The 144,179-nt window shown below is 39.7% G+C and overlaps 2 protein-coding genes, 1 long non-coding RNA gene, 1 other non-coding gene and 1 pseudogene across 10 annotated transcripts; 2 read left to right on the forward strand and 3 right to left on the reverse strand.

Moving 5' to 3' along the window:
- Nucleotides 1-33,653: 33,653 nt before the first annotated feature.
- Nucleotides 33,654-97,263, forward strand: LOC100715178 (cytochrome P450 4X1). Of its 3 annotated transcripts, none has more exons than XM_003461477.5 (13): nucleotides 33,655-34,137; nucleotides 60,718-60,859; nucleotides 62,567-62,611; nucleotides 68,075-68,202; nucleotides 71,493-71,620; nucleotides 71,714-71,868; nucleotides 72,556-72,659; nucleotides 73,153-73,343; nucleotides 84,979-85,112; nucleotides 86,403-86,467; nucleotides 87,016-87,098; nucleotides 92,938-93,119; nucleotides 95,863-97,263. In XM_003461477.5, exons 1-12 carry the CDS (start codon nucleotides 33,961-33,963, stop codon nucleotides 93,110-93,112), a joined length of 1,527 nt encoding a protein of 508 aa, XP_003461525.2. In that variant the 5' UTR covers nucleotides 33,655-33,960; the 3' UTR covers nucleotides 93,113-93,119; nucleotides 95,863-97,263. The 3 variants fall into 3 exon arrangements, with proteins under 3 accessions (XP_013008103.1, XP_003461525.2, XP_023420907.1); XM_023565139.2 differs by having other exon boundaries at nucleotides 33,657-33,946; XM_013152649.3 differs by lacking the exon at nucleotides 62,567-62,611 and having other exon boundaries at nucleotides 33,654-34,137.
- Nucleotides 52,305-52,960, reverse strand: LOC100713228 (eukaryotic translation initiation factor 4E-like; annotated as a pseudogene).
- Nucleotides 97,264-97,280: 17 nt separating the features above from the next.
- LOC111756907 (uncharacterized) lies at nucleotides 97,281-118,641 on the reverse strand. 3 transcript variants are annotated; one of them, XR_010043160.1, is made up of 3 exons: nucleotides 118,530-118,641; nucleotides 114,103-115,798; nucleotides 97,281-98,105 (listed from the first exon to the last, which is right to left on the reverse strand). It is a non-coding gene; the product is annotated as an uncharacterized LOC111756907 (long non-coding RNA). The 3 variants fall into 3 exon arrangements; XR_010043161.1 differs by lacking the exon at nucleotides 97,281-98,105 and adding an exon at nucleotides 104,025-105,573; XR_010043159.1 differs by lacking the exon at nucleotides 97,281-98,105 and having other exon boundaries at nucleotides 113,434-115,798.
- Nucleotides 118,642-123,461: 4,820 nt separating this feature from the next.
- Nucleotides 123,462-128,199, reverse strand: Pdzk1ip1 (PDZK1 interacting protein 1). Of its 3 annotated transcripts, XM_003461476.4 has the most exons (4): nucleotides 127,736-127,967; nucleotides 125,724-125,832; nucleotides 124,381-124,476; nucleotides 123,462-123,841 (listed from the first exon to the last, which is right to left on the reverse strand). In XM_003461476.4, the coding sequence occupies exons 1-4, from the start codon at nucleotides 127,800-127,802 to the stop codon at nucleotides 123,766-123,768; spliced, it is 348 nt and encodes a 115-aa protein (XP_003461524.1). In that variant the 5' UTR covers nucleotides 127,803-127,967; the 3' UTR covers nucleotides 123,462-123,765. The 3 variants fall into 3 exon arrangements, with proteins under 3 accessions (XP_003461524.1, XP_013008091.1, XP_063092493.1); XM_013152637.3 differs by lacking the exons at nucleotides 123,462-123,841; nucleotides 124,381-124,476; nucleotides 125,724-125,832 and adding an exon at nucleotides 125,839-126,298 and having other exon boundaries at nucleotides 127,736-128,197; XM_063236423.1 differs by lacking the exons at nucleotides 123,462-123,841; nucleotides 124,381-124,476; nucleotides 125,724-125,832 and adding an exon at nucleotides 126,305-126,547 and having other exon boundaries at nucleotides 127,736-128,199.
- Nucleotides 128,200-128,810: 611 nt separating this feature from the next.
- On the forward strand, nucleotides 128,811-128,940 carry LOC111756913 (small nucleolar RNA SNORA70). The gene has a single exon (XR_002791290.1). It is a non-coding gene; the product is annotated as a small nucleolar RNA SNORA70 (small nucleolar RNA).
- Nucleotides 128,941-144,179: the final 15,239 nt, after the last annotated feature.

The following is a 144,179-nucleotide window of genomic DNA, read 5'->3' on the forward strand; positions in this document are numbered from 1 at the left end:
AGAGGAAAGAAGCAAAGGAAAAAAGAGGAAAACCAATAAAAGATGGATAAAATGGAAACAAATCTTTGTAAGTGAAGAGTGGTTGAAAGGATGGGACGGTATTGGAATGAAAAATATAGGAAACAGGATATATTCTGTATAGATACAAATTCCCTATGATGAATGTGATCACTGTGTGTATCTAAATTACACCAGTAAACAATAAAAATAGTTTAAAGAAAAAAGAAAAATGGTTTACAAAAAGATAAACAAGTTGCTTAAGAAAAAGAGCAGTCACTGACTATAGTGAGACTGTGAACTGGTGCATGTTTTCCTGGGCAGAGGCAGGCAGCATGTGAGTTATGGGCAGACACAGAGGTCACTGAGGCTGGGGAGGAGGTAGCCAGAGGGTGGGTTCTGGACACCTCATCACAGGGTGTGGGTGGTGAAAGTATTTTGGTTATTGAGGCCCCAAGTTCATGTGATGAGTTCTTGTCACTGTCAACATGAGAGAGCTTAGGAGCACGTTTACATCAGATGTTCCCTGTGGAACCTGCTGTTAAGACGTGTGAAGTGAGAAAGCATGTTTGTGCATCTGGAGACAACCATGTTAGTAATGATAGGATACAAACAACTTCCACTGTCACAAATACCAACAGCACCTGATACCCTGTGACCCATTATCTGCCAAATGTTCCAAACTCCACCTGCACAGCACTGAATCGTTATAGGAACTCACTCATAGCCCCATTTGACATTAGGAAATGGAGATGCAGATATGGGAATGCACTTTATGATAGTCAGTAAGGTGCAGAGTTGGGGAAAAAACCTGACTACAAAGACAGAGTTCATAGCTTTTCACCTATACTAATCACCAGTTTGTAAATGTGTGTGTGTGGTCATCTATCTTACACACTATACATACCATTATACCCTTGAGAGCACATTCCTTCCCTTTCACTTTCACAATATCTATTTCACTTTTTAGATCCCATTTTTTGTCAGTTCTTATTATTTTTTACACTAGAGAGACAGTATGCTATTTACTAATGGGAGTCTTGTTTGTTTCACTAATGAGTATATTTTCAAGTTGCTTCCATTTACCTAGAAAGGCCTCAAGATCATCTTTTTGATAGCTGAGTAGTATTTCATTGTATAAAAATACTACATTTTTTTTCATCCACTCTGTGGTCAATGGGCATTTTGGTTATTTCCAAGATTTAACTATTACAAATTGTGCTGCTATGAACACAAGTACACATAAATCTCTGTGACATGAACTTTTCAGTTTTTCTGAGAAAATACCCAGTAGTGGATAGCTGGATTGAATTGAACCTCTGATGCTAATTTTTTTGAGGAATCTCCATACTGATTTCCACAGTGGTTGCACCAGTCCTCACTCCCACCAACAGCAGAGCAGTGTTCCTTTTTCCCTGCAGCCTGGCCAACATTTGTTATCAGCTGTTTCTTGATGGCAGCCATTCTTTCCGGGGTGAGGTGAAATCTCAAAGCTGTTTTAATTTGCATTTCTCGAATGGCCAGTGACAGTGAACATTTCTTCATGTATTTGTTTAATATTTGTATATATTCAGCTGAGAACTGTGTGTTCATTTCCAATTTCCATTTTTGGAGAGGATCTTTAAATTTGGGGTTTTTTTCAGTATTTTATATATAGTTCTGGATATAAATCCTTTGTCTGAGGGATTGTTGGCTAAAATTTTTTCTCATTCTATGGGTTTTCTTTTCACTTTGTTGGTGATTTCTTTTGAAATGCAGAAACTTTTTAGTAATGTGAGATACAATTGTTGATTCTTTGAAGTATTTCCCCTGTGGTTTGCTTTTTATTCATGAATTCTCTGTCTACCCCTATGTCTCCAAGATTTGCATCTACCTTGTCCTCCAGTAGACTTAGTGTTTCTGTTTTAATCTTTAGTCCCTTGATCCATTTTTACTTTAGTTTAGTGTATGGTGATAGGCATGAGTCTATTTTCAGTCTTTGGCATCTGAAAATCCAATTTTTCCAACACTATTTAATAAAGAGGCAATCTTTTTTCCAGTGAACATGTTTAGCCCCTTTGTCAAATATAAGGTGGCTGAGTGTCTTTGTAGTCATGTTTGTATCTTCTAATCTGTTCCATTGAACCTCAGGTCTACTTCTTTTCCAGCACCATGCTGATTTTATTATTGTGGCTTTGTAGTATAGTTTAAAGTCAGGAATTGAGATGCCTCCTGTCTTGCCTTTGTTGCCCAGAATTGCTTTTGCTATTTGAGGTTTCTTCTGTTTCCAAATGAGTTTTAAGAATATTTTCTCTAGATTTGTAATGTATGTTAATAGTATTTTGATTGGGATTGCATTAAATCTGTATAACAGTTTTAGGAGTATGGCCATTTTCACAATATTGGTTCTTCCTAACAAAGAACAAGGAATATCTTTCCACTTTATAATAACCCCTTCAATCTCCTTTTTTAGGGTAGTATAGTTTTCAGCATATTTCCATATGGAAAGATGATATTTCTCTCTCAGTGAGTTTTTGTTTGTGTGCAGGAATGCTATTGATTTTTTAGTGTTGACTTTGTATCCAGCTACTCTGCTGAATTTTTTTATTACCACCAGTAGTCTTTTAATGCAGTTTTTGGGGTCTTCTATGTAGAGTTTCATATCATCTGCAAATAATGGTAATTTAACTTCTCCTATTTTTATTCCTTTTATTTCTCCCTCTTTTCTGATTGCTCTAGCTAATATTTCTAGAACTATATTGAATAGAAGTGGGAATAGTGGACATCCTTGTCTTGTTCCTGATTTTAGAGCAAAGACTTTCAGTTTTTGTCCATTTAGTACGATGTTGGCTGTAGGTTTGTCATAAATGACCTTTATGAGATTGAGGTACATACCGTCTATTCTGAGTTTCTGTAGGTTTTTTTTTATTATGAACAGGTGTTGGACTTTATCAAAAGCTTTATCTCCATGTATTGAGATGATCATGTGACTTATTTTTGGCTCTGTTAATGTGGTGTAGTGCATTTATTGATTTGCGTATGTTGAACCTGCATTCCTGGAACAAGTCCCACTTGGTTGTGGTGTATAATATTGATGATTTGCTGCATTTTATTTGCCAATATTTTACTGAGAATCTTTGCATCAATGTTCATTAGTGAGATTGCTCTATAGTTCTCCTTTTTGGTTGGGTCTTTCTCTGGCTTTGGTATCAGAGTGATATTTGCCTACAAGGATGATTTAGGGAGGACTGCTTCTTTTTAAATTTCATTGAAGAGTTTAAGGAGTACTGACATTAAATCTTCTCTAAATTTCTTATAGATTTCAGCCATGAATCCATCAGGACCTTGGCATTTCTTTGTTGATACATTTTTAATCATGTTTTTTATTTTAGTAGCTGATATTGGGTTATTCAAAATTACTTTATCTTCTTGATTGAGCTTTGATAGTTTGTATGTTTCTATAAATCTGTCCATTTCCTCTGTAATTTCCTCCCTATGGGAGTAGAGATTTTCAAAGTAGGTGCTATGATTTTTTGCATTTCTATGGGATCTGCAGTAATTTCCCTCTTTTTAGTCCTTCTTGCATGGATTTTAGATTTTTTTTCTTTTTTTGATGTTTGTCCAGAGGTTTATCAATTTTGTTTATTCTCTCACAAAACCAGCTCTTTGATTTGTTAATTCTTTGTATGATTTTTGGTTTCAATTGCATTAATTTCTGCTCTAATCTTTACAATTTCCTCTCTTCCATGAGCTTTGGGTTTGACTTGCTTTATCTTTTCTAGAAGCTTGAGATATAGCATTAGGTTATTTGTTTGTGCTCATTCCATTTTCATTTTTTTATTTTAAATAGATTAAGACAAAACATGACATAAGAGATCAGATCAGAACAATGTAAGCAAAACAGTATTTCACCAGAAAACAACCCATAATTAACAGTAACTACCACGATGTCTCTTTGATATAGTTGAGTATAACTTCATATACAATAGTATCAAACATAACAAAATAGTATAAAAACATTCCAGAGTATGAGAGTATTACAAGGCTTTCAGAATCAAATAACAGAAAACAAACAATGGCTACTATATTATCCATAGGAAATTTGTTTATACTTTCACACATAATACAATCCAATAAGGCACAACATGATAGAGCCAATGGAAACAGAGAGCAAGAGCATGGTAGGACTTCAGAGTAAGATAATATTATATCAGTACTGGCTATTATAATGACTTGTTTCCCTCAAATTAGCTCTTCATACCATCACAGATAATAAAATCAAAAAAACCAGGACAAACACATTACAACTTCGATCATTATAAGGCTTCAAAACAATGTAAAGGGAATCATGATTACCCTAAACTCTTATGTAACCTTAGTATTTCTTACACTAGGGAGACTACATGGTATTTATACATGTGAGTTTGATTTATTTCACTTATGAGTATGGTCTCAAGTTGTGCCCATTTATTAGTAAATATCTCAATGTGATCATTCTTTTTTTTTAACAGAAAATGAACAATGGTTTCTATATTATCTCCTTGTCTATAAAAAATTTTGCTTATACTATCACATATAATAAAATCCAATAAGACGGAACATGATAAACCAATGGAGATAGAAGAACAAAAGCTTGGTGGGACGTCAAAACAAGATGATATTAAATCAGCACTAGCTATGATAATGTCTTGTTTTCTTCAAAATAACAGTTCATACCATCACAGACAATAAAGTCAAACAACCCAGAATAAAACCATTCCTATTAATGAATAAAAACATTATAAGGCTTCAAAGTAATATAATGGGGAATCATGTTTACCACATACTTTTACGTATTCTTACCATTTCTTACACTAGGGAAATTATTCAGTATTTATACATGTGAGATTAATTTATTTCACTCATGAGTATGGTCTCAAGCTGCGTCCATTTATTTGTAAATATCTCAATGTGATCATTCTTTATAGCTGAGTAGTACTCCATTGTATAAAAATACCACGACTTTTTTATCCATTCCTCAGGTGATGGACACTTGGGTTATTTCCAAGATCTGGCTGTTACAAATTGTGCTGCTATAAACATGGGTGCACATATATCACTGTGGTGTGATGTTTTCAGTTCTTCTGGGATTATACCTAGAAGTGGAATAGCTGGGTGAAATAGGACCTCCAATCCCAGATTTTTCAGGAATCTCTAGACTGACCTCCATAGAGGTTGCACCAGTCTACACTCCCACCAAACAGTGCAGGAGAGTTCCTTTTTCCTCACATCCTCTCCAGCACTTGTTGTTGGTGGTTTTCTTGATCCTGGCCATTCTTTCTGGAGTGAGATGGAATCTCAATGTTGTTTTAATTTGCATTTCTCTAGGGACTAACGATGCTGAACACTTTTTTCCATTTATTTATTTTCCATTTTTATTTCTTCATCTCAGAACTGTGTATTCATCTCAGATGCCCACTTTTGGATTGGCTCCTTAGTTTCAGGGATCTGATTTTATTAAAATCTTTATAGGTTTTAGACAGAAGTCCTTTTTCTGAGGGAGAGTTCACTATGATTTTTTTCCCAGTTTGTGGGTTTTTTTTTCACTATACTGGAGAATTCTTTTGACATGCAGAAACTTTGTAATAAGATGTGATACCAGTTATTAATTCTGGGAAGTAGTTCCTGTATGCTTTGGTTCCTGTTCTTGAGTTCTCTACCTACCCCTACGTCTTCAAGATCTTTACCTATTTTGTCTTCCAACAGATTTAGTGTTTCCATTCTAATATCCAGATCGTTGATTCATTTAGATTTTAGTTTATATATGGTGATAGGCATGGGTCTAGTTTTAGTTTTTGGCATATGGAGAGCCAGTTCTTCCAGCACCATTTCTTAAAGAGATTGTCATTTTTCAAGTGAACATGTTTGGTCCCTTTACCAAAGATAAGGTGGTTGAGTGTGTTGGTAGTTGTGGTTGTATCTTTTCCATTGATCTTCAGATCTGTTTTTATTCCAGTACCATGTTGCTTTTATTACAGTAGCTTTGTAGTATAATTTCAAGTCAGGGATTGTGATGACTCCTGCCTTGCCTTTGCTGCTTAGAATTGACTTTGCTATTCTAGGTCTCTTCTGGTTCCAGATGAATTTTAGGAGTGATTTCTCTAGGTCTATGGGTATGTTGATGGTATTTTCATTGGGATTGCATTGAATCTTTATAGCAATTTTGGGAGAATGGCAATTTTCAAAATATTTATTCTCCCTATCCATGAACAAGGGATGTCTTTCCCTTTTCTGAGATTTTCTTTGATTTGTTTTTCAGGATATTATGTTTTTCCCTGTATAGATCTTTTACTTCTTTCATGAGATTAATTCCTAAGTATTTCAGTTTTTTTGGATGCTAATGTGAAGGGTGTGGCTTCCCTTATTTCTCTCTCCATAATTTTGTTGTTAATGTATAGAAATGCTATTGATTTTTGAGGATTGATTTTGTATCCAGCTACATTGTTGAATTTATTTATTATATCTAGAGGTCTTTCAATGCAGTTTTGGGGGTCTTCTATGTAGAATATCATGTCATCTGCAGATAATGATAATTTAACTTCTGCTTTTCCTGTCTTTACCCCTTTTATTTCTCTCTCTTGTCTAATTGCTCTGGCTACTATTTACAGTCCTATATTGAACTGGAGCGGTGAGAAGAGACATCCTTGTCTTGTACCTGATTTTAAGGTAAATGATTTCAGTTTTGGGCCATTTAATATGATGCTGGCTGTTGGTTTTTCATAGATGGCCTTTATCATATTGAGGTAAAGACTATTTCAATTTTCTGTAAAGTTCTCATCATGGATGAGTGTTGGACCTTATCAAAAACTTTTTCTGCATCTATAGAAAAGATCATGTGATTCTTACTTTTGGTTTTATTGATATGATGGATTACATTTTTTGATTTACATATATTGAACCATCCCTGCATGCCTGGGATGAATCCCACTTAGTCATTGTGTATTATCTTCTTGATGATTTGCTGCATCCTATTTGCCAATATTTTATTGAGGATTTTTGCATCTGTGTTCATTAGGGAGATTGGTCTGTAGTTCTTTTTTAGTTGGGTCTTTCTTAGGTTTTGGTACTAGACTTATATTTGCTTCCAGGTTCATTTTCTTGATGTGACTATTTATTTTTATATATCTCCCTCATAGCACTGCTTTCATTGCATCCCAGAGGCTACAGTACGTTGTGTCTGCACTTTCATTTTATTGTAGGTATTGTTTTATTTCTTCTTTGATTTCATCTGCAACCCACTGGTTGTTCTGAAGGTTGTTAGTTAATTTTCATGTATTTATGCAGGTTTTACAGGGGTTTTGCCTTTGACTTCCAATCTTAGTGCACTCTGCTCAGATATGATGCATGGGATAATTTCAGTCCCTTTCCATTTACTTAAGACTGTTTTATCAGTTACTATATGGTCTATTTTGGAGAATGTCCCATGTGCAGCAGAGAAGAATGTATATTCTAATGTAATTGGGTGGAACACTCTCTAAACATACACTAAGTCCATTTGTTCACAAGTATGATTCAGTTCTGTTATTTCTTTGCTGATGTTTTGTCTAGTTGATCTATCTCTTTGTGACAGTGGGATGTTAAAGTCTCCTATTACAATTGTGTTTTTGTGTACTTAGTTTTTCATGTCTATTAGTGTTTGTCTTATATAATTGGGTGCTCCTGTGTTTGGTGTGTATATATTTATAATTGTTAATTCTTTTTCTTGTAGTTTTCCACTTACAATTATTTAGTGGCCTTCTTTATCTCTTTTAATAATTTTAGACTTGAAGTTCACTTTGTCTGAAAACAAAACAGTTACTCCTGATTTTTTTTCTGGGTTCCTCCTGTTGCATGGAATACTATTTCCCGTTCTTTGACTTTTAATTTATGAGCTTCTTTAGATTCAGATGTGTTTCTTGTATAAATCACATTTGGGATCCTGTTTCTTGATGCATTCTGTCAACCTGTTTCTTTTTTAATTTTTTTTTTATTTAAAGAGAAAAACAAAACTAAATGAAGCAAAACAGTAAAAGGTTAAAAGTAATACAGAATTTCAAGAAAAATATATACAGTAAGAGTTCACCAGTAAATAGATTACACATTGTCATCTTACAAACAGCTGTCCAGATTACAAAATTAAAGCATACAAAGTGGAGATTAATACAGTGAGATTGCAGTCAGTTCTGTTCAGTGATCCAAGAAAAACTCAGCAGTATGGTTCTCTATCCTACACATTTAAATATACTTGCAGTTATATACTTTAGATCACTTTCCTTCCTCTCTTTTTTATGCTAACAATCACACATTTTACTTTCCATTACTTCCACAGTTTTTATAACTTTTTCTTTGAAGAGGAAAAAAAATGATTTTAAAAAGCCAAAAAACAAAAAACAAAACAAAACAAAACAAGACGGACCAAAGAAAAACCCAATGTGACAAAGCAAAACAGAGTCAGGTAGATCAGGAGGATGGACATAGTATAAAATGAAAAAAAAAAGGATTACTAGGTGATCAACAGTGGTTACCATTATGCCTCTTGTTATCCTAAAAAGAGTGGCCTATATCAGCTGGTATAAAATAATTGAACAAAACTGTACATAACACCAATAAAACCACATTGGAGAGCTTACAGGATTCCAAAGAAGATAATAGTCAAACAATAATGGGCATCATAGAATATCTGGTTGCCTTCCAAATGGTTGCCTATACCCTCAAACTTGATACTATTAAGTGAAATAGAATATAATAAAATCAGTCAGAACAAGATGTGGAGAATAATACAGGGGTTCAATTCAGGTTAATAGGAAAACAAAAAAATTACTATAACCTATCACACTATTTTTAATTTAGTTTTCCCTTAGTTAAAAGATACTAAGAAATAAATTAATCTTAAAAAAAGGAAAGAAAAAGGGGGGAGAGACTGAGATAAAAAAAGAACATATCAATAGAACAACACTGGTCAGGACCGAAAAATTTAAGCCTCATTGTGTTTCACCCCCAGATAGCTTGACATTAATAGTGGTTACCATAGTGACTCTTTCCTTGAAATATTTGAGTCTAACTTCGTGTACTATAGCATCAAATTTATCAAGACAGTGTGAAATCGTTCAAGAGAATGAAATTATTGCAGGGTATTTAGAACCAGCTAGCAGAAACCAAACATCAATTTCTATATTATCTCTTTGTCTGTAAAAAACTTGCTTATACTATCGCATACATTAAGATATAATAAGATACAACATGTTAGAACCAATGGAAACAAATGAGCAACTTGATGGGGCTTCAAAACAGGATGATATTAAATTGGCACTAGCTATTACACTATTTTCTTCAAAATAGTTATTTGTAGTATCACAGACAATAAAATAAAACAACCCATATTAAAACCTTTCCAATTAATGAGTGAAAACATTATATGGCTTCAAACTAGTGTGACTGGGAATCATGATTACCACATACTTTCATGTATTCTTATCATTTCTTACAGAAGGGAAACTATTTGGTATTTATACATGTGAGTTTGATTTATTTCACTTATGAGTATGGTCTCGAGCTGCGTCCATTTATTTATAAATATCTCAATGTGATCATTCTTTATAGCTGAGTAGTATTCCGTTGTATAAAAATACCACAATTTTTTATCAATTCCTCAGTTGATGGACACTTAGGTTGTTTCCAAGATCTGGCTATTACAAATTGTGCTGCTATAAACATGGGTGCACATATATCACTGTGGTGTGATGCTTTCAGTTCTTCTGGGAATATGCCTAGAAGTGGAATAGCTGGGTCAAATGGTAATTCCAGTCCCAGCTTTCTGAGGAATCTCCAGACTGAGCTCCACAATGGTTGCACCAGTCTACACTCCCACCAAGAGTGCAGGAGAGTTCCTTTTTCCCCACAGCCTCTCCAGCATTTGTTGTTGGTGGTTTTCTTGATCTTGGCCATTCTTTCAGGAGTGAGATGAAATCTCAGTGTGGTTTTAATTTGAATTTCTCTAATGACTAGTGATGCTGAACATTTTTTCATATATTTATTTGTCGTTTGTATTTCTTCATCTGAAAATTGTTTATTCATCTCCAATGCCCCTTTTTTGATGGGGTCTTTGAATTTTGGGGTCTGATTTTTTTTTAATTCTTTGTATGTTTTAGAAAGAAGTTCTTTGTCTGAGGGGCAGTTCATTAGGATTTTTTCCCAGTTTGTGGGTTTTCTTTTCACTATGTTAGAGATTTCTTTCGATGTGCAGAAACTTTTTAATAAGATGTGATCCCAGTTATCGACTCTGGGAAGTATTTCCCGTGTGGTTTGAGTCTTGTTCATAAATTCTCTACCTACCCCTATGTCTTCAAGGTTTTTACCCAATTTGTCTTCCAATAGATTTAGTGTTTCTGTTTTAATATTTAGATCTTTGATCTATTTAGATCTTATTTTCATATATGGTGACAGACATGGGTCTAGTTTTAGTTTTCGGCATATGGAAAGCCAGTTTTTCCAACACCATTTATTAAAGAGACTGTCATTCTTCCAGTGAACCTGTTTGGTCCCTTTATCAAAGATAAGGTGGTTGAGTGTGTTTGTAGTGTGGTTGTATCTTCTAATCTATTCCATTGGTCTTCGGCTCTGTTTTGATTCCAGTACCATGTTGATTTTACTACAGTTGCTTTGTAGTATAAATTCAAGTCAGGGATTGTGATGCATCCTGTCTTGCCTTTGCTGCTTAGAACTGCCCTTGCTATTCTAGGTCTCTTCTCACTCCAGATGAATTTTAGAAGTGATTTCGTGGGATCTATGAGGTATGTTGATGGTATTTTTATTGGGATTGCATTGAATCTGTATAACAGTTTTGGGAGAATGGCCATTTTCACAGTATTTATTCTTCCTATCCATGAGCAAGGGATGTCTTTCCATTTTCTGAGATCATCTTCAATTTCATTTTTCAATGTATTATAATTTTCTCTGTATAGGTCTTTCACTTCTTTCGTGAGAGTAATTCCTAAATATTTCATTTTCTTGGATGCTAGTGTGAAAGTTGTGGCTTCTCTTATTTCTCTCTCTGTGATTTTGTTGTTAGTGTATAAGAATGCTATTGATTTTTGAGTATTGATTTTGTACCCAGCCACATTGCTGAATTATTTATTATATCTAGGAGTCTTTCAATGGAGTTTTGGGAGTCTTCTATGTAGAGTATCATATCATCTGCAAATAGTGATAATTTAACTTCTTCTTTTCCTATCTTTATGCCCTTTATTTTTCTTTCATGTCTAATTGCTCTGGCTAGTATTTCCAGTACTATATTAAATAGGAGCGGTGACAGGGGACATCCTTGTCTTGTGCCCGATTTTAAAGTAAAGGCCTTCAATTTTTGGCCATTTAGTATGATACTGGCTGTTGGTTTGTCATAGATGGCCTTTATTATGTTGAGGTAAAGACCATCTATTCCAATTTTCTGTAAGGTTCTTATCATAAATGAATGTTGTATCTTATCAAAAGCTTTTTCTGCATCTATAGAAATGATCATGTGATTCTTACTTTTGACTCTATTGATATGGTGGATTACATTTATTGATTTACATATATTGAACCATCCCTGCATACCTGGGATGAATCCCAATTGGTCATAGTGTATAATCTTCTTGATGACTTGCTGCATCCTATTTGCCAATATTTTATTGAGGATCTTTGCATCTGTGTTCATTAGGGAGATTGGTCGGTAGTTCTCTTTTTCAGTTGGGTCTTTCTCAGGTTTTGGTACTAGAGTAATATTTGCTTCCAGGAATGACATGGGATTGATTGCTTCCCTTTCGATTTCATTGAAAAGTTTGAGGAGTGTCGGCATTAGATCCTCTTTGTATTTCTTGTAGAATTCTGCAGTGAATCCATCTTGGCCTGGGCTCTTCTTTGTAGGTAATGACTTAATTACATTTTTGATTTCATGAATAGAAATTGGGTTATTCAGCAGTTTTACTTCTTCTTGACCTAGCTTTGATACTTCATATGCTTCCAGAAATTTGTCTATTTCTTCTGTGTTATCAAACCTATGAGAGTAGATGTTTTTGATATAGGTGTTGATCTTCTGTATTTCTATTGGGTCTGTAGTGATTTCACCTTTTTCATTCCTTATTGCATGAATTTGAGCTTTTTCTTCCTTTGTAAAAATAAGGTTGGCTAGGGGCTTATCAATTTTATTTATTCTTTCAAAGAACCAACTCTGATTCGTTGATTCTTTGTATTGTTTTCTTAGTCTCTATTGCATTGATTTCTGCTCTGATTTTTATTATTTTCTCTCTTCTTTTGGCCTTGGGCTTGACTTGCTCTTTGTTTTCTAGATGTTTGCGGTATAGCGTCAAGTTCTTTATTTGTATTTGTTCTGTTTTCCTGATGTGGGAACTCAGTGCAATAAATTTCCCTCTAAGGACAGCTTTCATTGCATCCCACAGATTCCGGTAAGTTGTATTTGTGTTTTCATTTGTTTGTAGGTATTGTTTAATTTCTTCTTTAATTTCCTCTGTGACCCACTGATTACTCAAGAGTGTGGTATTCAGTTTCCATGTGTCTGTGGGATTTTTGCAGTATCTTTTATCATTAATTACTAATTTCATAGCGCTATGATCTGATCATATGCAGAGGATGATTTCAACTCTTTTGCATTTCTTTAAATATGTTCTGTGAGTTAATATATGGTCTATTTTAGAGAATGACCCATGTACTGCTGAGAAAAATGTGTATTCTGTTGTTGTTGGGCAGAATACTCTGTATATGTCTATCAATTCCATTTGTTCACAGGTCTGATTCATTTCTTTTATCTCTTTGCTGATTTTCTGTCTTGTTGATCTGTCCATTGGTGTCAATGGTGTGTTAAAATCTCCTGTTATAATTGTATTACTGCTAATTTGGTTTTTCATTTCTGATAGTACTTGTTTTATATAACTGGGTGCTTTGGAATTTGGTGCATATATATTTAAGATAGTTATCTCTTCCTCTTAAAGTTTTCCCGTAACCAGTATGTAGTGATCTGCTTTATCTCTTCTGATCATTATTGGTTTGAAGTTCACATTGTCTGCAAACAGAATAGCTACCCCACTTTTTGGGGAGGGGGGTTCCTGGTGCATGAAGTATTGTTTTCCATCCTTTGACTTTCAGTCTGTGAGTATCCTTTTGGTTTAGATGGGTTTCTTGTAGACAGCATATGGTTGGATTTTGTTTCTTGATCCATTCTGCCAGTCTATTTCTTTTAATTAGTGCACTGAGACCATTTACGTTAATGGTTATAACTGTTATATATTGGTTTATTGGTGACATGTTATATTTCTGCTGTTGCATCTTTATCTTTCTGTTCTATTTAATTGTCTGCTTTGTTAAGTGGTTTTTTTCTTAAGTGTATCTAGACTGTCTTTCAATATTCTTTTCAGGATTGGCTTGGTGATCATGAATTTCTTCAGCTGTTGTTTCTGTGGAAGTATCTTATTTCTCCATCGATTTTGAAGGACAGTTTTTCAGGGTGCATCACTCTAGGTTTTAAATCATTTTCCTTTAGGATCTGAAATACTTCACTCCATGCTCTTCTTGCCTTTATTGTTTGTGTTGTGAAGTCTGCTGTGATTCTGATAGGTTTTCCTTTATAGGTGATCTGTCTTTTCTCTCTGACAGTTTTTAATATTCTATTCTTTTGTTCAATTTCTAGAATGGTGATTATTATATGTCTGAGTGTAGTTTTATTTTGGTTATGGCTATTTGGAGTTCTATGTGCTTCATCGATCCTGATATCAGTTTCCAATTTCATGTTTGGGAAGTTTTCAGCAATTACTTCTCTAAATATCCTCTTGACATCCTTTGTATTGTCTCCTTCTTTTTCATTTATCCCTATCAACCTTATGTTGTTTTTCGATGTGTCATCTTGCAGTTATTGAATTCTTATTTCTTGATTTCTTGTTATTTTTAAAAGATCTTTCCTTTCCTGTTCAATGGCTGCAATCTTGTCTTCGAGGTCCGAAATTCTATCTTCGCATTCATTCAGGCAGTTTTTACAACTCTCAATGGTTTTTGATTTCCTGTATATCTCTTTGCATCTGTTTTATATATTGTTTGCTTCTTATATTGTTCATCCAGAGATTCTATCTTTTTGTTTAGTTCCTCCCATTTTTTAGCTGTGTCTTCTTTAGATATGTTCAGCATCTCTTTCATTTCTTTTATTATTTCTTCTTTTACCTGGTAAATGATTTCTAGTTTGAATTCCTTTAAAGCTTCCCGGAACTGCTTCTTTATTTCGGTTACTATTGTTTCAGGTATGGCATATATTCAGGTGTATGGCATATATTTTCTTCTATGTACATGGCTCCTAGGCTTTCTTGGGATGGGTTGGATGCTTGAGATTGCATTTTGGTCTTTTGTTTTGTCATTTTCCTATATTACTGTGTTTCAAGTGTTGTTCCAGAGTTTCCCCTGGTCGTGTTGTAAATTGACTCTTATGTCCTGGGCTCTTGGAACTCCTCTGGTAGTAGCTCCCTCCTTGGGCAGCAGAGCCCCTGGATTAAAAGAGGCTTGCCAGGCTCCTCTGAGGTAGGCCTAAAGCCTCCTCAATTTGCACAGTTTCCCCTTCTGGTAGCAAAGTTCCCCTGAGGGATATAAGGCCACCTGTGGGGTCCAGGAAATCCCAAATCCTGTTAAGCCCAGTATAGTGTGGCTGCAAGCCCTGTGGGCCCCCAACCCCCTAGAGCAAGGATCTCATAATCTCCCAGGGATTGGATGTTTTGTAATAATCCAGCTCCTTGGATGGCAAAACTCCCCAGGCTTATAGAAGGTTCCCTTATGGGCTAAGTAGGCCTCAAACCTCCTCAACAGGATTGCTCCTTCCTCCAGGCAGTGGCAGTAGTGCTGGATGCTCTCCAGATCAAAAGAAGGTTGCAGGCGAGGTCAGAGCAAGTTTCAGCAGCTCGGTCCAGCTCCCTCCTTCTGGCTAGCAGCTGTGGTGTGCTCCTTGGCAAGATGAGGCAGCGGGTGGACTTGAGTCCCCTCCGCTCGCCTGGGCCCTCACCTTGCGGCTGGCAGTGGCGGTAGTGTGATCCCCGGATGAGAGAGGCGGCAGGCAGGGCTGGACTGTAGTCCCCTCCACTCGGCTGGGCCCTCACCTTCCAGCCGACAGCGGTGGTAGTGTCAGGATTTAGGTTTTGGAGGTTTCAGTCCACACTCAGTTGGCTCCAAGACAGGCGGGCATGGTTCCAATCTCCTTTTTTAATATAGTATAATTTTCAGCATATAGGTCTTAACATTCTTGTTTAGGTTGATTTCTATGTATCTCATTTTTTAGATGCTATTTTGAAAGATGATATTTAGATAATTTCTCTCTCAGTGAGTTTTTGTCTCTGTACAGGAATGCTATTGATTTTTGAGCACTGACTTTGCATCCATCTACACTGCTGAATTTGTTTATTATCTCTAGTGGTATTTTAATGGAGTTTTTTGTGTCTTTTATATAAAGTATCATGTCATTTGCAATTAGTGATAATTTAAGTTCTTCTTTTCCTTTCTTTATTCCTTTTATTTCTCTCTCTTGTCTGATTGCTCTGGCTAATATTTCCAGAACTATATTGAATAGGAGTGGTGATAGTGAATATCCTTGTCTTGTTCCTGATTTTAGAGTGAAATCTTTCAGGTTTTGTCCATTTCATATAATGTTGGCTGTTGGTTTGTCATAGACGGCCTTTGTAAGATTGAGGTAGATACGGTGTATTCCAAGTTTCTAAGGGTTTTTATCATGAGCATGTGTTGGAGTTTATCGAAAACTTGTTCTGATCTATTGAGATGACCATGTGGTTTTTCTTTTGGGCTCTGTTGATGTTGTGTGTATTGATTTATGTTGGTGGCCCCCAGGCCTCATGAATTTGCATTGTGCATTTCTGATTGATTCATTGTCTAGGGCTTGGATTGGGGGTGTGAGTGCTACACTGGCCTGGGGTGGAGCCAGAATGTAATGTAATGGCAGGAAGAAAGTGTGTCTCTCTCTTTTGCCAGTTTCTGCCTTGCTGTTTGCAGCCACTGTGAACTGTGGCCATGCCATGCCATCCTGCCTTGGAGCCAACTGAGTATGGAGTGAAGCCTCCAAAAACTATAAGAAGTAAACCTTTCCTTTCCCAACTTTGGTCATCAGGTATTTTGTCTCAGAGATGAGTAAAAAGTAACTAAGACATTGTGTATTACATTTATTGATTTGCATATATTAAACCAACCCCTGCACTCCTGGAATGAATCTCACTTGGTTGAGATGTATAATCTTCTTGATGATTTGTTGCATTCTATTTGCCAGTATTTTATTGAGAATCTTTGCATCAATGTTCATTAGTGAGATTGGCCTATAGTTCTTTTTGTTGGGTCTTTCTCTGGTTTTGGTATCAGAATAATACTTGCCACTAGAAATGATTTAGAGACAATTGCTTCCTTTTCAATTTCATTGAAGAGTTTAAGGAGTATTGGCATCAAGTCTTCTCTAAATTTCTTGTAGAATTCATCTTGAATCCATCAGGACCTGGGCTTTTCTTTGTTGATACATTTTTTATCACATTTTCAATTTCAGTAGCTGATATTGAGTTATTCAAAATTGCTATATCTTTTTGATTGAGATTTGGTAGTTCATATGTTTCTATAAATCTGTCCATTTCCTCTGTTTTTTCCATCCTATGTAAATAAAGGTTTCAAAGTACATCTTCATGATGTTTTGAATTTCTATGTGATCTGTAGTAATTTCCTTCTTTCCAGTCCTTATTGCTTGATTTTTGGGTTTTTTCTTTCTTTTCTTGATAAGGTTAACCAGAGGTTTATCAATTGTGTTTTATTTTCTCAAAAAAACAGCTTTTTGATTCATTAATTTTTTTCTTTTTTTAAAGTTTCAGTTGCATTGGTTTCTGCTCTCATCTTTACAATTTCCTCTCTTCTATAAGCTTTGGGTTTAACTTGCTCTTATTTTTCTAAAAGCTTGAGATGTAGCATTAGGTTATTTGTGTTCATTCTGTTTTCTTGATATGACAATTTATTGCTATATATTTCTCTCATTAGTCTGCTTTCACTGCATCCCACACATTATATGTTGTTTCCATATTTTCATTGATTTATAAGTAGTGTTTTATTTCTTCTTTAATTTCACTTGTAATCCATTGGTTGTTCAGAAGATTGATATTTAATTTCCATTTATTTATGCAGGTTTTACAATTTCTTTTGCCATTCATTTCCAATTTTAGTGCACTATGATCAGATAATATGGTATAATTTCAATACCTTTTCATTTACTTAAGAATGTTTCATAGATTATTATATTATAGTCTATTTTGGAAAATGTCCTATGGACAGCTTGGAAGAATGTATATTCTGATACAGTTGGGTGGAACACTCTGTAAACAGCTACTAAGTCCAATTACTCACAGGTATGATTAGGTCTGTTATTTCTTTGCTGACTTTTTGTCTAGTTGATCTATCTCTTTGTGACAATGGGTTACTAAGATCCCCTGTTACAGTTGTGTTCTTGTGTATTTGGTTTTTCATGTCCATCAGTATTTGTCTTATATAGTTGGGTGCCTCTGTATTTGCTGCATATATATTTATAATTGTTAAATCTTCCTCTTGAATTTTTTCACTAACAAGTATGTGGTGACCTTCTTTATGACTTTTAATCATTTTAGGTTTGAAATTCACATTGTCTGCAAGCAGAATAGTTACCCTTGCTTTTTTCTGCGCTCCTGTTGAATGGCATACTGTTTTCCTTCCTTTGAGTTTTAATCTATGAGTTTCCTTTAGAGTCAGATGTTTTTCTTGTATACAACATATTGTGGGATCCTGTTTTTGATCGTTTTTGATCATAAGTATCATTGTCATCATATTTCTTTTGACAGCTGAATTGAGACCATTTACACTTATGGGCATAACTGCTATGTAATGCCTCAGCTTTTCTATGTTCTTTGCTAACTTTGCTTTGTTATGTTCCAATTGTTTGTTTTCTGTTTTCCTCCTTGTTTAATTGCTTGTCCTGCCAGTTGGACATAAATTTCTTCAGTTGTTCTTTGTCATGGAAGTATCTTGCTTCTCCACTAAATTTGAAAGAAAATTTTTCTGAGCACATCAGTCTGGGTTGAAAGTTGTTTTGTTTCAGGGCTTGAAACACCTCACTGCGAGCCCATCTTGACTTGAGGGCTTGTGCAAAAGCCCACTGTGATTCTAATGGGCTTTCCTTGAGAGGTGAGTTGTGTCTTTTCTCTAACAGTTTTTAGTGTTCTGTTTTTATGTTGTATGACTGTGATCTTAATTATTATATGTCTGGGTGTAGATTTATGTTGGTCATGACTGCTTGGCATTCTATATGCCTCACTTATCTGCATATAAGATCTTTCCCCATGTTTGGGAAATTTTCTGCTATTGTTTCTATGAATAGTTTACCTATGTCATTTGCGTTAACTCCTACATCTTCACTGCTGCCTATTAGTCTTATATGGTTTCTCTTGGGATCATCTTGAAACTGCTGGATTGTCACTTCATGCTCCTTTGTTATTTGTAAAAGTTATATCCTTTCATGATTGCTAATTGCAATCCTGTCCTCAAGGTCCAAAATTCTATCCTCAGCTTCATTTAAACAGTTTTACCAGCTTTCAATAGAATTTTTTGTTTTTTGCATATCTCTTTGAGTTTGTTTCATGGATTCTGCTTGCTTTCTATATTGTTCATTCAAGGTTACAATCAATTTCCCATGCTCCTGTACTTTTTTAAATCTATTTCTCCTCTAGCTGCACTGAGCATCACCTTTACTAAGGTTGTTACTTACATCTTTCCATGAGAGATTACTTCTAATTTGATTTTCTCTATAGCCTAAAGGATTTGTCTTTTATTTCACTTCCTATCTTTTCAGAGATTTTCAGGGTGTGACTTTTAAAGTCTTATATTTTAATGTCTCCTTTAATTGCTCCTGATGGACTACATGTTTGAGATGGGATTTTGCTTTTTCTGTTTTGTCATTTTCACCTTTTAGACTAATATTTGGTTTTTCAATTCCACTAGTCTCACCTATCAGTAGCATGTATCTTGGGGTCCTACTGTAAGGTTGATGTTTGTCCAATTGCTGGGTCTCACAATGAAGAGGTGGGCCAGTCACCTAAATTTCTCCTGCAGGGCTTGTTGGGTGATTCCTATATTCTTCCTAGGTTGACAAGGCTAGGAGTATTGATGCAATTCTATCCTTAGTTTCTGCTCTTATTAAGTCTTCAGGTTGTTCCAAGTCACCAGATCTCCCTGCTTATAGTGTTTATTTTGTCTGGGACCATACTGTGTCACTAAGTTTCTCATAAGCCCTTCTAATTTTCTCCAGGATGATATAGTACTTATTGACACCCTCCTCAACCTACCTGATGTTCTCTGTGTGGAGAAAGGACACACCCACACTCTTGTCAAACTTGCCAAGGTTCTACTTCTGGATGGGGTTTGGCAATTGCCCCTGTTGACCCACTGAAGGTGGCAAACTCTATTCCTATTGTAGGGGCAAGTCATCACACTGATGGAAGTCCTCTGTTTGGATGAGGGGTCACTGAGTCTCCTATTGACACAGCACAGTTAACCCACTGCAGTTCAAGTTCAAGCGGGGAGGAGTGGGAGCTGAAGATCAATAGCAATACTAGGTCCAGGAGGTGGGATTCCCTGATGGCACTGGCAGAACAGCAGGGGCATGGAAGATGCCTGCTTGGCCTGGCCCTGTGCACTGCTGGTGGTCCTACATCTCTAGATGGGTGGGGGGATGGTGAGCATGTGGAAGGGGTGGGCTCATGGCCCAACCTTGCACTTGGCTGGAGGTCCTGTGTCCCCAGGCAGGCAGCAGGACAGCAAGGGTGTGGAAGGAGCAGGCCCCAGGGCCTGGACTTGCATGCTGCTGGAGATACTGTGTCCCACAGCAGGTAATGGGATTGTGGTGACCCACATTGCTTGTTTGTGTTCATTCTGTTTTCCTGATGTGGGAATTCATCACAATAAAGTTTCCTCTGAGGACTGCTTTCATTGCATCCCACAGGTTCCAATAACTTGTATTTATATATTCAATATATATAAGTATCTATTGCTTATAGATATTGTTAAATTTCTTCTTTAATTTCCTCTCTGACCTACTGATTGCTCAGAAGGGTATTTTTCAATTTCCATGTGCTTGTGGGTTTTTGCAGTTTCTTTTATCATTAATTTCTAGTTCCATGGCACTATGATCTGATAACATGCGTGGGATGATTTCAATTCTTTTGCATTTACTTAAGCATGTTCTGAGGGCTAGTATATGGTGTTATTTTAGAGGATGTTCTATGTGCTGCTGAGAAGAATGTATATTCTGATGTTGTCGGGTGGAGCACTCTGTATATGTCCACAAAGTCCATTTGTTCACGTGTGTGATACAGTTTTGTTATTTCTTTGCTAATTGTTTGTCTGATTGATGTGTTCCTTTGTGTCAATAGGGTGCTAAGATCTCCCATTATAATTGTGATATTGTTTATTTGATTTTTAATTTCTGTTAATATTTGTTTTGTGTAGTCTGGTGCTCCCAAATTTGGTGCATAGATATTCAAGATTGTTATCTCTTCCTCTTGAAGTTTTCCCCTAACAAGTCTGTAGTGACCTTCAATACCTCTTTGGATCATTCTTGATTTGCAGTTCACATTGTCTGCAAACAGAATAGCTACCCCCCCATTTTGGGGGGAAGGTTCCTGATGATGTATTCTTTTCCATCCCTTGACTTTCAGTCTATGAGTTTCCTTTTGGGTTAGACGGGTTCCTTGTTTACAGCATATGGCTGGATGTTGTTTCTTGGCCCATTCTGCCAGGCTATTTCTTGTGATTGGTAAATTGAGGCCATTTATATTAATGCTTATAACTGATATATATTGGTTTATTTTTCACAAGTTATCTTTCTGCTGTTGATGCTTTATGTTTCCATTCTGTTTGTTTGTCTTCCTTAGTGGTTTTTTTCCTATGTCTACCTAGAATGTCTTTCAGTATTCTTTGCAGGGTTGATTTGGTTGTTATGAAATTTTTCATCTGTTCTTTGTCATGGATGTGTCTTCTTTCTCTACCCATTTTGAAGGACAGTTTTACAAGGTACATCAGTCTGGGTTGGAAGTCATTTTCCTTTAGGATCTGAAGTACTTCACTGCATGATCTTTTGGACTTCATTGTGTTGAAAAGTCTGCGGTGATTCTGATAGGCTTTTCTTTATAAGTGATCTGTCTCTTCTCTCTAACAGCTTTTAATAGCCTGTTCTTATGTTGGATTTCTGGGATGCTTGGTTTTTATATATTTGAGTGTAGTTTTGTTTTGATTATGGCTATTTGGAGTTCTACATGCTCTCTATGTCAGTCTCCATTTTCATGTTTGGGAAATTTTCAGCTATTACTTGTGTAAATAACCTTGATATCATTTGTGTTGTCACCTTCTTTTCCATTTATACCTATCGATCTTATGTTGTTTTTCTTAACATCATCTTGTAGCTGTTGAATTGTTATTTCCTGATTCCTTGTTATTTTTAAAAGATTTTTCCTTCTTGTTCACTAGCTGCAATCTTGTCTTTGAGGTCTGAAAGTCTGTTTTCACTTTCATTGAGGTGGTTTTGTCAACCTTTAATGGAATTTTTGATTTCCTGTAGATGTCTTTGAATCTGTTTCATGCATTCTGCTTATTTCTTTTATTGTTCACTCAAGGTTTCCATCTTTTTGCATTGTTCCTCTAATTTTTTAACTATGTTTTAGATGTATTCAGCATTTCTTTCATTACATTTACCATTTCTTTTACCTGGGAGATTATTTATGATCTGAGTTCTTTTATAGCTTCCCAGCATTGTTTCTTTACTTCAATTGCTATCATTTCAGGAATTTCAGGTGTATGGCTTACATTTTTTTTTCTATGTTCCTGTCTCCTAGGCTTGCTTGGGATGGGCTGGAGGTTTGAGATTGTATTTTGCTCTTTCATTTTGTCATTTTCCTATATTTCCTTAGGGAAGCCAAAGGCAAGGTCTCAGTTGTTTCTTGGGTTGAAAATATCTATCCTTATTGCAGGGAGTTTCCTCAGTTGAATGGAGGTCCTTTGATAGACCTTACCAGATGGTTCCAGCCACTTGGGGTCACCAGGTGGGACCTTACCAGTCTTGTAGTGAAGCATCAAAGATTCCCTGTGGGCTGGAAATCACTGCATGCACTTTTGGTTCACCAGGCGGTGTGCAGGTCACTGTGGGCCAATCAGCAGTCAGAGGACAGAGCCCAGATTGGCCAAGTGGGACCTGCAGGTGTGTTCTCCAGTGATGTGGGATGTTTTTTAGGATCTTACCAGTTCTCAGAGCAAAGCACCAAAGCTTCCCTGTGGGCTAGAAATCACTGCACACACTTTCAGCTCACTATGCAAAGTGTAGGTGGTTGTGGGCCACTCGGGCATCACAGGGTGGAGTCCAGACTAGCCAAGAGGGACCTCCTGGTGCATTCTCTGGTGATGTGGTATTCTGGGCAGTGTCTTGCCATTCTCAGAGCAAGTGCCATGGCTTCCCTGTGGGCTTCAGATTGCTATGCACACTTACAGCTCACCAGATGGAATGCAGGCAGCTGCAGGCCACTTGAGCGTGGTTTTCATCTTGTTTTTGAAATCCAATATTGGTCTCACTGTTTTGTTTTGTTCCAATTTATTGTTTTGTTTTATTCAATGTTTGGTTTTGATTGGTTTTATTCTGTTTTTATTTATTTGGTTTTACTATGTATTATGGAATAGACACCTATTGTGAAAATAACAAGATGTATTATGATAGCCATTGTTGATTTCCTATTAGCCTGTTTCAAAGCTTTGTACCACTTTCACTGCCTTGTTTTGATTGGCTTTACTCTGTTTTGTTTTTTTGGGTTTTATTCTCTTTTAAAAGAGATACAAGAAAGTTCTTCATGTTTACATGCACCCTACATTTTGCAAGTCTTATAAATATGCACATATTTTCATAACAGAAGTTATCTTTGATGTTTTAAAGGGTTGCAATAAGGTACTGAAGATAAGATACTCTTAATAGGACACCTGCCCAGCAATGGTACCTTCATTCATGACCTTGGCCACTTCTGCCTCAAGTATCCAAGGTGAATAAAATTTGTATTATGTTAAATCACTGGATCAGGTTTATTTTTTAGGGGCTATATACCTTTTAGAATTGTGGAAGGCAACAGTTACAAAATTTATAAAGTAAAATACACAAGAAATCCAATAAAAGATAAGAAATCTAGCTTTCATGGTAGGTTTGGGCCATAAAACTAGGTTTAAAGGTAACCAACTGGGTGAATCAAATGATGAAAGGAAATCATGTGAGATTATTGTGGTCCTGTGCTTCTTGTCTTATTTTACATGGTCTTTCCCAAAGAGATTTACACAGGTACAGTAGCATGAATGATCCCTCAGGCATTTCCTTATTCAACCAAAATATCATCTAGCATGATTTTGTCATTTAATATTTCATGACTAGTTTTCACTAGGAATGTTACAGAAAAGATTCATTAGTATAATTCAAACACTTGCACTGGAGATGTTGCCAAACTTACCAACTAGGTAGACTAAAAGATCTCTTAGGTGAAGTTCTAGTTACGCATAGTAGCTACTGATTATGAAACTTTAATTACACTATTATCCTGATAAGTGAAGAAAAAGATATGTGTGAAAGATGACAACAACAAAAAAACAACTAAGAGGGTCAATAATTACATTATGAAGTGGAGTCTTCAACTTCCTGTCATGCATTTTGAATGTCTCTGCCAATAGCATAATGCAGTTTGGTGAACTTTCTATGGGACTTGCATACCAGGCACAAGGCTATCTCTTGAAATCTACATCAAGTTGTGCAACTTCAGGTTATAGGGCTTTAGGAATGAACCACTTCCATTTGTATTTAAATTGTTCTAGACATATAGAAAACAGCATTTAGTATATCATCTAATATGCAGATTGATAAGTTTTAAAACAAGAATAATAAACAGCATTATAATGTAATAATGTCAGTTTTTCTTTAGAAATAATTCTTTACCCAAAATCATACTAGACATTAGCAAAGATAAAGAAAACTCAGTTTCTTGGCAAAATGAATTTAGTTTTATTGGCTTTGAATTGTTTACATAATTTCACAAGAGGAATCAAGCATATATTAATCTTAGACTTAGAAACCTCTTCAGATGGAAAAATCAAACCAAGGCAGAAGTTGGATACCTCTGTAGTATCTAATGATTTGAGGTTCCTGGGTCTACTAAGGAATGACAATTTTATTTATTCACTGAAAAGCTGGAAACACTTGGGGCCAGGCATTCTATGCATATCTTTAAAGAGGCCAGTGTTTCCAAATGTTTCCTGTTATTGAAGCAGGAGACAAAAGAGAATTCCAACAATCACTCAGATAAGGAGTAGCAAAATAAGTTAATTTATATTTACTGATGACTCTTCAAGGGACTTATGTCTCCTTGAGTGCTCTGAATAGGGTCTTGCTTTTACTTTTATATTGTCCCTATTTTACAGGAAAACATTATATTGGAGAGTCATCAGGTATGGGTACAGAAGTTGTTAGGGAGGTGAACAGTGACCAAGAGAGAGGGGGAGTCCTACTGGAACTTTCTGAGGCCATTAAAGCTATCCCCTTACACAGCTGTGGTCATAGTCATTAATTTCTTCAGAAAGCTTAGCTGTGCAGTTAACCCATAGTTGTCCAATTTCACCCCAGGAAGCAGTTTCCTCTCTGGTTATAAAAAGAAAAGTTTCTTATGGGACACTTTCAAATAACTGCATTGCCATGAAAATAAAAATTGTTCCAAGTAGTTCTCAATTTTGGAGGGATCCAATGGGGGAGAAATAAAGTTTCCACCTTTCTTCACAAAAGTGTACTTTACCAAATTGCTATGAACTATGCACAGTTTACGAAAACAAGAGGGTTCAAGTAAAGAAACAGCATTTTAAATGAAAAACCTAAAGTCCATTAAAATGTATCAGTTCACTCAATAATTTGCAATTATTGTCCTGTTTGAGTCCCGTTGGCACTTTAATTACCTCATCAGTTCCTTTACTTCCATTCCAGAGGTTTTCGTTTAGTTTGCTGTTAAAGGTTTCCGAAACTAGTATCTGGAATAATTTGTTGCAAAAGATTCAAGAAAGCTAAGTAGAGAAGTCCAGGAAACATGTCATGCTCCACAAAAGAAAAACCTAGGTAATGGGCTTATAGCTGTACTTTGAGACGAATCACTGTGAGAGATACTAGAACTCAGTAAGGAAGAGACTGGAACTTTGTAAGATTTGAGACTTTAGATAACAATATATTTTTAATTAATTTTATTGGTACATTTTAAGACACATAAAGAATTTGTACCTGTACATATCTTGATTCTTTTTTCCCATTCCTCCGCCCTCCCAATCACTCTCCCACTCTTTATATATGAAAGCTTTGTTTTTTCCTTCTCTTCTCTTCTTTTCTTTCCCTTCTTTTCTAGTTCCCCTCCCATTTGAACATTTTCTTCCTATTTCACAATATCTATTATACATTTTGGTTCATGTTTATACTTTCAGTTTTTCACATGAGAAACAATGCAATATTTAAACATGTGTGTCTGATTTATCTCACTTAAGAGTATGGCTCAAGGTACATCTATTTGCCTATAAACATCTCAAGTTTATCCTTCTTTATGGCACAGTTGTACTCCAGTGAGATAACAACATATTAAGAGAAATAAAATACTTTTTTTATCTGCTGCTTTGGCTGCATAACTGGGGAAGGAAGTCTCCTGTTAGAGAGATGAGTGTGAGAAAGACCCCAAGCAAATCAAATTACTGTACTTTTATAATCTTTACTATAGAAAGTTGCACAATTCTCACGTTTGCAGCCCACCCAGATAAATAACCTGCACAATACCATTGCTTTAAAAAAAGGATCTGATAGCATCTCCCAGTGAACTTTGTCCATAACCCATCTTGAGAAGTGAATTACTTTCTGACTTAGATTGCTTGTGCGGGGCAGAAATCCCTGTATATTCCCATGTTGGTGATTCCACGGCCATTCCACTACATTGAGTTGGAAGTAGGCTGTTTCATAAACACTTCTTGGCCAATGAGAGGGACTATGAAGTAAGCCTGATGAGTTTCCTACCCAGTAGTGGAATGCTATGGCAACACAAAAGACAACAGGAGATGCTACTTTTCCGAATCAGGAGACCACGGAGCTTGCCTTGTGAGATCATGGACGTGGGCAGCCACAAGGGACTTATTTATGTAGGATTGAAGGACAGTTCCCAGTATCCCTCCCTGCTCTGCCATGATGACATGGTGAGAAGGTTACATGATTTCCACTACCATCCTGGCCACAGAAGCATGCTGAGAGAGTCTTTAGCAACTCCATAATTCAGTCATTTCCCTGCCTGCAGTGTACATTGGCAAAGAGGGAAAATGGAGAGGAATTTTACAGGCTCCAACCATGCTCCCACTTTCAGGCTATTATGATTTGTGTCCAGATGTCCCTCAAAAGCCTCATTCTCTTACAGGTGGGACATTTAGAAGACGACTGAATCATGGGTATGTAATGCTGGCTTAGCATGTGTGATAGAGTGATTAAAGGTATAATAACTAAATTAGCTCACTGATTGGTTTAGCATAGTTCTGGGTGTTGATAGTCGAAAGGCCCACCCTAAGTATGGGTTTCACTACCCAAAAGTCTTATACCTTGGATGGGATGAAGATAAGGGGAGTCTTGCTGCTTGCTGTCTCCTGCCTGCTCTGCCATCGACTGTTTCTCTTCTATGTTACCTCTCTGCCATGCCATCCTGCCATGCAGCCAGCCAACTATAATGTAGAGAACTTAAACCTCTACAAACTCTGAGGTAAAATAAACCTTTCCTTCTTTAATTTTGAGTGTAAGGTATTGTGTCTCAGTTACAAGAAAAGTAAGACAGAGGCAGACACTACCTTTGAATCATCCTAAAGGAGGACCACTGTTCCTGATTCCAACACTCCCATGAGTTTCCTGCTGCCCCAACTCCACCCTCTACCTTATGTGATGGCCCACTAGTGTCAGGACTAGGTATGAGTATACAGAGATATGGTTGTTAGCATAAGAGCCCCTTGCCATGCAACACCTGGATACAAGCTACTCTCTCCTTCAGGTCCCTCCACTTTTCAACACAACTATATTTGAACTCCTCAAAAGCCAAAATTGCAACAAAGCTGATTTGAAAGGATTGAAGAACATAATGGTTAAAAATGTTTACAGTATACCCTGAGAGTGGCACATCCTCTCTGATCGCTCACTTTGCAAACTGAGACAAGTGAGAGGAATCAAAAGGAAAGGAATGAAACATTGATGAAAAAACACACATTCTCAGATCCACTGTTTTAAAGATTAATGTCCCCAGAACCTTTGTCCCTGTTTACTGCATTCCTACTAGGACAAAGGGCAATACTTCTGGAATCTAGAATAAGTAAGTAGTAGGTTCAGCTAAGCTACCTGCCCTTTGGAGTAGTTTGTTTAAGGAAATAGAAAAGCTTTAACCAAGCCTTCAGACAGAATTTGCAGAGGGGAAATTTTTGAGTTCTAAGAAGAGGCTGGAGATTCAGAATAATCTCTAAAACAGTCAGAAGTTATCTTGGTTTGATTTGTCCCCTAAAGAAAATCTGTCTTGTGAGTGGGTCTCAATACAGCTGGCTAAAGTTCCCAGAGGAACATCGTTATGTCGTCCCTTAACTAAATCATTTATTGACATGTGAATGACAAAAATGAAACCAAAAGAAGAGTGCTTTCAGAAATTTTAAATTAAACACCCAAATACGAGGTCAGACCCAAATACGAAACTAGGAGCCCAGCGTTCTTTGAGGTTCCCAAAGGACATCAGTCAGCTCTATGAAAATCTGAATATTCAACTGATGATAGAGTTCTTATAATACAAAGGGTTGCCAAAAAAGGTAGAGGTCCTGTACAGTCTCTAAAAGAAATGCAAAGAAAAGCCTGGTTTTTGTAACACAGGCTTCTCGAAACCATATCCCAAACAGAATCTGTAAGACCCTGCTACCTAAAAGAAGATACTAAGCCTGAGAAAAGATTCATCACAGTACAAAAGACAAACTTTAACGTGTGCCACACCTGGTCCAGTAGTTGTTCATTCTCTCTGAAGATGGGATTGCATCAGATTCTATTTCTGGGTGCTCTGAGATTCAACTAAATAACACAGAGGGAGATCTTCCAAAGCCCAATGATATTTATTTGCAAATAGCCGAAATTCAAAACAGCAACGTGCATATTTTACTGTATAACACAAATTTCCATCGCATCAGGCTGCTTGCTCAAATAAGATCACTCTTTGGGAACTATCTCTGTATGTTAGTTAGGTTTACAATCTGAATGTCTGAGTACTCCTAAAAGTTATTATTGAAATCGAATCACTATTTTGTGGTATTAAGGAGTGTGGCCTATTGTAGGTGAACAGAAAATAAGATCAATGTCTTAATGAATCCTCTTAATGACAAGAATTTGAGCCCCTATAAAAGAGGCACAAACTGTCTTGTTGTTTCTGTCATGGAAGAACACACAAGAAAGTCATCCCTGGTGAATCAAAAGGCTCTCACCAGACACAAGATCTGCTGGTGACTTGATCTTGGACTTTTCAGAACTGTAAGAAGTAAATTTTTTCTTCTTTATAAACTATCCAGTTTATGGTACTTCATTCATTACAGCAGCTGACCCCTCTAGTACACTTTACTTGGTTCAGCTTTCTCTTTTCACCCAAGGATTAGGGAGGGATTGTCTTGGGAGTGAGGCACCAGCCAGATCCATTTGCCTACCTAGCATCCTTTCAGCCCTTGCTGGACAGCTATCCCCTCCCTGAGCCTCCTGAGGACCCTGCAGCCCCAGTGTGTCTGGGAAGCTGATAAGTGACAATTGGAAGTATGATCCATCTGTTTCACTCCTGTGTATATATCCAAAGAAAATGCAGTCAGCATTCAAAAGATATACTTGCAAACTCATGCTTATTGTATTGTATTTGCAATTGCTAAGATAGGAAATCAGTCTAGGTGCCTGTCAACAGACTAATAAGTAAATAAAAGAAGGGAAAAAACACAATGAGGTATTGTAAAGCCATAAGGAAAGAATAAAGTTCTGCCATTTGCACTAAAAAAATCTGCAGAACTAGAAGATGTTAGGTTAAGAGAAATAAGCCAGACACGGAGAGACAAATGTCTCACTGCATGCTTTATTTCATATGTGGAAACTATTAAAAAAAAAAGATGATTTGAATGTAGAATATAAACTATTTCAATGTAGAATATAAACTATGATGAGACAATGAGAAAGGGAAAGATTGTAGAATGCTGGAGTCACATGATCAAGGCCATGATAGTCACACGATATAGCCATTTTTCAAATGACCACAGACAATCCATTAAATCCTACAAGTTGTTAAAAAGAAAACAGGGTGACAAGAGCAAAGCAGGAGGCATCACAACCACAGATTTGAAGTATTATTACAAAGCTATAGTCATAAAACAGCATGGTACTAGTACAAAAACAGATGTAAGAATCAATGGAACAGGGGCTGGGGATTTAGCTCAGCGGCATAAGCGCCTGCCTTACAAGCAGGCAGTCGTGAGTTCGATCCCCAGTACCGGTAAAAATGAAAAAGACAAAAAAAAAAAAAAAAAAAAAAAAAAACAATGGAACAAGATAGAGGAAGCAGAAACAACCTCAATCACATTCAATTATTTGAACATTGACAAAGGGGCCTAAAACATACACTGGAAGAAAGCCCCTTTATAAATAGTGTAGGGAAAACAGGCTGTTCACATGCAGAAGATTGAATCTGGACTGATATACTTAACTAAAATCAAAATAGATCAAAATTCACCAATAAAAAGAAACTCATCTGGGTTTGGGGGCACATGTCTGTAATCCCAGCACACCTGAGGCTGAGGCAGGAGGATTGTAACAAGTTTGAGACCAGTCTGGGTTACAAAGTGAGCTCAAGGCCAGCCAGATCAAATTAGTGAGACTCTATCTCAAGAAGACAAAAAAAAAAGAGAGAGAGAGAAAAGAAAAAAAGAAACACAAGCAGAGTTGATCAAGAAACAAGATCCGTCAATATGCAGTATACAAGAAGCATTTAACTCAAAAGGAAATTCATAGACTGAAAGTCAAAGGAGAGAAAACAATACTCCGTGTGATAGGGAACCAGAAAAAAAGCAAAGATAATGTCATGATTTATCTCGGTGGCCCCCAGGCCTCAGGTGTTTGCATTGTGCATTTGTCAATGGTTCATTGTCTAGCCCTTGGATTGATGGTGTCAGTGCTACACCTGCCTAGGGGTGGAGCCAGCATACAATGTAATGGCTGGAAGAAGGCATGTCTCTCCTGCAGATTTCCATCTTGCTGTTTGCAGCCACCATGAACTGTGGCCGCACCATGCTACTCTGCCTTGGAGCCAACAGAGTATGGACTGAAAACTCCAAAAATTGTAAGAAATAAATCTTTCCTTTCCCAATTTTGGGCATACATATTTTGTCTCAGCAATGAGTAAAAAGTAACTAAGACAGGTAGCTTGCCCATCAATCACAGAATGGATAAGAAAGATATGGCATTTTTATACACTGGAAAGCTACTCAGCTATAAAGAGTGATAATCACAAGGCTCTAGAAGGTAAATGAATGCAACTTGTGATCATGCTCATGGGTGAAATGGTTTGGGCTCACATGGGTGAATATTGTGTTGTCCCTTTAGTAGAAAAAACTGAAGGAGTTAGTGGCATCCAAAATGTAAAATAGACATTGTGAAAGTGAAAGGAGAAGAAACCTCTAAAAAAGAGAAGATGGTAACCATTGTTAATTTCAGATTATCTTGTTTTGAAGCCATGTATTGTCTTCATTGTTCTGTTTTGTTTGGTTTCATTCTGTTTGTTGTTGTTATTGTTGTTTGATTTTATTATATCTAATGGTTTGGGCAGCTGTTTTGAAGATAACAAGATATTTTATGGTAGTCATTGTTGATTTCCTATTTTCTTGTTTTGAAGCCCTGTATTGCTTTCATTCTTTTGTTTTGATTGATGTTATTCTGTTTTGTTTTGTTTTACCTTATTACACCTGATGGTATAGGCAGCTACTTTGAAGATACCAAGAGGAGTTATGGTAGCCATTATTCCTTTCCTAGTATCTTGTTTTGAAGTTCTGTATTGTGCTCACTGTTTTGTTTTGATTGGCTCTATTCTGTTTTATTTTGTTTTGGTTTATTCCTTTTAAACTAAAGAAGTTAAAAAATAGATCAAAGAATTAAATGTTAAAACGGAAACACTTAACTTGCTTAAAGTAGTTCTTGAAGTCACAGGCATAGACAAGGATTTTCTGAGCAAAATCCCAGTTGCACAGGAAGCAATACCAAGAATTAATAAATGGGGTCATATCAAATTTAAAAACCTCTATTTAGCAAAAGAAACAATCAACAGAGTGAACAGAATGGCAAAAAACATTGTTAGTTATTCCTCAGACCACAGACTGATATCTAGAATATATAAAGAAATAAAAAAAAGACTCAGTCAAAAATGGTTAAATGAAATGAACAGATATGGCAAAGTAAAAAAAAAGAAGTACAAATAATAAATACATGAAGAAGTGCTCAATATCTCTGGTCATTAGATAAATGATAGTTATTATAATGCTGAGATTCCACGTTACCCCAATAAGAATGCCCATCATCAAAAAAAATCAAATAATAACAAATGTTGGGGAGGCTATGAGAGAAAAAGAAAACGTCTTCATTGTTGGTGGCCCTATAAAGTAGTTCTGGAATTCAGTATGAAATTCCTCCAACAACTAAGACTAGGAATTTCATTTGACCTAGCTATTTCCCAAAAGAGTTAAAGATGTCATATTATAGAATACTGCATACTCATGTTTATAGTGGCACAATTCATAATAGCAAAATATATGTCCATCAACAGATGAATGGATAAAGAAAATATGGTATTTACACCCAGTGAAGTACTACTTTGCCATAAAGAAAGATACACTTGAGTAATTTGAGGGAAAATAGATGTAATTAGAGACCATAATGCTAAAGGAAATAAATCAGGTGCACAAGCTTAAATATGACATGTTTCTCTTATGTGAAAAACCTAAAATAGAGCAAAATGAAAGATAGATAATAGGAAGTATTTGAGAAATAGACATTTCTCAAATTGGAAGGGGATCAAGTAATAGAGAGAGAGAGTGGAATGAGGTGAAGGAACCCTTCCTCATTGTTGGTGGGAACATAAACTGGCACCTGTACTGGTACAGGTACAAACACTAAGGTCAGTATGAGACTCTCCCAAAAACTAAAACAGAAACTGTAAGACCCAGCTCTTCTCAGTGTAGGTATCTAGATGTGATACAGTGATGTATGCATACTCATGTTTGTAGCAGCACAATTTACAGTAGTTTAATCTTGGAAACAGCCTATATAGCCATCAACAAATGAATGGATAAAGAAAATTGTGATATTTATACACAACTGAATACTAGTTTACCATAAAGAAAGATAAACTTGTGAATCATTTGCAGGAAAAATAGATGCGTTTTGAGACTACAGTGTTAAATGTAGGGAAATCAGACATATAGGCTTGAATATCACATGGTTGGTCTTATATAAGAAGGCCAATATATCAGTAGAGTGCAAAGTAATAGACAATAGAAAACAGAGAGAAAAAATATCATTATAATCCAGCAAGGACAATGTGTCTTAAAGTGTACCTTAATTTTGTATAAATTGTTTTACATGCTTTTTGTGCTTTGAGCCCTGTTAGTCTGGCTGTTAATCAGTATGTATGATAAGTAACTATGTAAGGACTTAAAAATAATTAAATGAATCTGATGTCAGCAAAAAAATTTCTCTTAAAGTGTTGGAGGGAACAAAAAACAATTGAGATGTGTTATGCACATATACTTTCCCACAATGACTGTAATCATTATGCACTGCAAATATGTACTAATAAAAATAAACAAATCAAAATAAAAATCAAATGAAATTTTTAAAAAAGAAACTCTTTAAAAACATGTGAGAACCAAGACGTTACTCCCAGCATCCTGAGTAGATAAGGACAGCTAATATCTGGTGACTGATAAAGACACTTCAGAAGTGATTATTTCTTTGTTTTCTTATTGTGTAACAAATCGCATCCTGTAGAGAGCTGGCATATATACTATATCTTCCTATGAGCGATACTCTTGACTTTGTCTCTTATGCAAGGTGGACTTCATGGGCAGGACCTGGTCAGTCACACAGGGTCCTATGTTTGGTTTAATGCTCCGCAGTTGTCATCTTAAAATTAATAAATATTTGATCCCACACTTTCGTCTTGCACATAAATTATGTGGGGAACCTTGTTGAATCCAAATGGGGAAATACTAGTTCATGGTGTGCTACTGTGTATTATATCTCTTTCCAATCAGGGCCATACTCTCAGGGGAGCAGTTTGAAATACCCCGCGGTGGGTGTCCGCACATGCTAGATCTGCGGTGGAGAAGCCACTGTGACGCATCTCCCAGGCCGCACGACACACGTGTGAAGATCATCCAGGGTCCCCTCCGCCACACTCACTCGGGCTTCTGATAGGAAGGACTCCTCCAGAGATAGTTTTTTTGGCATAGACGTTTATTTGTGGTAAAGAAGAAAAACAATTATCCCCACCTAAGCATCGTTTCAGAATCTAAATTCAGGTCTTCCGGGATAGAAAAGTGTCACAACAGCGCAGAAGTCCCCTGAGAGCAAGGCCTGCGGCAGGGTAGCAGGTGGCGATCCGGGCATGCGCGCCCCCGTGGCTCTCTGGCCAGAGCTGCCCCTCCCTCCACTTTCCTCCAGCTGGAGAAGCGAGGGCTGGGGAGGTGGTTGGAGGCTGGGGACCCGCAATCCGGCTGCACGGTGTGAGCCCTGCGGGACTCGCGGGCGCGCTGGGTGAGCGCAAAGCCATGGAGCCTTCCTGGCTGGAGACTCGCGGCGCGCGGCCCTTGTATCTAGCATTCGTGTTCGGCCTGGCCCTGGGGCTGCTGCAGGTCATCAAGCTCTACCTGCGGAGGCAGCGGCTGCTGAGGGATCTGCGCCCCTTCCCCGCGCCCCCCACCCACTGGTTCCACGGGCACCAGAAGGTAGATGGCGGGGAGGGGGGAGAGGCTGCTGCAGGGGACGCCACCCGGTGAGCCAGGCGGCTGCTCCTTCCTTGCCCCAGTCCGCGGTCCTTGGGGCCTCTCAGCCCGGAGTCTGTAGCTCTGTAAGCTTCTGTACCTTGGAGACTTCCTGCAGGGAGAGGCCACTTGAGAGAAGGCCGCGGGGGGCTGAGAGGGAACCATTTAGAAAAAGAAAGCGAGGTGTAACTCAGATCTGTCTCCGATTGCTTTACCGATCTCTTCCATTCATGCACTGCACTGTACTGTTTAAAAGGCAGTTATGGTATTAAATAATACATATTAACTGCAAAAATGTGCAAAACTGGACACAATAGCGGGCTTTCCTGGTCCATTCTAAGCAGAGAAAATTAACTTGCTTTTTCAGATTCTAAGTGAGGGTCACGCCCTTCACCCCACCCCCATATCCCTGCTCAACCTCTCAAGAAAAAGGAGGTGATTGGAAGTCATCAAGAATAGGGAAATAGTTTCTTGGCCTCTCCTGTTCTCTAAAGCTACTGCCAGCCCTGCTTTTTCTTTTTATCTTCTTTCTAACAATTTTGAGTGGCAGCTCTCTGATAGGTACTAGAATTACAAAGAAAAGACTGCATTCCTACCCTCAAGGGGCCCAGCCACAAGGAGAGAAGGAAAATAGGTCAAGAGTGCTTCATTAAAGCCAGTCTTGGAGGATTCCTGGGGGAGGGAAGAACCCTTGGGAAGGGCTGTGGAGAATCTTACAGGATGGGTGGGGCTCAGAGGGTGTTCTCAGCACAGCTCCTGCAGAAACTCTATCGCATTTAATTTAACAGTTTCAGGCGTCCATGCATGTATTTATGACAGGCAATACTTGCTCTTCAACTGCCTCAATATAATTACATAGCACTTTTAGTTACATAGAAGAGTTAGTATTATATTATTTGATTATGTAAATGTAATTTACTGCATGGTCCCCATTGATTTCGTCCCTTTACAGAGTTCCCTGTCCCATGGTGTTGCTATCCATTTCCCATATGCTTCGTTTTTCAGTGTGTTTCACTCTTTAGTTTACCAAGTGGCTTTAACAGATCAGACATCTCAATAGTATTCCCAGACATTCAAACATATCAAACAATCAATGGGTCCTTACATGATTCTTCCAAAGACCTCTCCCCCTTTTTCTGTCCACTTAGACCTGGCAGGCAGATATTGTTCTGGGACAATATCCTTTGCTAATGTCCTCTGTCACATATTCTGTCTCCTAGATACTATTTATTCTTTTGTTTTCTATTTACTGCATCATTTTATAAGTGGATTCTTGGGAATGAGTGGGAGAATGTCAGGTGAAGTTTCAAACCCTAGAGTGGCTGTAAATGTCTTTTTTCATATTTCAAATTAATGGAATTAAGTTTGGCTAGGTACAGAATTCTTCAGAAAGTGTTTATTGTCAGAGTTTTGAAGATACTGCTTTATTGTCTCTAGCTTTCAGGATGGCTGTTAAAAATTCTGATAATTTTCGGGGCTGGGAATTTAGCTCAGCGGCCTAAGTGCCTGCTTTGCAAGTTGGCAGTTGTGAGTTCGATCCCTGGTACCAATAAAAATGAAAAAGACAAAAAAAAAAAAAATCTGATAATTTTCCTACTCTTTGCTTTCAGCTTTTTCTTTCTGTTTGTTTGTTTGATTGATTGGTTGGGTTTCTGAGACAGGTCTTGCTATGCAGTTCAAACTGCCCTCGAACTCATTTTGTAGTCCAGGCTGGCATCAAACTCCCAGTGATCCACCTGCCTCAGCCCCCAGAGTGCTGAGATCACATGGTGTGTGCCATCATGTCTTGCTGATTTTTTTTTAAATTGTGTATATTTAGCCTGATGTTTTTATGTACTTATCTCAATGTACATAAACTTAGTAAGGCAGCTCTAACGGATATAACAGCAAGTGTGTTTAGGGGTGTTAAATAGCTAACTATATTAATGTTTTTGGATCATTGAACACAGCTGTTTGCAGTCTCTCTGTTTGAATGTCTACTTTGTATTCTTTGATACTGTCATTTGAGCAACTATTTCCAAGATGATAATATGTAATCTATTAACAGGTGATTTCTTACTGTTATGGTTTTTTTTGTAGTTCTGTATTATGTGTAACCTTACACTGCTTTGTTTTGTTTTGTGTTTTTCTCTTTTTCCTCTTAAATAAAAAATAAAAAATAAATAAATAAACTTAGTAAGGCAATTAATTTTAGTAAAGCAAATTAACATATTCACTTCATAGTTGAAAGAGTTTTGGCCCAGGCCAGACACTGTAGCTGGAAAAGCCTCAGGTGGAACCAAGGAGTTCCATTTCCCCCACCCCTAGGAATTTACCTATGGCGCCAAACAAAAACCAGTGGGCTACCTGTGCATCCCTAATGCCCCCTTAGGTTCCACCCCAAACTGAAGCTACTTATATGCCTCCGCTCAGTGAGTTCCATGGAGAGATCGCCGACATGAGGGGGGGATGCCACGCCCCAGGGAATTGGGGGTGTCTCTCCCCACATTCTCAAAATAAAGGTCATTTATATTTCAAACTTCTTATCTTTTCAGCCGCCGTTGGTCCTCCACAGTTCTATCAATAGTTACTTATTGCCACCCCCACTTATAAGATTGACTAAAATCTACTTTCTTGGCAAACTATGAAAACATAATACAATTGGTAGGATTTTCAGCAGGGTTAGAAGACAGAATATAAAGTAAAGTGGCCTTATTTTAAGGATGTGGAGAGAAACTCCATGACCGCCAGGGTCTGGCTTTCTCTACCGGACACGTGGTGTGGGGGGCATACATAGAGCTTTGGTCTGGGGTGGTACCTAAAGGGGTATCGCTGACACCCAAGCAGCCCATTGGAATTTATTTTGTGCCACAGGTAAATTGCCTAGGGGTGGGGAAAATGACCGCAGGTAAATGTCCCTTAATCCCGCCTCTCACTGCTGTAGTGTCCTATCTAGGGCAAAATCCTTTCAACAATGTCATTAACTATTAATTGCTTTGAAGTTGTTTATTAGGTTCCTAGACTTAAATCATCCTGTATAACTGTAGTTTTACCCAACACCTTTCCATTTCCTCTGTTCACCTCTCCTTTAGCTTTGGTCACCACCATTTTACACTGTTTCAATGTGTTGTTTGTCATCACACATATAAGTGACATTAGGCAGGGTTTTTTTTTTTTCTGTATCTAGCTTATTTTACTTAGCATTATGTTCTCCAGGTTCATCCAGGTCGTGGCAAATGGCAGCCACAGATGAGTAGTATTTTGTTATGCACTTTACCACATTTTCATTACTGATAAGGGACACCAAGATTTGTTCCACATCTGGGCTGTTGTGTGTAAAGCTGTAGCAAACAAGGAGTTCATTTGCTTGGTATTCATATCCAGAAAAGGAACTTTTGGGTCATACAATAGTTCTTTTTTTTTTTTTGCTTTAGATACTTTCATACTACTTTCTATAATATCTGTGCTAGTTTATAGCTCCACCAATACAGTACAGAGTTTCCTTTTCTTCACCCCTAGTCAGCACTTTTTATTTGACTTTTTTGATTATTGTGATAGCTTGGACCCCAGAATAAAATCCAAGGAAGCAAGAAATTAAAATTTAGGGAGCAAAGGCTTTATTTTAGGCCAGGGCTGGCAACACAGTCTCTGGGAGCCAATATGGAAGACTGCGCGCCTTACAGCTAAAGGGTTGGGTTTTTTAAAACCAAAAAACCACAGGAATGTTGTGAACTTTGACCCAGTTTGATAACACCTGGGCTTCTTGGTATCTCTTGTAACTTCCTTGTAGTTAAATGTTTCTTAAGGAACAGCACATTTTATTACAGATAGGCTAAAGGGGGTTGGGGGGATTACAAGAAACTGAAACTTAAGGCTTTTATGGGAAATGGAGACTTAACCTAAAAAGAATGGGGAGGGGAGGGGGGATTTACAAGGAGCTGAGACTTAAGTCTTTACTGGAAATGGAATTTTAATCTCTATTGAAACGGCGCATACAGAACAGGAAGGAGGCGCGTTGGTTAGAACTAGGCTACAACAATATAGAATGGTATTTTATTGTTTTTTTTAATTTGCATTTCCTTGTGGATTAGTGATGTTGAGCACTTTTTATATACCCACAGACCATGCGTTGGGGTTTTTTGTTTGTTTGTTTGTTTGATATTTTTTAGAAATGCCTACAAAGGTCCTACTTTAATCAGGTCATTGCTTGTATTGAATTGTATTGAGTTCCTTAAATGTTTAACTATTTAACTCTTACCAGATACATGATTCACAAATATTCTCTCTCAATCCATAGGGAAAACTTTTTAGTTAGATGTAATTCTACTTGTTCAGTTTTTGCTTTATTCCTGAGCTATTTGTGTCCTATGTGATTTTAATTCTTAATCCTCTATATCAGTCCTATCTGTGGTCTTTATGATGCAGGCTTTTTGTTCCTTTTCTCTAAGTGCTTTAAGATTTTCACTTTGTCTCTGGCATTCTGAAATTAAATTATGAATAGCCTAGGTGTGGTACTTTTTTCAATAACTGCCTGACGTTGCATTGGCAATCTTTTCAATCAGGAACTCAAGTTCATTACTTCTGATAAATTTTTATGTTTAATTTCTGTCTTAGTTTAGGTTTTCCCAAGGGAAAAGAAAGACCCTGAGACAATGATTCCCATCAAGCAGTTTATTTTGGAGATGCTACCAAGAAACTTGGTAGTGAACAAGATAGGTGAGAGAGGATAGGAGGGCAGCTGATGTGGGGTTATTAACTATCAGGTTATTACTATAGATAACTGGAATTTATTCCCATTGAGAGGCTTTGAGTCTCAGTGTTATCCTGCCTGCAAAGTAAAAGTAATTTTACACCAGTTCTTGTCTGCCTCTGTGCTGCTTTTGAAGTTGGTAAATTCCCAGTACTGTGCACTCAGTAAAGCAGACTTCAGTAACTAGGAGAAACCCTCACATTAGTAAATGTGGATGCTGGTTATGGAGTATTCTGAAATGGTAAGGACATGGGATTAGGAACAGTCTACTAACAGCAAATATTGTAATTTCTTTCCCTTTCCCTTCTCTCTCTTTCAATTTCTTTCTTCTTTATTCTTTCTTTCCTATTTTGTTGGATATTGGACCACTACATTGAGCTTTTAATCTATGTTTTCTTTTTTTTTTTTTTTTTCCTATGTTGAAGGTAGTAAAATACAACAGAACAAGAATAACAAAGCCAGTCAACCCAATGCAGGGAAATTGGTACAGAACTTCAAAGCAGGATACTGGGGTAACAGTAATAGATACCATAGTATATTCATTATCTTCACAATAGTTGTCCATTCAATCAGGTGGTATAGCAAAATTAAAATAAAAACAGAAGGTTATAAAACCTATCAAAACAATGTTGAATAGAGCAAAACAAGTAATCAGAACAAAGCAAAACAGTGGAAACAATATTTGCTTTCAAAGAGATGATAGAAAGAAATCCCCCATATTTGCTATACTGCATATGGTCATCCTCCCAAGAGATCCTCAGACCTCTGGGTTCCAGTTGCTAATAGTGGGAGGGGAAAGATGGGATGTTTGATTCTCAGCCCACTTGTGGGCTCTAGGGCTGCTTACCTGGAAGGAGGGTAGGCTGCTTTGTTGCTTAGCGCCGTAAGTTCCAACATGGACAGCTAATCTATGTTTCTTGATTTTAGCTTCTTAGAAATTCTACTGAAAACATGTTTTAAATCTGGCTTTCATAAGTTTAATTTCCTAGAATTTTGTCTTATTTTGTATTTGTTTTTCTATCAATTACCTTTTGATGAATAATAAAACCACACTAAAACAGTGACTTAAAAGCCACCATAATTTTATAACAGTGTAATTTGGGCTGGGTGATGCTGTGAGGTTTTGTTGTTTTGGGCTACATTCTGCTGAATTTGGCTGGACTCACTAAAGCATCAGCAATTAGCCACAGTCAGATAGGTAGTTAGGTAAAGGCTGGCCATCATTTTGAATGCCTTTGTTCTCGTTTACCTGCTATATTATCTTTCAGTTTGCTAACTGGAAAACCTAGCTCATATGATAACACAGTGCTTGTGTTTGTGTGTATGTGTGTGTGTGTGTGTGTGTGTGTGTGTGTGTGTGTGGTTTGGGGAATTTAGCAGTAAACTATATCCTCAACCTTCCTTTTTTCTAAAGCAGGATCTTAGTATGTTGCCCAGGCTGATCTTGAACTTGCCGTCATCCTGCCTCAGCCCCCAAGTAGCTGAGATCAGACACAAACTTGTACAACCACATCGACCTGCCAATTCTTCTTAAGCATCTGAGCCTTTGTTGCAGTTAAGCTTAACTGTGTTACCTTGATTGATTTAGAAAACATCCAGGGGAATAATAAGACACATTTTTAGGTGTGTCCAAGTGGGTCCTGGGGATGTGACCTTTTCTATTGTATATGGTCCCTGACTGCTTCTGTGGCACCATGCACCTGTTCTGTTTCTTGACTGTCATGAATAAGCATCTTTTCCCTGCCACATCATAATGTTTGTGTTTTGGAACCAGATTACCATAGGCTGGATCCCCTGAAACCATAAGGCAAATTAAACTTTTCTTTAAAATGTGGGTGTCAGACATCATACTCAAGCAATAGGACAGTCACATTTGCCACTCTTGCATTGGACAGAGTAAGTCACGTGGTCAAGTCCAAAGTCATTGTGGGTGACTATGATCAAAGTGTATGAATATAATAGTCATTAATTACTTGGAGCAATTACTATAGCCAGTCAAACACATTCTTCTTTATTAGAGAATTTTTATCTTTCCATGTGTTTGGTATATTTTATCCTTTCTAAAGTACAATAGATTGTTCAGGGTTTTATTAGTATATGTAATACATAATGATTACATTCATCATGGGTAGTAGATACATATACATTGCATATCTTAATTCTTTTTATTTCCCTTTATCAATCTCCAGTATGGCTGCCCAAATTTTTTTCAAGTTCCTGCATATGTTTTCAAGTTTTTTTCCATGTTAGTCATCTCATGCTGCACATCAAATTAATGACAAACTTAATAATTCAAAACAGTTTTTGTCTCACGTAGTTTGTAAGGGTAAAAAATTTAGGAGTAGCATTACCTGGGTGATTCTGATTCAGGGTCTCCCACAAGGTTGATGAAGTTGGTTGGGGCTGCAAACTTCTCAAGTCTTGATTGGGCATCTCCAGGCTCACTAACATGACTATTGCCTGGCCTTCATTCTTCAGTGACTGGTCCCTGGAGGCATCAGCGCCTCACTTTATCAAGTCAAGCAAACTAAGGTGCTTACTTGCCCTAGGATACTTTAACGTTTTTTGATTTCCGTATTGAAAGTCCCACATCCTTGGAACTCCTGTGCTTTCAGACAAGATAAGATAGTTACCATTCCATTTTCCACATAGCAGCCTGCCTCTTCCAGACAAAAGAAGGTTGAGGAGCACAGGATGGCAGCCATAGTCTTTTATAAACTAATTAAAATTTTCTACCAACATTTTGCTGTATGTAACTGACAAATCCTGGTTCAATGCAGGAGAAGACAGACAACACAAGAGCTGGGGATCAGTAAAGACCATCTTAGAGTCAGCTACAATTTGTTTGGCTTTGTGACTTTTGTGATGGAGGTTGTTCTCAAATGTCTTATAGTTTGTGGCCATGGTTTCATATCCTGCGTTGAGGCACTAAGGAGATTTGGACATTTTGAATATACATCAAGAACTTTCCTGGAGAAAATCTGATAGCAAACCTGTTCGGGGAAGCAGAACTCAGTATCTGTATCTCTTTTCTCAGTTTCTCTAAGAATTATCTACCCTTCTACTTAGGAGGACGACTGAAGACGACTAGCATTCTGGGAGCAAGAAAAGGAAGGGAGGAGATGGGACATTTAGTCTTGTTTTGTATACTTTCACCAGTTCCTTATTTTTAGTTTGATGCTTCTTTCCTACCCTCTATAATTGCTTGATTTCTTCAAGTTTCAAAGCCTCTCTTGTTTAGTTCCTCTAGAAAATTAAGCTCTTCTCCATTATGGGATGTAAAATTGAAGGAAGAAAGGAAAACTGGTAGTTGGACCAGCCCTTCCTCTAACATTCCTCCCCTTTAAGTTACTTCTCTGTATTTAATATTTTCCATTCAATTTAATTGACTTTTTCTAAGATTTTTATACCTCAATTTTAATTTACTCTGCTTCCCACTAGAGTCTGGTTTTCATCCCTACACCTTCTAGAAGCTAGAATTAATAGGGGGCAATTAATCAGAATTTGGAAAAATGTAAAAATTTTCCAATAGAGCTGTTCCACCAGCTACTGAGAAAGATGTGCTAAAACCATGCTTCTCAAATTATTGTATCTTTCCAGGGGGCTAGTACATTTTTTATCTATGAATTGTTTCTTTTTAAACCTATGGAGACATTTTGTCTTACAATCTATTTTGTCTGATAATAGTTTAACTATACCAGCTTTATTTTAGTAGTATTTATTTATTTATTTTTTGTCTTTTTCCTTTTTATCGGTACCAGGGATCGAACTCACGACTGCCTGCTTGCAAGGCAGGTGCTTATGCCGCTGAGCTAAATCCCCAGCCCGTTTAGTAAAATACATGTTTCTCCACTATTTCTAAACATCTGAGGCTTTGCCAATAATACATAGTTTGGGCCAATAATACATTTTTGTTTCTTTGGTTGATTCATTTTGATGTGATCTGACAACTTTTGTTATTTTTGAAAATAATCTATACATAGTGTAATGTAATTTCTGATCTATTATTGGTTTGTTCATAAAATGAACTTACCTAATATTTTAAAATAACTGAAATCATGCCTGGCACTCAGTAAATGCTATTTCAGGGTTTTATAAATAACTCTTAGGCCAGGGATTTAGCTCAGTGGCATAAGCACTTGCCTGGCAAGCACGAGGTCATGAGTTCAAACCTGGGTACAAAATAAATAAATATATTACTCTTTGTTTCCACCAATAGACTGTGACCATCACCAGACCAAGGAGAGACCCATCTTAGCTCAGTATCTTCAGCACCTGGTACCTTGTCTCCTTCTGATTCCTGTTCTTTCTATTTTGTTTGGTTTAGCTTGTCCAATCTTTTACTCACTAGTCCACCATATAAATAAATCCTATTTTTAATGAGGTCATTTCTGTAGTCTGTCATCTGATAGATAAATTAGTTCACTGTGGGGAATCTTATAGTTTTATGTAGTTATTCATTTATCATATAATTTACCCATTTGAAGTATAAAATTAAATTTTTTGTATATTCACAGCATTGTGTGAATTATTATGAATTTTAGATCATAATTATTATGAATTTTAGAATATCTTTATCAACTTTAAAAGTCCACATAAAAATATATACCTTTTAGCGATTAATTCATAAACTCCTATTTTTTCACTTCTTTCTAGTCCTAGACAACAAACTAGAATACTCCTTTTGTCTCCATAAGCATGCCTATTCTGGATATTTTGTATAAATAAAGCCAAATAACTTTTTTTTCATTTAGCGTAAAGTTTTTATTTTCCATCCACATGGTATCATGCATTGGTAATTAATTCTTTTTTTATTACTGAATAATATTTAATTGTATGTCTTTACCACATTCATCATTTGTTACATTTAACCTGTGTCTATTTTGGCTATTAGAAAATTATAACCATTCAATTTTGTTTATCATGGAGTTATGTGTCTAGGAATGGAATTGCTCAGCTAAATGGTAACTCTAAGTTTAACATTATTACAAACTGCTATCTTGTTTTTGAAGTGACCACTATTTTATATTCCCACAGTGATGTATTTAAGTTCCAATCTCTCCATATCCTTATCAAAATAAGGAAAGTGCATCCCATGATACAGCAGAAGAGAAAGAAACAAAGTCTGATTAATCACACACCATGACTTATCGGTGGTCACTGTCTCCCTTCTTGCACAATCCAGAGGAATATTTTTATCAAGTATTTTATAAATGCAAGCTTTTTAGTAGCTCTAGAAACTTTTTTAAAAGGGGGAAATCCCATCTCATTTCATTTTTAAGTGTAAATTATTTTTGTGGAGGTGAAATCATTCACTGGTTTTTGGTACAATCAATTTTTTGAGTATAAATTATTTTTGTAGAGGTAAAATCATTTGCTGTTTTTTTTTTTTGGCACAATCAGAAAATAGTGGGATATTAATAATGTCAGACTTTGACTGTGTTGGGTGTGTGTTTAACATTCCTTAATTTTATATCCTGCAATACAAAGCACACTAAATGGCAATATGGGGCCACAGTCATGCATTTAATATGTCTTGGATATTTTAAATGATTTCTATTCCCTACTTCTGGACCATTATCCTGTTAGAATCATGTGAACTCTGTAACATCTTTAGTTGTGATAGTCCAATTTGTCTAATTTTGTTAATGTGCTATAAAAGATTGAAAAATTGAATATGAGGGACTGGTGATACCCTGCCTGACTGACATGAGTCTTGAGTTCAATTCCTGGTACAAAGAAAGAAAAGAAAAGAACTTTCAGTATATAATATGTATGATGTGAAATTGTAGATTGATGAGACTTAACACTTTATTAGCATTCAAAGATACAGTGTTTAATCCTCTTATGGAAAATTGGCCTCCCAATTTGAAACTGGAAAGTCACTGGAATAGGGACTGAAAAAAAAAAACAATGGATGGCCTTTTAGATTTGTGTTATATGTGTTACACATGTTAGAAATACACTGTGTAGGCTGGGGATTTAGCTTAGCGGCATAAGTGCCTGCCTTGCAAGCAGGCAGTCGTGAGTTCGATCCCTGGTACCGATAAAAAGGAAAAAGACAAAAAAAAAAAAAAAAAAAAGAAAAGAAATACACTGTGTTTATGTAATCTCAGCACATAGGAAACTGAGACAGGAGGATTGTTGTGAGTTAAGGTCAGCCGGGGCTACAAAGTGAGCTCAAGGTTTGCCTGAACTGCATAGTGAAACCCTGTTTCAATAAAGAAAACTAAATTGTGCACAAAGTGAAATTGCTGTACTCATACGAAACACAACCAATAAAATCTCAAGTATGGGGGAAATCTGTGCTATTCCTTACTAATCCTTGCCACCTCCTTACCAATACTGGTTGCAGCCATCCTGACAGATGTGAAGTAGTATCTCCTATAAGATTGGTTTGCATTTGCCTGGTGACTGGTGACATTGAACACCCTTTCATTTTTTTTTTTTTTTATCACTTGGATATCTGTCTTGGAAAATAGTCTTATTTAGATCATTTGCCAGTTTTTCATTGTGTTATGTCCTTTTAGTACTGATTTTCAAGAGGATTTTTAAAAATGTATTCTAGACACGTCTCCTGTTTGATATATGATTTGCCAATACGCTTTTCCATTCTATGAGATGTATTTTCATCTTCCTAGTGTCCTGTAGAGAACAAAAGTTTTTAATTTTAATGAAGGCTCATTTACCCATTTTTTGGATGTCACATCTCAGACATCATTTCTAAAGTGAAGGTCATCATACCATGGTTCTAAGAACAGCAGCAGAGCAGGATCACCAAAAAGAACAGGCAATTGAATGAAGGGGAAAAGTGTAGTGCCAATAGTGGGAGGAGAGCATGGCAGAGACAAACCAATATATGGTGGTTGTAACCATTAATGTAGATGGCCTTGACTTAGCAATAAAAAGAAACACAGGGAGAGTGGCTCAAGAAACAAGATCCATCAACATGCTGTATACAAGAAAAACATTAACTTGAAAGGAAAATTCATAGACTGAAAATCAAAGGAGAGAAAACAATTGTTCCACACAACAGGAGACCAGAAAAAAAGCAAGAGTAACTTGCCCATCAACCACAGAATGAATAAGAAAGAATGGTATTTTCATACATTGGCAAGTTACCCAGCTATAACATAGCATAATCTCTAGGCTCCTGTAGGCAAATGGATGTAACTGGAGATCATGTTCATGAGCAAAACAGTTTGAATTCGTATGGCTGGACATTTGCATAAAACACAGTAGTTAGTGGGATCCAAAAACATAATAGATATTATAAATGTGATAGGGGAGGAAACACCGAGGGGGAGAAGATGGTAACCAATATTAATTTCTTATTGTCTTATCTTGAACTCTTGTAAAGTTTTCACAATTTTGTTAGGTTTGCTTCTGTTTTATATTGCTAGATTTTACTGTGTCTTATGTTTTGGGCAGCTATTTTGAATATAATGGGATGTACTATGGTAATCATGACTGATTGCTTATTATCTTGTTTTGAAGTCCTATAATGCTTTTATTCTTTTGTTTTGATTTCACTTTTGTTTTTATTTGATTTCACATGATGGCATGAAAAGCTATTTTAAAGAAAACAAGACATTATAGTAACCACTGTTGATTTCCTGTTATCTGGCTTTGAAGTCCTGTAATGTTTTCATTCTTTTGTTTTGATTGATTTTAGTCTGTCTTTTATTATTTGATTTCATTGTGTATGAGGGTAAGGACAGCTATTTTGAAGAGAACAACAGTTAATGGGATATATTATTGTAATCATATTTGATTTCTTATTATCTTGCTTTGAAGTCCCATAATGTTCTCATTCTTTTATTTTGATTGGTTTATATTATTGTGTTTTGTTTCATTGTGTTGTGTGCGAAGGTATGGACTTCTTGAAGAAAACGAGACATTATGGTAGCCACTGCTGATTTCCTGTTGTCTTTTTGTGAAGTTCTGTGTTGTTTGCATTGTTCTGTTCCGATTTGCTTTGTTTTGTTTTATTCTCTCTTTTTTTGTACCAGAGATTGAACTCATAACTGCGCACATACAAGTCAGCTGCTTATGCTGCTGAGCTAAATCCCTGGCCCTGTTTTATTCTTTTCAAAATTAAAAAAAAAAGTGAAGGTCATTGTAATCTTATATGAAATAAATCAGGTACACAAGCTTAAATATCACATCATTTCTCTTACATGAGAAACCCAAGATATAAATAAAGAGCAAAATTAAAATAGATAATAAGAAATAAGGGGGTAGATCTTTTGCAAATGGGGAGGGGACCAAGAAATAGACAGAAGGAAGAGAAGACAAAGAGGCCAAAAAAAAAAGTAAGAGTGGTATGTACATGTATGAACTCCCCATAAGTAATGTAATCATTATGTGCTGGAAACCTTATACTTATGTAAAATAAATATTAGGAAACAATTTAAATCAAAAGTCAAATTCCTTTTGTTTCCCTGTAAGATTTTTGTAGTTTTTGCTCTTACACGTAGGGTCTATTTTTGAATTAATTTTCATATGTTGTGTGAAGTAACTGGTCTCACTTTATTCATTTGTAGTTGGATATCTAGTGACTTCAAAACAATTTGTTGAAAAGGCCTTTATTTTCCCAGTATGTCATTTTGACAACTTTGATCATAAATGAGTTTATTTCTGAATTTTTAATTCTGTTCCTCTGATGACTGTATCTAGCCTTCTTCCAATACTGTGCTGCCTTAATTCATGTAGCTTTGTAGTAAGCTTTTAAATCAGGAAGTATGATTCTTCTCATGTTGTTCCTTTTCAAGAGTGTTTTGGCTACTCTAGATACTTGAGTTTCTATATAAATTTTAGAATCAACAATCTATGAAGAAACCAGTTGGGATTCCAATAAGATTACAAACTATAGATCAAATTGTGGACTATTATCCTCATTTACTGTATTTAGATCTTCTTTAATTTCTTTTAACAATGTTTTATTGCTGTTGGAGTATAGGTTTTCTAAGTTTTGTGATAAATTTATTCTTTTGATACTCTTTTTTTCTTTTTAAATTTTTATTGTACATGTTTGCACTACATAATAGTTACATTCAGCATAGGAAGCTGGTACATATACATAATATAACACACATCTGATCTTTTTTGGTACCAGGGATTGAACTCACAACCTCGCACTTGCCAGGCATGTGTGTATGCCACTGAGCTAAATCACTGGTGCATCTGACCTTTTTTTGACAATTCACTGTACATGTCTTATTTACAGTTTTGTGCACTGTCTTAATATGAATGAGACTGCTTTCTACTTGAGCCATTTTTAACCAAAGAAAAATAACCTAAGCAATACAAAGTTTTAAAATATGGTATAGGAAGAGTCTGGGAAGATGGTGGAATGGTAAGCAGCCTAGTAAACACGCTCTCTGAGAGAAATAGCCCAGATGCTAGAATATAGCATTCTGGAGAAGATAAAAAGGAAAGAAGTGGGTCCCCTCAACCTTAGAAGAAACTAAAGTGAGAATTGAAGCACATAGAGAGAATTTAAAAAAAAGAAAAGAAAAAAGAAAAACTCAAACAGAAGGTGGTAGCTGGTGGTGCTTTCACCAGAGCTGGTCCCACTGTGTAAGAAGTGCCACTGGAATCCAGAAACACCTAGTCACAGTGAAGCTGATGGCTGGCAAGCCTGAAGACTTTTGCAGGGAGATGTGGTTGTGAAGGAGAGTGGTGGACCAGAGAACAGCACTGGCTGGCAGTGAGTGTGGAGAAGTCAGTCCACCCATGGGAGTGGGCAATTGGCCAGGCACCACTTTGGAGTCAGGCAGGATAAGCCCAGAACCAAAACTGAAGCCAGCTTCATTCATCCACTCCTAAGTTAGAGCAGACTGGTGGAAACTGCTTGGTCTGAGTCCCAACCCTGTGCACGGTCCAATAGCCATCACCAAAGTTTCCCTACAGCTATCCCTAAACAACCCAAACCACTCAGCACATACTAATGTGGTGAAGACTCCCAGTGGTTAACCAGCTTGGAGAGGAGGAGCCAACCTGCCCCACTTCTGCTTACACTCCAGTAGTTACCATCAGTTTGGGAAAAGCAACAAACAACAGAAATCCCTAGACAACACACTTCAGAGTCATTATAACCAATACAAGAAGTGCCAAGGGCCCCACTACCCTGGAATAAACCAGGAACATGGACAAGAGGAAGACGCAAAAGGCAGTCTCTGGCCTCCAACCCAAGCAGTTCTTGTCCAGGAGATGTAACCACAGAAGATATTGGGAGTCCCACACCTGCAGTTTCTGAAGTAACAGCAACTGAAATAAAGAAACAATTTCATGAAGCTATAAAAGAACTTAAAACAGAAATACTGTTATTAAAGAAACATAATAAAAGAATTACTAAGCACCTCTAAAGAAGATGCAGATGGAACAATAATTAGAATACATGAAATAGATTCAAAGAGATTAGCAGGAAATTTTTTTCTTTTCTTTTCTTTTTTTTTTTTTTTTTTTTTTTTTTGGTACCGGAGATCGAACTCACGACCATGCGCTTGAAAGGCAGGCAGTTATGCTGCTGAGCTAAATCCCCAGTCCTGAGATTAGCAGGAAATTAAAAACTCTATTGAAAGCTGGGAAAACTGCTTGAAACTAATACAGACTATCAAACCTTGAAGACAGCTTTACAGCATGTGATTGCAAAAATTAAAGATCTCTTAAAAATAACAAGGAACCAGGAAGTAACAAGACAAAGGCTAGAAGATGACAAGAGGCTCTGTAACTTAAGAATAAAAAATGTGAGTGAAGAAGTAGGGGTAAACACAAATGAAATACAAAGGATATTTACAGAAATAATTAAAACTTCCTAAGCATAGGAAAAGCAAATGATATTTAGATAAATGAGACACACAGAACTCCAACCAGCTATAACCAAAATCGATCTACACCCAGGCATATAATAATCAAGATCCAAGAAATTCACACAAGAACAGAATATTAAAAGTTATCAGAGAAAACAGATCACCTATAAAGGAAAACCTATCAGAATCACAACAGACTTCTTGACACAAACCATCAAATCAAGAAGAGCTTGGAGTGAAGTATTCCAAGACCTGAAAGAAAATAACTTCCAACCCAGATTGATGTACCCTGAAAAATTATCACTCAGAATTAATAGAGAAACAACATGCTTCCACAACCAAGAGGAAGTGGAGGAGTTCGTGACCACCAAACCAACCCTATAAAAAATACTGAAGAACATTCTAAAGAAAAAAAGACCATGGTTTCAGGAACAGCAGCAGAGGGGGATGACTGAATGGGCAGACAGTGAAACGGAGGAAAAGTAGACAACCAATGGCAGAAAAATAGCATGGCAGAGATGAGGCAGAGAATGTTGGCCATAATCATTACTATAGATGGCCTCGATACACCAATAAAAAGAAACACAGGCAGAGTGGATCAGGAGATAAGGAATACAAGGAATATAATTAACACACATCTGATCTTTTTTGGTACCAGGGATTGAACTCACAACCTCGCACTTGCCAGGCATGTGTGTAGGGTTGGTTTGGTGATCATGAACTCCTCCACTTCCTCTATATAAGGAATATAATTAAACCTTAAAGCAGGTTTATAGACTGAAAGTCAAAGATGAGAAAACAATGCTCTATGTGACAGGGAACCATAAAAAAGGGGGGTATCTTGCCCATCTTTGCAGATTGATTAGAAAGCCATGACACTTTTATACAATGGAACACTACTCAGCGATAAAGGAAAAAAATCTTATAGGCTCTTGTAGGTAAATGGATACAACTTGAAATAGTCCTCAGGGATTAAAAGGTTCAGAATCACTTAGGTGAATAGAGAGTTGCTTCCCTAATTTAAAAACTAAAGGAGTTAGTGGGATACAAAATGTACAATGCACCTTGTGAAGGTGAAAGGGGAGGAATTGTCTAAAGAGGGAAGGCAGTGGCCATTGCTAATCTTGTACCATGATTTGAACTCCATAATTTTTTTATTGCTCTTAGTTTGGTTTAGTTTGGTTTTATTCTGTTCTAGTTTGTCTACTTGTACTAGATTTGATGGCATGGGCAGCTTTCCAAGAGCATGATATACTATGGTAACCATTTTTTTATTTCCTAGTAACTTGATTTGAAGTTCTGTATTGCTTTCACTGTCTTGTTTTGACTGATTTTATTTGAATATGTTTTGTTTGATACTATCAAGTCGGAGCATATAGGCAATTACTTTGAAGACAATAAGATTTACTAAGATACCCATTCTGGTTGACTATTATCTTCTTTTAAAGTCCTATAATGTCTCCAATGTTTTTTTTGTTGGCTTTGTTCTGTACTGTTTTGTTCAGTTTTATTATGCTTGATGATATGGGCAATCCTTTGAGGATAACAAGAGGAATTATGGTAACCACTGTTGATCACCTTGTGTTTTCTTTTTAAGTCATGTGCTATGTCTATCCTTTTGTTTTGATGGACTCTTATCTTATTTTGTCTCATTTGGCTTTATTCTCTTCTAAATAATTTTTTTAAAAACATGCAAAAAAATAAAATACATTATAATGGGCCAGACATACAACTCAGCAGTATAGGTGCCTGCCTACCAAATGCAAGGTTGTGAGTTCAGTTCCTGGCATAAAAATAAAAAAACCACATAAAGATGCAAAAGCAAGCCTACTGATTCTAATTAGGAATGTAATTATGTCACATTTTTCCATAGTCCATGACTGTTTTAGGAAATCACACAAATACAGATCACTGATTTGAATGAAATGCATAAATGTATAGCTATGCTTTGTGGTTATAAATAAATTACCAAAGAATGCCCAAAATTAATGTTTATTCCACTCTTGTGTCATACTTCTGGATCCTTCACCAGTGTTACGTGAGGAAAACACAAAAGCAAAACAAGTGAAAACCTAAAATCAGAATCACTAATGTTATCAAATAGGGAAATAAATAAATTAAAATGTAGCAAGAGTATAACAAAAATAATGCTGTAAAAAGAAAGAAAATTGCTAGAAAACCTGAAGCATCATACAACCAGAAAATGTGTTCCTGTATACAATGGAATGTACCAATTTTTTTCTTTTGAAGTGCAGAAAATACCATCCCTTTTTTTAATATTGTGAATGAGTAAAATATATTTGTAATGATAATTCTACTACAGAATGGATCAGGAACACGTTTATGAATTATAGAAATGGTGTATACTGTAATCTTTCATTGGAATAGTGTATACTCTAGCAAAATTTTAAAAACACAGAAGTAACAAGTATAAGACAAAGGCAAACGAAAGTTCTCTTTTGTCTTAGCAACATTTAAATGGAATCAAATTAAAATCCAGTCCACTCTGTTTTTGAAGAGGCTTTGGTGCAGCTCCCAAATTGTAGGTACTTGACAGTCTCCTATGAGAATACTCAGAAGGTGTCATCCTAAACAACAAACCTATTTTTAGTAGTGGATCCATTTTTAGTAACTATGTCAGCACGGAACTGATAATCTCTCTTGGAAGAAGTCCTAACCTTTCCTTGCATATTCTCCCTACATGCTGAACAGCTTCTCTGTTTTCATATTTAGTAATCCATATTGATATCACCTTTCACTCTAACACTAACAACAGCTCCACACACATCAAATGATTCTCCAGTAACACACGGCAGTGTCTCTAGCCAAAATAGATTGAGGTATCTTTCCTCTGCTGTTTTTTCGGTGTAATTAGCTGTTTTCCTTCCTGTTTGTTTTTCTCATCTTTAGCCATGGGCTAAATACCATCCTTTAAAAGTGAGTAGTCATAGCCAGGCATTAAATTACTAGACTATTGGATATGGTTGTATACAGCCCAAAAGCCTTCAACAGTACCAAAGTTAGAGATCAAAGTTTTACTTTCATCATTTTTAAAAAACCAGAGTGCCCATAAGTTTGAAGAGGATTTTTAAAATAATGTTCTGGGTTAGTAACCTCCTGATGAAATTCTGTTCTCTCCTGTGATGCAGGTGGGGGATTAGGAATGGGGGTGGTTTCTGGTTCTATGATTACCATCTTAGAGCTACTTATACATTTGACTTTTTAACTTACCCTTTTCCTCCTCTCTGTCTCTTCATCTCATTTGCAAATTGCCATGTTATGTAAATCTATTTTATTTTGTATCATCTATTGCATGTTTTGTATTATCTATTTTTTTCATTTGTTTTTTTGAGACATGCTGTCCTATGTATTTCCAATTGGTCCTGAACTCACTATGTAGCTCAGGCTGGCCTTGAACTCACATCAATTCTTCTGCCTCAGCCTCCTGAGTGTTGAGATTACAAGTGTGCACCATCACCCTTAGTTGTATTATCTATCTTTGATCTTGGGCTTTAATTTATGTGTATTTTGGGTTTCTCATAAAAGAGATATTTTTAAATTAATTTTATTGATACATCTTTTACATACATAATGATCACATTCATCATAGGAGATTTGTACCTGTATGTGATATATCTCAATTATCTTTCCCATTTCCCTCACTTTCCTTTAATTGGTCTTCCTCTACTTACAAAACTTTGTTTCTATTATTTCCTTCCATTCCTTATATTTTTTAATTCCCTATTCTCTTACTTTTGGCTCCCAGTTGCTAACGAGAGGGGGAGAATGGGATGTTTGACTCTCAGCCCATGCACCAGTAGGCTCATGGGAGACACTGACTGGTTCTCTTCCTGGCTCACTCGCTGCTCACTTGAGCCACAGCTGCTTACAGGAAGTTGGGTGGCATGTTTCTAATTTTAGACAGAAAACTTAGTTTTTCTCCATTTAATACAGTGTTGGAGATTATTTTTTGCAATTATGCTGTTTGAAAGTCAGTATTCATCCTTGGCAACAACTATGTTTTAGAAAGGCCTCTATTAGAATTTTTCAGATTAAAGATTGTTGACATATCAAGCTGTCTAACATTATGAATCTTAAACATTTACCTAGCTTGTGTTTCTTTTGGCAAATCATATTTCAAGAAGTTGATAATACAATATACCCCAAGAGGCCATAGGTGCTGGAAACCATAAGGCAGTACTACAGGAATAGTAGTCTAGGCAACTTCTTGTAACTTCCTTGTACCTTTTGGACCCACTCTGGCTCGATCACATATATGTCATTTCTATTCAACAATGGGCCGTGGCTGTGCAATCCAAACATATGACTTGATGTATCACATAATACCAAGCTCATGGTAGGCAAGTCAGCTTGCATGTTGAGCTGGTATCTGATGATCAAGTGTTCACTATGGCCCAGTAGCAAGCTAAGAGCTTTTTTCAAAGATAGAACAATTGTCTACAGATAATAGCAGAATCTTGCTCCAAAATTCTAAAGTTCTTCCCTACAATTCATCTATAGGGGCCTGTGAGAGAGTCCAAATAGCATCTCAAACTGCCACTTACATTAGTACCATTGGATCTGCTGCATTATATGGCTCCAGTGGCAGAGCAATATGCACAGTAACATGGATCTCTTCAAGGCCCTTTTCTTGTTCTAGTTCCCACTCAAAACTAGCAGCTTTTGAGTCACTTTGTAGGGGGGCTAGAATAAAACACCTACATGAGGAATATGTTGCCTCCAAAATCCAAATAGACCTGATAGATATTGTGCCTGTTGTCTTGGTTGTAGGTTGTGCCACATAAATCAATCTATCTTTTACCTTAGACAGGATACCTTTACATACCCCACACCACTGGACTCCTAGAAATTTCACTGAGATAGAAGGACCTTGAATTTTAGTTGGATTTAGTTTCCATCCCCTGGCTCTCAAATGTCTTACTAGCAGATTCTGAGTGGTTGCTACCTCTTGCTTCTTGCTCAGTCAGCATAACATCATCAATATAATGAACCAGCATGATACCTTGTGGGAGAGAAAGGCAATCAAAACCCTTCCAAACAAAGTTGTAATACAAGGCTGGAGAGTTAATAACAACCCTATTGTAAAACAGTAAAGGTATATTGCTGGCTTTGCCAGCTGAAAGTCAATTGTTTCTGATAGGCCTTATGCATAGGTATGGAGAAGACATTTGCAGAATCAGTAACTGTGTACCAAATACCAGATATGTTAATCTACTCAGGCAAGGAGTAAATAATCACATATGGAGGAGCAGATGAAATTGAGGTCGCCACTTAATTCAGTTTATGGTAATCTACCATCATTCTTCAAGACTCATCCATATTCTAGGCAGGCCAAATGAGAGAACTAAATGAAGATGTAATGGGGACAGTGACATCTGCATCTTTCAAGTCCTTGACAGTGACACTAAACTCTCCAATCCCTCCAAAGATGTGACATTGTTTTTGGTTTAATTTTTTCAACTAAGGTAAAGGCAACTTCAATAACTACCATTTGGTCTTTCCAACATAAGAGCCCTCAGTCTACAGGTTAAGGAACCAATGTGAAGATGCAAAGTGTTTCCATCCAAATTATACATTCTGGAATAAGGGAATTTGATTTGGACCTTTGCTAAAACTCCACTGATCACCTGACTTCCACAGGCCCCTACTTTCACTAAAAGACCACAGTTTTGGATCCTCTGAAATCAGTGTTAGTTTAGAATCATTGCCCAGTAGTCCCCAAATATCATTTCCCTTCACCCCAAAGTACAGTTATTCCAGCAAAAGACCTTAAATCCCTTTTGGGAGAGGATGGGAAAAATATTGACTGTATAAATTTTTGGAAATGTAACAGGATCTTCTCTCAAGGAGAGCAGGCCTACCCTTCATTCAGGGGATTATGGGTCTGCAAACTGGCTCAGATCTGAGAATTGGTTGAGGGACCATGATTTGAAGTAGGTTTCTGTTTATTTGGTCTTAATATTTTGATTATATAAAAGTAGTAAAAATTTTGTAGGCTGCCCATCTATATCACTTTTGGAAACGTCATTGGTAATCTGCCAGTGCCATAGGTCTACATGTGTCAGATCCTTCTGATTATTGTTCTAGCTCCGCTGTCCATTATGGAAAGTCCATGCACCCTGCCATTGGTGATCATGTACTGCCACCTGACCCCTGCTACTATGATTTCTAATCAAACCCATTGCTCTCAAATTTCCTAATAAAGTAGCTGCAGTCCCCTATGTAAAGTCTTCATACAGAGAAGAACAATATAAGGCTCTTAGGAATGGTAGTGCTACCCTCACAAATCTGTTTCTCAAGATGCTAGAAAAGCATGTATTTGCTGAATCATCCTAGTGTGTCAAATTAGGTTTGACATAACAAATCAACTCCAGTGCTCTTTTTTCCCTAAGCTTCTGAATCTCCTTATCTGTTGTAAGCCATGGAATATTGTTATAGATTATAGATTAAAAACTTAACACCAGTAGAATTAAAAAATCACCATGGTACTGAGTGTAGATGTTTCACCTGAAGAAAGTTGCCAGCATAAATGGAGACATGGAGAAGGAGAAGGGAGGTGCATTGAGGCATTGAGGCCTTGTAGGTTCTCCTACATGTTGCTGCTTGACCCATTAGGTTCTCCTGGAGGAGCTCTGGTCCTCACATCCAGCATTACTTCCTGGCTCCAGAGGAAGACATGTGCCGCTTGGTTTACAGGGTGGACTCTTCATGTTGGCTTCCTGGCATGTACTCAACTTTGCTTGCTATCAGAGGAGTTCTGGGCTTTTATATCTCTGAGGATAGCTGTGGTGCTTTTCAGGACAGCCCTGGTTTTTTGTTGTGAGTGTGATTTCTCGGCTCCAACGTAGAACCCTCAACCTACCAGCACAGCTCCTTCACTCTGCTGGCATAGACTTCCTAGCTTCCACTGCTGGCCTTTGGGCCTTTTAGCACAGACCTGTAAAAGAGACTGGTGTGAGACCTTCTTGTGGGCTCTGGACTTCTAGTTGGATTCATGGAAGGCATTGTCATGAGCTCTGGATCTTCATCTGGATTCATGTGGGACATTACTGTGGGATTCAGGCCCTTGGCTAAATGTCCTGTGTCTTTAGTGTTGTGGATAGATTTCTTGAATTTTCTTGTGTTAACTCTGAGTAATCATCATAATGCAATATTATAAACTCCATGTCCTGATTCTAATTGTTCTCTGCACAACCCCTGACTACAACAAAATATCCCTAACTCTTTCAAAGTGGGCCATCTTTTGATCCATATTTCTGTCAGCCAACCAAAAAAAATTGTTAACACCTTTCTTTATTCCATGAGTCACAAAATTAAATTCAAAATCTCTGCTCAATGGACCCATATCAACAAACTGATACAGATATATATTTTTGCCACCACTATCCCACACTCATAAAGTCCATGACCACACTTGCTTATCAGGCCTTTGATTATAAAAGTTGTAAAACTTAAGGAGCTCTTTGGGAGATGGAGGACCTACTCTTGTGTGACACTATGCACCTCACCCTTAGGAGCCATCTGCAATTTGAACCTGGCTGTAGAATTAGAGCCAAAAGTGGGTGATGGGATCAGTCCTGAGGAGTGTCAACGTTACACAGATGGTCAACGCAGGATTAGTTTCCTCAGGTATACTAGAAGAGGTCAACATCACAGTGGGTGGGGATAGGGATGCCTTCATTATGGTGGGTGAGGAAATCTCTTCTGTCAAAATAATCTTATTAGAGCTTAGGAACTCAACATCCTCAGTCTCATCAGGAGCCTCCTAAAAATCTCCATCCTACTTTATGGGATCCCATTCTTTTCTAATCATTGCTCTCACCTTTATGTCAGACTTTCAAGGACTGAGCATTAAACTTATGCTGTATTTCAACCAGCTGAATTATGAGGACCTATGTTTGGGTTTCTATAATCTCAGTCCTACAGCTAAAGGAGGACATTCGAAAATTCTAAATCTTTTATGTGTGTCTGGAACTGGAATTTTGAATCTTTGAGTTCCTTATTTTTCCATGGCTATTTTGAACTCATTGTCTTCTGTCTAGGTTCTCTAGCAATTGTAAGAGCAATCAGTCAACATCATCATATATCCCACTCTGCCAAAAGAGTCAAACATTTCACATATGGAGTCACTAAATTCTTTATATTTCACAAATGGTGAATTAGGATAATCAAATGGGTCTACACTGCTTATCACTTTAAACAGTTCACACCAAGGACTATCAGTATTCACCACTGTATTAGGAGAGACTATGGTGCTTTTAGTTTCATGAAATTAGAGAGCCAACCACAGGAATCCTCCAAAGCCATTAAAGAATTTCACCTGTACAATTCTGTTTCTCCAGAATCACCCTATTTCTAGTATTAAAATCTGTGTCAGTCAGTGCTTACTAGAGAAATAGATTTAATGGAAGATATGCAAATGTACAAGAAATTTACAAGATTGCCTTACAATGGTTGCTTACAGAGCCAGATGTAGAAGATGCACAAGGTCTGTCTGCATGCTGGAAATCCAAAGGATTCAGTCAAAAGCCTGAAACTCACTGTAGTGTCCCATGTATCAGGTCACAGGGTCTGGGATGAAAGGCTAGTCTGTGCTGGAAATCAGATGATGTCCAAGGTAAAGATGAAGACTGGAGCCCTTCCATAGTAAAAGAAGCAAGACTTCCTTCTTGGTTCCCTTTTTATACCATTTAGGCTGCAAGACCATTGGTTGTCACTTATACTCAATAAATTCCAGCAAATCTTCAGCAGATCCCCTTGGCCATATCCAGAGCTATACTGAACAGTTTATTTGGGCAGTCCTTACTCAAAGGGACACAATTAGCTGAGTATCACAGTGACCTTCTCCAACAGCATTCCCTGGGGTGCTCTTCTCAAAGCAAAGCCTTTCACATTTACAGTTGCAAGAGTGCAAAACGTGGAACCTTTCTGGTTCCTCATTTTCCCTCAAAGCATTTTGCCTGTTATCCCATTCCAAAGTATTCACCTTCCTTTTCACTCTAATCTTTTCAGCAACCAAGCTCTCCTGTGATGCATCTATGCAAGTCCCTAGTTTACCAGAGCTCTCTCCTGGACAAACTCAAAAAATTTAAATCATTACTCTGAGCTATTTGCTTTTTTAAAATTTTATTTTAAAGAAATACAAGTATTATGCAAATATCTTAGAGCATATTTATACAAACTAAGATAGCTATAATATTGCTAAGTGATATAATCCATGACATTACTGTTATATATGCAGTCCATTGTTAACTGAGCCATTGCTATGTAGTATATGCCTTGTATATTAGGTGCTAAATAAGTTCGTTCATTCAAAGATCTTTTCACTACATAGAATAGGCCAGGAGTTTGACATTTATTCAACAGATCGATTACTCTCAGTCAGTGTAGGAGATCTAGTTTATATATGTAAATTTTTTTATATTTGTGCATGAATGTGTGTGTATACTTGGATGTAATGCAAGAAAATTCTGTCCATCTAACCATAAATTTCAGGGTTAAATCTGAGCTTGAATCCTTACTACTAGTTTCCAGCTGTACAACCTTGGATAAATTACTTAACCTAGTCTCTAAAGCTCAGTTTTGTCATCTGCAAAATGAGGGGATTGTAATTATATATATATATATATAATACCTGTTTTCAGATATATTTAGATTCCACAGTGGGGCCCAAAGAACTATAAATCAAGTATATTACAAGGTCCACAATAGCTTTCTAGTTTTTAATCTGGTCAGAAGCAACTAAAATATAACAATGCATTCATGTGGCAAAGGGGTATCTATGACAGCTTTTGATCTAAAACCTTCTCTTAGGTTATACTTTCTCTGAAGGCAAAGATCTTGATTTTTCTGTATTTCTCTGTGTCTCTATACATACTTATTTATTGTTTGTAAATAAATATTCACATTATCTTAGATGACAGTGTGCATTTTGTTACTCATTCAATTATGAGAATATAGGCAAAAGCAAAATAGATGATGTCAATTTGAGGGCTACATTTCAAGAGTCAAGGCTTTCAGTGACCTTAAACTATCCAGAGAATACATCATGTGTTCAAGTGACTAGTTGATAGTGCAGGAAGTTGGAAACCAGAGTTCACCACCTCTTCTGAACATCAGAACAGAATCAGAGAGCACATGCCAGCCTTAAGACTCCCTTACAGATGGAACACCCATAATCAAGTTCAATTGCAACTGCACATAGGTAGCCCCAAGCACACACACGAAGCTGCCTCCTACTTAATACAAGAAATACATATAAATTAATCTGGCTTTCATTAACTTTTAACTATTTAAATGAACCTTCAGTAATCTGATAAAAGCAGAAAGTTCTTCACTGATGGTGGTAGTATTTGCACTGTGCGTTTTAAATGTTGGAAGCAGACAATTTGGTATATGAGTTTGCTTCAAGCTTCATGTATTTGTATAAATAAATCTGATACTGTAGGGAGCAGTGATTGGACTTTCTTTGTAGTTGGAGCTGGCAGGTTTTTTAGAACAAAGCAATTATTTACTATGGAGTCATGAAAAGGAATCACTAATGGCTATTAGAAGAAAAGAAAAAAGGAATGGTAAGCTGGGTGGTGGCCCTGTTCTATCTTCTAACAGTTTCTTGTAGAGGAAAGAAATCTGCAGTCTCCAGATCTCACCCCTTTTTTTGGATGAGTAATGCTGACAATTGACACACAGAGTAAGATTCAGCTCACTTCACCCTCCTTTGGGAAAACAGTTCACAGTATATGTCACTTGACAGTAGGTTGGCTGGGATTACAGCATATATTTAGATTGAAAAAATAAATATGTTAATATTGCTTAGGACATTATTCTCCTGTCTTATAAATCCTCAAGTAGGCTTTCCCACTCCCAGAAATGGACCAGATGCTTTTGCTCCTTCACCTTGTAAGATACTGAACCCAACTTGTCTATAAGACAAGTCCAGATTGGCTGGTTCTCTAACTTCTTTTACTTTTGTCACTGCAGCTTCTTCAGGAAGATAAAATGGAGAAGCTTGAGGAGCTTGTTGAAAAATACCCTTGTGCTTTTCCTTGCTGGATTGGACCCTTTCAGGCATTTTTCTTTATCTACGATCCAGACTATGCACAGACATTTCTGAACAGAACAGGTAAGAAAAGAGACAGATCCTGGGAATCTATTCCTCCTAGGAGTGAGAATCACACAGACCATCTGAAGCTAAGATTAGTACTGGACCCTTAAGGGATCTGAGAGTGAGAGAGGAGGCAGATCCTCTTCCCTGGGTGAAGGGCACTCCTATGTCCTACCTAGTTCCTCAGCTATTTCCTGGTTCTAGTGTTGTGGAAAAGCAAAATCAAACCAAATGGAAGACTCTTTGCACCAAGGAACCTAGAAGGCAACTTATGTATTATGCTAGCAGGTTGGTGGGACCAAGTTCAAATCACCAGCCACAAGTCAGCTTTGCATTCAGTTTAAATAGTTTGCAAGCAGGAAGTACAAGTAAGATGACAGGTTATAACATAATGAGTTACACAAATTAAATTAAATCACATATTGTCAGGCAAGCTAATTATAAACATATTTACTTAAAAGGAATTGTTTATCATAATGTAAGAACATCCTAGGGATGAGGGAAGGCGATTTGAGTCAAGCAAGCAAAGTTAAAGGTGTCCTCTACTGGGATACTTTGTCCCAAGCAAAGTCCTTGAAGCTAGGTGGTAACAATATATAATATTCTTTTAACTAAGGAAAACACAAGCTGGACATAGTCAAATTGACCCATCACATTACCAGAAAAAAAGCAGCTGAACTCAGACAGTCAAGGATGACTGAATTTAGCAGTATGCTCATGTGACGTGTAGCAGGAGCATAAGCAGAGGCTATTATTTGATTTTTAACTTACTGTAATATGTCTATAAGTTTGCTATTCTATAACCGTACCTTTACTATTTTTATAATTGTGCCCTTACACCAGGATCCATTGATGCCCAGCTGGCATTATCAGACTGAACAGTGAATTATTTTCCCTCTTGGTTTTATGATTTTATGCCAGTCACTTTCCACCTTATCTTACCTTGAACATAGTTTCTAGGGAAAATCACAAGTAGTTCTGGCTCTTCTGGCTCTATAGGTAACCCTGAATGCTCAAGCATTCTTTCTCCAGCCAAGTCTCTTGACTATGACCTAAAGTGTGTTTTTTCTTTTCTGCATGTTTCTCAACTATATTTCTTTTGGAGTATGAGTTATCTACCTTCCAATGGGATCCTTTTGCAAGATAGACACAATCTTACAGAACAAAACTAAAACGGCCAATTCTTGTTCTGTCAATTTTGTCATATAAAAAGTCTTGATTTCTCATCTTTTTTGTGCTTCATATCCCTCATCCTTAATAAATCCTGAAAACAGGCCTTTCCTGGAAAGTCTGCATGTTTCTAGCACCTACCCTGATTTGTCTCAAGTTCACATGATAAGGACAAGAGCTATACAGCACTTCCATAGTAGGGCCACATGGAATGGCTTTACAGTCAGTTTACCTTCCAAAAAGAATACATTTTGTTCTAACTCCTGGTCTAGAAATATGGTGACCTCAGGCAATTATTTTTCTGCTAGAGGAAATACAAACAAGGAGAAAATCTGGGTGTTGTTGGACAGTTCCCTCCTGAAGCTTGCTATTCTTTGGTATTTAACCAAGTCTTCTGGTACTCCTCAGCCTCCAAAGGCTGCAGGAAATGACTAAGGGCTTCCTTTTGCTTGCTGTTTGTGGTGAGTGCTAGCAAACAGAGAAAACTCCCTGACTTTGACTCGTAATAAGTGCTTCTCTAATACTGTCTTTTGTTTCCTGTGCTGGACTCTGCAGACCCCAAGTCGCAGTACCCATACAAGTTCATGACTCCATGCTTTGGTATGTATGTGCCAATAAGATGTGTGATGTACTCTGATTCTAAGTCCTGTTCCCATACAAAAACATTCAAAAAGGACTCAAGACTTATCCTTCTTTATGCTAGGTGGTAACAATATATTATATATTGTTATATATATATATATATATATATATATATATATATTATACTCTATTATGTATAAATACCATATGTTCTTTATCTAATCATCAGTTAATGGATATATAGGCTGTATCCAAGATTTAGCTATTATATGTTATGTTACTATTCATTATGGGAAAATGGATAAACCTTGAGACCATAATACTAGGTGAAATAAATCAAGCACAAAAGTTTAACTTTGCTCATGTGAGAAACCTAAAATATAAATAAATTTAAAGACAAAACATGCATGGTGGTACATGCCTGTGACCTGAGCACTCAGGAGGCAGAGGCAAGAGGATCTCTAAAAATTCAAGGCCAGCCTGGGATACATAGTAAGTTCAAGGTGAATTTGAACTACCAAGCAAAACCTTGTCTCAATAAATAAATAAATAAATAAATAAATAGTTGGCTAGGAAGATGACATAACAGTAAACAGCAGAGTAAATAGCCTCTCTGAGAGAAACAGCCCAGATGCTGGAATATAGCATTCTGGAGAAGATCAGAAGGAAAGAAATAGAAGGAAGACACTAAAGTGACAGTTGAAGCCCACAGAGAGAATTTACAAAAAGAATGAAAAAAAAAGAAAAACTTAAACAGAAGGCAGTAGCCAGAGGCATTTTCACTGGAGCTGGTCCCACTGTGCAAGTGCCACTGGAATCTGGAGACACATTGTCACCATGAAACTGATGGCTGCCAAACCTTAAGATCTCAGCAGGGAGATGCAGTGGTGGAGGGGTGCAGTGGACCGGAAAACTGCACTGGCTGGCAGTGAGTGTGAGGGACACAGTCCTCCTACAGAAGTGGGTGATTGGTCAGGTGCCATTTTGGAGTCAGGCAGGATAAACCTGGAACCAGAACTGCTGCGGGCTTTATTCAACCACTCCTACTGCAGAGCAGACTTAAAAATTGCTTGGACTAAATCCCACATCTGTGTGTGGTCCAATAGCCAGTGCCGAGGTTTCCCTAACACTATCCCTAGCCAACCCCACCTACCCAACCCACACAAACTTAGTGAAGACTGTGATTTAACCAGCTCAGGAGGGAGGGACCAACCTGCCCCACCCCTGCTTACACTCCAGTAGTTACCAGCAGATTGGAAAACATAGCAAACATCAGAAATCCCTAGACAACACACTTCAGAGTAATTATAACCAATACAGGACATGCTGGGGACTCCACTACCCACTTGTCAGTAAGAAACCGGGAACATGACAAGAGGAAGATGCAAAAGGTAGTCTCTGGTCTTCAACCCAAACAGGCCTGGTCCAGGAGATGTGAACACCAAAGAGTTTGAGAGTCACATAGCTGCAGTTTCTGAAGTAACAACAACTCAGATAAAGAAACAACTTCATGAAACTATAAAAGAACTTAGAAATACTATTGTAACTAAAGGAAAATATAAGAAACATAAAAGAATTGCTAAGCACCTCTAAAGAAGACATAGATGAAAGAACAGAGGATCATAGAAAAAGGAGGGAAACCTTCAATGAGGAATATAAAAAACTTAGAATACATGAAACAGATTCAAAGAGATTATCAGGAAATTAACAACTCCATTGAAAGATGACAAAACTGCTTGAAAGAAACTAGTTTAGACTATCAAACCTTGAACACAGGTTGCAGTGTGTGTTGCAAAAGGAAAGATCTCTTAAAAATAACAAGGAACCAGGAAGTAACAAGACAAAAGCTAGAAGATGACAAGAGGCTCTGTAACTTAAGAATAAAAAATGTGAGTGAAGAAGCAGGGGTAAACACAAATGAATACAAAGGCTATTCATAGAAATAATTAAAGAAAACTTCCCAAGCATAGGAAAAGCAAATGATATTTAGATAAATGAGGCACACAGAACTCCAGTCAGCTATAACCAAAATCAATCTATACCCAGATATATAATAATCAAGATCCCAGAAATTCAACACAAGAACAGAATATTAAAAGTTGTCAGACAAAAGAAGCAGATCACCTATAAAGGCAAACCCATAAGAATCATGACAGACTTTCTGACACAAACCATCAAATCAAGAAGAGTTTAGAACAAAGTATGCCAAGTCCTGAAAGAAAATAACCCCCAACCCAGATTGATGTACCCTGAAAAATTATCCCTTAGAATTAATGGAGAAACAAAATACCTCCATGACAAAGAGGAACTGGGGGAGTTCACTACCACCAAACCAACCCTACAAAAAATACTGGAGGACATTCTAGCGAGAGAGAAAAAAAGACCATGGTTTCAGGAACAGCAGCAGACTGAATGGGGCTGACTGAATGGAGAAGACAGTGAAATGAAGGGGGAAAGTAGACAACCAATGGCAAAAAAATAGCATGGCAGAGATGAGGCAGAGAATGTTGGCCATAATCACTAATGTGGATGACCTTGATACACCAATAAAAAGAAACACAGGCAGAATGGATCAGGAGATAGGGCCCATCAAGATGCTCTATATAAGAAATATAATTAACCTTAAAGAGGGTTTATAGACTGAAAGTCAAAGATGAGAAAACAATGCTCTATGTGACAGAGAACCAGAAAAAGATGGGGGGGGGGGATAGCTTGCCATCAGCTGCAGATTGGTTGGAAAGACATGACATTTTTATACAAAGGATAACTACTCAGCTAGAAGAAAGGAAAACCTTGAGGCTCTTATAGGTCAATGGATACAACTTGAAATAGTGCTCAGAGTAAAAAGGTTCAGAATCACTTAGGTAAATAGCAGATTGCCTCCCTAATTTAAAAACTAAAGGAGTTGGTGGCATACAAAACATACAGTGCACCCTGTTAAAGTGAAAGAGGAGGAACTGTCTAAAGAGGGAAGGCAGTGGCTATTGTTAACCTTGTATCATTATTTGAAACCCATATTGTCTTCATTGCTCTGTTTCATTTGGTTTTATTCCATTCCAGTTTGTCTACTTGTTCTAGATTTAATGGCATGGACAGGTATTCTAAAGATAGCAGGATATACTACGGTAACAATTTATTATTTCCTATTAACTTAATTTAAAGCCCTGTATTGCTTTCACTGTCTTGTCTTGACTGATGTTATTCAAATCTGTTTTTTTATCACTGTCATGTTTTGACTGATTTTATTTGAATCTGTTTTGTTTGATAGTATCAGGTCTGAGGGTACAGGCAACTATTATAAAGACAATAAGATTCACTGTGATACCCATTCTGGTTTGACTATTATCTTCTTTTGAAGCCCTATAATGTCTCCAATGTTTTGTTTTTATTGGTTTTGTTCTGTACTGTTTTGTTCAATTTTACTATGCCTGATAATATGGGCAATTCTTTTAAAGATAACAAGAGGCATTGTGGTAGTCATTGTTGATCACCTTGTATTTTGTTTTTAAGTCATGTACTACATCCATCCTTTTGTTTTGACTGACTCCATTTTGCTTTGTCTCATTTGGTTTTATTCTCTTCAAAATAAATAAATAAATAATTTTTTAAAAATAAGCAATAGGAATCAAGTAGACAGATCTTTTGTAGAATGGGAAGGGAGAAATAAGAGGAACAGAAAATTAATATATGTTAAGTACATTTGCCTTCTGCATGAAATAAACATTGTGTATAGCAAATATGCTTGAATAAGAAATAATTTTAAAATACAAAACTTTAAAATATTTTTAAAAATAGTAAAATGCAGAGACTCAAAACCTGAGCTCCAACATTAAGAATAAGGTAGATCCAACTCAGCCATGTTGGCACATGCCTGTAATTCTAGAACTCAGGAGGCTGAGGCAAGATGATCTTTGAAAGCTTGTGACCAGCCTGCACTACAAGGTGAGTTCAAGGTCTGCCTGAACTGTGTAGCAAAACTCTGTCTCAAAAAGACCAAATAAATAAATAAGGAAGATCTCTAATGAGAGTTAGCTGGTAAGAAGTCAAATAGGAGCTCAAAGGTCAGCTCAGCATTGTCTGGAAGGCTTTCTCATTCGTTTCTCTCCCAGGCTCATTTTAAAGGTAACATATATGCGAAAATCCCTTGTCTTTCTTTGTAATCACAACCTTACCAGCCCCCTCCTGTTTTTATTCTTTCACCTCTTTGTTGAATTTTTTTCTTTCTTTTTGTAGCTTTCTGATTGCCATATGCAAATCAGTGATATTATACTCAGACGTACAGTTTGACAATATTCTTTGAGCAGGGAAATTAAGCTTTTTAGTCATACACTGGTATGTATGTTAAAGCAGGAAAGGATTAAATGAAAGGCTTTAGATTCAGAGCCATTAAATTTCAATCCTGTCTACCACTCCAACAGACTAGTTGAATGTGATTGTACTGGAATGATTTAATCTTCCTGCATCTCAGTTTCTTCTTCTCTGAAAATAAAGTGAAAGTCAGTGTTGTGGATGTTGTGAGGATTAAAGGAAACACATTTTTTTAGCATTTAACGTATTGACTGGCATTGTACCAGATACTAGTTCCAGACCATGTATCATGACCTTGACATTTGATATTATTCAAACTTTAAAGTCCTTTGAAAATTGGATCCTTAATGATCACTCTAAAAATGGAAGACTCTTATTTATTAGTCTTGGTAAATGTTTCGATGTTGTGCCATTCACAGACCAGGGCTGAAGGAGGAGCTGTCTATGTACTGAATGTCTAGTTCCTGGTGAATTTGTGTCCACAGTATATAAGTCATGCATTGGCTTGCAGTGGAAAGGGCATGATAATTTGTCACAATTCTACCAGCTAGAGAGGGACTCAACTTGGAATCTTTTTTTCTTGTATTTTTTATTTTAAAGAATAAAGCTAATCAAAACAATACAATATAAATGATACAGGATTTCAAAACAAGATAATAAGAAATCAACAATGCCTACCATAATGTCTCTTGTCTTCAGAATAGCTGCCCATACCTTCAAGTATAATAAAATCAAACAAAATGGAACAGAACAGAACAAATAAAAATCAAACAATGAATGCAACATAGGATTTCAAAACTAGATAATAGTGAATCCAAAATGGCTACCATCAATTTGGAATCTTACTATGTATTTTCATTTAATCTACACAGCACAATGGAGTAGATATACATGTATTCCATTGTTGAGGAAAATTAAGCTCAGAAAGGTTAAGAAACTTTCTTAATTACTTCACAGGCAATTGCTGGTCCTTTGGGACTTTCAGACTTTGAAATTCTTTTTCACAGTGTCAAATATATTCATTCCAGACACAAGCATTAAAACTCACCACTGTCTGAATCTATGATCACCACTTTGATATTCCATTAATCACCTATTCTTGGTCACTCCATGCTGTCTCATCAACTCTTTTCTAATAAAATGGTATGAGGTTTCATGTCTTTGTCTCTGAAGGAAAAGGACTCCTGAGTCTAGATGGGCCCAAGTGGTTCCAGCATCGTCGCCTACTAACTCCTGGATTACAGTGTGATATACTGAAAACATACGTTGAGGTGATGGCCCATTCTGTGAACACAATGCTGGTAAGTGAAGTGGGGAAGTGGAGCTCTGGTGTACTGATGTTGGGCTTAATTCACTCCAACATGGAACAAATTAAGTGTACATTTAGTGGATAGTGAAAAACAAAAGTTGATTTCTAGGAATAATATATAATTATCTGTTGAACAATAGATGTTTATGTAAGCCTTTGCTATGTTCTTAAGATGATTAAAAGAATAAGAAGTTCCAGTCCACTGCCTTAGGTATTATCTGAAAGTGTATGGCAGTAGACCAGACTCCAAGTGGTGATATTCCAGCAGTAAGTGCTGTGAGTGACAGACATGGAAGCCAAGAGCAGCTATAGTAGCTTCTGACTGCAGAGGAGTCTCAAGTTTCCATGAAATATAATCTAGGCGTAAACGCATAGATAAAATGGACAAAAGAATTGTAGAAAGAGTGACTCTGCATGGCCAAAAGTTTGGATGTTGGGAAGGACTTGTCCAATACCTACAAAGGAGTAGACAAAGAATGAGTGTCTCTCTTAAAGTTGCAGATGTGTTTCTTCTTGTAGGAGGTAAAGATATCAGGAGGTCACCTGCATTTTCTGAAGGGATAGGAGGGTGTTGCAGAAGAACATTCCTGTGGGAAGTCTCTGATTTATAAATGGTTTCAATTTTAAAATTGTATTTCTTGAAAAATCAAACAAAAAAGGTATTAGTACAGTTTCATCATAAACTCTTTTTTAAAGAATCACTGTTAATCAGCTTATTAGCTGGGTTCCAAATCAAGCTCACAAAGTAGACTTAACCAGAAGCCTGCTGTGTTTATGCCAAAAACAAGAGTGTCAGTTCCTGGAGAAGAGACCCAGAGAGCACCAGGCACAGAGTAGAGTCTTCTATCCAATTCTGGTGCTGCTTAGCACTCAGCACAATTTCAAATCTGCCAGTGGCTGTGTCTGAGTTTATCTCCATTTCTAGGTACCACTTCTGTCCTAACTCCTCAGCCCCCATTACCTTTTGTGCCTCATATTTTCTTTCTCCATTGAATGTTTCCAGAATGCCTCTCACTCTGAAGCCTGCCCCTCTCACTTCTTCAAACCTTACCTTTTGTATTGATCAGTGTCTGCTGCATACACTTGTTGAAATATCACACCGAGGGGCTGGGGATTTAGCTCAGTGGCATAAGCACCTGCCTTGGTAGCAGGCGGTCGTGAGTTCGATCCCTGGTACCGATAAAAATGAAAAAAAAGACAAAAAAAAAAAAATATCACACTGAGACCCACTGATATATACAACTGGATTTATGTTAATGAAAAATAATATTTTTTGAAGTGAGGTCTCACTATGTACTTTATGTTGGCCTTGAACTTGCTTATGTAGCCCAGGCTGGCCTCAAACTCACAGCACTCCTCTTGCCTCAGCCTTCCAAGAGTTGGAATTACAGGCGTATGCCACAACAACTGGCCCCAAAATAACTTTTTAAAAAGTACCTAATTCAGATGCAAGCTATCTAACTAAACTGACATTTAGATAAAAGCTTTCCAGATTCTTTATGCCTTTTGTTATATGTCCAAGTCTTTATCTATCTTAGTGCTTAATGAATGTATGTTAAACTGAAAATGCACATTTCAATTGATTTTCAGTTTTATACCAAGAATGCTTATGGTAGCAGATACATTTACGACTGTAAACTTTATAGCTGTTTAGGGAAGTCAGGCAAAGCATTTCTGATGGTGTGAGCGGGTTTCTTTCTATGGCCTAGTTGGGTGGGCACAGGATAGAGTTGGCTAGGAGCCACTTACAGCAACTCCCCTCCCTAGATTCACTTTCTGAACCTAAAATGTTTTTTGAAAATGTTCCAGTTCTATTTTAAGTGTAGTTACAGTGAAGCATAGTGGCAGAGTATAATTGCATCAAAAATAGCAGCAAGAATCAACAAATGGGATCATTAAATTGAAAAGCTTCAGCACAGCAAAGGAAACAACCAACAAAGTAGAGACAACCTACTGAATGAGAAAAATGTTGCCAACTGTTCTTCAAAAGACTAATAATTAGAATATATAAACAACTCAAAAGATTAGACTCTCCCCCTGACAAAGTAAAAGACCCAACCAAACAAGGGCAACAGAAATGAATAGACACTTCACTGAATTAGAAATACAAATGGACAATAAATACATGAAAAAATGTTAAACATCGCTAGACATTACAGAAATGCAAATTAAAACTATTGAGATCCCATTTTACTCCAGAAAGAATGTCCATCATCAAGAAATAAAATAATAACAAATATAAGAGAAGCTACAGGAAAAAGGAACTCTTTCACATGGTTGGTGGTAGTATAAACCTATTGCCACTGTGACAGACATCAGTGTGAAGATTCCTCAAAAGCAAAAACCAGAAGTCCCATTTGATCCAGCTATTCTCCTTCTAGGTATCTACCCAAAAGAATTAAAGACATTGTGTTACAGTGATACATGCATACCCATGTTTATAACAACACAATTCACAATGGCTAAATTTTGGAGGCAGCCCACGTGTCCATTAACAGATAAGAGGATAAAGAGAATGTGGTATTTACACAATATGAAGTATTTCTCTGCCATAAAGAAAAATAGACTTGAGTCATTTGCAGATTGAGACCATAATGTTAAGTGAAATAAATCAGATACCCAAGCTTAAATACCTCATGGGTTTTCATATATGAGAAACCAAACAATATAAAGAGCAAAATAAAAGATAGATAATAGCAAATAGGGAAATAGATCTTTTACAAATGGGAAAGGGACCAAAAAAAAATGGGAAAGCAACCAAGCAACAGAGGGAGAGAAAAGCAGAGGGCAAAAGGATTTTTTAAAAAATGAGATATGTTATGTACATATACCAATACCCCTGGGGTAATGTGATCATTATCTATTGCAAACATATACTAATAAAAAATAAAAATTGAAAAACTAGGCAGAGGATAATGGTGGGGTATCCAGCAGGTTGGGTATTTGAGGTGGAGAAAGCCCTGAGGAAACCCCTTATAACTATTGGACTTGTACTGAGACGAGTAGCTTTCTGGAACTCTGGTTTATTTGGAAGCTGAGTTAGGATAATAATCGAAAGGCCACTGGCCAGATGTGCAGTTTGCTCCGTGCTCTTCCTCACTCAGCTGAGTGCATGTTTCTCTGCCTTGTGCCCAAAGTGAGCACACAGCTCACTCACTGATCTGGAATTCCTGTAGGATCAGGTTGTGTCCCTTGGATGCTAAGGAAAGTGACAGGAAGGAACACACACTGAAGGGCAGTTTTATAATGATGATGATGTTGATTATGACCCCCCTCTTCCAGGCTAAGTGGGAGAAGATCTGTGGCACTCAGGACACAGCTGTGGAGGTTTACGAGGACATCAGCATGATGGCCCTGGACATCATCATGCAATGTGCATTTAGTCAAGAGACCAACTGCCAGATAAATGGGTCAGTAACAAGAAACTAAATATACATATATATATATATATTTTTTTTAACAATACTTCATTGTTAACACATTGTCCCAACTTGTCTTTCTAGTACCTATGATCCTTATTTGAAAGCAACAACTGAACTCAGCAAAATTATATTTTATCGCTTATACAACTTCTGGAATCACCATGACTTAATTTTTAAATTCAGCCCTAAGGGCCAGCGCTTCCAGGAGTTGAGCAAAGTGCTACATCAATACACAGGTATTTCTCAGGTTTGGGGTGCCCAAGTCCGTACCTGTGATGACTGCATTATATCTATGTAGAGGCATAGTCTCACTGTGAGCACAGAAGTATTCTTGTTCTTAATGAAGATTTTGTTAATGCTCAAGTGAAATACAACTTGAATCCTTGTCGGATAGTTTTATTGAAATTAGCCATTGGATATTTATTGAAATTGATTATTCTGTTCCAAATTCTTCAGGCATAGGATAGATTCTATTACATAAATTTAAATTTTCCCTAAATTCAGGAAGATTTCATGGATTATGGTTTTATTAATTCCATTCCATATGTTTCATCTCAGACACTTCACTTATACATTTTTGGGGCTATATTCCCTTTTGTTGATAACTTCCATAAAGAAGACTTCAGGCTGAAGAAGAAAAAATGATCTCTTGCATATACATTTGAAATCATCTTCATTATATCACATACTAATATAAGTTATGGTTTTTGGTCTGTTGCATTTGACTTTGGAATTTTGATCAAAAGTTGCCCATTTAATGGAAAGATATATCATTCTTTGAAAACTGAATCTATTTAGATGTAATATATCCACTCTGGCCTCTGAAAGGAATAAAGTTTGAGCCTCTATATAACTCTGGACTGGCTTCATAATTTATTTGACTATATTATCACTTGCTAATATGAAGGTATTATTCTACCCAGAAAAGGTAATCCAGGACAAAAAGAAATCTCTCAAGTCTGAAACAAAACAAGGTACCACTCAGAAGAAATACCAGGATATTCTGGATATTATCCTTAGTGCCCAGGCAAGTCTTCCAAATATATGAGCTTGTACGAACAGCCAATTATGAAGGTGGAGGGGAGACAAAAGCAAAACTGATCAACTAATCCAACAGTACAGTGCTTTGAGTTGAGAGGTTGACTCTACAGTTTGTGGTAAATCAAATTCTTCAATTCTGCTGAATTATTTACTTGGCAGGATTTGAAATCATCATGTAGGTATGTGTTTAGGAAATCACATAAAACCAAATCACATGAGAATGAGGAGGTGGAGGAGGTGTTGAAAAATCTGGACAAAACAGAATTTGAAGGAAATGTCTGGGACCTGATGCCTGCTTCTTATCTAACATTATTAGTTCTTCTATATGCTCTAGGCAAAGTCTGACTAGTTTCATATATTTGTTGAACTGAATTAAAATTGAAACCCTTATGGAAACTCCAGTTGTCTCCCCTCTAGCCATTATTTTCACTGGTCTCCAAAGTGGTATTTCATGAGCTTACCATTATTGGACTTTCTAGGCTGAAAGTGAAGACAGCTTTCCTGATGCTGACCTGCAGGCTGAGGTGAGCACGTTCATGTTGGCAGGGCATGATGCCTCTGCAGCGAGCCTCTCTTGGCTTCTCTACTGCCTAGCTCTGCACCCTGAGCATCAGGAGCGATGTCGGGAGGAGATCAGGAGCACCCTAGGGGAGGGGTCCTCCATCCACTGGTAAGATCTACAACCTTAAACATTTCATCTTAGTTGTCCTCCTGGGATTTTGCTTTTATTTTTGCTCCCTGTATCTTAGCTATCACACTCCCTGAAGGCCGATGTGTGTGGAAGCAGATGAGGAAGTTGTTTTTCTGCTTTCTTCAAGAAGACCCCAAATTAGTCCCTTGCATTATGCAACTAAGTTCACTGATTCAGAAATTACCTGACAGTGTTTTTCTGTACAGTAATGTGCAAAATGTCTGGCGTCATTCCTTCACCCAAACTATGGCACACTGAAAACAAGAGCTTGACCTGAGGCTTATAGGTAGAGCTCGAATGACATGGCCAAGGGGAGCTTCTCTTCTGAGAGAACAGAGTAAGCAACAGCATCCTTTAAAGCCCCCAGTGGATTCCCTCTCCCATTCTCACTACTTTGATTACTTGGTCTTTGAACCTGGGACGTGGTATTAAACGTTACATACTGCAGTTGAGTTTAACAAATGTGAATGGAAGACATTTAATTACTGAGATACTAAAAAATGACTAAGGTTTGATCTGAGTCCTAATCCCAGTGAACTCATACCTGAAGCAGGACACAGACTTCCACACAGCAAATTGAAATACAATGTGCTAAATGCAATGATAGAGCTATGTGCTGACCACACCAGGGAAATTCAGGAAACAGCCACACATCCTGGCATGGAGGTTTAAAGGAGACTTTGTAGGAGATCTAACACTTAATCTGCCTCTTATAGGAAAAGTAAGAACTAGCTAGGTAGAAAACTTCAACTTTATATATTAAGCATATTTTGCTGTTAAGTCCAGATTATGGATTTGCCACTCAGACATACTATTTGCGAAGAAAAAGCATGTCCACGAAGTAAGTTCATGTTAGGTGATCAAAAGGACAGAAAGGTAAAAATGATAAGGACCACTGAGCTACATGACTGAGGAGAAACTCATGATATTTAGTATGCAAAAGTTAAAACCCTTTTTGGAAACAAAACTTGAAAGTATAAAGTTATGAGACATCTCCTTTTATAAGGAAATAATGGCCATTTTCTACCATAAATTAAAAGTTTATTCTGCCTAGCATAAAACACCATGTTGAGTGATCATTTTTAACAAGTAAAAAGTGTATGAGTACCAATATGTATATATGTATGTATATATGCATATGGTGTGCAACATGATGTTTCTATATATATTTATAATTTGTGGAACATTCAAATCAACCAGGAACACACCCAGTAACTTACATACTTGATTCTTTGTGGTGAGGACAATTAAAATCTACAATCTAAATCTACCTCATTCTTATAGTTCCTCCCTTCCTCAAGAGAAATTTCTTTGGTATTAAAAAAATGTCAATTTTGCAATATTCAAGTATACAAATTGTTGTTAACTATAATTGCATGTTGCAAAGTAGATATCCTAAATTTTATTTCTCCCGTCTAACTGAAATTTTGTAGTCTTTAACTAACATTTTCCCAGTCCCATACCCTCATGATATGTGTCATTACCTGTTCCTGTGAATTCAACTTCTTTCTTAGATATGATTGAGATCATGATAGAATTTGTCTCTTTTTAGCTGGTTTATTTCAACTAGCATAACGTCCTATAGATTTGTCTCTTTTTTGCAAATTACAGGATTCCTATTCTAAAGCCAAATAGTACTCTACTGTGTATATATACCAAATATTGTATCTATTTATCTGATGATAGACACTTAGATTGAATGCATATCTTCACTATGATACTGCAATGATGATAAGAATGCAGATGTCTTCTTAACATATTGTCTTATTTTCCTTTGGATCTATATGTAGAAGTAAAATTACTAGATCACATGGTAGTTTTATTTGTGCTTTTTTAAAAAAATTCTATCTTGTATTTCCTATGAGTTTAGTAATTTGCATTGCCCATCAATGGTATACAAGTGTTCTATTTTCAACAATATCTTTCTTTTGTATTTTTTTGTTATTTTTCCTTTTTTAAAAAAGCTATTCTAACAAGTGAGAAGTGATAGCTCATTGTGGTTTTAATTGCATTTCTCTGACAGTTAGTGAGACTGAGCATTTTTTCATATGCCTGCTGGTCATTTGTATGTCTATTCAGGTCTTTGCCTATTTTTAATCGGCTTATTTTTGTTTAATCACTATGGAGTTGTGAGTTCCTTACATATTTTGGATATTAACCCTTTATGGCTTGCCAATATTTTCTTCTATTTTGTGTGTTTCTGTTCACTGCTAACTGTTTCCTTTGTTGTGCATAATTTTTTTAGTTGATACAGTCCCATTTGTCTATTTTGGCTTTGTTGCCTGTACTTCAGAGATTGCATCCAAAAAAATTTTTGCCAAGACCCATGACAAAAACTTTTCCCCTTTGTTTGCTTTAGGTTTACTGTTTTAGATGTTATATTTAAGTCTTTAATCTATTTTAGCTAATTCTTTTGGATATGGGGTGAGATATAAGTCAAATTTTGTTCTTCTGCATGTGCACATCAAGTTGTCTCAACACCACTTATTAAAGATGTCCTCTCCCAGTGTGTGTTCCTGACATCTTTGTTGAAAATAAGTTGTCCATGATTCACTCTTCCAGTGAGCCAGCAATAGCCACGTGGTACCCATTAGGAGAAAGCAACAAGTCAATTCACCCTTCCTGTGAGCTGGCAGTAGCCATGCAGACACAGGAGGAGAAATAAAAAGCCAATTCACCCTTCCCGTGAGTCAGTAGCAGCTATGTGGGGTCCAGGAAGAGAAACAAGAAGTAAATTTACTCTTCCTGTGAGCAAGTGGCAGCCATGCTGGCCCAGTAGGAGAAATAAGAAGCCAATTCACCATGCCCATGATTTGGCAGTAGTCATGTGGGGCTTGGGAGGAAAATAAGAACCCGATTTGCCCATCCCATGAACCATCAGCAGCCATATAGAGCCAGGAAGAGAAACAAAAAGCCAGTTCACCCTTCTCATGAGCCAGCTGAAGCCATGCAGGCCTGGGAGGTGAAACAAGAAGCCAATTTGCCCTTCCCCTGAGCCAACAGCAGCCACACAGGGCAGGAAGAGGAACAAATAGCCAATCCATCCTTCCCATGAGTCAGCAGTGGCTTTACAGGGTCAAGAAGAGAAACAAGAAGTAAATTCACCTTTCACATGAGCCAGCTGAAGCCATGCAGGCCTGGGAGGCAAAACAAGAAATCAATTTGCCTTTCCCATGAGCCAGCAGCAGCCATGCAGGTCCTAGGAAAAAAAACAAGAAGGCAATTTGCCCTTTCTGTGTGCCAGCAGCAGCCAAGCAGGACCAAGAGGAGTAGCAACAAGCCAATTCATCCTTCTTGTGAGCTGATGGCAGCCATGGAGACCCAGGAGGAAAAACAAGAAACCAATTCACCCTTCCCATGAGCCAGTTGAAGCCATGTGGGCCCAGGAGGTGAAACAAGAAACCAATTTGCCCTTCCCATGAGCCAGCAGCAGCCATGCAGGACCAGGAAGAGAAACAAGAAGCCAATTCACCTTTCCTTTGAGCTAGCCAGCTCACAGACTGGGAGACAAGAACCTCATCCCACCCACGTAAGCAGCTGGTTGATTCAGAGGATCAAAGGCTATTGATAGCAACTGAGATACAAAAAAAACTTAATGCTTTTTTTGTTTGGTTGACTTTGTAGGCATGAAGCCAATAGTCTGAGCATCTATCAAGAGGATAACACTATGCAATATAGCAACCATGGGGATTTCCTTCTGCTTTGTTTTTGGATTCCAATATTGTTCTCTTTTTTTAAACTTTCTTTATTTTAAAGAGATGAAGACAAAAGAGGACATAACAAAGCAGATCAGACCAGAACAACATAAGCAACACAGTATTTCACCACAAGATAATCTGTAATTAGCAGTTAACTACCATAATGTCTCTTATCTTTGAAATAGTTGAGCATAACTTCATATGCAGTAATATCAAAAAATAACACAATAGTATAAAATCATTCAAGAAAATGAAAGTATTGCAGGGCATTCAGAACCAAATAAAAGAGAACGAACAATGGCTACTATATTATCTCATTTTCCATAGAAAATTTGTTTATACTATCACACATAATAAAATACAATAAGATACAATATGATAGAACCAATGGAAACAGGACAAAAGCATGGTAGGACTTCAGAGTAAGATGATATTAAATCAGCACTGGCTACTGTAATGTCTTGTTTTCTTCAAAATAGCTGTTCATATTATCACAGATAATAAAATCAAACAAACCAGAATAAAACCATTCCAACTAATGAATGCAAACATTGTAAGGCTTCAAAGCAATGTAATGGGGAATCATGATTACCATAAACTCTTATGTACTCTTACCATTTCTTACACTAGGGACTCTACAGTATTTATACATGTGATTTTGATTTATTTCACTTATGAGTATGGTCTCAAGTTGTGTCCATTTATTGATAAGTATCTCAATGCGATCCTTCTTTATAGCTGAGTAGTACTCCATTGTATAAAAATACCACATCTTTTTATCCATTCCTCAGTTGATGGACACTTAGGTTGTTTCCAAGATCTGGCAATTACAAATTGTGCTACTATAAACATGAGTTCATATATATCACTGTGGTATGATGTTTTCAGTTTTTCTGGGAATATGCCTAGAAGTGGAATAGCTGGGTCAAATGGGACTTCCAATCCCAGCTTTTTTAGGAGTCTCCAGACTGACCTCCACAGTGGGTGCACCAGTCTACACTCCCACCAACAGTGCAGGCGAGTTCCTTTTTCCCCACAGCCACTCCAGCATTTGTTGGTGGTAGTTTTCTTGATCCTGGCCATACTTTCTGGAGTGAGATTAAATCTCAGTGTTGTTTTAATTTCATTTCTCTAATGAACAATGATGGTGAACATTTTTCATGTATTTATTTGCCATTTGTTTTTCTTCATCTGAGAACTGTGTATTCATCTCAGATGCCCATTTTTGGATTGGGTCTTTGAATTTTGGGGGTCTGATTTTTAAAAATTCTTTATATGTTTTAGACAAAAGCCCTTTGTCTGAAGGACAGTTCACCAAGATTTTTTTCCCCCTTTGTGGGTTTTCTTTTCACTATGCTGGAGATTTCTTTTGACATGCAGAAATTTATAATAAGACATGATCATAGTTATTGATTCTGGGAAGTATTTCCCATGCAGTTTGATTCCTGTTTATGAATTCTCTACCTACCCCTATATCTTTCTAAGTATTCCTAAGTATTTTTTTGGACTCTAGTGTGAAGGGTGTAGTTTCTCTTATTTCTCTCTCAGTGATTTTGTTGTTAGTGTATAGGAATGTTATTGATTTTGAGTATTGATTTTGCATCCAGCTACATTGCTGAATTTATTTATTATATTTAGGAGTCTTTCAATGGAGTTTTGGGATTTCTATGTAGAGCATCATGTCATCTGCAAATAATGGTAATTTAACTTCCTGTTTTCCTATCTTTATCCCTTTTATTTCTATCTCTTCTCTAATTGCTCTGGTTAGTATATCCAGTACTATGTTGAATAGGAGCGGTGATAAGGGACATGCTAGTCTTGTGCCTGATTATAAGGTAAAGGTCTTTAGTTTTGGCCATTTAATATGATGCAGGCTGTTGGTTTGTCATAGATGGCCTTTATAATATTGAGGTAAAGACCATATCTTCCAATTTTCTGTAAGGTTTTTATCATGAATGAATGTTGGACTTATCAAAAGCTTTTTCTGCATCTATAGAAATGATCACGTGATTCTCACTTTGACTTTATTGATATGGTGGATTACATTTATTGATTTATGTATGTTGGAATCATCCCTGCATGTCTGAGATGAATCCCACTTGGTCATGGTGTATAGTCTTCTTGACGACTTGCTGCATCCTGTTTGACAATATTTTATTGAGGATTTTTACATCTATGTTAATTAGTGAAATTGGCCTGTATTTCTCTTTTTTAGTTGGGTCTTTCTCAGGTTTTGATACTAGGGTAATATTTGTTTGCAGGAATGACTTAGGAAGAATTGTTTCCCTTTCAATTTCATTGAAGAGTTTGAGGAGTGTCGACATTAAGTCTTCTTTGTATTTCTTGTATAATTCCACAGTGAATCTATCTAGGCCTGGACGTTTCTTTATAGGTAAGAACTTAATTACATTTTCAATTTCATTAATAGAAATTGGGTTATTCAGTAGTTTTACGTCTTCTTGACCCAGCTTTGGTACTTCATATGATTCTAGGAATCTGTCCATTTTTTCTGTGTTATTGAACCTATGAGAGTTGAGGTTTTTGAAATAGGTGTTGATGATCATCTGTATTTCCACAGAGTCTGTAGTGATTTCACCTTTTTCACTCCTTATTGCATGAATTTGAGCTTTTTCTTTCCTTTTTTTAATAAGGTTGGCTAGGGGCTTATCTATCTTATGTATTCTTTCAAACAACCAACTCTTTGATTCATTGATTCTTTGGATTGTTTCCTTAGTTTCTATGCCTTAATTTCTGCTCTGATTTTTATAATTTCCTCCCTGCTTTTGGCTTTGGGCTTGACTTGCTCTTCTTTTCCTAGATGTTTGAGGTGTAACATCAGGTTGTTTATTTGTATTCATTCTGTTTTCCTGATGTGGGAACTCAAGGGAATAAATTTTCCTCTGAGGACTGCTTTCATTGCATCCCACAGATTCCAGTAAGTTGTATTTGTATTTTTGTTTGCTTGTAGGTATTGTTTAATTTCTTCTTTAATTTCCCCTTAATCCACTGTTTGCTCAAGAGTGTATTACTCAATTTCCTTGTGTTTGTGGGATTTTTGTAGTTTCTTTTATCAATAATTTCTAGTATCATGGCACTATGATCATGCATGGGATAATTTCATTTCTTTTTCATTTATTTAAGTATGCTCTTTGGGCTAGTATATGGTCTATTTTAGAGAATGTTCCATGTAGTGCTGAGAAGAGTGTATATTCTGATGTTGAAAGGAATACTCTATATGTCTATTAAGTCCATTTGTTCACAGGTGTGATTCAGTTCTTTTAATTCTTTGCTGATTTTAGTCTGGTTGATCTGTCCTTTGGTTTCAATGGTGTGTTAAGGTCTCCTGTTATAATTGTGCTATTGCTAATTTGATTTTTCATTTCCATTAATACTTGCTTTGTATAACTGGGGGCTCTGGAATTTGGTACATATATATTTAAGATTGTTATCTGTTCCTCTTGAAGTTTTCCCCTAACCAGTATGAGGGACCTTCTTTATCTCTTTGGATCATTCTTGATTTGCAGTTCAGATTGTCTGCATACAGAACAGCTACTCCTGCTTTTTCTTTGGTTCCTATTGCATTAAGTATTGTTTTCTATCCTTGGACTTTCAGTCTGTGAGTTTCCTTTTGGGTTAGATGGGTTACTTGTAGACAGCATATGGCTGGATGTTGTTTCTTGATCCATTCTGCAAGTCTGTTTCTTTTAACTGGTGAATTGAGACCTTTTACATTAATGGTTATAACTGTTATATATTGGTTTATTGTTGACATGATATCTTTCTGCTGTTGCATCTTTATTTTTCCATTCTGTTTAATTGTCTGCCTTGCTTAGTGGTTTTTTTTTCCCTATGTTATCTAAACTGTCTTTCAGTATTCTTTGCAGGGTTGGCTTGGTGATCATGAAGTTCTTCAGCTGTTCTTTGACATGGAAGTATCTTATTTCTCCATACATTTGGAAGGACAGTTTTGCAGGGTACATCAGTCTAGGTTGGAAATCATTTTCCTTCAGGATCTGAAATACTTCACTCCAGGCTCTTCTTGACTTCATTGTTTGTGTTGAGAAGTCTGCTGTGATTCTGATAAATTTTCCTTTATAGGTGATCTGTGTTTTCTAACAGCTTTTAATATTCTATTCTTATGTTGGATTTCTTGGATGGTGATTATTATATGTCTGGGTGTAGTTTTATTTTGGTTATGGCTATTTGGGGTTCTATATGCTTCATTAATCCATATGTTCATTTCCATTATCACGTTTGGGAAATTTTCAGCTATTATTCTTTAAATAGTCTCTTGATATCATTTGTGTTGTCTCCTTCTTTTTAATTTATCCCTATCAATCTTATGTTGTTTTTCTTTGCATCATCTTGTAGCTCTTTAATTGTTATTTCTTGATTCCTTGTTATTTTTAAAAGGTCTTTTCTTTCCTGTTCACTAGCTACAATCTTGTCTTTGAGGTCTGAAATTCTATCTTCACTTTCATTGAGGTGGTTTTGACAACTTTCAATGAAATTTTTCATTTCCTGTATGTATCTTTGAATGTGCTTCATGCATTCTGTTTGTTTCTTATATTGTTCATCCAGGGATTCTATCCTTTTGCTTTGTTCCTCTAAGTTGTTAACTATGTCTTCTTTAGGTGTGTTCAGCATCTCTTTCATTACTTTCATCATTTCTTCTTTTACCTGGGAGATTATTTCTAGTTTGAATTCCTTTAAAGCTTCCCAGAATTGCTTCTTTATCTCAGTTGCTATTATTTCAGGTATGTCAGGTATATGACATATATTTTCTTCTATATACCTGGCTCTTAGGCTTTCTTGGGGTGGGCTGGAGATTTGACATTGCATTTTGGTCTTTCATTTTGTCATTTTCCTCTATTTCTGTTTTTCAAGTGTTGTTCCAAGGCTTCCCCTGGGCATGTTGGAAATCATCTCAGCTCCTGGGACTGAATGGAGGTTGCTCAGCATGGTCCAGTCAGGCCCACAGGACCTCCCATGCCACCTCTAGTGTTCCAGGAAGCTGAGCAAGCACTTAACCTCTGTGGATGATGGTCCAAATCTCTCCCTGGGCAAGGACCAATGTGCTTACTTCATGGGCTCTCAACTCCCTTAATTGGAGAAGGTCACTAGGTGTAATCTAGTCAGACCACAAAACCTCCCAAGCCTAGTCCAGTGTGGCTGGAATCTGGTTGGGTCCTTGGTCACTGGGAGCAATGATCTTAAACTCTCCAAGGACTCAGGATGGTGAGCAGGGACTCACCCCTGCTGGGATCCCAGTTCCCTCCTCAGCATCACAGTTCCCCAGATTGAAAGAAGGTCACTGGGCATGGCCCAGGCAGGCCTGAAACCTGCAGAGCCCAGTCTAGTGTGGCTGGAAGCTGGGCGCATCTTTCACCACTGGGAGGGATGATCTTAAACTTTCCCAGGGCTCCAGGTGGTGTGCAGGAACTCACCTCCTCCGGCAGCACAGTTCCCTCCTCTGGCAGCCCAGTTCCCCAGATTGAAAGAAGGTCACTGGGCATGGCCCAGGCAGGCCTGAAACCTGCAGTGTCCAGTCTAGTGTGGCTGGAAGCTGGGCGTGTCCTTGACCACTGGAAGTGATGATCTTAAACTCTCCCAGGGATCTGAAAGGTGAGCAGGAACTCACCCCCGCCAGCAGCCCAGTTCCCTCCTCTGGCCGTACCGCAATATTGTTCTCACTGTTTTGTTTTGTTCCATTTTTTTTGTTTTGTTTTCTTCTGTGTTCTGTTTTGATTTGTTTTATTCTGTTCTATTTGTTTGGTTTTACTATGTCTGATGGTATAGGCAGAAATTTTGAAGATTATGTTATCCACTGTTGATTTCCTATTATCCTGTTTTGAAGTCCTGTATCACTTTCACGGTTTTGTTTTGGTTGGCTTTATTCAGTTTTATTTTGTTTGGTTTCATTCTCTTTAAAATAAAAATTTCTAAAAAGTGTATGGATGTATTTCTGGGCTCTCTCTCCTATCCCATTGTTTTATGTGTCTGTTTTTGAGAAAGCACCATAATATTTTGACTACTATAGTCTTGTAACAGATTATCAGACCAGGCAGTGCCTCTCACAAAAACACTTTTTTCTATGGATGGCTGTGAACTTACTGTTGCTGTAGGATAATCCAAGTGAGGAACCTCCTATTTTCCCCCAGTGAGTAATCTTTTTTTTTTAGCTCATTGAATTTGGAAACATTGTCTATCACTTTTCAAGATGAACTAGATATTTTAACTTTGACTAGGCATATACTTTGCACAATTCAAATCCTGACTTTTCTCAGTTTTACTTGACTGAACTATGAAAAACAGTAAGTCTTTATTGGATGACAAAATAAAGTCCAGATGATCTACTAACTGGCCAATGGTATTATAAAGAAAAATATACTTTTTCTCTGTAACATGTACTTACAGCTACAAGTTAATGCAATTTGTACATGGCATTCTAAAATTTTACAATTCTTCTAGACAAGAGTAATAAAACCACTTCATATAGAACAATTTCTGGGAAATTAGGAAAGTTGTTCAGATTCTCCCTTTAGCACCTTGTCAGCCCATTTCCATGTTGTATTAAAATTCTTCCTTTTGCACCATGATGAGATAGGGGGGGGAAATGTTTTCTAATCATGCAAAGTACCAGAATAAGCAGAAGTACTCTTTTCTATCCTGACCTTGAGGAAGAAAGTATTCAAAACTAAAACATCACATTACCAAATGATAATCAAAAAATGTGTGCAAATACAATAAAACAAATAGACTAAGAATATGCAGATGGTTTATTGGACTAACCTGACTATCAAGGGTGCCAGTAAAAACACAACTATTCTTTGGGTGTCGACACTTCAGACTTGCTCTGTGGGTCAAGTTCTTTTCATCTTGAGGGCAAATCCTGAGCAGGTGTTGCAGAGCTCCCATCCACATAAGTAACCTGTCTAACCAATAGAAATAATGCTTCAAATCCACCTTGAGCAGCTCCATTCATACTTCTTTGAGCCTGGAAGCCAGCAGAAAGTGAGGGATTTGTTATTGGCATATTCTTACTGACAAGCTCTTCTCCTGCCCTGAAACTTCTTCTTCTAACCTTTCCAGCAGTGAGTCCACAAGCAGCAGACACAAGGAGAAAAGTCCTGGAACTATTGTGATTACAGGCCCAAAGGGCTTGGTGGGTATACTTGTGGATTTTCTAGGGACTCCCTCCCCAGAACTTTCCAATGGTCATTGACAGAGCAAATGAATTATAATCTTTGGGCAGTCTTCCTCTACCTGGTTCTGGAGCTGTCTCTTCCTTCTTCAGTTCACTGATCCAGTGGACAATTTGCACATCCTGCCTTGTCGCAGCTGCTCTCTCCTGCTTCTCTGTTCCAATTCACAATCTTTCCCATCATTCCTGTGCTCGTCAAATTCCAGGAAACATGTGTGAGATCATCTAGGTGACCCTCCTGAATTACCCTTTTGGTTACCTAAAACAGGTGAAGCACCCTCCTCCATTCTCCATGGTACTCTGCCATCCCTACATCTCTTTAAAAGGCACAGTTCTCTCTTGAATTTTTCTAGCCTTCTCTTTGCACTCCTTACTCATTCCTTACACATTCCTGCTTTGTATTATGAGCTAAGGATTGCAAAACTGGTTTTTCTAAACTCTCCTGGGCAAACCTGTTACTAGTAGCTGAACACCTGAGCATGTAGTTAAGCTACAGAGCACCTGTTGTTAGTTTTTCTACCTCAGCTGATTCTGAGGCAAAAAAAAAAAAAAAAAAAAAAAAAAAAAAAAACCACTTCCATTTTAACAATCTGTTACATAAACTCATGATAACATAGCTTTACCTTGAGGTAATGAAACATCAAAGAGCAAAAACTCAGTATTTGCAAACTGAATCTGGAGTCTGAATCCCCTTCCTTCCTCATATTCACAGGGACCAGCTGGATGAGATGTCCTACACAACAATGTGTATCAAGGAGATGTTCCGATTGATTCCTCCAGTGCCGTCCATTTCCAGAGAGCTCAGCAAGCCCCTCACCTTCCCAGATGGACGCTCATTGCCCACAGGTCTTTGTCTTTTTGTGAGCAGTTCATAGACATCATGGGATCCTGGGGATCATGGCAACAACAATGGAAGGGTTTCTTAGCTCTTAGAGAAGTCAAAAGATAGCCCAAAGGATTGGGTACCTATTAAGAAATTAGGGAATAATTCCTTCATCGGATATGAGTTTTAATGAAGTTCCCAAGCCATACAGCCATTTGCAGCAAAACTGAACCTAGAATCCCAGACCAGGATCCAGTATAGGACATTACTTCCAATAAAATCTTTGTTAAACTGTTTGAGAACTTAGTAACATTTCATTCAAGATGAGCATCATTATCTTAATTTGAGAGACCTAGGAGGGCCTCATCATCATAATGTTATTCTTATGTGCAGCCCTGAGTAATTTACATGGAGCCTTCAAACACATTACCTCATATTTTTCCCATGAAATGTGGTATTAATGGCCAATTATGCAGTGATATATGATTTAAAAAACACTTCTAAATACTTTTAAAGTAATGAAAAACTCATCATGGCAGCCTCAGTGCATAGATGAGGCCACACACTCTTGAGTATACAGGTTTCTGGGCAGGACATGGAGAAGGTAGCAGGGTCAGGCAAGCTGCCCTTCCACTTGTCTGCTTTGGGTTGCTTGTGGCAAACACCTACAACCTGTTACTGTAACTTTGGTGACATGTCCAAAATTAATTTGCCAGAATTCCATACCTTCTATGGTGCCAACAGGAATTAACCACTGGATCTGAAATGGTGGGATTATAATTCTGTTCCTATGTACCCAAACTGCCCCATGTACCAGTGCTTTACAGTCCTTAACAGTTACGTAAGTAATGTCAACATGCTTTCATGTGACACAAACAGGTCCTTAGAATAGAACCATAAATTAAGTAAAATATTGTTTTGAGAACTAAGGTACAAACCTAAGCCTCACCTTTCCATGTGTTCTTCCCTGGTGGCATTAGCAACAACACACAGCTCTATAAGAAGTCACCTCTTTCCCTTCAGAGGAAAAGTCTTTTGGAAGAACTGTATAAACAGCAGCCCCCAGTTTGCTCTTTCTCCCTCATTATTTTTTCTAATTCATTAATTTTATTGGTGCACTTTAGATATACATACTGATCACATTCATCAGAATTTGTATCTGTACATGATATGCCTTGATTCTTCTTTTTCTCCCCATTCCTCTCCCTTCCTTTAAACCTTTTTCCTCTCCTTATTTATAAAAGCAACTTTGTTTCCATTTTTTCTCCTTTTTCCACCACATTCTTTTTTTTTTTATTTCCCTTCTGCCTCAGGAATGAATGTGGTTCTGAGTATTTGGGGTCTTCACCACAACCCTGCTGTCTGGAATAGCCCTCAGGTAGGACTGTCTTCCACAGATGTACTTCCAAGGAGTGCCATGCAATTCATTTTTTTTAAACAACCAAGCATGGAAATAATGATTCAGTTAAAACAAAGAAACTAAATATGAACATGAAAAGCAAAAACTTGTTCACTAACAGGAACATGTTCTCTTCCCCATCCCTGCTTTATCTTTGAAGAAATAGAATGACACAAACCCACACAATAGACTACACAATGTTTTAGGCTTCACTCAACATGTGGCAATTGAGCACTTGAAGTAAGCCTAGCCAGAATTGAGAAGTGGACTTCGAAGACATAGTACCCCCAAAATGTGAACTTCTTATTTAATATTTATATTGATTACAGGCTGGAACAGATTTTTCTGTTAAATAAATTTTGTTATGAAAAGTAGTTTCATCCTTTTAAAATTGTGGCTACAAGAACACTTAAAATTACCCACATGCTTCACATTATTATGCCTCTGTTGATTAGTACTAAATAGTAGCTTAAGAAATGTGTTCATGTTGTTTTAGAGATGGTTATGTGGTTGTTTTCCCATTTTAGGTCTTTGACCCCTTGAGATTCACTAAGGAGAATTCTGATCAAAGACATCCCTACGCCTTCTTAGCATTTTCAGCTGGACCAAGGTGAGGACAACTTGTTTTGTTTTTTGTTTTTTCTTGGAATTTATCTGCTTTTTTATTTTAAAGAGGAAAAAAATAGGAAAGAAAAACAAAAAACAAGAGATATACAAACAACAACTATAAGAACAATAAAAAATCCAAGACAATAAACTTTCAAAACAAGATGACAGGAATTTAACAATGGTTGTAATATTGCATATTGTTAACTTCAAAGAAGTTGCTTAGATTACTCAGTATAGACATGCAAAATTGATCTAATCATATGAATACTGACTGTTCTTTTCCAAGAACTAATAGAATCAGTAGTATAATCATCTTAGCTATTTTATCTATATATAAACAGATTTATCTTTTTCCTTTTCCCTTCAATCTTTTCTCTTTTTCCCTGCCCCAGTTATTTTTCCCTCTTGATTGCTTTCTTACCCTTTCACAATATCTATTGTAGATTTTGGATCTTATTTACTCTTTTACTTTCTTATACTAGGAAGATGGTATCTACACATGGGGTCTGATTTACTTCATTTATGGGTATGGTCTCAGGTCTCATTCATTTACTTACAAAAGCCTCAAGTTTTATTCTTTTTAGCTGAGTAGTACTCTGTTGTATGAAAATACCATATCTTTTTAATCCATTCCTTTGATGGGGCTATTATAAATCGTGCTGTTGTAAACATGGGTGCACATATATCACTATGGTATGATGTTTTCAATTCTTCTGGGGAAATGTCCAGAAGTGGGATAGCTAGGTCAAATGGAACCTCTAATCCTAGCTTTTTGAAGAACTTCCACATGGATTTCCACAGTGGTTGTACCAATCTACACTCCCACCTACAGTGGAGAAGGTCCTTTTTCTCCACAGCCCCTCGAGCATTTGTTATTGGTTGATTTCTTGATCTTGGCCATTCTTTCTGGAATGAGATGGAATCTCAGTGCTGTTTTAATTTGCATTTCTCTAATGACCAATGAAGCTGAACACTTTTTTCATATATTTAGTTGTCATTTGTATTTCTTCATCTGAGAAGTGCGTGTTCATCTCAGAGGCCCATTTTTGGATTGGGTCCTTGAATTTGGGGGTCCTGAGGTTTTTGTAATTCTTTATATGCTCTAGATTGCAGTCCTTTGTGTGAAGGATGGTTGGCTAATATTTTTTCCAATTTATGTTGGAGATTTCTTTTGACATGCAAAAACTTTTTAATAAGACAAGATCTCAGTTGTTGATTTGGGGAAGTATTTCCCATGCAGTTTGATTTTTGTTCATGCACTCTCTACCTACTCTATGTCTTCAAAATTTCTACCTATTTTGTTTCTAGCAGATTTAGAATTTCTGTTCTAATATTTAGATCTCTGATCAATTTTGATTTTAGTTTAGTGCATGATGATAGACAGAGATCTAGTTTTAGTTTTTGGCATCCAAAAAGCCAGTTTTTTCAACACCCAGTCATTAAAAAGGCTTTCTTCTAGCTCTTCTTTGATTTCTTTTCAGAGTAATATAATTTTCAGTATATAGATCTTTTTCTTTCTTTGTTAGATTAATTCCTAAGTATTTTATTTTTAGAAGTGCTGTGCACAGGGTGTGGTTTTCCTTATTTCTCTTTCAGTATGTTTGTTATTTGTACAGAGGTATACTGTTGATTTTTGAGTTTTCAGTTTGTATCCAGCTACTTTACTGAATTTGTTAGATCTATGAATCTTTCAATGGAGTTTTGGGGTCTTTTATGTAGAGTATCATGTCATCTGAAAATAATAATAATTTAACTTCTTCCTTTGCTATTCTTATTCTTTCTCTTGGCTAATTGCTCTAACTAATATTTCCAGCACTATATTGAATAGAAGTGGTGATAATGGACATTCTTGTCTTGTTCCTGGTTTTAGAGTAATTGCTTTCAGTTTTTAACCATATAACATGATGCCGGCTGTCATAGATGGCTTTTATCAGATTGAGGTAAAGACCATCTATTCTCATTTTCTATAGAGTTCTTATCGTGAATGAGTGTTGGACTTTATCAAAAGCTTTTTCTGCATCTGATGAGATGATCATGTGATTCTTATCTTTGGCTCTATTGATATGGTGTATTACGTTTATTGATTCGCATATGTTGAACCATCCCTGCATTCCCAGGATGAATCCCACTTGGTTGTGTTGAATAATCTTCTTGATGATTTGCTGCATTCTGTTTGCCAGTATTTTACTGAGGATTTTAGCATCTATGTTCATTAGGGAGACTTGCCTGTAGTTCTCTTTTTTGGTTGGGTTTTTCTGATTTTGGTATTGTAAAAATACTTGCTTTCAGGAATGAGCTAGGGAGACTTGCTTCTCCTTCAGTTTCGTTGAAGAGTATGAGGAGTGTTGCCATTAAGTCTTCTCTAAATTTTTGTAGAATTCAGCAGTGATTCCATCAGGACCTGAGCATTTCTTGGTTGGTAAGGTTCTAGTTACATTTTCAACTTCATTGACTGAAATTGTGTTATTCAGTAGTTTCACATCTTCTTGATCTAGTTTTGATAAGTCATATGTGTCTAGGAATCTGCCCATTTCTTCTGTGTTATTGAACCTGTGAGAGTAAAGGTTTTCAAAGCAGGTATTGATGGTCTTCTGTATTTCCACAAGATCTGTAATGATTTTACCCCTTTCATTCCTTATTGCATGAATCTGAGTTTTTGTTTTCCTTTTTTTGGATTAGGTTGGCTAGAAATTTATCAATTTTATTTACTCTTTCAAAGAACCAATTCTTTGATTCATTAATTCTTTGTATTATTTTCTTCATCTCAGTTGCATTGAGTTCCACTCTGATCTTCACAATTTTTTCCCTTCTTTGGGCTCTGAGCTTGACTTGCTCTTTTTCTAGATATCTGAGGTGTACCATCAGGTTGTTTATTTGTCTTCATTCTGTTTTCCTGATATGAGAATTTACCACAATAAGTTTCCCTCTAATGACTGCTTTAATTGCATCCCACAGGTTCCTATAAATTGTATTTGCATTTCCACTTGCTTTTAGATGTTGTTTAATTTATTCTTTAGTTTTATCTGTGAGATATTGGTAATCTAGAAGAGTATTATTTATTACCCATGTGTTTATGGAGATTTTGCAATTTCTTTTGTTAATAATATCCAATTTCATGGCACTATGATCAGATAATATGTATGGGGTCATTTTGATTCTTTTCCAATTACTTAAGCATGTTATTTAGGCTAGTAGATAGTCTATTTTAGAGGATGTCCCATGTGTAACTATGTATTCTAATGTTTTCAGTGAAATATTCTATACACATGCACTAAATCCATTTGTCCACTAGTTTGATTCAGTTCTATTATTTCTTTGCTGATTTTTTGTCTAATTGATTTGCCTCTTTGCCACAATGGAGTGTTAAGTTTCACATTATGACTGCATTTTCTTTTGAGTTAAATGTTGTTCTTGTATATTCCATACTGTTGGATTTTGTTTCTTAATCCACTCTTCCAGGCTGTTTCTTTTGATTGGTTAATTGAGGTCATTTACATTAGTGGTTATAACTGCTATGTATTGACTTCTTTTTTTCATGTTATCTTTCTGTTGTTGGTTCCCTACTTTCCCCTTTCTGTTTAATTGCTTGTCATGTTTGTTGGTTGCTTGTTCTCTTTGTTGTTGCTCTTGGAATTGTGGTCATCTCTACTCCTTTCTAGAATATCTTTCAGGACTCTTTATTGATTGTCATGAAGTTCTTCAGTTGTTTTTTGTCATCAAAGTATCTCATTTCTTCATTGATTTTGAAAGATAGTTTTTCAGGGTATATCAATCTGGGTTGGAAGTTGTTTTCTTTCAGTACTTGAAAGACTTCACTCATGCTCTTCTTTATTTAATGATTTGTGTTGAGAAGTCTGCCATGATTCTGACAGGTTTTCCTTTATAGGTGATCTATTTCTTTTCTCTAACAGCTTGTAATATTCTGTTTTTATGCTGAATTTCTGGGATCTTGATTATTATACATCAAGGTATAGATTTATTTTGGTTATGGCTAAATGGAGTCTATATGCCTTGCTTATCTCCATGTCAGGTTCTTTTCCCATGTTTGTGAAATTTTCTGTTATTTTGTTTGCAAATAGTCTTTTTCTGTTGTGGGTTGTCTGCTTTTTCATTGACACCTATCAGCCTTCTTTGGTTACTCTTTGCATCATCTTGCAACTGTTGAATAATTATTTCCAGATTCCTCATTATTTTAAAGAGTTGTTTCCTTTCATAATCAGTAATTGCAGTCTTTGAGGTCTGAAAGTCTATCTTCAGTTTCATCCATGTGGTTTTGCCAGCTTTCAGTAGAATTTTTGGTTTCCTAATATTTCCTTGAATCTGTTTCATGTATTCTAGTTGTTTCCTGTATTGTTCATTCAAGGTTTTCACCACTTTCCTATATTCCTCTTTTTTTTTTAGTCCATGTCTTCTTTAGATATATTCAGCAGTTCTTTCATTATGTTTATCATTTCTATTTTTACCCAAGCTATTATTTCTGATCTCATTTCCTTTACAGCTTCCTGGATTTGTTTCTTTACTTCCCTTGCTATCATTTCAGAAATTTCAGGTGTCTGATTTCCAAATTCAGTCATGTCTGTGTCTCTTGGACTTCATCTGGATAGGCTGGAAGTTTGAGATTGTGTTTTGTTTTTTCATTTGGGCATTTTCCTGTGTTCCTCCAAGTCATCCAGATGCTAAGTCATAGCTGCTCCTTTTTCTATAGGCAGCAGGCCTCACCAAGGGTTCCTGTCTGTTCTTGGTCACTGGGCACAGATACCCAGTATCCATGTGCTTCCCTGAGGGTTCCCAGATGACTACAGGTTTCTGGGCACAGGTTTCCAGTTCTTGTGGGCCTCAGAGATGGTTTCCAGATGCGTATGGGTCATTAGACACAGACTCCCTGTCTTAGCAGGCCTCACTGAGGGTTCCAGATGACTGTGAGTCACTGGGCACAGGCTCCCAGTCCCTGCAGGCCTCAGAGATGGTTCCTGGGTGTAGGTAAGTCACTGAATGCAGCTTATCAGTCCCTGTGAGCCTCACACCTAAGGTTCCTAGGTGTGAGGGTCATTGGGTGCAATTTCAGTCCTTGCAGAACTCATCAAGTGTTCTTGGATGACTGTGGGTGCAGATTCCCAGTCCCCACAGACTTCAGAGATGGTGTTCAGGTGTGGGCAGGCCCCAGAGCACAGCTTCCCAGTCCCAGCCTCACCTAAGGTTCCCAGATAACTGCTCTGCTGGGCACAGACTCTCAGTCCTAATGGGCCTTAGAGATGGTGTCAGTGAGGACAATTTGAAATTGTTGAAAATACACAAAAATTGTTAGTTAGGAATTGCTTAATTCCTTTAGCCCCTCTGTTCTGTAAGTTCCTCCATGGAAACCCATCTTCTCATTAGGTAGAGCTTGATGTTCATCTGAGCTTCTAAAAGTCAGTTCTGCAATGGACAGTTCCATTCCTTATCCCATCCTGTATAGCCATGCCTCAGAGTGCAATCCCATGTGTAAGTTATTGTCCATGGGTCCAACACAATTCACTTGAGTGCAGAAGACAGTTCCCAGGATAAGTCTAACTGCTGCCTTGTTTTAGGGAGAGCATCATGTTGAAGACCCCCAGCTTAAATCCTTACAGTGAACAATGTAAAGCCAAAGCCCAAAAGTTTCCATAACATTTATAGTGAAAATATAGTGTACTGTGAACTTCAGACTTGTCATTCTAGAAACTTTCCCCTTCCAGGGTACAGTGATTGTACATAGATTGCACATTGTCATCCCCAAATTATTCTAGAAACTTGTTAAAGAATCAGAAAAAATATATAAATCATTCCTTAAAGCATCATTTTCATCCCCTTTTTGTCTGCAGGAACTGCATTGGACAGCAGTTTGCCATGGTCGAGTTGAAGGTGGCCATTGCTTTGATTCTGCTCCATTTCAGAGTGTCTGCAGACCTCACTAGGCCTCTCTCCTTCTCAAACCACACTGTCTTCAAACCCAAGGATGGAATGCATTTGCACCTGAAGAAACTCTCTGGGTGTTAAATCCAGGGTACAATGACTGTATTTTGTTTTTTAAGTTAAGTTTACAGCTAATGGTCGAAGCAAATGAAAAAGAATCAGAGTGTCATGGGAGGGTTGGAGGTAGGGGTTTGGGGTGGGCATTAATCTGCAGACTGCACATTATCAGCAACATCCCTAGGTGACAAGAATGACACTAGATCTGTTTCAGTGTGACTTTGAGAGATTTTTTCAGATTTATTTGATTCTGAGTACTATTAATATAATACAACAGGCACTTTACTAGGTGACTGCCACACATTTTCTGTTGTTCTTTTAAATTATTTTCACAATTGCACAAGAAATAGGTAAATGAATATAGGCTGACCATTTAAAAGGTTCCAGTGCTAGAAAAGCATGTTGAATACAATTAAAAACTCTACTTCAGCTGGACCACACCCCATGACCTGACCAATCCTACTGTCTTGCCTAAAAATGAAATAATTTGGTGTGAATTCTGAGTTTTTTATTTATATTCTACATCTACATATAGATGTGTGTTTTTTTAATAAATGAGATCATATTCATATTATCCTCACTTTTTTCTTCACTTAATAAAAATTCATCTCATTCCTTTTGATGGATTTATAATTTTCTGTAAAATGGATGTCCTATAATTGTTAACTATTGTATGGAATATTTAAGTTATTCATAATTTTTTAAATGTACTTATTGTCATTTATGTTTACCTTTGATTTGATTTCTGTGATTTGTCTGTGCATTATTTTTTGCCATAACATTGTCTTTTATTATTCAAATGTTTTTATATATAAAAAGAATATACAAAGCAAGAGTAGTAATTCTTGATTATAATTTTTTAATAGTTTTTCAGATTATTTTACTTTTTTAAGCTGTATTTATGATGGATTTTTGTTAGATGGAACTTTATAATTTTTATGGAGATATGCGCACACCTTTCCTATGGTTACTGGGTTTTGAGTCTTGGATCATAATGTTTCCATTTACATTACAAAAAATTATATGTATTTTCTGCCCACTCTTGTGGTGCCAGTGTGGGAATTTCTTAATAATTTTCAGATTCATCATTCATTGGAACCTAATCAGAAATTTTGACTTGTTTGTAAGTACAAGAGAAACCCTTTGGGGATCTTCCCCGAGGTGGAACTTGGGATGAGTTGCATTTTAAGAAAATTTTGCATCTGTTATATGGAGAATGAATAGATTAGATAAGGCATGAGTGAAAGCAGGAAAAAAGAGGCACTAGGATTCTATTGCAATAGGTAAAAGATGATGGTGGTTGTCAAGGTCAGCGGGTTAGTGGCAGTAAAACTGAAGGCAAATGGATGTGAAGATTTGGATGGCCTTTGCTTGAACATAATATAGAATTTAACTCACTGAGAGTACAGTGTAAGTGAAGGGGAAAAATTCAAGATTTATGAAGGTTGACTAGGGCTATCCAATCAGTCATAGGAACTTTTACATAATATTCTCTGCAAGTGTTCATCAGCGCTTTGCCTTGCTGCACATCTTGATTACTGGGGAGTTCTGTGGTGAAAGCTTTGTAAGCACCTGAGAGTTCTACTAAGGACAAAGGCCTAGTGTGAGGAAGGAGGTGGCTGCAGAACCAAGAATTTCATTAACCAGATAGAAAATCCAGTGTTCATCCTGGGTTTAATAAAACCTGTATGTTACCAAAGGTTATGAGGGAATAGAGAGTACTTAGCCCTCAAGGGCAATGATACCAAATATCTCTTATAAAAACACCTGTCAGATTACAGAACTCTGTAATGAGATCATATTCATATTATCCTCACTTTTTCTTGTCCTACTTTCTCTTGTCTCCTCTACTTTCTCCTACTTTCTCTTGTCTTCTCTATCTATATGCATAATATTTGAAGACCACCATCTACATGGGAAAACTTCTCCTGTTCCACTGATTTTATTGTTAACCTATGGCTAGTTGTTTGAGTGTTCAGTAGGGCTAAATAAATGATTGTACAATAATAGTGGCTTAAAGCATTCCGGGACTCACAGAAACAACATTTGTGATGGGTCTGGATAGTCGCTTTATAAATTAATCTATATGGCTTCCTAAAAATGTGGGAGATTCTTTATTACTGAACCAAAAATGTTATAAATGCTTCATGGTCAGCACTATCCTAGATATTATTTCAATTTTAAAAGACCCACCCTTGTTCAAGTTTAAATGACTGGCAGAGGTGACTCAATATCTCTTCCACATCCTTTGCCACTCCTACAGAAATAGAAGCTTTAGTTGAGTGCATGATTGCTGGCTGCAGACCACATTATCCCATTTTACCCTTCAATGAGATGCGCCATGGGACTAGGTTTTGGGAAGAGCTCTGAGCAGAAGTGATGTGTACAGTTTCTGTCTAGTAGCCTCAAAAGGGGAATATATATATATATATCCTCCCTTTTATCCTTCTCCTACCTTCTTGGAGGCAGTTGTGGTAGCAAGAGGTACCAGCTCTTAGTTTAGATCACTCACCACTCACTAAAAGTTATATTGAAGATTATAGGACAAGATAGAAGGAGTCTGACACCTGGATAACCTTGTGGACAAAACCATCCTACTTACTCTGGATCACCCACTTCCTCAAGACTTTTATGTGAGAGAAAGATAAACTATTATCTTAGTTAAGCCCCTCTACTGGGATCTCTTTGTCATAGTAGACTATTACTGACATGAGCAGTGCTTTTTTAAAATTTCATATCTATCCAGACAATAACCAGTGCTTTCTTTTCATTTCCAGCCTACCCAGACAATCAAGATCATTTGGATGGATACAAGATTTTTGCTGTTTGTTTTAAATTTTCAAATTATGTGTCATAATTTTGCTATTAAATTAACATGAGAAAAGAAAGGGATGGCTCCCATTACCAAATATCCAGTCCCAGGCCAAGAATGAAGCAGCTGAGCAAGCATCTTAAAGAAGCCACATACATCTTCTTGACCCCTCAACTTTGGAAGTGGCACACAAACAGAAAATGATGCCCAGTGTCTCACATACTGATCTTCAAGTTTTTCTATAAAGAACAATGTGCCCAACCAATTTTCAAGTTGTAGTAAATGTCTGTCTTATACTTTATCTTTTCTAAATAGACCTTTTCACAAATCTGAGGAAAAACATGGATCTTCCCCCAGAACCTGGTACATATTCCAAATATGAATGGAGTTTTTGACTTCATAGCATTACTTGGCCATGAGCCCAGGCCCGGACATCCTTGAGTGTCTTTCCTCTGCCTTAATAATGTTAAGAGCCTTGGGAAGTGACCATGACTAATACTGGAACCCATTAGTTCAGAGGGCAAGACATTCCACTCTTAGGCAGCAATCAATCACAATTGTTTCATAATACTCACCCAAAACTCTCCCTCTTATACATTTTGTCCAATAGTCAAATTGTCCAATTGTCAAAATTTTTCCAATTTATAATTTTCAGTCTTATCATCATGATATAATTAGATATAATACAAAATGTGAATACTGTGCCCCCATGCACACATCCCAAGTGGAGCAGTACAGCGCCCTAAAATGTCAAATAAAAACATTGACTTTTTCCTTACTTCTTTCTCCCTTTCTCACCCATTAGCCTACAAATTATTGGGCAATCCATCTGGTAGTGCTCCAAAGTCCTCCATTCCTAACACTATTCAGACATGTACATCCTGTGCCACAACAGGCTTACCACACCACTCATGCTTTTTTGTCTTTCTTACTTTATACCTATAACTATTATTTGCTAAAGCAGAGCTTCTAGTTAACTAAATATAATTGTAGATTGTCTCTAACTGTGGTTGTGTGCTGACCTATACATCCCCTATATAGCCATGCCTAACAAAGAACTTGCTACATAGTAGACCCACTACACATATTTGTATAATGAATGAATGGATGGGGGGATTGATGAGTGAATAAACAAATGAACAGATAGATAACCATATTGCTGAGTTTTGTTCTGTTTGCAGTCTCACTGTTTGAATGTCCCCTCTATATGCTTTAATTTTGTAACTTAAACAACTATTTATAAGATGACAATATGTAATTAACTAGTGATTTCCTACTGTTTTTTTCTGAAATTCTGTATAACTTGTATCCTTTTTCTGTTTTTTTTCTTTTTTCTCCTTAAATAAAATTTTAAAAAAAAAATGAATGATGATCACAAGTTAACTTTTACCCACAGTTGTTACATTAATATTTTAGCAAAGAATAGTCATTCATGCTCTGAGAAAACAGATCTTCTAGCTCTAGTTCACAGATCCATGATATCTGTCTCATCCAGCAAGAGCACATGTGATTTGGCAAGCTCATCGTTCTGCAGGACACAATTCAGTATGCACTTATTCTTCTCTCAGCAGTATTTATTGAGCACCCCTGAGCGCTGTACATTGTGTTGGCACTGGGAACACAGCAATGAATAGACAAAGATTTTGATCTCTTGGAGATTGCATTGTGGAGCGGATACAAACAACATAAAAAGTAAATGAATAAGCTGGACATGGTTGTATGCATCTTCAGTCCCAGCTGAGGCAAGAGTCCAAGAGTGCAAGGCCAGCCTGGATTACAGAGCAATACTCTGTTTTTAAAATGTAAGTCAATAAATCAATAAAATCAATCCATTTGTTAGGTCTATGCTAGCTACTCTGACCAATAAAACTCCACATTACTGTGGTTTAACCTAACATAGTAAAATAAATCTATTTCCAATCACATGGAAGTTCAGTACAGGTGTTTCTTGTGGGCCAGATGATTCCTGGTTGGAGATTTCAGGGCTCAGCTTCCTTTCATCTTGTCGTGTGCTATCATGTAAGATTTGAAAGCTGTCTGTATCCACCCAGAAGACAATGAAGGGAATATGGAGAAATCACACATGCTTCTTACCTTTCTTGCCTCAAACATGATACCCACTTATCTAAATACATTGTATTGCTGGAAATTAGTTGGGAGACTGAAAGTTGAAGCAGATGTGTAGCTCTTGGCAGGATAGCAACAGCTCTACAATGGTGAAGAGAAAACACAAATATTGATCCTCTGTGAATCAGTCCATTCCTACTAAATATTGGTTTTATTTTCTTCTCAAATATGAAGACATTCACTCAGTCCTATCTGAAAAAAATTCCTGCCTAGCTAGATAGCCAAAATCTTGGGGTAGTGAGATACATTTCTCTTCATTGGGCCTAGATGTGAATTTTGTATTTCAGGGTTGTATAAACTAAAGACAAAGTATCTTTAACCCTTGTTCAATATACATGATGCAGCAGAGGCAGGAATAACACTATGAAAACTCCCAACCTTTGCCGCAAGTCTATATTTTCCAGATGCTCTTGTTGATAGATGTGACTGTATGACTAAGCTTGGACCAATATATGTGAATTAACTTGACATATGCAACCAAGCTGCTTACCTTGAATTTCTCCTCCTTTTGTGTTTTAGTCTATCCCTACCATAACTCAATATTATAATGAGTAATTTGTAAATAAAAGAAATTTGCTTCTTTATTATAGCTCTGGAGGCTGGAAAGTCCAAGAAATAGGGACTGCATCTGCTGAGGAACTTCTTGATGACAGATGCACCTGAGTCCCAAGGTAGAACAAGCATACTAGCTTAGTCTCTCTTCCTCGTCTTATAAAGCCACTAATTGTGTCATGAGGCTCCCTCTCTCACAACAACCACAAAGAATTGAAAAACATCAGACTCCCCAAATTTAGAGACCCAATCCAAAAAATTGACATCTGAAATGAATACACAATTCTCAGATGAAGAAATACAAACCACATATAAATAGATGGAAAAATATTCAAAATCATCTATTACTCATGAGATGCAAATTAAAACACTGAGATTCCATCTCACTACAGAAAGAATGGCTATCATCAAAAATCAACCAATAACAAATGTTGGTAGGTTGTAGGGGAAAATTAAACCTACCCAAGGAAATCAAGAAAAGATGGCAGATAGATAACAGCAGCTCTCTCTGAGATAGCCAGCTTAGATTCCACGAATGGTGTGGTGTGGGGAATCCTAAGCAGAAGGAGATATACCCTGCCAACCCAGGAACGAACCAAGTTGAGAGAAACCAATTGGAAATGCAGTTCAGGTGCTACGATTGGAACAGCTAAAGACTTGGTGCGGCCGCCAGAACTCACAGATTGAACTCGCTGCCACACCTGAATTGGTTTCAATTCACTGGAGATGCCAATGCTCTAAGAGAGGGAATTGGCAAACCAAATTGAGAGCAGAGCTGGCAGGGAACCCTGCATTGACCTGTGGTGAGTGAACGGAATAAAGACCTTTCCATAGACAAAGAGGCTCCAACAGAGGACATTCTGGAACTGGGCATACTGGCCAGAACAGGGCACTGCAGTGACTTCAGTCACATATTCCCTTCTCAAGTGGGATTGGTGGGGAACGCTTGACCTGGGTGATGCCATGGACTGAGACCGAATAGGCTAGACCAAATCAAGGTCCTGCGCCTGGCAATGCAACCTAATGCATTGAAGCCTTCAGTAGGTTGAACCGGAGGGCAGGATCATCACAGGCTGCCCAAGTCTGTACCTCCTAGTACACTGCAGTGGGTGGGACCACCTAGTCAGCATGCTTCAGACAAACTGAAACTGACAAAGAAAGAAACTGGGCCTCCTATATACACCTGTATGGAAGAAACAAAAAATATGAGAAGAGGAGGCAATAAGAAAGGGTCCTCAGTCCCCAATCCTGAGAACACTGATCCAGGAAAGGTAAATGCAAAGGAGAATGAGGACAGAAAACATGCGATTTCAGGCATGGCACCAATAGACATAAAGCGAGATCTTCAGGAACTCATAGACAAGTTCAAAAGTGAAGTATTTAACCAAGTAAAGCAAGATATAAGAAGAATAGTAAAGAAATGCTAAGCACCTCCAAAGAAAAAACAGATGGTAGAATGGAAGAACAAAAAAAGGGGGAGAATTGTTTGATGGAGAAAATAGAGAAAACATAGAACACATGAAGAACGTTCAAAGAGATTACCAGGAAATTAAAAAATTTTTGAAAGCTGGCAAAACAGCTTGAAAGAAATTAAGGATAGATAATCTGAACTGGAGAACAGGTTTGTAATGTGGGAATATGAAAGGAAAAACTTCTTTTAAATAACAAGAAAACAAGTAGTAAAATACAAAGGCTAGAAAATGACAAAAGGATCTATAACTTAAGAATAAAGAATGTAAATGAAAAAGCAGGGGTACTAACAAAGGAACTGCAAAGGCTATTCACAGAAATAATCAAGAAAAACTTCCCAAACATAGGAAAAGGTAAAGATGCTCAAAGGTATGAGGCATGCAGAACTCCAGCCACCTATAATCAAAACAGAACTACACCCAGGCATATAATAATCAAGATTCCAGAAATCCAATATAAGAACAGAATACTAAAAGCTGTCAGAGATAAGAAGCAGATCACTTACAAGGGAACATCCATCAGAATCACAGCAGACTTCTTGACACAAACCATCAAATCTCAAAGAGTGTGGGGCGAAATAATCTAAGCTTTGAAAGACAATAACCTCCAGCCAAGATTGATATATCCTGCACAACTGTCCCTAGAAATTAATGGAGAAACAAGGTGCTTACAAGATAAAGAGGAACTGGGGAATTCACAACCACAAATACAACTCTACAGAGAATACTACAGGACATTCTAAAAGAGAAAAGTACCAGGATTCCGGAAACAGTGGCAGAGAGGCCACAATGAATGGAGCAGAAAGTGAAATAAAGAAGACAGACAACTAATGACAGAAAAAGAGCTCAAAAGAAATGAGACAAAGAAGGTTGAATATAATTTCTAATATAGATGGCCTAGATACACTAACTTAATGGAAAAAAGAGAGAATCGCAGGCAGAGTGGATCAAGAGGTAGGGTCCACCGAGAGGCTCCTTATAGGAAATATAGTTAGCCTAAAGAAGGTTATATGGACCAAAATCAAACATGAGAAAAGAGAACTCAATGTGATAGGGAACCAGAGAGTAATAGGGGTAACTAGACCAGTATTTATGGATAGGTTGCACAGACAGGCTTTAATAAATGAAAAAATATGACTAGAAATCCAGCCCAGGAGTGAGAAAGTTCAGAAACACTTAGGTAAATAGCAGGTTGCCCCCCCAATACAAAACTGTGAATGTTGAAGAGACCCAAAAATACACAGTTCATTCTGGGGGAGTAAAGGGAAGGAATAGTCTTCAAAAAAAAAAAAACAGCAGAGGATATAGCTAATAGTGTATCAGGAATTAAAACCTCTGTTACTCGCATGACTCTGCTTGGTTGGAACTTGTTCCGTCCTAGTTCATATACAAGCACTAGATCTGAGGGGCACAGACAGCTGTCCCAAAGATATCAGGACATAGCACAGTGGTCATCTTTAATTTCCTATTAACTCAATCAGGATCCTTGTATGACTTATACTGTTGTATCATGACTAATCTTAGTTAAATCTGAGTTGTTTGAGTGCTGCCTATTATTGACAGATTTTATTCAAAACTGTTAGGTTGCTGGTATCAAGTTTAGGAGTATAGACAACTATACTGAAAATGACAATGATTCATCCTGATATCCATTCTGATTTGATTATTACCTGTTTTTGTAGCTCTATACTATCTACAAAGTTGTATTTCTGTTAATCCTGTTATGTACTGACATGTTCAGTTATACTTTATCTGATGATATGGCCAATTCTGTTGATGATAACAAGAAACAGCACAGTGACCATGGTAGAACTCCTTATGCAGCAGATTTATATGTCTTTTTAGTTTTATGTGTCTATAGGAAAAAGTTTAGTTCTGTCCTGCTTTGTTCTGTTTCTCCCTCTAATGTAGAAAGAATAGAAATACATGTTAAGACTCATGTTTGCGTAAAATCTATAAACAGTTTATGAGAACTGATCTTATGACACATGATGAAATGAACAAATATTTTGAAGGAAAGAAAGGGGCCCTGTAGTACCCAGTGCTGATTCTGGAATGTTAGGATGTGAAATCCAGCAATATTATTAATCTTTGTTCAGAAGGATTTTAATCTAATAAATTTTGTTAGGTCTCAACATAAATGAAGATATGGATAAATGCATACATGTCTAAGTGTATAGGATTGATAGCCTATTAATACTTAGTTTTTGCTGGATAGTTGAACGGAACTGTTTGCAGACTCCCTGGTTAAATTCCTTTTTATATGTTCCATTTGTGTATCTTAAACAACTATTTGTGGGGGGACAATATGTATACATCAACTAGTGATTTATTACTGTTTATTTCTTTTCTTTGAAAGTATGTACTATTTCTGCCTGTTTTCTATTTTGTTTTGTCTTTCTTTAAATAAAAAAAAAGTAAACCTTCCTCACTGTTAGTGGGAAAGCAGACTGGTGCAACCACTGTGAAAATCAGTGTGGAGATTTCTTTAAAAACTAGGATTAGATGTCCCTTCAATCCAGCTATTCCCTTTTTGGGTATCTTCCCAGAAGGATTAAAAACATCATACCACAATGATATATGTGAACCCATGTTAATAGCATCCCCATTTGTAATAACTAAATAATGGAAACAAGCCAAATGCCTGTCAACTGAGGAATTGATAAAACAAGATGCAGTCTTTTTATGTAATGGAATCCTACTCAGCCATAAAGAAAGATAAACTTGAAACTTTTATAGGTAAATGAATGCAACTGAAACCATACTCATAAGTGAACTAAATCAGGCCCACATGTGTAAATATCATATTGTCTCGCTAATGGGAGAAATTGAATGAGTAAATAAGATCCAAAATGTACAACAGATACTGTGAATTGGGGAACAAAACTATTCAAAAGAAAAGAAAAACTGTGGGATAAAAAGGAAGGGATAAAAAGGAAGGAAAAATAAAAATACATATATACATGTACAAGATAGTTAAGATAGTCATATAGCTAGTTCCTCTTTAATTCACTGAAAAGAAAATTTGTGCTAATATTTTTGGAAAATATTTCATGCCAATATTTTGTATTTTGAACAACTACTACAAATATAACAATATACAATGTGTTAATTATTATTACTCTCCTACCAGCCTGTTTTGAAACTCTGTTTTATTATTTTTTACTTTTTTCTGTTTAAAATAAAATTTTTTTAAAAAACAATGAGAAGGGGAAAGAGAGGAGAACAAATGAATGAATAAAAATGAAGCAAATAAGGCAAAGTATAATCAAGAGGTGACTCCAGATATAGGAAGTAAAGGAGATATATGTGCTATTTCTGCAATTTTTCTATAAATTGGAAATTATCCCACAATAAATAGTTATAGTTATCAAAAGAACACTGAAAGAAAAAAACACTAAAAAAATTTCTGATGCAAACTATGATAGAAAAGACATAGCTGTCAGACAAGGTCAGAAAGCTGCAATGGTTCCTTGTCCTTGTTGCTCCAGATTGAAACAAATCAAAGATAACCTCTCAGCCCTCACAGTGCAGATCCACACAGACCCACTCCAACACAGGACTACTGCAGCTCCTGAGCTTGGCCTGAAGTGCTGCAAATAGTGTTGCTGTGGGCATGCAGCAAGTCAGCATACTGAAAGACAAAGAGTAAGACTTCTTCTGATTCTGATTTGCCAAGAGGATGAAGGGGAAACAACTCTATTGCAGAAGATTGTAGGCATTCTCTAGGCACTGATGAAAGCTTGGTGGCACTCCATAAAGAGGGCCAGCAGGAGGAACAAGAAGAGTGTTAACAGCCCAACCCAGATGAGCAGCAGCTGAGTTCATCACTCCACATTATGTGTTTAACTGAAAACTACTCCTTTTTATTATTCCTAGAGGATTCAGTGATTTCTTTTCAGAAACAAAAGGTATCTCTTTTTTAAAAAAATGATCTTTGCAGAAGTTTCCCTCCTTTTCCAATAAATTTGAATTAGCATCTTTTTTTTCTTTTTTTTTAATTTAAAGAAAGATTAAACAAAACAGAAAATAGGTAGAAATAGTACATACATTCAGAGGAAAAAAAAAGAGTAAGAAATCACTGGTTGAATTTGTCGTTTTACAAATAGTTGTTCAAGGTACAAAAATGGAACATGTAAAGTGGGAATTCAAACAGAGAGACTGCAAAAAGTTCTAATCAACTGTCTAATCAACAAAAACTTAGTAACATGGTTGTCAATCCTATACATTTAAACATACATGCAGTTATCCATATCTTCATTTATGTTTAGATTAAACAAACTAAAGCAGGTTAAAATCATTTTGAACAAAGAATAATAGTATTGCTGGCTTTCACATCATTACACTCCATGATCAGCACTGGGTACTGTAGTGTCTTCTTTTTAAAACTGAATTTAAAGAAAGACTAAAAAAACAGAAAACAGGTAGTAATAATACATACTTTCAAAGAAAAATCAACAGTAAGAAACCACTAGTTGATGATTACAGATTGTCTTCTTACAAATAGTTATTCAAGATACTAAATTGGAGCATATAAAGTGGGGATTCAAACAGTGAGATTGCAACCAGTTCTGTTCAGCTATCCAACAAAAACTTAGAAATATGGTTATCAATCCTCTACACTTAAACATATATGCAGTTACCCATATCTTCAATTATTTTGACTTTCAATAAACCCAAGCAGGCTAATATCACTCTGAACAAAGAATAACACTATTGCTGGGTTTCACATTATGACACTCCAGGCTAATATCACTCTGAACAAAGAATAACACTATTGCTGGGTTTCACATTATGACACTCCAGGATCAGCACTGGGTATTTTAATGTCTCCTTTTCTTCAAAGTATCTGTTCATTTTGTCAATTGTCATAAGATCAGTTCTCATAAACTGTTTATAGATTCTACACATGAATAGGTTTTAACGTGTATTTTTTTTTTAATTTTGAAAGTAGCAAATATGCAACAGCACAAGACAGAACAAAGCCAATTGAGACAATGCAGTGAAATTGGTACAGGATTTCACAGTAGGATACTGGGATAGTAGTACTAAGTACTATGGTATATCTCTTTAATTAACAATAGCTATCCAGTCAATTATGTATTGTAAAATCAAATAAAAAATAGAACATTGTAAAACCAATTGAGAATACTGAATAGAGCAAAAGAAATATAACAAAAAGTGAAAACAACCTATGCCTTTAAACAGAAGAGAGAAGGAAATCCCCCATATTTGCTATACTGCATATGGCCATCTTCCCAAGAGATGTTGAAATGTCTATCCCCAGTAGGTAAGGAGGGAGGGGGCAGGTGGGGAAGGGTGCTTGATTTTCAGCTCTCGTGGAAGTTGGCTCACAGGTAATGGCTCTCCTCCAGGCCCAAGCTGCAGGCGCTTATCAAGAGGGCAGGTGAATAAGCTGCCTGAGTCCCTCCATGGCAGGAACTCTGGAGTTCTGTTCTCCTCCTGGCCCGCGTTGCAGACGCTTACCGAGAGGGCAGGTGAATAGGCGAATTAGCACCTTTAATAACCTATAATAGAACAGTATTACCATCTCACTGATTCACTTAGAAAACAAAGAGCCTGACCCGCTGGCACTGACCCACATAGATACCGGTCAGACTGATAGCTGGAGGAGGTTTTTATTTAACACACTGAGGTAGCAACCTCAGTAGAGAAATATAAACACTGAGTTTAATTTTAACCTGAAGTGAAATCTTGGCAGAGAGCTTATTAGTAAATAAATGACTTCAAAATATTTAAAATATGCCTGTGTTTCAAAATATAAAATATAACAAGACAGGAGATTTTGTATCTCACATATCGAGAAGGAAGGTCCAAACCTTGGAATCTTCAGAACCTGCTGTCACAGGCCTTGCAGGGCTGCTTGAATCCTCACAGATCTATGTTTGATCCAAACGGAAAATTTAGGAAGTTGCTATGTGAAGCCATTTCTGTGTCACTGATTAATTGCTTCCCTGCTAAATGCAAGAAACATGGTTGCTTGGTTGAATAGCGGATATTTTAGCCCTGAGATGTTTAAGGTGAGGAGCATGATTTTCACTAGTGTTTCTTTGACAATCCTCTTATGTTTTTGGGAAATGATATGTGTCCAAGATTTTAATCTAACAATAAATATACCTGTAAACACTCTATGCTGACATGGCTAATGCTGGTTTAAAAAAAACTCTCTGAGACACAAGTTTCAGATGATCTTCTCTGCCCTGGCCACGCTTTGTATGTGTTGTCAAATATTACTGCTGAGAAAATTAAGAACTGTTCATATAACTGCACAGGGAGCTGTCAACTGGAATCACACCCCTGGTCTCTGCAGGACCCCACCTTATACACTGTGTACTTTTCCTTTGGTTATTTTAACCTATATCATTTCATGATAATAAAGTATAACCATGAATATTACTGTTCTAAATTCTGTAAGTCCTTCCAGTGAATCATTAAACTTGAGTGTGGTCTTGGGACACCTAACATAAAGGTAAAAACACAAAAACTAGTTATACTTGTATATATAGATATACATATATATAGATGGTCCCTGTCTCATTGTGCCAGGAAATTAGGGCATGGCAAACTGGCTGGGTAAGTGGGCATGACCTGTTAGTTACAAAGTTCCAGGGCACATGCAGATATTTCCTTGTATATAGAACCAATTAGAGAGTGTTACCTTCAAGTCTTCTCACAAGAACTTGAGCAGGTTTTTGATAGGATGTCCTAAATCTGACATCAGCCCGAAGAGTGGAAGACACAGACACTCGTCTCTGAGTTTGGAGTCACTATGTTCTCTCTTGCATCACAGTCCAGTCTCATCCTGTAGAGCATCCTTTTTTTCTTATTTCTAACTGGCACCACTCACTCTGAAAACAGTGTTTCTTTGCCTACCTTTAATAAATGTAAAACCTTGCTACATCTGCACTGTTCTTGATCACTTCTTTGTTTAGGATAGAAAGAACCCAAAAACCACCTCTAAAAGGAAACCCCAGAACCCCAGGTTCAATAACATTGTAATAGTTAAGCTTAGGATTTTTTGATTTATGATGAGTTTATCAAAACATTGTGCCATCATAAGTCAAGGAGCACCTGTATTAGTAATGCATAGCTATAAAATGAAATTTAAAACACAATTCCAGAGAGGTCTGGAAAGTCCAAATGCCTCAGGGTGCATCCAGGTCCTCCTGCCCTTTTGTAGCTACAGTAATAAAAAGCAATAATTTTAGGTGCTGGAATATATAGCATCATGAGGAAGACCAGAAGGAAGGAAGTGGATCCCCTGGACCTAGAAAGAATCTGAAGTATGAATTAAAGGCCACAGAGAGAGTAAAAAGAAAGCCTTCAAAGAGGAAGGTGATAGCTGGTGGCACTTTCACCCTGAGACAGGACTCACTGCATGAGAGGAGCTGTTCAAACCTGGGGATGCACAGTCATAGTGAGGGTGTCAGCTCGTGACCCTGCAGAGAGACGCAGTAGAGGAAGGGAGCAACGGATATGGAGGATTGCCCTGGCTGGTGGTGAGTACAGAGGGCTTAGTCCTCTCCTATGAGGAGAGAGAGCAATTAACTGGGAGCCATTTTGGAGAAGGGTTGGATAAGCCTAGAACCCAGAATTGCTACTGGCTGCCTCTAGCAGCTCTCAGCTGGGTGCAGCCCCATGGAAATTGCTTGGGGTGCAGCAAGCCCAATGAGTGTAGTCACAGTGCAAGCCTGCTGAGATTACCCACTATTCTACCATAAAGCAACTGCTGGTTTGCTGGGATAGACCTGCACAATTCGGGATTTTTTCTCCACAGGTTGTCTACTAGTGAACCCAGAGAAAAACCTGAGAATAGATTATTTGTTTTTCTTTTTCTTTTTCACTTTCTTCTCTTTCTCTTTCACTGTTTTTATATGAGTGTGAAAGTGGTTTCCTTTGTAGATGTGATTCTGTGCTGTTCTGTTCTGTTCTGTTCTTTCTTTTATTTCTTCCATCTCTCTTTTCCCTCAGTCCTCTGAGCCAGTTTCCCCAGGTTGGTGTGATTCCCTTTTGTCTACCAACTTTACTTATAATCTCTTTCTCTTCTTCCACTTCTCTATTTTCTCCTTAATTCATTTTAAATTTAAACACTCAAGGGAAAAATTGACATTTATGGACTTACATATTGCATATAATTATCTGGTTTGTTTTACATTTTGTTATATAATCACAAGTCTAGTTCATAAGGTTAAAAATTTCAAATTAAGCGTTAGCTCAATTTGTTAATTTCTAGGATGTGTTTGATGCTATTGGTACCACTATAGCCAAAACTGACATAATTCCTCTAACAAGCTATTGGTGCTGGCATTCCATGACTGTAATTAATTAAGGGTCATAGAAAATACAGTGGTACAATGCCAAATAGGCTAACAACTTCTCATCTTCAACAAACTGAAGAGGTAAGATCTTCCAACAGACTCAAAACCCAAAAACCAGCTACACCTGGCAGATACCTCATGAAGTAATCATCACCTAAATGTCCTAAATACTACCAATAAAGCAGTCCACCATAGCCAACTTACAAGCATCACTCCAGGAATTAAACTTAAAAAGAGAAAATAAAATGAGAAGATACTTAAGCAAAATATAACCTCAGACATCCAGTTTGCAAAAGGCAAATTCAGGGGCAATGAGGTGGGACAATTCAAAAGCCCACCACCAGGTGGGCTTTCACTTCTCGCTGAAGTGAAAACAACAAAGCAATAGAATGAGGCTTTGGAAAAAATGAAATCAGAAGTTATCTCTCAGATAACTACAGAGATTACCAAAATACACATCATGTTTAGCGACATTAAAGCAGACACAAACACATAGACAAGCTTAAGAAGACTATGGAAGCTCTGCATAGGAGACAAATGGGTATCCATAAAGCACATTCAAGCAGATATCCAGGAGAATGAAAACTCCATTGAAAGTATTTGAAGCAGATGAGGCCAATGTGAGGAAAGGATCTCAGATACTGAAGACAGGCTTGCGGTTAGTGACTGAGAAAAGAAACATTTTTCAAGAATAGTGAGGAGCCATGATAAATCAACCAAGCAGCTGCTAGATGAGACAAGAATAACTTAAGATTAACTGAAGTCAATAAACAAGCAGGAAATACTGCTCAGTCATAGACATGGATAAACTGGAGACACAGATAAATGGATACAAGTCAAGATCATACTCATTAGTGAAAAAAGTAAGACACACATGTGTAAATATATTGTCTCATTAGTGTGAGAAACTGAAACAACATATTTATATGTATATGCGAATAAAAATAGTTAAGATAGTTACACTACTGATTTCTCTGAGTTCACTGACGAGAAAGAATTGTACTGGTATTGTTTGGACAATTGAATGCAGATGTTTTGTGCTCTGGGTGAATGATTTGGGGATGACAATGTGCAATGTGTGTACCATTGCTGCCCTGTGATTGATGTGTTTTGAAATTTTGTTTTAGTTTTTTTTTTTCTTCTCTTTCTTTTTCTCCTTAAAATAACATGGATTTGGAAGGGAGCAATGGTTGCCATCCAATACAAAAGCTGATGAGTGTTCAAGCGTTTCCATATCACCTGGAGAAGAATGCCTTGTTGGGTGCCATATTAAGGAAAGGCCAACCAAACCCAGGACTCAGAGCAGCCACAGGTTGCCTTCATCTCAGGCTTCCAGTGTTAAACTCTCACAGCGACTGTGTGAAGGACATCCATAGGAGATGTGCATGATCGGGAAGCCTTGGTCGGGCCAGCAAGAGACACCAAGAGTGTTATAAGTTAAATGATTCAAACCCCACCCCCAACAAGAGGCCAGGCTCCATCTGAATTTCTGTGGATTTGAAAGTTCCAAACCAGCACACAGCCTAATCCCACTGCTGGCTTGTCAAGATTATCTAGCAGGGATCTGGGATCTGACTGCTCCCTTGTCTGCCACCAAGAGTAGAATCATGCCTTGAATTGAACACTGATACAAAACTGTAAACCCCAGAATATAACCGCAGGCCTGAAGTCACAGAGAAATTTCTCTGTCTCTCTGTCTCTGTCTCTCTTTGTGTCTCTTTTCCTTTGTATTGGTCTTTTGTTGGTGTTACTGCTGCTGTTCACTTGGTTTTTTGGTTTGGTTTGGGTTTTTTAATTGTTTTTGTTTTTGCAAGTGTGAACACTTTTTTAAAGTTTTTTGTTTTATTTTGTTCTTGACTTTGTTCTCTCCTCCTTTCTTTCATTCTTGTCTTCCTCACCAATTTACTGAAGCTTGGGTAATAGTCCCTGTCCTTTAGTCTTGCTTCTGATCTCTTTTTCTTCATTCATTCCTCTATTTTTTTCCTGCTTCTCCCTTTTAAATTTTCTCTCTTTATATACGGGAAAGAGCTAAAATGATGATAGGTATCTGGAATATGTGTGTTTGATAAAATGACCTCAGCTGCATGCCTTTCTTCAGGGAGAATAACTACCTCGTGGGAAATGAATATGTAGAGATGATAGCCAAAAAAATTGACCATTCCCAGGCTTTAGCTAAGACTGGGAACAATTCCTTCTGTCTATGCAGGCCTGTTAGCACTGAATCACTTTTGTCTAAATTCAAGAAACTGAAAAAACTGGATGTGGCCTGGCATTTTTTTCTCTCTTGCTTGCTGAAGGCTCTGTTTCATGCAAGATCCTTCAAGAGAACTCCCCTTCTTCTTTGGTGCTGTCCCCTGCCTCATGGTGTGGTAATATGTTAATTGACCATTCTAATATTTGCTGTACATTTATGAAAAACTTACTTTCATCTCTTTAAAATCATTTTGTGGCTCTTTTCTGTTTGTGTGGGTCTGAATCTCACATTTCTGTGGCCAAATGTATGTGACTCCTTGCTGCCCCACTTTAGTATAAAATTATTTTATTGAGTGAATATTTACTGTATAGTGATATAGTTATTGTGGTTCAGTTGATCTTCTTTCTTTGCTAAGATTGTCTGGGGTCACAACCAATTCTATAGACCAGTACAAAGAATTGGATTCTAAGCCAGAGTACAACCTTTCATCACTAATAAAGATGAAGAGGCAGAATCCTGGGATAGACTAAAAGTCCAAAAGCCAGCTACACTTAAAAGACATTTCGGAAAAACAGTCAATTATTTATGAGAACTCAATACTAGTAATAAAGTTACCTACCATAAGCAATTTATAAGCCTCATTACAAAAAGAATATTTAAATAATAGAAACTGAGAAAACACAAAAGCAAGATACAACACAACACTCCCAACTTGCCTAAAGCAAATCCAGGGGATACTGAAGTGGAAGAAACCAGAATCCCCCCAGTTTAATCTCCTGAAATGGTAGTAGCAAAAGTAGCAAAACTGATTAATAACTCTTGACAAAACAAAAACAGAAGTAACTACAGAGATAAAGAGATGAAGACCATAATAAAGAAAATGGTTTGTGAAACTGGAGCAGATATGGATTTTCTTTTCAACAGAGGAGCATAGAAAAGATATGGAAACCATAAATTCCCAACATAGAAAAAACTGGGTCCTTCAAATAGATATCCAGGAGACTAAACATTCCATTGAGTATACATAGCAGAATTAACCAATGTGAAGACAGAATATTAGATCTAGAAGACAGAGTTGAGTTTGGTCATCATCAAATGAAAGACTTCTTAAAACTATCAAGGGGTCATTAAAAACCAATCCAACAGCTGTTAGGTGACACAAAAAAGAATGATATAAGATTAACTGGAGTCAACAACAACAACAACAAAAAAAACATAGCACAAAACATGTAAAAATCTTGTTCACAGAAGTAACAGATAATTTTCCAAGCATGGAAAAATAATTTAACATATAGATAAGATACATAGAAATCTAAATAGCCATGAACAGAAAAATAACTAGACTAAGACATATAAATAGTCAAGATTCCAAAAATTCAACATGAGAGCAGAATACTAAAAGCTGTCAGAAAAATGAAGCAAATCACCTATAAAGGAAACCTTATCAGAATTATAGCAGACTTCTCAACACAAACACTTATGTCAACAAGAGATTGGAGCAAAGTATTTCAAGCCTAAAAGAAAGTAACCTCTGATTTATGTACCCACAAAGTACTTTCAAAATTGATGGAGAAATAAGAAACTTCTATGATAAAGCTCATGAAGAAATTCATGACCACCAAACCAGCACTCCAAAAAGTTCTGAAGGACATTCTAGAAAAAGACAATGAAGACAGCAATTCCAAGAATCCTAATAAAATGAATCCACCAGACAAGGCAAGCAATTAAATACAAGGGAAAGAAAGGGAACCAACAAAAGGAAAATAATATAATGACAAGGATAAATCAATACCTATCAGTTATAACCGTCAATGTAAATCACCTCAACTTTCCCATCAAAAGAAACAAATTGACAAAATAGATCAAGAAACAAGCATCACCAATATGCTACATACAAGAAACACATTTAATTCAAAAAGAAATGAGTTTTAGTCAAAGTCAAAGATTGCAAAACAATTCTCAATATAATAGGATTAAAAAATCAGGGGTAGCTATTCAATTTTCAGACAAAGTGGATTTCAAGCCAAGATTGCTACTTGTTAAAGGAAAATTCAAGAGGATTGTTAACAATCATAAATTTACATGAACCAGCCAAATTACGCAGGGCCAAGGAAGAGAAAAACCAGTTCACCCTTCCCATGAATCAGTAAAAGCCATGCTGGGTCTAGGAGGAGCACAACAAGAATCCAATTTGCCTTTCCCATAAGCCATGCAAACCATGCAATGCCCATGAAGAGAGAAGCCAGTTCACCCTTCCTGGGAGCTGACTGGTGTGCAGAATGAGGATCAAGCACTCCACTCCCCCACCCCACCCCCATAAGCAACCAGCTTGGAGACAAGAACTCCATAGTCCCCTTAAGCAACTGGTTGATTTGGAGGGTCAGAAACTGAGCTGAAAGCAACTGAGGTATGAAAACAACTAAATGCTTGTATTGTTTGATTGATTTTACAGACTAAGGTCAGTAGCCTGAGCATCTATTAGGAGGATAACAGTATGAAATATAGAAAATATGGTAGGTTTCCTTCCATCTTGTTTTTGAAATCCAATATTGCTCTCACTGTTTTGTTTTGTCCCAATTTATTGTTTTATTTTATTTAATGTTCTCTTTTGATTGATTTTATTGTATTTTGTTTTATTTGATTTTACTAATGGTATGAACAACTTTTGTGAAAGTAATGAAATATATATTGGTAGCAATTGTTGATTTCCTATTATTCTGTTTCAAAGTTCTACACCATTTTCACTGTTTTGCTTTGACTGGCTTTATTCTGTTTTATTTTGTTAAGTTTTATTCTCTTTAAAATAAAAAATAAAACACATATGAACCAAATATCAGAGAACCCAACTACAGTGATAGCTTGGTTACCAAACACAATTTATTCCAAATTCATGTACAAACATGAAAAAGTTTGAAAACTGACAGAACATATTTTTCCCGCAAGAAATGATGTAAAGCCAAATAATTGGTACTGAGGTCCAAATATTATACTTATAAATTCATTTTTCCAGGACTTGAGTAGATTTGTCATGGTTCTCTTTTACTCTTAGCTTTACTGCTGATATCACCAACTTTCTTTGGAGCCATACTCACAATATTTTTTGCAAATAAAGCACCCAAAAAGCACCATGATGAATGTTTTAACAAACTAGTACAAGCAACATATCTAGTCTAGAGCACTAGACTAAAGCATCACCCTTTTGTGTGCACAGTGAGACAGGAGAGGTGACTCACTCTCAGCCCACACCGGTTTTTCAAATCAAATTTTTGGCTAGAGTATAGAACAAAGTTGTGAACACCTATCAGATTTTTTTCATATTTTTCTGTTCGAGTAGGGGGATGCTTGGGCTGGGAGCCATTTGATAACTAAGCTATATAAAGCAAACACTAACTGATATAAACAATCAGATAAGCATTCACAATTGTAACAGGGGACCTCAATATCTCACTACTGCAAATAGATCAACTGGATAAAAAAATCAAAAAAGAAACATCAGAGTTTATCCATTATATCCGCACTCTCACCTTTCCAGTGATCCCACCAGTGGCCACTCCACAGACTGCCAGCCTGGGCTCGGTCCTCTTTGATGCTCAGGTGTATAAGCTGTGCCATCTGGTGGCCGTTCAATATACTGCAAGTAATAGAGGCAAGTGGAACAAGAACGGGCACGCAGTGTAACTGAAACGTAACGTGAATGCTTAAACTTTAAGAATTTATTACAATGAAAGACACACTGCCATTAATTTTTCACTTATCCCACCATTCTTGCCCCTTTCTGACTCCCCCAAAGTCAAAATGACCATGAAAGCTAAACATTTTTTTTCATCGGTACCGGGGATTGAACTCACTACCGCCTGCTTGCAAGGCAGGTACTTATGCCGCTGAGCTAAATCCGCAGCCCCTGAAAGCTAAACATTTTGAAACAGTTCAGGACATCGAGGCAGGCATGACAACACAATAAAAGACATGAAAGAAAAGTTCCAAAACCGCTTCAGATTGTGGCAAGAACAGGATCTGTGTGTTCACTGGGAAATAAGGGCAATGTCTTTTATTATAATAAACTTTCAGTGTAAACCCTCACTGTATTTTTATGAACATTCTATTTGGCAAAGGGAAAGTGTATTTTGTGAACAAGATTTTGGAAAGTGGACTCAAGGCAAACTGGAATACACACAGAGACACCCCCAAACACACACACACACCGTACAGGACCTCAACAGAGGCCGTGTCAGAACACACAGATCCAAGGAAAGTGGCCAGAAACCAGCCCTAATCCAGCCCCAGCCTGGATGTCAGGAACTGGGGTAGGAAAAAAGAGGACCTAGAGCCTTAGGGGGCTTCAGGGAAGAGGAGGTCAAAACTACTCTCCAGGAAAATGGGAGCCCCTGCATCTCTGGCTGCAGCTATATCCCTAAGTCTAGACCTCCCCTAGCAACGAAGGGACTTTGAGATTCAGTAACACAAATTTTAATTCCCTCAGCTGGGTCAGGTAACACTGCTAAGTACAAGGTGAGCAACCGCTAATGACAGGAACAGTATATGGCAGCCCTGGGTCCACAGCATGCTAGGTATCATGCAACAGATATTCACTACAAATAGGAAGCATGTGCTTGTTTGGAGGTTCACTTAGGGTTATATAAACTAAGAACCAAGAAGTCTAAGTCATTTGCCAAAGATTAAGCAGCTAACATGAGTAGCTGAGCTGGAACTGGGTAACACACCTGTATTCATTCAACGAACACTCGCTCTATGGGCCTGTGTTTCTAGGAAAGTTGTGCCCCCCAGCACCTCACAGACCAGAGCACAGCACACCTGATGCACGTAGGGCAAAAAGCAGTTTCAAACAGCAGTCCTGAAAGAGGCGAGATTGGCAAAAAGAAAACAACAGATGAAGGACTGAGTTAATACAACAGCACAAAGGGGAGGAGAGGGGGGTGAAAAGAACTCCAGCTGGCAGGCATGGCCTCTGCCGGGAGAACTGTGTCGCCGAGGTTATAGCCTGGGCCAGGGAGAGCAACACCACAACCAGGGAGAGTCTCTGTGGCCTGGGGAGCCTGAGGCACTGCAGGCGCAGGGTCAGGAAGAGCCTCCCAGAGAAGCAGCCATCTTCTCATCGCACTGTGCACAGAGCTGCTGTCCTCTTGCAACAGGAGGCCAGGGCAGGAGAGTCCTCACTGAGAGCAGTCCCGGTGGACGCTGCAGCGGAAATCAGCTACAGGCCTGCTGGCCACAGGGAAGCATAGAAGTGGAAACCACAGATGTGGACCCCTCCTCTCAGATCCTTGCAGAGACCCCACAAACTTCCTAGCTGCTCTGCATGGGGCTACTTTGCTGTCTTTAGCCCCCACATGGCAGCTTTCATGCCCAGGCACCCAAAGAGAACTCCATGCTGGGGCAGAGTTAGCAATGTCAAAAAAACAGGATTCAGTGTCACTACTGGCTGTGTGACTCTGAGAAGGTGCCTTCTTCTCTGAGTTTGTATTTCCTTCTCTTAAAAAAAAAGAAAACTCGCCCAGTAGAATCACTGTGAGGCCCCAGTGAAAAAGCAACTTGCATCCCACACAGGGCCCCTGTCACCCTCCATCTCAAGATCTGTAGTCGAGGACAGCCCTTCCCAGCCTTCTGTTCCAGCTCATTGGTCCTGGAAGCCAGGATGTCACCCTCTACCAGTCTATCCCTCCTTCACTGCCCTCCCTGACCCTGTCCCCACATGCCAGTGCCCATCCTCAACACCCACTCCCTGTGCCTCCAAGCCCATGGCCACAACAGGCCAAAGGCCTCATTATTCATTTACGAAGTCAGGTTCAGATCTGTACCAGCCTCAGTGATGCAGAACGAATGGGCATAGCCAGCTCCAGCACTCTGAAGCTTCAAGAAATGCAAGAGGGCAAGTGGGCCCAGCACATCCCATACCACCAGCCCCATGGGCTTTCAGCCTGCTCCTCACACCCCTCATCACGGGACCTTGGGCTGGTACTGTCCCTGGAGTCCACAGGATCATAGTAAATTCGACTAAATCTTGTTCTGATCTTGCTGACACTGTGGTCATGTATCTAATTCACACAATCTGAAATAATAATCATAGTGATGATCTTTTAAAAAAAAAAAAGAGTGTGCATTGGGAGCAGGGGATATTTTGTGTGCTTTAGGTAAACTGTTTCCTTTAATATTGCTTATTATATAGACCCGATTACTGACCCAAGGGTACAGTACAAAGGGGCTGAGTGGGGTCTGATTGTGCACACTCACACGTTGTCAGTGTCAGAGCTGTGCTGTGGCCAGGATACCTGACCCAGACCAGGGCTCTTAAACACTCAGGGAGCACTCAACACTAAGGTGCAATCCCTGGCTTCCCTGAGCCTCAGACCTCAGCTGCACTTCCCGCTGCCCCTCCAAGTCCTTCCCTTGTCCATGTTCCTCTGCCAGCTCAGATCTCTCAGTAGCCACATGTAGAGCCTCATTCCACACACACTACCATCTTCTTGGTGTCATTTGTTGACTTCCATGATGCCTTCATGAAAATCAAAAACACAAACTCCCCCCCCCCTGGTGACACGGGCCCAAACCAGGCAGCAGGGCCTGGTCAGTGGAGGGAGGCATAGGCACCACTCCATAAAATATACTCGGCTACACCATCTTTTAACCTGCTTGGGACAGATGCTGGGGTTCACTCTGGGTCTTCTCTCCTTTCTCATCCCCTCTCCCCACCCCAAGCTCTTCCTACTCTGCTTCTCCAAGAGGCCAGTGTCTAGAGAGAACAAAGTCCTAGAAAGGGGTCTATTTGTTAAAAAAAACAGACCACGGGCAGAAGCTATTGGGCTTCAGACCCTTTCTGAGAAAGGCAGTGCAGCATGAGGACTAAGATGCCTAATCCCACATGCCCTCAAGGCCCACAGAAAGACCTAGTGCGTGTTGGCACAACTTGAAGGGGTCGGTGAACTATGGTGGAAAGACATCTGATCTCTGCACTGAAGAGCAGGCCTCCAGCTCAAATTCAAAGGCTTGACCCTGCCCCGCCTATACTACGTGTAGCCACCAGATGGCAGCCGAGCCCACAGGCAGAGAGGGAGAGCAGCTCCTGAAACTCAAATCCAAACAGACTACTGACAAGGTTCGGGAAATCCCCAGGACCTTCATCCAGAAATGGCATCTGCATACCTGTGTGTATGTGTGCATGTATGCACATGTGTGTCTGTGCTCTTGAAGGTCAGAGGGCTATGGATAGACACAGGTGGACAGTCTACTAGACTTTAATCCTCTTCCTTTGTCTCACTTTACCCCTCCCCGGCCTCCTCTTCCTCTCTCCATTCTGAATACTGATGCTGCACAATCGGGTGTGAGCCCTTTCCTGCCTCTGAGGGGCTCCCAGATCTGGAGCCAGAGCTGGACACCACAAGTGAGCACATGGGGCCATGAGTTGGCTGGGGTGGGTGCAGAGGCTGGACACCTAAGCTGACCATAGGTCACTTGCTTCCTGGCAAGTCTGCGTTGCAATAATAACACATGTTGTTTCTTTCCCCCAACAGTTCTCCATAAACAGCTGCTATCGAGCCAATGTTACCAGTAAAGGGAGCAGAGGACCTGAAAATCTGCGACTCCCTGAAAAGGGGTCCCAGAGCACTGAGAAGCAGACCTGGAATTGGAACCGGCATCTGTGTGATTCCCAGGCTTAAGCTTTTGACCACTACTGTGCACATTTCCAGGGACTGAAAAGGGAAAAGAGGTGAGCTGGGGAGTTCAGACCACCCCACACCAAGATCTGCACAGGAAGCAGGTGCTGCCCACTCTAACCCCAGAGGAAGCTCTGATGGCTGACTATCAAGTGAGGATGGCCCAAGGAAACATCGAAGCTGCGCGTTGACCCCACCCCATGCCCTCTTCCCTGCGGTGGTCCTGAAGCTGAAGTACATAGCAGCTGATGTAGTGTTTCTGCTCATATTACCCTGAGTACCTGGGAAGGCATCGTGCAACTCATCCTGAGCACCTGGCAGTCTCGTACAACAGTGGGATCTGGAGCGAGACCTCTATGATGGCTGTCAAAGCTAGCTCCAGGCTGGACGTTCCTTTTCTTTTTTTTTTTTTTTTTTTTATTTAAGAGGAAAAAGAGAAAAACACAAAACAAGACAAAGCAGTGTAAGGTTACACATAATACAGAACTACAAAAAAAAAAAATAAACTAAACATAACAGTAAGAAATCTAACTGAAGTCAGCAGTGCTGCATGTCCCTCCTCCTCTGCAGGGCCTGGGCGGAGGCTTCCCTTTTGCGTGAGTTTGGTGGTAACCTGGAATGTTAGCCTGTGAAATTCACGTTTTGGGTAGCAGGGGAGAAAGAAAGCGGCAAGGTCTTTTTCAGCAAACAGAAGGTACCTTCGCTTTCTGGCACAGAGCAAGTGGAAAGGATCATGCGTCAGGGAGTGAGACTCCAGTGAGTCAGGGACTTGCAGGCCAAGGAGAGTGGCATTCAGGCAGTTTGGGATGGAGGCGGGGCAACGGGAGAACCAGCACGTAATTGTGAAGAAATACAGGGGGAGAGAGACTCCGGGCACTGAGCTCCCCGGGAAGGAAGACACTGGACACAAATGAAGAGAGACAAAGAAGAGATGGGACCAGAGACAGGGTCCTGCAGCGGCACCTGAAAGCCTGGGAGACAGCAGGAAATGGCGCGGAGCACACTTGCAGCCAGCCCCGGACCCCGCCCTCCCCCAGGCCGGGGTGGAAACGCTTCTGCAGCCCTCCCCCAGCTGAGACCCCCTGGGGACTGGTCGTGCTGCCCGTAGATGGTGGGGGCCCAGCTGGTGCGTTATCTGCCTCCTCCAGGATGGAGCCTGAGCCACTCAACGGCTGCCAGTTTGAGATTAGGCCCCGGTAGGGTCATTAAGCAGCCACCCTGGCCGCGGCCCAGCCTTTTCCCTCCCGATCAGGCCAGGCTGGCAGGTGGGAGCCAGCGATAAGGAGGGGGGGGGGGGTCCTAAGGAGTGGGGGTCCTGGCTATTCTGGGGCCGGCAGGCAGTTCCGCGCTCCCTCCCGGCGGGTCAGGGCAGAACGCAGGGTGGGGGCGGGGCTGGAAGGTCAGTGCCAGCCTGGTCCCTGCAGGTCTCCAGGGTTCTCACCGTCCCGGTCCTGCCCAAACTGAGCAAACAGAATGAGGAGGAGGACCGCGAGCCTTTGAGAGCAGGGTGTGGGGACTCTTGCCCCAGGGCCCAGGGCAGTGGCTGGGAACAAGGCGTTCCTGGCAGAAGCAAGACCTATCTGCTGACACCTCACGGGTGGCTCTGACAGCAGGTAACCAAACTAAGGAACCCACCTCCACCCAGCGGAGGCATTGGGAGCAGAGGTGGGAGGGGAGGGGACGGGGCCTCAAGCAAAGAGGAGCAGATCCCAACCAGAAAACCAGAAAGGAAGAAGGGTTGAGTCTGTACCTTAGCAGAGGCCTGACCCTGTACAGCAGCACCTGTGCCACAGCAGGCTGCTTGTGTCACTGAATGCTCTAAAAGGTTCGCCAGCACTGCCCTATGGAAGCCTCAGTCTCCCCTTTAGGGAGACTGAAAGAGAGAAGCTCGGCTGGCCGGATCACCTGGCTTTGTCTTTTGATTTAAGCAAGGAAGACTTCATGGAGAAAGAGGTCCTGTGGCTGGGCCAAGAAGAAAAACAGGTGTTTACTTTCGAAAAGGAGCCAAACATGTCCACTGGAAGAAAAATAGTCTCTTTAGTAAGTGGTGCTGGGAAAACTGGCTCTCCATATGCTGAAAACTAAAACTAGACCCATACTTATCACCATGCACTAAAGTCAAAATGGATCAAAGATCTAAATATTAAAATAGAAACACTAACTCTGCTAGAAGAAAATGTATACATAGGGGTAGGCAGAGAATTCATGAACAAAAATCAAACCACACAGAAAATACTTCCTAGAATCAGTAACTGGGATCTTGTCTTATTAAACAGGTTTTGCATGTCAAAAGAAATCTCCCACAGAATAAAAAGGAAACTCATGAATTTTGAAAAAATCTTAGTCAACTGTCCCTCAGACAATGGACTTCTGTCTAGAACGTATAAAGAATTTTATAAAATTAGATTCAAAGATCCAATCCAAAAATCGACATCTGAAATGAATACACACTTCTCAGATGAAGAAATACAAATGGCAAATAAATACCTGAGGACGTGTACTTCATGTATTTATGAAGTGTATTTCATGTATGTTCATCATCATTGGTCATTAGAGAAATGCAAATTAAAACCACACTGAGACTCCATCTCACTCCAAAAAGAATGGCCAGGATCAAGAAAACCAACAACAACCAATGCTGGAGAGGCTGTGGGGAAAAAGGTACTCTCCTGCACAGTTGGTGGGAGTGTAGACTGGTACAACCTTTGTGGAGGACAGTCTGGAGGTTCCTCAAAAAACTGGGATTGGAAGTCCCATTTAACCCAGCTATTCCACTTCTAGGTATATTCCCAGAAGAATTGAAAATGTATCACAATGATATATGTGCATCCATGTTTATAGCAGTACAATTTGTAACAGTCAGATCTTGGAAACAACCTAAATGCTCATCAACTGAAAAATGGGTGAAAAACATGTGATAATTTTACACAGTGAGTACTACTCAGCTATAAAGAATGATCACATTGAGATTTTTATAGGTAAGTGTATGCAACTTGAGATCATACTCATAAGTGAAATAAATCAAACTCACATGTGTAAATACCATATTGTCTCCCTAGTGTAAGAAATGGTAAGAGTTCATAAGATACAAAATCTTCAATAAATACTGTGAAAAGGCAAAAATCTGCTCAAAGAGGAAAAAAATAATATCTTAGGGAAAAGGAAGGGAAAAAAATCTACATTTGTATAAACACACAAGATAGCTAAGATGATTGTGCTACCATTTCTATTAGTTCTTAGAACAAAGCACTTAACATTCATAGGATTGGATCTATTTTGCATGTTTGTGTCCAGAGATCTGAGCAAGTCTTTTGAAGATCACTATGTAAAATAACCCTAGTTACATTCCTACCACCTTGTTTTGAAGGCCTATGTCATCGTTTTGTGCTTCTTGCTATTGTTATTTATTTGTCTTTTTATTATTTTTCTAGTAATTTGTTTCCTTTTGTTTCGTTTTTCCCTCTAATGCAGAAAGGATAGATGTACATGCAGAGGCTTATACATGCCTAGAACTTCTCCTAAACAGTTTATGAGAATTCATTATAAAAAGTATGATAAAATGAACAGCTACTTTGAAGAAAAAGAGATCTTATGGTATCCATTGCTGATTCCTATCATCATGCTGGGAAATCCAGTAATGCTTTTATCTTTGTTCAGGGTGGTTTTAGTCTGTTTTGTATTATTTAATTTCAATATACAGGAAGGTATGGACAGCTGTTTTGAAGAGAACAAGACACATTGTGGTAGCCATTGTTGATTTTCCTATTTTCTGGTTTTGAAGGCCTGTAATGCCTTCACTATTCTGTTTTGATCAGTTTTATACTATTTTGTTTTGTATGAATTCATTGTGTGTGAAGATATAAACAACTATGTAGAAGAAAATAAGAGACATCGTGGGGCCAATATTGGTCTTGCTTTGAAATCTGTGTTAATTACATTGTTTTCTTCTGATTTATTTTGTTCAGTTTTGTTGTTTTGTTTTACTCTCTTTAAAATTAAAAAAAATTTTAGTTTAAAAAAGAAAGAAAAAAAAAACAGTCGAAGTTTAGACCTGCAGAAGTAGATAAGAAGGTGTGAGTCACAGAAAGTCACCTGGACCAAAGTAGAACTCACAGGAGCACCAGCCATAGTCCTTAAAGCCAGAGCCCAGAGAAAGGAGGTGACTTGTCTCGGGTCACACTACAAGGCATGGAAGGCCCAGAGCCAAAATGATGCTTCCCACTCCCTGCTCAGGATGCATCCTAAACCCTGCCCACTCCCTCTGCTGCAGGGCCCACCCCATCCCTGGCACCTGGGAATGCCCCAGTAAGTATCTCAGGCAGACAGGCTGCTCCCTAAGACCTGCTACCACCGAGGTAAGTCCAGGGTCAGCCAGCCCTGAGGCCCCTTCCTCTCCCCTCTGCCTGCTACTTTGTTCCCAAGCCCCACTGTAGGCTTGAGCCAAGGCATTAGTGAGAACTGAGTCCCACTCCAGCACTGTAGTGGGACGCTAGCGCCTCTGGCTTGGGGCTGACAGGAGCTCTCCCAGTGTTACACAGCGAGTCGGTCATGACCGAAGACTCAAATCTAGGTCTCCCGAGTCCAGCCCCAGACTCTTTCCTAGCACTTCCCATGCCAAAGCCCAGCACTCAGAGGCTATGGTGAGAGGAACAGAGCTGGATGAATGAGAGACAAGAGAACTGAACTCCACAGTGCCAAGCAGAGGGGTGCAGAGCTGCATAAAGAGCAGCCCAGAATCTCAGGTAGGTGAGAGACACTGTCCCTGACTCCCTTTCCTGCTCTGTGGGCAAGAAACAGGCAGGGACACACTTGGTACTGACCAGCCCTAGGGGTGCCCTGCTCTCACCACCATCTGCCGTGCAGGGAGCTTACCTGTGGCGTGGCTGAAGGGAAGGCTTGGTCAGGCAGGCTGTCTCCCTACACCTGGTCTCCCTGTCTCCTTGAGTCTCCTGGCTCACTTGGAAGCTCATCCTGTGCCCAATTCAGGCTTCACGAAAGACACAGGCCCACTTTCCCCCACAATGGGCTGTCAGCCCTCACCCTCACTGGCCTCCCCCAACTCACACGGCACCCAGTCCAGCTGCCTGTGGCCTACGACCTTGCTGTGTAATCCTCCAAAGTCACCGTGACAGGTGGAAGGTGATTGTCATAACTGAGAGAAAAAGATGGGCCTCACTGGAGGCCTGAGGGGCTATTTCTGAGCCTCAACCCCAGACATGCAAAAAATTTTTATTTCACAGAAATAAGGACCATTTCCATGCTCACAGGGAAGGTAGGAGGCATGATGGGAGGTGTTAAGCTGGCTACCATTTTGAAGGCCTTCTGAGTTGGGCAGGAGACCCTCAGGAAGACCCAAGAGCTAGAGCCAGGCCGTACTTGGGCATCATGTGAGCCCCAACTTTGGCTGGATATAACTTGGGGTGTCATTCTGTTCTTTTAGGTTCCTGCACAGGGAAGGAAATGCTGGGCTGGCACTGGTGTCTATCACAGGTGCCTTAGAGCCTCAGATGAGCCTGGTCACATGTGGGTGTTGCGAACCCTGCCCTCCTCCTCCTCTAGGACGTTCTCATAGGCATTCTTGTGCTCACTGGACCTGGAAGAGAAGCAAGGGCCTGGTGGATCTTTGGCTTCTTGTCCTGTCCTCGTGTCCTTGCCCCATCCTAGGCTTGCAAAAACAATATCTTGTAGAACAAACATTTGCATCCCACAAAAGGCTGTGCACCTGGACTAGAGGCCTCTCCATACACCTCTCAAGTCCCACCTCCATCCTCCTTGAGCTCCTCCTTTGCTGGGTCCCCTTACCCTGCTCCCCAAGCTCCCTCTGCAATTCAGCCCTCTCCTGCAAGGCGTTCCCACACTCGTGCAGCCTTTCACTGACTCTCTGCTGTGTTTAGCCCCTCTTCCCCATAGCACCTACTGCCCTAGAATTGTCACTGAATGTCCACCAGGTCTCCACCCATTAAACGAGCTCTCTCACCAAACCAAAGCTTTGGCGGCTCATGGAGCCCTGAAATCCTGACACAGCCCTTCCTCCTAGCTCTTCCTTGCCCCATACCCAGCAGTGACTTCTCCTGAACCCCACCCCCCAGGTCCCTGGAGCTCAGGGCAGGCAGCCCTCTTTCAGCCCCTTACCTGAAGCCGGCAGCCATGGAGGAGTACCTTCCCTCCATTCCCACCAAGACCCCGTCCACCTTGTCTCCAACAGTCATGACCGTAGCTCCAGGCTCCCTAGGGATAGGATGTGACAGTAACCTCCCATCCCACCCGTCCTCACAGGCCCTGTTTTGGATCCTGGTTCTGATGAGCCAAAGGCTTCCCTTCTCAGAGGCACCTCTGTCTATGTCTGACCTCAGCCTACCAAGGCCTATCATCCTTCTGCCTGCCCCATAGTGGTGGACAGAGATGTGCAAAACATATTTCCCAAATCCAAGGCCCCTCTCCACTACTCCCTAGCCATGCCCAGCTGCGCCTCCAATGCAGACCCCACAGGACTCAATGTCTACCCCAAATGAGCAGTCCACAGAGTCACTGGAGAAATGCCTTCCCTCTCCTTCAAGTGTAAGCCCACCTCAGTGTGGGCTCTGTCCCTGGAACCCCACAGGCATCTTAGACCTAATATGTCCTCAACTAAACTCACCAGTTGCCCCCAAATCTGCCCATCCTCTTTGTCTCAGTGAAGTTTCAGGACACTACCCCGTCTTTCTTCCCCTATCTATGCGCCCACCACCTCTAGACAGCTCTGAGATGGGTCCCTTCTCCACATTCTCTTTGCCATCTCTGGGCTCATTGCATGCTCACTGCTGTCCATGCCTGGGCACTATTCTCACTCCCTGCAGCAGCCAGCTTCACATACTCACAGACTTCCCGCCACACCTCTACCATTCAGGATAAAAGTCATGCACAAGGCCCTGCTTGGCCCCAGTCCTGCCCATCTCCCCAACCTCAACCTCATCTTGCCATCTTCCTCTCTCTCTCCCGCCCCACTGAGCTGCCCTTGTTTCCTCAGCAGGTTACACAGGGACACTATTGGTGCTTGGTCACCAGGCCACCTGTATGAGATCAGAGGGAAGTTGCGCCAAGGGTAGATGCATCCTTGACACCCAGGTCTGGCCTGAAGAGTGGCCAAGCAGGTTCTTGCGCTCCCCATGCTGCCTTGTCCTCTGCCCCCCAACTGACTCTTCTGGTGCTTCAGGCTGCAGGATAGATGAGCCATTTAGAAACCTTCTCCGGCCACCCCAGACCTGCTCAGGCTGCTCAGAGCACACTGCACCCTGTTTATCTCGCCTGTGAGCCCCTCTGCTCTGCAGCTGACCCTCTAGAAGAGCAAGCAGTACCTTGTTTTCCAGAAGAAAGCCTGGCCAGCTACTCTGACTCTACAGATGGAAACATTGAGATTCCTAGAAGACAAAGCATTCCCTAAAGCTGACAGAAAGATATGGGACAGACAGAGCACCGGGCCCTGGGGCAGCACTCACGGCTCTTCCTGGCACCAGAAGTGGTTGACAGCAAAGGCGATTGCAACGAGGACTAGGAACACAGCCACGGCAATGAGTCCCTGCATCCAGGGCTGGAGGTTCCCCAGGCCTGGAAAGGAAAGGGGGCTGCAAGGGCAGTCCTGCCTCTAACCTAACAGAGGGGGCTTGTGTTGGCGTCCATCGGCCACTGCAGAACCCAGGAAGACATGCTGGGTTCCCAGTGGTGGGAGGGAAGGCCCATCTGACCCCTCTGGGCCTGAGAATAAGGACTGCACTGGAAGGAAAAGCAGCCGGAAGTTCAAAGGAGGCCTGAGCAGCCAGAAGGGGGTGAAGTTAAGGGGCTGTGTCTGAGATCTGGGCAGCCAGAGCCTTGCTGCCTCCCCCAGGGTCAAACACAGGGCCTCCAACAGGTGCCTGAGCCCCACGGTGTAAAGGGCAGCCCTCTGGAAGCTGGCCCAGGTCTTGCCCACTGGGTGTAGCTGTCCTCCTCCTCCTCCTCTTTGGCTCAGAACTGCCAGGTTGAGTCTTGCATCTGGAAGATCCTGTTCTGTAGCTAGAGGTTTCTCTGGGAGGAGCTTGGAAAGAAAAGTGTGAGGTCAGCCAGGCAGGGCTCAGTGGAGTTTGGGGTTCCCAGCAAAGTCAAAGAGGAGGAAAGGAGCTTCCGTGTGAGCCTTGTTTGCTTCCTCAGCTTATAGGACCAGACACCAAATGAGGCCCACTGTGTGCCTTCTCGGCTTTCTGACTTGAGACACCAGCTCCAACTCTCAGGAACTTCCGGAAGTCTGCCACCTGGCTGCTAGCAGCTTCAAGAGCTGTCCACTTTCCTGGGAGGAAAAGAGTCACTGTCCTCTGGGGTCTTGTACAGGAAAGATGCTCAGAGGTAAGGGCTCCAGGAGGGAACAAAAGTCAGCAAGAAACGGCTGGGAGTCCCCCTTCTGGACATTAGCATCTGTATCCCTAGAAGCAACCTACATTACAAGAGGGTCAAACACTGGAACCCCTCACTCTGCTTGCCTTACTCCCACACCAAAGTCCTCCCTGAAGTCTACCCTAAACCTCTCCTGCTTCAGGCGAAATCGAGTCTCTTCTTGGTGCTCTTTCCCAGCCTGGCAGGTGTTGAGAAGGAGGGAAAATCGTGGAACTCTCTTGCCTATGGCCAGGTCAAGCCAGGCTGAGCACCAGGGGGAGCAGAAGATACACAATATGGTTTGCCCTGCGAAGACCAACATTTAGACTCATTGGCCTCAGAGACACAGCGGGGCAGGCCCATTGCTTCCTCAGCTCAGTGACTGCTCAAGCACTGACAGCAACCCTGGGAAGCCCCCTCCTGCTTCTTCCAGGCACACCAGGACCATAGCCCCCTGTGTGCCTTCCCATGTGGCTCTGTAGTGAGCATCCACAGAGGGTGCCCGGAATCTATTTCTGCCAGGCTCTCTGGACTCAGTCACCAGATGCTGGCCATAGATGTAGCCTGGCAGAGTACAGAGGGTGCTAGGTTTTGCAGTGTGGTGCTTCATTGGGCACACACACCTGATCTGACAATGGCTCTCAGAAGTGGCTCATTTTATAGTTGAGAAAAACTGAATTTCAGAGACAGGCCATGGTTTCTTAAAACCACACAGCAGGATAGTGCTAAGGTTATGGCAGGGGCCATGTAGGGGCTCAGTTCCCTATCTAAGCCCAAGGGAGCAGAGACAACCAACCTGCTCTGCCATGGAGAAGTGGCTTGGACCTCTCATATCCATGTAGCTTTGACCCTGCCCTGGAGCCCAGCCATCTCCAGGGCAGCTTCTACTTGGGAATTCTGGATCCTGCCCCAGATCCTAAGGTCAACATTTCCCCCACCGGTCCTCTGTCACAGACAGAGGCCTGGCTAGCCCACTCCTGCTCCTTCCAGTACAGGTGATGGGGTGGGAGATACTGGGACACAACCCCATCCTCCCAGAGACCCCCAGTGCCCGGCCCAGACCCTCCTCCCTGGAACCACCAGGACCATCCCCATCTCACACTACCTTGCTGACAGCTGGCAGGCAGCACTGCGCTGAGCAGGCTGAGAATGACCAGGCTGAGGGCCAGCATGGCTGTCTTGCAGGCAGCTTCTGGGTTTTCACTGAGCTGCTGGCGACTGGCCTCCTGGAGCTGCGTGGGGCCTGGCGGTGCTTGCCTGAGGTATACTGGAACTAGTCTGGCCCTAGAGGACGGAGCAAGTACGGAAGAAAGCCAGGGGGTGGCAGAGGGAGGCTGGATGGGTGGCAGAGAAAAAGTGCCCTCCCTCCCATGGAAATGAGCTGTCTGGCCAGGCCTCCCTGGCAGGTGCCCAGCCCACAGAGCTGCCATTTGAGGCCACCCTTCAGAGACCAGCTAAGGAGGTGGCTCCAAGAGCCAGAAGCCCTGGGAAGATCCCAGCCTTCCCCAAGCCCCAGATTGCCCCACAGGCTCTGCCTGAGCTCCCTTCTCCAGGGTGAGGCCAGGCTCTGAGGAAAGAAGTGACACATTGTCCCTCCTGCCTAAGTGAGCACAGTAGGTGAGGCTTCCTGGAAGGCTAACAGTGGTGTTAGGAAATCAGCTGGCTGGCTCAGAAAGCCTAGGGAAAACCTCAAAGCTGCACCCTTCTCTGGAAGCCTGTTCCCCTTCTCACCTATCCCTGCCCCACTAAACCAGACTCTGGGCCTGAATGAGGCTGGGACACAATGCAGTTTTGCTGGCCCAAACTCCCCACTCCAGTAGACAATAACAGCCCGACTGACCCTGCGCAGCTCTGCCTCCCTCAGATGAGATATTAGCTTAGTCAGAGGCCTCAGCGCCTCCCATCAGGTCTGTCCTCACCCTTCGCTCGGGAAGCAGCCAGTGAATAAGGCCCAGCTGCGCTGAAGAAGGGAGGATGCCCAGGTCCCAAGGCCAACACACAGGCAGGGACAGCCCAGAAAAACGCTCATCCGGCCCAAGGAACTGGGAGGCCCTGAAACCAGAACTCTCAAGATCACAGAGCAAAACCCCAGCATCCAACTCAGGGCCTGAGAATGGCTCAAGTACCTATTGAGGGTCAGGGCCAGCTCACCACAACCAGCCAGGGATGGAAGAAGCTGGAAGCGCACAGCTATGTGCCTGCCCTCTATCTCTCGTGAGGCCTGGTAAGCAGTGGCTTCCCACAGCAGCCCCTGGGCAGTGTGCAGCCTGTGGCTTGTATGCACTGCCCAAAGGGACCTTAGAAAAAGCCTTTTCCAGTGATGTTCAAGTATCTAATGTCAGGCTGACCCAAGTCTGGGCTTCAGACAATTAGATATTCAGGGTGCCTTGGAAATCTCCAAGCACAGTGGCTGGGGTTCACAGTAAGTCATTGTGTTCATGTGCACCAAGCCACATAGCAAGAAGCATATGATTGAGCCCACTTCTCAAGGAAGAGGAGCATTAGTCAGTTTGATGTGGATGAATTTGAAGACAAATTACTGAACAGTGGTTGGCCATGGCGTTGCCACCCCCGTCATCCCCGTGATCCTCTGCACGAATGCAGGTCTGAGTTTGTGACACTGTCCATTTTGCCAGGCGTTCCTTAATCACGTTCACCAATAACTCCTACTTCCAGTCCATAAAAAAGAGAAAGAAGGGAAGAAGGAAAGGTGGGGGATGAAAGAGGGAAGAACACAGTTGGCCCTACTGTGCGTATACATGTGTGGTGGCTCTATGATCAGTGAAAACTGGGGTATTTGTTCTCAAAGTGTTTTAGAGGGACTGCACATGAACTTGAGCGATATTTCTCACACACATAAATTCCCTCTCCCTCCAACCCTGGCAAGTTGTCCAGTTTCAGGCACAGTCTGGGGCAGGCACCATGCCTGTTAATAAGCAGCCAGAGAATCAATGCTTGGAATGTGAGGAATGGAGTTTAACAAACATCCATGAAACCCATTGTCAGGGTTTCAGGCAGGGGATTCATGCTCAGATATGCATTTGGGAAAGTGAAAGGGGCATCAGCTTAAGAGATAGAAAAGCCAAGGGAAGTGACTCCCGGGTTATGTTTCTGGCTTCAGTAGCTGAGTATGTGGATGACAGTGCCTCAGATGAAGCCAGAGCATGTGGCGGGGAGTAGGCTACAGGGTTAGGTGTATTATGTGTGCAGGGCATGGACCCTTCAGAGGAAGCCACACGGAAAGCAGTAGATCTCCTGGGTCTGGGTCTGCAGAGGAGTTAGGTGCAAGAGACACCGTGGTCGAGTGATGGTAACTCTGGATGGGAGCACACATCACACCTTCAGGACTTGTATGTGTCTGCCCATATATGTCTGTAAGTGTTCAGAGACAGGAATGAAATGAGGGCCAGGATGCAGCCCATGCAGTGTTGCAAAGGAGGAGGAGGCAGGATGGAGCAGGAAGATAAAACCCCAAAAAGTGGGCCAAGAGAGAGTAAGTCAGTGCTGAGATATCCACCCCTATTGGCCAGTGCCCCGGGGACACAGCCCAGCCTCTGCCATCAGTGTCTAATTCCTAGGTTCTGCCTTCCTCATCCCAGCATTCTCCACTTCCCCGAAGCCCCTGGGGAAAGGCAAGGAGTCCCTGGGCAGGCTTTGAGGGTGGTGGGGGAGGCAAATGAGCAGGAGGAACATCAGATGACCAACAGAAGGAAAACACAGCTCCCTGGTCAAAGTCCCAAACCTTAACACATAACAGTTTGTTCCAGGAAAGGCAAATGTGGATAGACACATGGATCTGAAGCCAGTCTCACTCTCTGAGGGTCCTCCCATGGGTGAAGCAGTCATCTCCCCTGTCGTGTGTACGATCCCTGTGCAGCAAACTGAGCCCCCCTTTGCTAGTCTGGCTTCGGTCCACGGTGTGGACTCCAGTCTCAGCAGTCCCCCGGGGCTGGACCCTGGGTCCTCACCTATGAGCGGTTTTCCATTAATGCTTCCTCGCTCCTCTATCCAGCCTGGCTCTGCCTCTCGAAATCATCGGACCTTCCTAGCTACAGCTCCTGTGATTAACCTTCAGGAAAGCCCAGTAAACCTGGACTGTTTCCAGGAGTCCTCTTCCTCCGATCCACCTTACGTGCCATTCCATTTATTACCAGCAGGTGTCAATGTCTACTCCAGTCCCAGACTAGTGAAGGGTAGGCCCCAGTCTGCAGCCAAAAATTTCCCGACTTCCCCTCCCGCCAGCCCCTCACTTCCATTCACTCCAGTGGTGGTTTGGAGAAAGGGAAAGTGAGCACTGTCGTGTAACCGCCACGCTGGGCGCAACCCAGGAATGCCCAGGGCCGTAATGTAGGGCAGCACAAGACAACTGAAAACTGCTATGCAGGCAGTCTTGGTGGAGGCGATGCTAAGAAGAAAGTTAACCCGACCGTCCACTGGGGGACTGGGCAGGAAGATGGTGAGAAGCCATCCAGGCAGGGACTCCAGCCTGAAGAAGGAGCCGAGAAGTGAAAACAATCTCAGTAATATTTTCAATGCTAGCCCTAGAGCTCCAGAAGATACGCATTCCAGCAGGTACTGGAGACCCTTTGATGGTTTCCACTGGCCTGTAAATACTGTCCAACTTCTTCAGGGGGCCCGAGGGCTGTGGGCACCTATGCCCTCACTCTCCCGCAGCCTCATCATCTGGTCCCGGTGCCTCCTGCAGCAGGATCAGCTCCCTGCCAGCTTGATCCCCTGTCTGATGCACTCTACCCTCCTGTGAGCCTGGCAACGAGATCCTCAAAGTCTTCTGCTGAAGGACACTTTCTCCAAGAAGGCGTCCGTCGCTTGCCTTCTCCCCCATCACCTCTTCACAGCTGTAGTGACAAGCTGATGTTCCAAGTTGTTTTGCCCCTCTAATATCTGTCTCCTCAGGGAAGGTTCATGTCTGCCACGGAACCTAACATGGAGCACAGCGCCTGTGCACACACTCAACCACACAAACGTGAAAGTAGATCTCAGTGTGCATAGTGCCTACCTCAGGTCTGAGCAGAAGTTCTGACAATGACTGTTGAGTGGAAGAAAACAGTTTACTCCAGTGGAGGCCTTGTTTCCCTCTCTACCCTGTAGCTGGGTGGCAGGCACTGGGCCTGACGCAGCGCACATCGATGCACCTCATGAGGGCCTCTCTGGCCAGGGGTGATGGTGTTCCGAACTGAACCTGTGAACCTTAGAGTTGTGCCAACCCAAGCCAAGCATCATACCATTCCTAGAGAAGTCTGCAGAAAACCTCTAGCCCTTCCACCATTCTATTATGGCTGATACATTGTGTCAGGTTGAGAAGTTTAGAGACTCAGCAGGGAGCTGGGATCTTGCTTTGTAAATATCCTCATCCTGTGCAAAAGGAGGGCACAGAGATTTTTTGAGTTTTGCACCCATGCTGGAGGGGGCCCAAGTGGTCAATGTACCATTTAAGGGAAGAGAAGAGCTTGTTTTCCTGTTTTACTCTGACTGCTGCCTTGAAGTGCTGCCCTAGTGCCACGCCAGCCTGCCTTGGAGCCAGCTGATTATGGACTGAAACCTACACAGTGAGCTAAATAAACCTTTCCTTCCTTCATTTTGGATGTTGGGTAGTTTTGTCCCAGCAGTGAGAGAAAAGTAACCAAGACATAGACTATGAAAGTCTTGTATTTAATAAGGTTCTGAGCAAGCAGGCTGGTGCTAAGCCCCTCTTTGTCCACTCAGGATTGTCCCTTCAATTAGCAATCCCTTTCTAGGAGCCTACAGATAGATCTCGGTATTCATGAACTTGAACAGGGAAAACACCAAGTCTCTATTTCATTAACCAAAATTTTTCCCATTAGTTATAAAGGCCACAAACCACAGCCCTCTGTGATATTTTCCTATCACCACGTGATTGCTACAGACAACTGGATGTTTCATTCAGGTTTATCACTGTAGAAGCCTAACAGTCACTGGACTTTCCATAAGATCTTGTCACTGAGTACATTATAATAATATACATAAGTCATTGGGTGACAAGCATATTTTTTAAATTTTTTGATAACTACATTTTAATATAATTGATTTCCTTTGAAACGTCATGTATTTTGTGTTATACTTCTAAAACATTTCTCTGAGGAGGGATTCATAGGTTTCACCAGATTGTCCCAGGATTCTGTGACACAAAAGAGTTTCAGAAGTGCTGATTGGGTCCTAATGCTGCACAGAACTGGCCCTTGTAATCTTCCATTGTCTTTTATGCTCTTGAAAGAATTCAGTCAAGATGCATAGGTAGTCATTCAGAAGTATAGATAGAATGTAAAGTAGATTGGAAAGCATTTATACCAAGTGTGAGTTTGGGTATCTTTTTATGCTGTGAAGCATTCCACATAGATTAAGGTAACTATGATGATTATTTTGCTTACTGGCATTTTTCGTAGAAGTTACTTTGAAAATGCAAATGTTTTCTTAACTTTTATTCTTCAGTTGACCAGAATTCTTAGAGTTCTTGATCATGCAAAAAAGAAACAGTTCTGATCTAAATCACATCTCAGCCCAAAGCAGAGGGATCTTTAAATAATGTTTACTCTTCTCTTATAACTTAATTGCCCAATAAGCTATGCTTTCCAGGTATACTTGTGTATGTAGTTCTAGGACAAGATAATTCTGTGTCATGAATAATGTGCTTGTTGTATAACTTTAAAATATCATAGAGCCCCGTAGGGGTGTTTGAGTCTACCTAACAGATAATAATAAATGTGTTATATACTGGGGGGAAAAAAGTCCTTACTGACTGGAAACCAAGGACAGGGCTGCCCAAAGCAATGCCATTTAATGTCAAGGCCAGACCTGGAAAAAGACACAGCTCTCTGGACAGAGGCTTCCTAGGGCTCAGATCAGCTTCTCCCGCAGGGGCCCAGTGCTGGGAGCAACAGGGCCTAGAAGCAGCAGCCTGGAGCCATCCTCGATAAGGAATGCACTGGCTGAGAAGCCTGGGTCCTAGGCAACCCCTTGGGCTGGGAAGATTTATGTCCAGGACCCCCCAGTGGGGAAAGAGCAATCAGGCCCTTCTGCTATCTCCTCCCCAGCCAAGAAAGGATCAGACTGTCCCAGCTCGGGGGCACCCAGCCAACCAGCAGTGGGCCTGAGGCCAAAGTTTTGCCCAGCAGTTTCAGCACAGCTCTGTGCCTCCTTGGAAGACCTGAGGACAGCCATGGAGCCAAGCTGGGGCACTGGCTTCCAAGAATCACCAGATCTCCTGGCCTCTGGGCTCATCCTGACTGATGCCATCTTACTCCTTGTTCTTCAGCTAGGAAACTGACCCAGAAAGAGCCCACCTGAAAGCCACACTAATAGGAGCAATACGGCTAACCCCAGACATTCTAATGTCCAGCCCAGGCCTCTGTCCTTCTGCCAAGTCCTATTTGTCAATTTCTTCAGTAATGCTCTGGCTTTCTTTCTCATTCATTCATTTAATGTGTTTAGTGCCTACAAGGAAACTGGAAATACAGTAGTGAACGAGACAGAGCTTACATGCCTCATCTGTATAACTGCAATTAGACTAAATGCTTAAAGCAGGTATATAGGTACTAAGAGTAAGTAAATTGAGGTACTAGTCTGAGAGGTGAGGTAAAGGTAGTTTTAAGTCTAAGGTTCATTCATTGGACAATTGTTTATTGAGAGGCTCTTTGCTGTATGGTAGAGCACTTGCCTAGCATGTGCAAGGCCATGGTTCCAACCCCCAGCACCAAGCGAACAATGAGCCAAACAGTCCCCGTCCTCCCAGAGCAGCCATTCTGAAGGATCAGCCAGAAAACAAACAAGCAAGTAGACAAAGTAGCGCAGGTGGCAATATGGGAAAGTCTAGGAAGGCTCAAGAGCAGCGGTACCTCAAGAAGGGGCCATCAGGGATGGTTCCTCTCAGCAGTGACCGTTGAGGGGAGTGAAGGTGAGGAGCAAGATGGCCAGCTGTCAGAGAATTTCAGGCAAGTGCAAAGGAGAGTGGAGAGCTGTCAGTGCGGCTGGAGGTGTGACCACAGGGAGACAGAGGATAAGGGGCTGGGGAAGTGGCAGGACATTCACTCACCGGGGCTTGTGCAAGACAGCGAGGGCTTTGTCCAGCAGAGACCAGGAAGCCTTGGGAAGATTTTAAGCAGGTGAGACATGATCTGGCTGCTGGGTTGCAAAGAGACTATGAGAAGCACAGTGAGGAGAACCAGGAGAGTGGGCAGGAGGCTTGGCAAGGGTGTAGACCAGAGATGGCAGCAGCATGGGTCAGGGAGCAGCTGCCGAGCTGGGGATATGTGGTGGAGTCTAAGTCTGTTTTGAGGGCAAAGCCTACCTGAACTGGAATGTGAGAGAAATTTCTCTTTCTCTTTCGGGTGGTTTAGTGGATGTTAGCCTGCTCAGCTGGAGCAGCTGGGATGGGGAAGACTGGGAGGGTTTTGTGTGTATGCATAAGAAACAGGATTCCCAGTTTGGTTTGGAGATGATGAGTCTGGAGGTTAGAGCTGAGGCACAGGCTGGAGATACGTGCTGGAGGAGGCTGATACAGCCAAGGAGGCATTGCCTCCTTGGGAGGCAAGAAGTGAAAGGACTGAAGAGTGGTTGCAAGAGTACTTCTGGGCTGGGAAGAGGAGAGAAGGCAGCAGGCCTTGGTGGGGGCTCCCCCTGCTGCCGAGCTGAGTATGGTGGAGACAGCCAAGCAATGGTCTGAAGAAGGGACCCAGGAGAGAGATGGTGAGCTCCTCGCCTTGCGTCAACTCAGAGCCAATTGGAGGATTTTAGGCAATGATGTGACCTGAGCAGCCTTGCAATGCAGCAAGGTCTCTCCAGTCACAGCTTGGAGAATGTCCTGGAAGGCGGAGAGCAGTGAGTGGGCTCTGGAAGGAAGCCAGGAGACCGAGAGTAGCAGCTGAGATCAGAAACATGAAAGGAGAGAATCAGAGGACAGGAGAGCAGCTTAAGGACAGGAGAAGCCAACTGCATAGGTGATGCAAATACAATGCAAATACAATGCATGTATTGGAAGGAGGGAGGGGCTCACACGAGCTGTCAAGGTGGTACCTAGTCCTTGACTTCGATGTCAATGCTAGTTTTTAAACTGAGAAAACCAGGAGAGTGGCAGGTGAGAAGTGATCACATTATCATGATTTACCAACCCTTCTTTAGACGTGGAGGTCTCACCTTTAGAGGTCTGCTTGGTGCTAGGTTGTGTCCTGAGTACCAAAGTCCCATATCCCTGCCCTCAGGGAATGCAGGATTTGGTGGGTGAAACAACCAGTGTGCAAGGATGCAGGGATGCTGAGTTCCGCTGAAGCCTGGGTGACATCTCAGGACCAATTGTGACCCTTTGGTCTAGCATTTGGGGGAAAGACCTGAATTGAAAATAGAGGCTTGGAATTCATTTGCTTAGGGATGGAGATTGAGGTTTCAGGCCGAAATGACACAGCCCAAGAGAGAAGAGTGAGAGGCTGGGCTAGGGCCCACCCTGAGAAATTCCCACCTAACAGGATAGGGAGTCAGTTCATCTCAAATGAAGGGAAACACAAAGGCAACACAGATTGCCTGTTGGATTACTTAGGAAGAAACAGCAAGCATCAGCCAGGCCTCACATGCCAAAGCATTTGGAGTCATGGAATTGACTTAACGTCATTCTAACTAAAAAGTGTTGCTTTCACTTAATATTAATTTTGCCATTATTCTATTAAATATCTGGAAGAAGACACATTTCCAGCCATAAGAGACCCATACTCAGGGTGTCTATCTCCAGATAGCTGTAATTTCCCAGACCAGAGAGAGAAACTGTGCCTTGGGCCCTCTAGACCCATAGAAACGATGAAGTCACAGGAAGGTTGGAGAAAGAGATGCCTCACAGAGCTGTCTAGAAATGGGAGAGATCGCTCTGGGAAATAGTGAGCCCTCCATCACTAGAGGCGTGCAACTAAGAGCTGTAACCTTGCAGAGGGAAATATAGCATAACAGGGAACAGGCGAAGAGGGTGAATGGACTCAGTTTTCCCGGAATTCCTGAGGCTAAGAAGGGAGTGAGAGGCCAAGACCCTCACCCGCCACCAGTGCTGTGACCTGCCCTAGTCTCTTCCCTCTTCTGACCTTCTGTTCTGCCATATTGGCAGGAGGGTAATGCATCTGAATGCCTCACAGCAGCGGGTACTTGATAGATGTCAGAAGCATCAGATCTAAACTGGGTGTCCAGCGTTTGAATCACACCGCTCTGTCCCAAACCAATCCTTTTTCATGGCAAGAGCCCCAGCAGGACAGGGTGAGGTATTACAGGTCCGTGGTGCCAGCCATATGTGAGCCGCTTCTTTCTTAGTCTAGAAGCTCACTCGTCTGTTCTTTCATGCTTAGGACAACTTCAGCATCGTGTGTGTGTGTGTGTGTGTGTGTGTGTGTGTGTGTGTGTGTGTGTGGTGTTGGGGACTAAAGCCAGGGTCTCCCATCTCTCTGTTACCATGCTCAGCAAGGGTCCCATCCCCAAACTCTGCCCCAGCACCTCAAACTTCACCTTGTAGAGGGAAGATGACCTTAAAAAGCTGGAGCCAAATGTAAAAATAAGACTGTAAGTACCAACTCAAATTAAGAAAATACACACATTTTAGAGAGAAAAAGAAAATACACTAAAACGTTTGTTGGTGACCTGGGTTGACTTTATAGTTTTGTTTTGTTTTGTTTTGTTTTTTTGTCTTCCTTCTTTTTCTCTTTCTATTCTTTCCAGAGTTTCTGTAATGAAGAATGTTGGGGAAGGCAAGTTTGTGCTTTACAAATAAAATAAGTATACATTAAAGACAATATCAACTGACTTTCAAAAAATTTTACTACATCTTGAAATAACCCAAAAGTGAACCTGGAGTGTCTTCTTATCAGAGAACTTGGCCTGGTGGGGCCAAGTACGCCAATTTGCTGGCCCATTGGCAGCTGCCTCCCCCAGTGTGGTTCTACGGAGGCCGCTGGGGAGCCGGGACAGACACAGAAGTGGTCTCGGAACTGCCCTCCAGCTCAGCAAGGTAACAGAGCCCAGCAGCTTCGAAATTCTCTGCACCAGGCTCATAACTCACTTATTCTTCCCATTGTGAGGCGAGTGCTGCATCCCTTTTTGACTGGCAAGAATGTGGCCCCGAGAAATTAAACTCAGCAGTAAGTGAATCCAGAAGCTTAATCCAAGTTTGTTTGATGTCAAATACCTTCAGCTCTACATTAGACTTTCTCCTTACATAAAAAAATAAATCGATGACAGAAAAACAGTGAGAGCAGAGAGGGAGGTATACAGCCTGCCTCAAGGAAAGAGTCACTAAACTGGGGAAGGCTTCCAGGGAGGAGTGGTTGAGTTTTGAAGGATGAGTAGAAATTCACCAGAATATAGCATACCAATCTGACAGAGTGGAGGTACAGTCAATATTTTTTAAATTAAATTAGCTGGTAAGGATACCCACTGAATTCACACATGGAGTAACATGATGTTTGAGATTCACTTCATAGTGATCCTTGTGATTGCTGATGTTGGGTACGGATTCATGTCATTCTATTTTCAAATGTGTGTGAAAATGTCCATAATTAAAATTTAAGAATAAACCTAAACTCCTGAGCATTCACTTAAACTACAGTTAGCCCCTTTCAAAGAGTTTTGAAAGTTAAAGGTGATTATCTTGAAGAGGGATGGGAGGAAGCGAGGGAAAGTGGTCCTGTGACACACAGAAGGAACAGTAGCATTGTGGGGGTTAAGGCTGGAGCTCACTTCCCAGCAGCAGGATTCAGTGATGTTTGCTGTTTGCACAATGAGGATGACCCTGAGGGACTCATGGGTGAGGTGGGACATTTGAAGCAGTATGCTGGAGGAGTGGCTGCCATACCCACCCTTGTCTCTCCATATCACACACAGCCCAACCAACGCACCCTGAGAGGTTAGGTTCCTGGCCCAGGCCTCATCCTTGACCTGTGTCTGGAAATGAACCATGAAGATCTCCAAGACTGAGCTCTGTGGAAAACTGAATGGCTCCTCCTACCCCTTTCCTTCACCCTCCACCTCTACCCTCTTACCTCCTCGGACAAAATAAGACCCTGGGAGTCAGTCAGCCTGGGCTTGTCTTAAACACACCTTGAGTTGGATCTATCAGTAAATCTTGACACCTTCTAAATATATCCAGACTTCTAATACACCTGACAGTTCCACTGCTCTGTTCTAGCCAAGTCCCCTGATGTGTTACCAGGCCTACTGAAATAGCCCCCTAACTTTGGCCTATGTCTGCATTGAGACCATCCTCAATATGACTGCCAGAAATGTCAGTCAGATTCCCCTTACACTCCCTCTGCCTCCCCGGTACTGGTGAGTGACCCCAGTGCTTCATGCAGGGCAAATATGCTACCACTGAACAATGTACCCTCAGACCTTCTAATTTTTTATTTTGAGACAGAGTCTGCCTTAACTTACAATTTTCTTTCTTCAGTCTCCTGAGTAGCTCTAATTACAGCATGGTGTACCACCATGCTAGATCGTGTATTATGTTTACTCAAAATCCTCTAATTGGGAGACTAAGGCAGGGGGATTGCTGCAAGCTCAGGGCCAGCCTGGGCTATAAAGTAAGTTCAGGGGCAGCCTATATTGCACAGTGAGACCCTGTCTCCCACCCCTAAAAAAGTTATGATACAGTATGTGTGTCTTTTTATCAATGGGTTGAGTAAGAAGATCTAGCAACTGGTCTGATAAGAGTCATAATTTCAAGATGGGAATGATCATCAATGACATGTCAGATTATCTATCACAACTGAGATGTGATGCCCACTGGTTATCAGCGGCACAGGTGCTGTGGATACTCCTGATTTGCTGCTCATCTTAACAAACGAAGAGGCTTGGTTCCAGTCAGAGGTTGATAAAAATAAAGGTAGACTGTTTTTTCCCATTCTTGGTTATATTCTGCCTCAATTCTCTACTCAAGCTTCTTGGGTGTCCTTGAACCCAAGTTTGGGAAGCTCTGCTCTAGAGGAAGCCCGAAGCAGGGCTGGGAGACCAAATCCTCATCTCCCTAGGTGACCTTGAGGAAGTCACACATTCTTCTCCATCTGTAACATGAAGGAGGCCAGTGATCCTGGGAGCTGATGAAATCATTCAACAAATATTTATGGAGCAGTCCTTTGCTATCTGGCGGTGAGCCGCATTCTGGGCAGAATGGGGCCACTAGTCACCAGCCACACTGTCCTTGCACTGAGCAGCTCACCATCAGAGATGAAGCCAAGTTTCCAGTGTGGACACAGAGTGAGTACAGGGCTCACAATACAGGGCTTGAGACACTCTGAGTTCAGAACAAAGAACCCCACCCATGGGGAAACCAGGAGATAAAGTGTCAGAAATAGTGTAAGAGATCTGTTCTCCACAGTAGGAGTCTAGAAGGACATCTCAGATGCAGCAAAGGCTTAGTGTGGAAAAGTAACAGAGGAAAGAGGAGGGAGAATGAAGTGGAGTTCACCATGCTGATCTTGAACCCGGGATTCTGTAGGACCTCCCTGAGAAGCACAGGGATGACACAAGATCAGCTTATTTTTTGTCCCTCCCCACCCCTGAGCCATCAAAGTGAGTGATGGCAGGCTAATCAAGGCCACTTGGGTCTGAGGAGGGCCCCTTGTCTGTCTCTGAGAATCCTCCAGCAAGGACAAGTGCAGGACAAAAGCACACCTCCCCCTTCGCCTGCAATTGCCCTCATTAGCATCCTCCAGAAAGCTGACAGCTCCCTGTTGCCTGCAGCTGCAGCCGGGCAACTGGACCAGCCAGCCACCTTTGGCTAAGCCCCAATCCAGCAGATGTGGACCCTAAAGGGCTCTGTGGCCAACTGACACTCCCACCCCATTCCACCCCTCCAAAAAAGAAAAACCAGGCAAATACCTTGTCCTGCCCAATCCTTTGTACTGTGACACAGAAACTGTAGCAGCTGGGAAATGCAAAGGAAGGGGGTGACACATCCAGTCCCTGACCAGGGGACAGAGGCACTGGGAGGTCTCTGAAATCTCAACTTCTACCTATGACTGTCCTCAGAGAGCAGAATCCTAGCAGCACTGACCAGGCAGTCTGAACACCCTGTCATCTATCTCAGACTGCTACTTTAAGAATGCACCATTGCCAGACAATAGAAGGCAGGCTGTGAGTGGCACTTGAAGTCTTGAGCAGGGTAAGGCAGGTAGGGTAAGGCAGAGCTGCTAGGTCCCAGGTGGTCCTGGGAGAAATTAACTGGGGCTTTGGGGCTGGGAGTGCCAAGATCTGCGTGAATCCCACTTATTCAGCGGTAATGGAAGGGGGCGTGAGAATGATGGCCAAGCCTGATAGCCCATTGAACAAGCAGCGACAGGGGGATTGCTGGAGAAAGGGGTGGAGCCCTGAGAGACAAGCCTCTCAGCTAGCCTGTGTGGGAACAGCCAGAGGGCAGAAGGCCCAGCCATCCCCCACCACCCATACCCGGAGAGCCTGGGACCCAGGAGCACTGTGGATCCCAAGATGCAACAGGGAAGCTGGGATGGGCAAAGGCCCCTGAGTCCCAGGGCTCAGCTAGCCAGGTTGTCACCAAGCATGGGATGGGAAAGGTTTTCTAACCCAGTCTCGCAGCTTTCTGGTCTCAGAAACGAAGAGGTCTTTGGGGATTTTGTCATAGGATGGCAAACTAGAGGTTGCTATGCAGGGGGTGAGGTTCGATGTTATTGTCAGGTCACCATCTGTGTGACTGAATCTGAGTCAGGAAACATTGAGTTCCCTCAAATCAGGGAGCTCATGAAATAGCATACAGACAAACCTCTTAGCTCCACACTCTATATTGGAGGTCGGGGGGTCAGGGCTGTCTCTGATTTCCATTCTGAGGAGCACAAACTGCCTGGTCTGAAATTGTGCAGTGCCCTCAGTACCAGACACAGCAGTGTTCAGGGGGTCACCTGCTGTGGGTGAGGAGCTGGCTCCCCAAACAACCAGGGTTAGGATTCTTGCTGAGTTTCTGTCTGAGTCACTTGACTTTGAACAACCACTTGACCTCTCTCCCCTTGATGTTTTTTACCTGTAAAATGGGAGTAAGAATACCTGTCCTGAGGTCACGGGAGGAATTAGTTGTTGGTATAAACTGCAGAACACAGCACAGGACACTCACGCTTGGGGACTCATGTCCTCTTTCTGAGCTTCCCAGCTCTAGGATCCAGGACCTTTACCCGTGCTCGACCTGAAACCTGCTTCTCAGGAAGGAGTTATACAAACTCTCATCACTCTGACGCATCAGCACCTTGACTTCAAGGGCACAGGGCTGGCATTTTCCTAGCAACAGAGTTGAAATTCAGGAAACATGGATCGGTTGGGGAAGTAAGTGTACCATGGGTGAAGCCAATTGGGACTTGGTTCTAGGGGCACTCTGGGCTTCTGCAGCCCCATGTTTCCCAGCCCTGGTGTCATGCAATCACGGCCTTCTTTCTCACAAACACAGCAGGGCTCTCTGACTGCAGCACCAAGGTAATTTCAGGGCCTCTTGCCAAGCAGGTCCTCGTGCCATGTTGTATGATATCAGCTCTCTGACTCCTGCTTAGTCTCTGCTTCCAGTCTGGCTCCTCTGCAGTGGCTAACCTGAGGGTCTGTAACAGAGCTCTGATCAGCCCTGACCTTTTCACCAACCTAGGTGGCTTCTTGTTACCCTCACGGCATGCAAGCCATTTGGTGATCTAGTCCCAAGCCCTCCAAACCCAGTGTTTTTAACACACACTCCTCATCAGCCACAAAGGAAATCCAGTTCATCCCATGGCCCCACCTCTGTTCATGCCATTCTCACTTCCCAAAATGCCAGTCTTCTCGACACACCTGACCCAGACAGGCAAATTCCTACTCATCCTACCAGAACTGGCTTTCTCCAGGAGGCTTTCCATGACCACTCTGTGAGTCACATTTGGCTCCTCTGGTTGACTCCAGGGCAGCACTTAATACATGGCTGATGGATCTATGTCCCAGCATTGCCCAGTTCAGCAAAGGAAACAAAAAGTGAAGAGTGACCTGATGGATGAGACTCTAAAGCTGTATTGTTTAATATGGTAACCTGGTTACATGTGGCCCTTTGCATTTACATCTGTCCAAATTAAATGACATTAAAAACTCAATTGCACTATTCATACAAGTACACACAGACTAAACATGGCTAGTGAAGCTTTCACAGGGCACAGAGCAGATACAGAATGCTTTCATTGCCCCAGAAAGTTTGGTAGCAGCACTGGCCTAAGGAAGCTTGTGTAGCACCAGAAGTCCTAGGTTCCAGCTCTGAAGCCTTACTCCTACCTCACACTGAGGTTAGGTATCTGCTTCTCCTAGTCTCAATTTCTTCATTGATGCAGCCAGTCCCACACCCTGTTCAAGGCCAAGCCAGGCAGAGCCTCACAGGACCTTTCGATTGGTTCTGTCACCTACTGCTTTGGATCAGGCCCATGTAGACCTGGGGATTGAGTCGGGCAAGTGGAGTCTGCTTAGACGAAAGCTGAAGGATATGCCTGACCACCCTCAAGTTCCAACAGCTCTGGTAAAAAAGACAAAACAAAACAAAACAAAAAACCCAGGGTCCAGAGTTTGCCCTGCAAACCTCCCAGGAACACAGTTCTGCAAAAAGCATAGCCAGTGTATACTCCATCGGCTTCAGGAGATCTGCATGGGCCTTAAAACTGGCACTTATTCTTCCTGGACCCAGAAGAGACCCAGGCAGGGTCTGGGGGAAGAGGCAGCTGCAGGGGGTGGTCCACAGGGAAAGGGAGGAATGGAGAGTGGAAAGTCAGAACCGCACTATCAGCACTGCCTGTCCTCCCCACTTCCTCTCTTCGAACAGATCACATCCTGTTATTGTGTGGACAGAGAAGGCCAGGAGCTGGGGAGGGAGGCAGGGCTCAGACCAAGCAAGTGGAGCAAGAAAGCAGGAGCCAGAAGAAATTCCACAGTCACACTTCTGGCTCCAGTAGCAAAGCAGCCTGATCCCACCTGATCCCAGGTGTTATGGGCAGGAGTGTAGGACCCAGGAAGGACAGCAGGCCCAAAGCTGCTTGCCTCAGCCATCAAGGTGCAGGGGTCCAGGGCAGGAAATGCCATCTTCTCCAGGAAGCCTTCTCCAGCCACCTCCTCAGGCCCGTTCAGTTCTGTGAACTCTTGCTCAGTTCTGCACGGCCACAGCTGGGTCTCTCACAGTCACTGCACCTGCCTTCAAAGTTGTATTCTCTGCATTCTATAGCCATGTCCTCTCAGCCTGTAGGCCCCTACCGAGAGGGTCAGGGTGGACCCAGGCTCTTTCCAGCACTGCTAAGCCAGAGGCAGGCATGAGGGAAGTCTTCCTGCTGTTCCTATGTTCCCTCTTTCTCTGCCGATCCCAAGGGCAGCCCCTATTCTGATCCCATTTCCAGAAATAATAATGGATGTTTTCTATAAACCACATGCATTTCCCATATATTATTCTGAAATCCTATGAAAGATGAGTGTTAAGTATCTTCACTTAGCAGATATACAAAGTGAAGCTAAGAGAGGTAAAGACACCCCAAAATCACACAGCCAGTGCACTAAGCAGCAAT

Source organism: Cavia porcellus, unplaced genomic scaffold (assembly GCF_034190915.1).
Source record: "Cavia porcellus strain 051 isolate PalLab524CR breed Dunkin Hartley unplaced genomic scaffold, mCavPor4.1 scaffold_25, whole genome shotgun sequence".
NCBI classification, from domain to species: domain Eukaryota; kingdom Metazoa; phylum Chordata; class Mammalia; order Rodentia; family Caviidae; genus Cavia; species Cavia porcellus.

What these genes read in the sequence shown, in the direction of transcription:
- LOC100715178 (XM_003461477.5), top strand. Translation starts at nt 33,961, where the DNA reads ATGGAGCCTTCCTGGCTGGAGACTCGCGGCGCGCGGCCCTTGTATCTA. An exon ending in GGTTCCACGGGCACCAGAAG is followed by an intron (nt 34,138 to 60,717) that starts GTAGATGGCGGG and finishes TTGTCACTGCAG; the next exon opens with CTTCTTCAGGAAGATAAAAT. An exon ending in AGTGCTACATCAATACACAG is followed by an intron (nt 71,869 to 72,555) that starts GTATTTCTCAGG and finishes TATTCTACCCAG; the next exon opens with AAAAGGTAATCCAGGACAAA.
- Pdzk1ip1 (XM_013152637.3), bottom strand. Translation starts at nt 128,060, where the DNA reads ATGGCAGCTCTGTGGGCTGGGCACCTGCCAGGGAGGCCTGGCCAGACA. An exon ending in GCCTGCCAGCTGTCAGCAAG is followed by an intron (nt 126,299 to 127,735) that starts GTAGTGTGAGAT and finishes TTTCTTTCCAAG; the next exon opens with CTCCTCCCAGAGAAACCTCT.